The 144,179-nt window shown below is 47.9% G+C and overlaps 2 protein-coding genes and 1 long non-coding RNA gene across 3 annotated transcripts; 2 read left to right on the plus strand and 1 right to left on the minus strand.

Annotated features, from left to right (window-relative positions):
* The first annotated feature begins 23,340 nt into the window (after positions 1-23,340).
* LOC134929699 (cyclic nucleotide-binding domain-containing protein 2-like) lies at positions 23,341-65,910 on the plus strand. The gene is made up of 10 exons (XM_063925277.1): positions 23,341-23,508; positions 23,613-23,690; positions 24,773-24,936; positions 28,738-28,894; positions 42,938-43,089; positions 43,310-43,448; positions 47,893-48,066; positions 57,327-57,487; positions 58,816-59,020; positions 65,532-65,910. Exons 1-10 carry the CDS (start codon positions 23,341-23,343, stop codon positions 65,670-65,672), a joined length of 1,539 nt encoding a protein of 512 aa, XP_063781347.1. The 3' UTR covers positions 65,673-65,910.
* A 1,030-nt stretch (positions 65,911-66,940) lies between these two features.
* On the minus strand, positions 66,941-84,104 carry CCDC12 (coiled-coil domain containing 12). The gene is made up of 7 exons (XM_063924599.1): positions 83,857-84,104; positions 70,592-70,650; positions 69,423-69,502; positions 68,485-68,546; positions 68,360-68,394; positions 67,929-68,005; positions 66,941-67,446 (listed from the first exon to the last, which is right to left on the minus strand). Exons 1-7 carry the CDS (start codon positions 83,932-83,934, stop codon positions 67,367-67,369), a joined length of 471 nt encoding a protein of 156 aa, XP_063780669.1. The 5' UTR covers positions 83,935-84,104; the 3' UTR covers positions 66,941-67,366.
* Positions 84,105-118,140: 34,036 nt separating this feature from the next.
* LOC134929522 (uncharacterized) lies at positions 118,141-120,016 on the plus strand. The gene is made up of 3 exons (XR_010178611.1): positions 118,141-118,409; positions 118,486-118,698; positions 119,239-120,016. It is a non-coding gene; the product is annotated as an uncharacterized LOC134929522 (long non-coding RNA).
* The last annotated feature ends 24,163 nt before the right edge of the window (positions 120,017-144,179 follow it).

The raw sequence follows: 144,179 nt of genomic DNA on the forward strand, positions 1-144,179 counted from the left end.
TCTGATACTCGCCTTTGCTTGTTGGTTTGGTTGATCTTGGAAAACTACGCCTCCATCATCATAATCGGAACCCATTCCAGAACCTCTTTCGACCTCTATGGTACTCTCGCCGGAACAGACTGCTCTGGTCAACATCATGGTTAACATCAAAATCCGGATCACAGTCTCTTGGGGCAAGTCCATCTTTGAGGAGGAAATAGAGAAGAATGAGAAGGGGGAAAAAGAAATTTTAAGGGAGAGGGGCTGGGAAGTGGAGAAAAACAATAAAAGGGAGAGGGGAGTCGACAACTGCTTCCGGTCTTCAAGGCTCAGGTGCCGCCTCAGTCCTCCTGGAACAGACACTCTAGTGATACAACCTCTACCGTCTGTTCCTTATCACGGGACTTCTCTGGATCAGCAACCTTTTTGCAGTGGGATGAATGGACCCAAGTCTCTCTCTCAGCAACCTTCAATGCTGTGGTGCTAGTCAATAAGACCTGGTATGGTCCTTCCCATCTATCAATAAGACAACCTGAGCGTAGAAAATTTCGTATCATTACATAATCCCCAGGTTCAATGTCATGACAATTACTATCTGGTAAATCAGGAATCACCAACTTCAGATTATCGTTTTGACTCCTCAACTGCTTACTCATGTTAATCAAGTATTTTACAGTTACTTCATTGTTGCATTTCAAATCATCCTGAGGGTTAATCATGACATGCGGTTGTCGACCAAACAAGATTTCAAAAGGAGACAGATTAAGAGGGGACCTGGGAGTGGTTCTGATGCTATACAAAACAATGGGTAAAGCTTCTGGCCACGTCAATCCTGTCTCTGCCATTACTTTACTCAATTTATTTTTAATAGTGCTGTTCACTCTTTCGACCTTCGCACTCGCCTGTGGACGGTACGGAGTGTGCAGCTTGCTATCAATACCCATTAATTTACACATTCCTTGAAAGACATCACCTGTAAAATGGGTACCCCTATCACTTTCGATGATTCTAGGGATACCATATCTACATACAAATTCCTGCACAATTTTCTTAGCTGTAAACATGGCAGTATTTGTAGCTGCTGGAAATGCTTCGACCCAATTCGAGAAAACATCTATACAGACAAGTACATATTTCAAATTTCGACATGGGGGTAATTGAATGAAGTCAATTTGTATTACCTGGAAAGGGCCGCCGGCAGGTGGGATATGGGATGTTCTGTAGGTATTGCTTTTCCAATATTCTTTCTCAGACAGGTAAGGCATGACATTGCTCTTTTACCCGCATGAGAGGAGAATCCTGGGGCGCACCAGTATGCTCTTACCAATTTGCACATCCCCTCCTTGCCTAGATGAGTCAGCCCGTGAGCTGCTTCAGCCAGACATGGAAGGTATGCCCTGGGGGCCACCGGTTTACCATGTCCATCCGTCCAGAGCCCTGAGGACTCCCGGCCATATCCCTTTGCCTTCCAGACTGCTCTTTCCTGTGTGGAACACAAATTCTGCATCTCACACAACTTTTGTGTGTTGATGGTATTAAATACCATCAGTTGTGTGGTGTCTGTCCGTATGGGGGTAGCAGCTGCAAGCTTTGCGGCTTCGTCTGCTCGGCTGTTACCAAGGGATACTGGGTCTTGGCTATATGTATGTGCTTTACATTTGATAACAGCCACTCTGTCGGGTTCCTGTATCGCTGTTAGAAGCCTTTTTATATGAGCTGCATGCGCTATCGGTGTGCCAGCTGCCGTCATGAAATTTCTGAGCCGCCATAGGGCTCCGAAATCATGGACTACCCCGAAGGCGTATCTAGAATCGGTGTAGATATTGGCAGACTTACCCTTAGCCAATTCACATGCTCTGGTTAGGGCGACCAGTTCAGCAACCTGGGCTGAGTGAGGTGGGCCTAGCGGTTCCGCTTCTATGGTGTCTTGGTCATCTACGACTGCGTATCCAGTACACAAGTCTCCCGAGTCTGACTGTCTGTGACAACTACCGTCCGTGTAGAACGTGAGTTCTGCATCTTCCAGTGGATTGTCACTGATGTCAGGCCTTGCGGTAAAATTTTGGGTCAAATATTCCATACAATCATGTGAATCTTCCTTTGCATTAAATCCTCCTTCCCCATCACTCTCACCTCCCACCCTTTGTGCCTGACCAGGCACACCTGGGAGAAATGTTGCAGGGTTTAATGCGCTGCATCTCCTTATGGTGATGTTTACTGGGGCCATTAATGCCAATTCCCATCTCGTAAACCTTGCTGATGAGACGTGTCTGGTTTGGGCAGAATTCAATAAGGCAGATACCGCATGTGGTGTATGGATTGTGAGGTTGTGGCCTAGCACGACATCTTCGCTTTTTGTCACTAGCAATGCTATCGCCGCAACGCTACGCAAGCATGTGGGGAGGGATCGCGCTACCGTATCTAGCTGAGCGCTGTAATATGCAACTGGCCTGCTGGCATCACCGTGTTTTTGTGTTAGTACACCTGCTGCGCACCCAGCACTTTCTGTTCCGTATAGTTCAAAGGGTTTCCCATAGTCTGGCATACCTAGTGCTGGTGCCTGCGTTAGGCATTGCTTGAGTCTCTCAAATGCTGTTTCAGATTCGTCTGTATGCGAAATCCGATCAGGTTTGTTTGAAGAGACCATTTCCTGCAAAGGTAGCGCCAATATGGAAAACCCTGGGATCCAATTACGGCAATACCCACACATTCCTAGAAACGTCCTGATCTGTTGCTGGGTTTGTGGCAGTGTCATGTCTCTAATGGCTTGGATTCTATCAGCGGTCAGGTGTCTCAGTCCTTGTGTTAGACAGTGTCCCAAATATTTTACCTTAGTTTGGCATAATTGCAACTTGTCTTTGGAAACCTTGTGACCTGTGTCTGAAAGATGAAACAGGAGCTGTTTCGTATCTTTCAGAGAAGCTTCCAATGAATCAGAACACAGTAGTAGATCATCCACGTACTGTATCAACACTGATCCACTCTCCGGTTGGAAAGACTGTAAACAATCATGCAAAGCCTGGGAAAATATACTTGGACTATCTATGAAACCTTGGGGTAACCGAGTCCACGTGTATTGGACTCCTCTGTATGTGAATGCAAACAAATATTGGCTGTCAGGGTGCAGAGGTACCGAAAAGAATGCGGAGCAGAGGTCAATAACAGTGAAAAATTTGGCAGTGGGAGGAATTTGCATTAGGATGACAGCTGGATTAGGCACTACGGGGAACTGACTCTCAACTATTTTGTTAATCCCCCTTAGATCTTGCACTAGCCTGTAACCCCTCCCCCCACTCTTTTTAACAGGGAAGATGGGACTATTTGCTGTGCTGGACGTTCTTACTAGAATGCCCTGTTGTAGCAAGCGCTCTATTACGGGAAAAACTCCTAACTCCACCTCTGGCTTCAGAGGATACTGTGGGATTTTTGGAGCTATCCTACCATCTTTTACTTGTACAACTACTGGAGCTACATTTGCCATTAATCCAGTGTCCTGTCCATCTTTTGTCCAAAGTGACTCTGGTATCTGAGATGTCATCTCTTCTACTTGGGATGGATTCCTATTTGTCATAATGGAATGTGACATTAATTTTGATGGGGAGTCTAACATGTCTCGTACTTCCTGAGCGTGATTCTCAGGGATGTCCAAGAATACACCTTCAGGAGTACAATAAATGACGCAACCCATTTTACATAGTAAGTCTCTTCCCAGGAGATTAGTTGGTGCCGATGCAGCCAGCAAAAAGGAATGCTTGGTATGCAAAGGCCCTATTGTAATCTCGGCTGGTTTGCTAACAGGGTAGTGCTGGACTACTCCTGTTACTCCCATGGCTGGAATTGTCCTACCAGTGGTTCTCATGCCCACTGTCGAATTTATCACTGACTTGGCCGCCCCTGTGTCTACAAGAAAGTTTAAAGTTTTTCCAGCTACATTGATTGCAATCTCTGGTTCACTTCCAAGGCTGGCAATCAACTTAACTGGCTGCAGATTACAGGTATGGCCACACCCCTATTGGGTATGCTGACCTCCCTGAATCCCGCTGGCAGCAACTACTTGTGAGGGAGTTAGCTGGGAACTACCAGAGGCATGCCAATCTCTGTTCGGGGGGTATCTTTTAGTTTCCCCTGTATGTGGCTCAAAACTCCGCCTCTGTGGACCCTGCTCCCAATGTCGTGTGTTGTGTTGTTGTCTAGGGGGTTGAAAAGATCTTTGTACATTCTTTGTTCTACATTCTCGTGCGAAGTGTCCCGGTCTGTTACAAGAAAAACATGTTATTACACTTGCCTTACCCACAGGATTCGGTGGTACATACGCAGGCTGCCTTGTGGTCAGCGCCTGTATACTTACTGACATCAACTTATCACTTTGCGACTCCCTGTGCCTAGTGATATTTCTGTCGTGATCAATAGCAGCCTCTCTCAATGTGGACACTGACAGACCTCGCCAGCATGGTTGCGTGGTCTGTACCCTAGCTTTTAATGTTTCTTTCAAACCATCCATCAGTACAGATACTGCTACTTCTCGATGGTTTGGGTTGGTCTTTATGTCTTCTATACCAGTGTACTTTGCCATTTCTAATAGTGCCCGGTGAAAATATTCTGTTGCCGTTTCGGACTCCTTTTGCTTAATGGAAAATATTTTATTCCATTTAACAACGGCTGGGAAATACTCCTTTAGCTGTAAATTTATCCTTTTTACATTATCCTTGTTGTACACGTCTGTAAGCGGTACATCTTTATCCAATGTGCAGTCAACTAAGAATTGAGTTGCGTCGACATTGGAAGGTAAACAAGCTCTTAGCAGTATCTGCCAATCCTTGTTGTTGGGTTCTACAGTGTTACCTAGATCCCTGATGTATTTTTGGCTAGCAACTAAATCCTTCCTGGGGTCAGGAAATTCGGACACTATTGTTCTTAATTCCATTCTGGAAAATGGAGTGTACATGGCAATGTTCCTTATGGGAGTGGCTCCAGACACATCTGTTTTTCCATTGGGAACTGCTATTACCCTTACAGGAGCAATTCTAACAGCCTCTTCCTGTGTAGATTCTACAGCTTGTTGTGGTACAATTGTTTCAGTGTAGTGCATGGTGCCGTACTTACCCGTTGACACGACCTCACCTATCCCTCCGCTAGGGGCTTTCACTAATCTCGTGGGTGTCGCTGTGCCTACTGTGGTTTCTGCTATGGTGGCTGCAAGAGAGAGAGCTGAAATTGTTGCTGAATCGTCTTCTTGATCACACTCCTGAGGAAGGTTCAAAACAGGGTACATCTTGCACGGGTTAATACTTGCATGAGTTATTTGGTTAACATCATTAACATTTACAAGGTTACTAAGAGTTTTTGTTTTATAACCCAGTGCGTCTTTCTCCGTAATCAACTTCTCTCCTGGTATATATGGTGGGGGCGGGGCTGTGGCTATCAGCTTCCTGACTGCCCCAGATCCCGCCGCCAGAGCCAAACCTCTCTGTATCTCACCTTCCTGGTGCCATAACTGTAAATAATCATGATGCTGAATTCGTCTCTTTGCTGATTTTACGAGACATATCCTCCTCCTTAAATTTTGTAACACTTCTGGACTAAAGCTACCTATTCTTGGGAATTTGTCCCTGTCTTGTACAGTCATTCTCTCCCATTCATCACATAAAGATTCGGTGTGACTTCCATATTTTTCACACATTACATATCGTGCCGACCCAACTGGTCGGTTCACAGAATCAACCTGAACCAGGGTTGATCGCCCCCTACCTGAGCAACTGGCCCCCATAGTCTGCAGGTGTTGCTTAGTCCTCCTTGGATCTCTGTATCAAGGTTTTCAGCAAGCCTTTTCAGACAACCAAATTACTCCACAGTAGGCCGGCGGTGGCGGTTTACCGAGTACCCCACTCACTCGCCCACCTCGACCAATACGACCTGATCACACCGACGTGGTGCTGGCGTACTCGATACAGGGCCCCTATGGAACCTTCAGTTTACTGGAACATATGAGGGTTACCCGCAGGACACTTACTCTTTCCAGTAAAGTTGGGGTTGTTAGATAGTTCCTGAGTGACCAGCGAACTTCCCTTCCAAAAATAAAAAATTACACAAATCACGTCAGAATGTACAAATAGCGTTTGTGACCACTTTACTCTAATGGTATTAGGTCAGATTACTAACTACTGCACACAATTACGTGTGGTCCAATCGTTCAGTACACAAGCACTACTTGTTATGTACTGAAAGATCAATGGAATCGATGTTTCCGGCCGCGATTCCTTCAGCAAGAGCTTGTATGGCCTATATGGGTTCTGCACCAACGCCCCCAGGGGTTGTGCCACTGGACTTTTATAGCGGACCTTTTACCTTACGACCTCCTGGTCTTGTTACCTTATGACCTCCTGGTCTTGTTACCTTATGGTCCGCTATACTCTAATGCTCAAATATTATTTAACCAGGGATGCCTCCCTAGCCACCGTATATGTCACTTACACGTATGTCCCTTGACGAGTACCCGGCTTTCCTTTTGGTTCCACCTTAAAGTTGTATAAACTTATGTATACAAAACCACACTCGCTCAACACATGTACACTTTGTTTCTATATCTATTTCTGCGCAGAAATTTGTCTTTAGCCCAATTGTGTTACTAATTAGGAGCAGGATCTGTTAAACTAAATTTCAGATTTTTCCAAAAATAGATTTGCGTTATTTACCGCTTCGCGTTACTTATCGCTTTGCGCTAATTATCGCTTTGCGCTAATTCAACTTTTCGTGACTTGAGCTACGTGGGCGTAACCGGACGCTACGTTGCGTAGTGAACGCTGCGTGCGTCTGCCTTTGGATTGCGTACGCTAGTCTTTGTTAGCGACACGTGTACGCAATGCAAAGATCCACCGTAACACAATATATACTTTTATCAATGTAAATGATCCCTGATCATCTACCGCAATCCACACTGACTGCCTTGTATCTCAGACAAATCGTGTGTTGTTCTATACTTTAACTATTACCTCTACTATGAAATAACAGCAAATCTCTTTTAGCACTTTCTTTCAACTATAAAAATTGGCAAACAGGAATAGTGATATACGAAATTGAAAAAAAGAAATGCAGATAAATGTATGCGTGCGTGTATACGCAAGACAGAAGAGAAATAAAACAGTTTTAAAAGACACAAGCGTTTTGTTCTTACTTCCGGTTCCCGGATTCCTTCAGCACTCTTTATCTAAGCGAAGCAGACGCTTATCCCGTCAGCACTGCGAGACAACCTCCCACCCTTTGCTGGAGGGATAATGTCTGCTGATCTACCTAGTGCAGATATGAGAAGGATCCCGGACGAGCCCCCAATTGACAATGCTAAATTCCTTTTGTCGTAATTATAACCCTTTATGAAGTCTAAGAACACTGTACGCTGTTTACTTAAGAAGTACCGTAATGGTACGCTATTTGCGTAACGATCGCTCAGCAGTAAGCGAGACGCTCAAGCGTCACGTTCGCTCACGGCCCAGTGATCACAGGACACGTTATTGGTTATCACTAGAGTAATGATTCGCGGTAGCGTAGCGTACGCTCGAGACCACGAGGAGGTCACCAGCGATGCAGACGCTCACAGCGCTATACCTTTATGTATAAACCTTATACCAAAGAAATACACAGAATACCTTAATGTGAGTACAGGGTGTAAGTGCAACCTTGTGTAACCTGACTAACTACAAAGCTACTTGAGCGTCACCGACGCTCAAGTGAACACTTAATACTATAGAAAATATACAGATACTGGTTTAGGGTCCAAAGCCTATTAACTGTATTATATCTAATATACTTGTAAAAAAGGGGATAACAGTACAAATGATACACTACAATATAACAGAGACTTCCTAACCACAGAACTAAACAATAAATACAAAAAGACAATACTACACTGACCTAAATGCAATACAATACAATACTATAATACTATGAGAGATATAAGAGAAAAGAGGAGAGAGAGAGAGAGAGACGGGGAGAGATGAGAGAAATTGGCTCACAGAAAGACAATGATTACGGAGAGAAACTTACGCACAAAGGGTATGATCGCCTGCGCCTCGATATCCAGCTCCCGGCTATCAGCAGATAACCGTTGATGAGAGAGTGAGAGTTGGATATGGTCGGCCTGCCTATTTATGCCCCACACACAATGCAATCTCATGGTCCTACAATCCCATTGTCCATTGGCCGAAGGAATTCGGCCCTGCATCATAACAAAAGGTCATAGGGTGATTCATACAGGTGGGCTGTGACAATTTCCAACAGCTCAGGTGGGTGGGAAACTGGGTTTCCCGCCGCATACCTGAGTATGTGTAAATAATAGAAATGGACATAAACTTCTTATGTCCATAACTATTCGCACGAGCGATTAATACGCTCCAAACCAACACCGGAATATTACTAATTAAATACTCTTCCGATGGGTACCAAACACTGCTGTATGATTCCTGTCAGACCCTTCGTACAATACAAAGAGGGATTCCTTTAAACAGGGACCTTCTATTTTAACCAAACTTTCAGAATCTATCAAGGGGACCATGATCTACAAACTACATTAATTGTGAACATTTGTAACGAATGAGTCGCACGCTACGACTACATAAACTCTACCGTAAATACGCATACCGCGCCTGCGAGTGCACGCTATCGCGGGTATGCGCCTTCACGGGAGAGCGTACGCATGCGCAGCGCGGACCAGTGTGCGGTGCAAATATGGCAACGTGCATAGAGACATTTTTCTGACTTTGACAGGTGTGCAGTCTGGCAAGATTAGGTGTGCAGCGTAGTGAGGTTAGGTGTGCAGTCTGGTGAGTAGTAAAGTAATGCTACAGAGCCCAAACGGGTGGTCTTCAGTATGCCGACTGACGGGATCCCGTCGCACAGTATACCGGCGCCGGAATCCCGACAGCCGGCATACCGACACTTATTCTCCCTCGTGGGGGTCCACGACCCCCCTGGAGGGAAAATAAATAGCGTGGCGCACGTAGCGCGCCACCGTGCCCGTAGCGTGGCGAGCGCAGCGAGCCCGCAAGGGGCTCATTTGCGCTCGCCACACTGTCCGTAAGCCGGCGGTCGGGCTCCCGGCGCCGGTATGCTGGTCGCCGGGAGCCCGATCGCCGGCATATCGTAGTGAACCCAGCCCAAACACAGTTCTTGCTGGAGCTGGGAAAGATGGACAGTGCAGAATGGATGTAGTCACTTGCTGGATAGAATGCACCGCTTCATATAATATAGTTTTGCTAGTGTGTGTATCACACTGTGCTTACTAAAGTACACAGCGTAGAATGGATACTGATACTTGCTGGATGAAGTGCACATCATAGAATGGATACTGGCACTTGCTGGGTAAAGTGCACAGCGTACAATGGATGCTGGTACTTGCTGGATGAAGTGCACAGCATTGAATGGATACTGGTACTTGCTGGATGAAGTGCACAGCGTAGAATGGATACTGGTACTTGCTGGATGAAGTGCACAGCGTACAATGGATACTGGTATTTGCTGGATGAAGTGCACAGGTACAATGGATACTGGTACTTGCTGGATGAAGTGCACAGGTACAATGTATATTGGTACTTGCTGGATGAAGTGTACAATGGATACTGGTACTTGCTGGATGAAGTGCACAGGTACAATGGATATTGGTATGCTGGATGAAGTGCACAGCGTAGAATGGATACTGGTACTTGCTGGATGAAGTGCACAGGTACAATGGATATTGGTATGCTGGATGAAGTGCACAGCATAGAATGGATACTGGCACTTGCTGGGTGAAGTGCACAGCGTAGAATGGATACTGGTACTTGCTGGATGAAGTGCACAGCATGGAATGGATACTGGCACTTGCTGGATGAAGTGCACAGCGTAGAATGGATACTGGTACTTGCTGGATGAAGTGCACAGGTACAATGGATACTGGTACTTGCTGGATGAAGTGCACAGGTACAATGGATACTGGTACTTGCTAGATGAAGTGCACAGTGTAGAATGGATACTGGTAGTTGCTGGATGAAGTGCACAGGTACAATGGATACTGGTAGTTGCTGGATGAAGTGCACAGGTACAATGGATACTGGTAGTTGCTGGATGAAGTGCACAGCGTAGAATGGATACTGGTACTTGCTGGATGAAGTGCACAGCATAGAATGGATACTGGTACTTACTGGATGAAGTGCACAGCATAGAATGGATACTGGTACTTGCTGGATGAAGTGCACAGGTACAATGGATACTGGTATTTGCTGGATGAAGTGCACAGGTACAATGGATATTGGTACTTGCTGGATGAAGTGCACAGCATAGAATGGATGCTAGCACTATTAGGTAGGAACCCAGGGTACACATCAAGAGGCCGGAAGCCAAGAGCAGGTCACAGGAGTGAAGTTGTTCTGGCACTGGACCATACTTGCCTACTCTCCCGGAAGTTGTGGGAGACTCACAATTTTTAGGTAATCCCTCCCACCTCTGTAAGAATAGGAGGTGCTCCCACATCCCATCTGCTTCCTAGTGAAACGAGCAGGATCGTGTTACCACAAGGAGGGGTGGTGCTAAATGTGTAAATCGCATAATTTTAGCCCCTACCCCCAAAGGACTCGCAAATTGCAACCTTTTTTGTCCCCCTGGTGAAGGTAGGGCCTAATGACGCAAGGGCCTGGGCCTGCCTCCCTGAAGTGTCCAGTAGCATCTCCTCCCCGGGCTACTTCTGGGGAGGAGACAAGAAAAGTTGCCATGTATGCACTGGACTGATCCTTAAATAGTGTGCCCTGGGTCAGCTGATCCTAGAGCGTCCTCTGGTTGGTGGTCAGATAGTCAGCTGCACTGCCATGTAGGATATGATACTGTAGAGATTATAATCGCCCGACTGATTGGCAGGTACAAGACTCAGGGATGCATTCAGCGGCCCATGGGAGCCCCTATGACTACATCGTATGATAGCGGAAATGGTAAGGTGACTCCACAGGGTGCTACATCATATGATTACATAATGTACATCCCCAATGTTCTGAGATGACCCCTGGGACTGGTGAGGTGACTCGGCAGGGAACTGCATGGTATGATAATCGAATGTATGTCTCCAACATTCTGAGGTGACCCCTAGGACTGGTGAGGTGACTTGGCAGGGAACTGCATGGTATGATAATCGAATGTATGTCTCCAACATTCTGAGGTGACCCCTAGAACTGGTGAGGTGACTTGGCAGGGGACTACATCATATGATAATAGACTGTACATCCCCAACGTTCTGAGGTGACCCCTAGGACTGGTGAGGTGACTCGGCAGGGGATTACATCATATGATAATAGACTGTACATCCCCAACGTTCTGAGGTGACCCCTAGGACTGGTGAGGTGACTCGGCAGGGGGGCTACATGGTATGATAATGGAATGTATATCTCCAAGGTTCTGAGTTGACCCCTAGGACTGGTGAGGTGACTCAGCAGGGGGCTACATGGTATGATAATTAGAGATGTGCACCGGACATTTTTCGGGTTTTGTGTTTTGGTTTTGGATTCGGTTCCGCGCCCGTGTTTTGGATTCGGACGCGTTTTGGCAAAACCTCCCTGAATTTTTTTTGCCGGATTCAGGTGTGTTTTGGATTCGGGTGTTTTTTTTTTCAAAAACCCCTCAAAACCAGCTTCAATCATAGAATTTGGGGGTCATTTTGATCATATAGTATTATTAACCTCAATAACCACAATTTCCACTTATTTCCAGTCTATTCTGAACACCTCACACCTCACAATATTATTTTTAGTCCTAAAATTTGCACAGAGGTCGCTGGATGGCTAAGCTAAGCGACACAAGTGGCCGACACAAACAACTGGCCCATCTAGGAGTGGCACTGCAGTGTCAGACAGGATGGCACTTCAAAAAATAGTCCCCAAACAGCACATGATGCAAAGAAAAGAGAAAAAGAGGTGCACTGTGGTCGCTGGACGGCTAAGCTAAGCGACACAAACACCTCAATATCACAGGAATTATTCGTTCTAATCAATGGTATTATTGGTCCAAATCACTGGAAGAAAATGACAAAATCAAATCACTGGAATTATTTGTTCTAATCAATGGTTTTATTGGTCCAAATCACTGGAAGAAAATGGAATGGATGGATACTTGCAGTGACACAGAGCTGCAAGATACAGCAATGGCCTACTGTACACAACTATATACTGTTGGGTCACCAAAATGCTGCACTGTAATACTATATATACTGCTCACAAAAATGCCGCACAGATATGGAAGGGATACTTGCAGTGACACAGAGCTGCAAGATACAGCAATGGCCTACTGTACTACTATAATTATTATATAGATGACAAATATAAAGTTACATTGTGGGGGAATCCAGTATACGTTCTGTCACCAGGTACCAGTGAATGACCACATCATGTATATAGGTGACAGATATAAAGTTACATTGTGGGGTAATCCAGTATACGTTCTGTCACCAGGTACCAGTGAATGGCCACATCATGTATATAGGTGACAGATATATAGTTACATTGTGGGGAAATCCAGTATACGTTCTGTCACCAGGTACCAGTGAATGACCACATCATGTATATAGGTGACAGATATAAAGTTACATTGTGGGGGAATCCAGTATACGTTCTGTCACCAGGTACCAGTGAATGACCACATCATGTATATAGGTGACAGATATAAAGTTACATTGTGGGGGAATCCAGTATACGTTCTGTCACCAGGTACCAGTGAATGACCACATCATGTATATAGGTGACAGATATAAAGTTACATTGTGGGGGAATGCAGTATACGTTCTGTCACCAGGTACCAGTGAATGGCCGCATCATGTATATAGGTGACAGATATAATGTTACATTGTGGGGGAATCCAGTATACGTTCTGTCACCAGGTACCAGTGAATGACCACATCATGTATATAGGTGACAGATATAAAGTTACATTGTGAGGGAATCCAGTATACGTTCTGTCACCAGGTACCAGTGAATGACCACATCATGTATATAGGTGACAGATATAAAGTTACATTGTGGGGGAATCCAGAATACGTTCTGTCACCAGGTACCAGTGAATGGCCACATCATGTATATAGGTGACAGATATAAAGTTACATTGTGGGGGAATCCAGAATACGTTCTGTCACCAGGTACCAGTGAATGACCACATCATGTATATAGGTGACAGATATAAAGTTACATTGTGGGGGAATCCAGTATACGTTCTGTCACCAGGTACCAGTGAATGACCACATCATGTATATAGGTGACAGATATAAAGTTACATTGTGGGGGAATCCAGTATACGTTCTGTCACCAGGTACCAGTGAATGGCCGCATCATGTATATAGTAGAGATGAGCGCCGGAAATTTTTCGGGTTTTGTGTTTTGGTTTTGGGTTCGGTTCCGCGGCCGTGTTTTGGGTTCGACCGCGTTTTGGCAAAACCTAACCAAATTTTTTTTGTCGGATTCGGGTGTGTTTTGGATTCGGGTGTTTTTTTCCAAAAAACCTAAAAAACAGCTTAAATCATAGAATTTGGGGGTCATTTTGATCCCAAAGTATTATTAACCTCAAAAACCATCATTTCCACTCATTTTCAGTCTATTCTGAATACCTCACACCTCACAATATTATTTTTAGTCCTAAAATTTGCACCGAGGTCGCTGGATGACTAAGCTAAGCGACCCTAGTGGCCGACACAAACACCTGGCCCATCTAGGAGTGGCACTGCAGTGTCACGCAGGATGTCCCTTCCAAAAAACCCTCCCCAAACAGCACATGACGCAAAGAAAAAAAGAGGCGCAATGAGGTAGCTGTGTGAGTAAGATAAGCGACCCTAGTGGCCGACACAAACACCGGGCCCATCTAGGAGTGTCACTGCAGTGTCACGCAGGATGTCCCTTCCAAAAAACCCTCCCCAAACAGCACATGACGCAAAGAAAAAAAGAGGCGCAATGAGGTAGCTGTGTGAGTAAGATAAGCGACCCTAGTGGCCGACACAAACACCGGGCCCATCTAGGAGTGTCACTGCAGTGTCACGCAGGATGTCCCTTCCAAAAAACCCTCCCCAAACAGCACATGACGCAAAGAAAAAAAGAGGCGCAATGAGGTAGCTGTGTGAGTAAGATAAGCGACCCTAGTGGCCGACACAAACACCGGGCCCATCTAGGAGTGTCACTGCAGTGTCACGCAGGATGTCCCTTCCAAAAAACCCTCCCCAAACAGCACATGACGCAAAGAAAAAAAGAGGCGCAATGAGGTAGCTGTGTGAGTAAGATAAGCGACCCTAGTGGCCGACACAAACACCGGGCCCATCTAGGAGTGTCACTGCAGTGTCACGCAGGATGTCCCTTCCAAAAAACCCTCCCCAAACAGCACATGACGCAAAGAAAAAAAGAGGCGCAATGAGGTAGCTGTGTGAGTAAGATAAGCGACCCTAGTGGCCGACACAAACACCGGGCCCATCTAGGAGTGTCACTGCAGTGTCACGCAGGATGTCCCTTCCAAAAAACCCTCCCCAAACAGCACATGACGCAAAGAAAAAAAGAGGCGCAATGAGGTAGCTGTGTGAGTAAGATAAGCGACCCTAGTGGCCGACACAAACACCGGGCCCATCTAGGAGTGTCACTGCAGTGTCACGCAGGATGTCCCTTCCAAAAAACCCTCCCCAAACAGCACATGACGCAAAGAAAAAAAGAGGCGCAATGAGGTAGCTGTGTGAGTAAGATAAGCGACCCTAGTGGCCGACACAAACACCGGGCCCATCTAGGAGTGTCACTGCAGTGTCACGCAGGATGTCCCTTCCAAAAAACCCTCCCCAAACAGCACATGATGCAAAGAAAAAAAGAGGCGCAATGAGGTAGCTGTGTGAGTAAGATAAGCGACCCTAGTGGCCGACACAAACACCGGGCCCATCTAGGAGTGTCACTGCAGTGTCACGCAGGATGTCCCTTCCAAAAAACCCTCCCCAAACAGCACATGACGCAAAGAAAAATTAAAGAAAAAAGAGGTGCAAGATGGAATTGTCCTTGGGCCCTCCCACCCACCCTTATGTTGTATAAACAGGACATGCACACTTTAACCAACCCATCATTTCAGTGACAGGGTCTGCCACACGACTGTGACTGATATGACGGGTTGGTTTGGACCCCCACCAAAAAAGAAGCAATTAATCTCTCCTTGCACAAACTGGCTCTACAGAGGCAAGATGTCCACCTCATCATCATCCTCCGATATATCACCGTGTACATCCCCCTCCTCACAGATTATCAATTCGTCCCCACTGGAATCCACCATCTCAGCTCCCTGTGTACTTTGTGGAGGCAATTGCTGCTGGTCAATGTCTCCGCGGAGGAATTGATTATAATTCATTTTAATGAACATCATCTTCTCCACATTTTCTGGATGTAACCTCGTACGCCGATTGCTGACAAGGTGAGCGGCGGCACTAAACACTCTTTCGGAGTACACACTTGTGGGAGGGCAACTTAGGTAGAATAAAGCCAGTTTGTGCAAGGGCCTCCAAATTGCCTCTTTTTCCTGCCAGTATAAGTACGGACTGTGTGACGTGCCTACTTGGATGCGGTCACTCATATAATCCTCCACCATTCTTTCAATGTTGAGAGAATCATATGCAGTGACAGTAGACGACATGTCCGTAATCGTTGGCAGGTCCTTCAGTCCGGACCAGATGTCAGCATCAGCAGTCGCTCCAGACTGCCCTGCATCACCGCCAGCGGGTGGGCTCGGAATTCTGAGCCTTTTCCTCGCACCCCCAGTTGCGGGAGAATGTGAAGGAGGAGATGTTGACAGGTCGCGTTCCGCTTGACTTGACAATTTTGTCACCAGCAGGTCTTTCAACCCCAGCAGACTTGTGTCTGCCGGAAAGAGAGATCCAAGGTAGGCTTTAAATCTAGGATCGAGCACGGTGGCCAAAATGTAGTGCTCTGATTTCAACAGATTGACCACCCGTGAATCCTTGTTAAGCGAATTAAGGGCTCCATCCACAAGTCCCACATGCCTAGCGGAATCGCTCCGTGTTAGCTCCTCCTTCAATGTCTCCAGCTTCTTCTGCAAAAGCCTGATGAGGGGAATGACCTGACTCAGGCTGGCAGTGTCTGAACTGACTTCACGTGTGGCAAGTTCAAAGGGCATCAGAACCTTGCACAACGTTGAAATCATTCTCCACTGCACTTGAGACAGGTGCATTCCACCTCCTATATCGTGCTCAATTGTATAGGCTTGAATGGCCTTTTGCTGCTCCTCCAACCTCTGAAGCATATAGAGGGTTGAATTCCACCTCGTTACCACTTCTTGCTTCAGATGATGGCAGGGCAGGTTCAGTAGTTTTTGGTGGTGCTCCAGTCTTCTGTACGTGGTGCCTGTACGCCGAAAGTGTCCCGCAATTCTTCTGGCCACCGACAGCATCTCTTGCACGCCCCTGTCGTTTTTTAAAAAATTCTGCACCACCAAATTCAAGGTATGTGCAAAACATGGGACGTGCTGGAATTTGCCCATATTTAATGCACACACAATATTGCTGGCGTTGTCCGATGCCACAAATCCACAGGAGAGTCCAATTGGGGTAAGCCATTCCGCGATGATCTTCCTCAGTTGCCGTAAGAGGTTTTCAGCTGTGTGCGTATTCTGGAAAGCGGTGATACAAAGCGTAGCCTGCCTAGGAAAGAGTTGGCGTTTGCGAGATGCTGCTACTGGTGCCGCCGCTGCTGTTCTTGCGGCGGGAGTCCATACATCTACCCAGTGGGCTGTCACAGTCATATAGTCCTGACCCTGCCCTGCTCCACTTGTCCACATGTCCGTGGTTAAGTGGACATTGGGTACAACTGCATTTTTTAGGACACTGGTGAGTCTTTTTCTGACGTCCGTGTACATTCTCGGTATCGCCTGCCTAGAGAAGTGGAACCTAGATGGTATTTGGTAACGGGGGCACACTGCCTCAATAAATTGTCTAGTTCCCTGTGAACTAACGGCGGATACCGGACGCACGTCTAACACCAACATAGTTGTCAAGGCCTCAGTTATCCGCTTTGCAGCAGGATGACTGCTGTGATATTTCATCTTCCTCGCAAAGGACTGTTGGACAGTCAATTGCTTACTGGAAGTAGTACAAGTGGGCTTACGACTTCCCCTCTGGGATGACCATCGACTCCCAGCAGCAACAACAGCAGCGCCTGCAGCAGTAGGCGTTACACGCAAGGATGCATCGGAGGAATCCCAGGCAGGAGAGGACTCGTCAGAATTGCCAGTGACATGGCCTGCAGGACTATTGGCATTCCTGGGGAAGGAGGAAATTGACACTGAGGGAGTTGGTGGGGTGGTTTGCGTGAGCTTGGTTACAAGAGGAAGGGATTTACTGGTCAGTGGACTGCTTCCGCTGTCGCCCAAAGTTTTTGAACTTGTCACTGACTTATTATGAATGCGCTGCAGGTGACGTATAAGGGAGGATGTTCCGAGGTGGTTAACGTCCTTACCCCTACTTATTACAGCTTGACAAAGGCAACACACGGCTTGACACCTGTTGTCCGCTTTTCTGTTGAAATACCTCCACACTGAAGAGCTGATTTTTTTGGTATTTTCACCAGGCATGTCAACGGCCATATTCCTCCCACGGACAACAGGTGTCTCCCCGGGTGCCTGACTTAAACAAACCACCTCACCATCAGAATCCTCCTGGTCAATTTCCTCCCCAGCGCCAGCAACACCCATATCCTCCTCATCCTGGTGTACTTCAACACTGACATCTTCAATCTGACTATCAGGAACTGGACTGCGGGTGCTCCTTCCAGCACTTGCAGGGGGCGTGCAAATGGTGGAAGGCGCATGCTCTTCACGTCCAGTGTTGGGAAGGTCAGTCATCGCAACCGACACAATTGGACTCTCCTTGTGGATTTGGGATTTCGAAGAACGCACAGTTCTTTGCGGTGCTTTTGCCAGCTTGAGTCTTTTCAGTTTTCTAGCGAGAGGCTGAGTGCTTCCATCCTCATGTGAAGCTGAACCACTAGCCATGAACATAGGCCAGGGCCTCAGCCGTTCCTTGCCACTCCGTGTGGTAAATGGCATATTGGCAAGTTTACGCTTCTCCGACGACAATTTTATTTTAGGTTTTGGAGTCCTTTTTTTACTGATATTTGGTGTTTTGGATTTGACATGCTCTGTACTATGACATTGGGCATCGGCCTTGGCAGACGACGTTGCTGGCATTTCATCGTCTCGGCCATGACTAGTGGCAGCAGCTTCAGCACGAGGTGGAAGTGGATCTTGATCTTTCCCTAATTTTGGAACCTCAACATTTTTGTTCTCCATATTTTAATAGGCACAACTAAAAGGCACCTCAGGTAAACAATGGAGATGGATGGATACTAGTATACAATTATGGATGGACTGCCGAGTGCCGACACAGAGGTAGCTACAGCCGTGGACTACCGTACTGTACTGTGTCTGCTGCTAATATAGACTGGATGATACACTACCGGCCTGTTCCCCCATCATGTATATAGGTGACAGATATAAAGTTACATTGTGGGGGAATCCAGTATACGTTCTGTCACCAGGTACCAGTGAATGACCACATCATGTATATAGATGACAGATATAAAGTTACATTGTGAGGGAATCCAGTATACGTTCTGTCACCAGGTACCAGTGAATGACCACATTATGTATATAGGTGACAGATATAAAGTTACATTGTGGGGGAATCCAGTATACGTTCTGTCACCAGGTACCAGTGAATGGCCACATCATGTATATACTTATACTGGTGGTCCCCAGTCCCCACAATGCAGCACACTGATCAGATATTTTCAGCACACTGAGCACAGATATTTGCAGCACGCTGAGCACAGATTACGGAGCTTTTCAGGGAGAGAACGCTGCTACGTCCTCTCCGTTCAATCTCCAATGCACGAGTGAAAATGGCGGCGACGCGCGGCTCCTTATATAGAATACGAATCTCGCGATAATCCGACAGCGGGATGATGACATTCGGGCGCGTTCTGGTTAACCGAGCAAGGCAGGAAGATCCGAGGCTGCCTCGGAACCGTGTAAAATGGGTGAAGTTGGGGGGGGTTCGGATCCCGAGGAACCGAACCGGCTCATCTCTAATGATAATGCAGGTATATCTCCAAGGTTCTGAGGTGACCCCTAGGACTGGTGAGGTGACTCAGCAGGGGTCTACATGGTATGATAAAGCAAGGTATATCTCCAAGGTTCTAAAGTGATCCCTAGGACTGGTGAGGTGACTCGGCAGGGGACTACATGGCATGATAAAGCAAGGTATATCTCCAAGGTTCTGAGGTGACCCCTAGAACTGGTGAGGTGACTCAGCAGGGGGCTACATGGTATGATAATGCAAGGTATATATCTCCAATGTTCTAAAATGACCCCTAGAATTTATGAGGTGATTCGGCAGGGGATTACATCATATGATAATAGAATGTACATCCCCAACGTTCTGAGGTGACCCCTAGGACTGGTGAGGTGACTCGGCAGGAGGCTACATATTATGATAATAGAATGTACATCCCTAACGTTCTGAGTTGACCCCTAGGACTGGTGAGGTGACTCTGCAGGGGGCTACATATTATGATAATAGAATGTGCATCTCCAACATTCTGAGGTGACCCCTAGGACTGGTGAGGTGACTCTGCAGGGGGCTACATGCTATGATAATGGAATGTATATCTCCAACATTCTGAGTTGACCCCTAGGACTGGTGAGGTGACTCTGCAGGGGGCTACATATTATGATAATAGAATGTACATCTCCAACATTCTGAGGTGACCCCTAGGACTGGTGAGGTGACTCTGCAGGGGGCTACATGCTATGATAATGGAATGTATATCTCCAACATTCTGAGTTGACCCCTAGGACTGGTGAGGTGACTCTGCAGGGGGCTACATATTATGATAAAAGAATGTACATCTCCAACATTCTGAGGTGACCCCTAGGACTGGTGAGGTGACTCTGCAGGGGGCTACATGCTATGATAATGGAATGTATATCTCCAACATTCTGAGGTGACCCCTAGGACTGGTGAGGTAACTCGGCAGGGGGGCTAGATGGTATGATAATGGAATGTATATCTCCAAGGTTCTGAGTTGACCCCTAGGACTGGTGAGGTGACTCGGCAGAGGGCTACATGCTATGATAATAGAATGTACATCCCCAATGTTCTGAGGTGACCCCTAGGACTGGTGAGGTGACTCGGCAGGGGGGCTACGTTGTATGATAATAGAATGTACATCCCCAACGTTCTGAGGTGACCCCTAGGACTGGTGAGGTGACTCGGCAGGGGGCTACGTTGTATGATAATAGAATGTGTATATTGCATTCTCTCCTTTACATAATCACTGTAGGTTAATCAGTAGTTAGTTGCTATAGGGCTGCAGGAAAAACATTACTGCAGACATGGCAGGAGCGTATTTATTAATTATAAATTAACTAGAGTTGCCCGCGGCTTTGCTCACGTGGAGTCTGTTATTGCTCATACACATAGTCATTTTGGACTTGAGGATCCTGCACACTGCGTGCGCCAAGTGTCTGGTTTTTCCTTTCTGCTCCGCTCCCTGATGTCACATAGAGATCATACATACCGCAGTTTCTTACTAGGTCACTAAGTGTACAACAGAGAGAACACGTTCCAGAGTCATCCAGTAGCTTTTGCATTAGGTCGTTATTCAGAGATGGATCCAGATATCGCTTCCGCAGCAAGACCTGTGCCCATCCACTCACATGCTGAGGGCCACCCAGCACAGGGCAAGGCCGCCCAGCATGTGTGTGCCCCACCTCGCAATACGTTCGCAATTTAATTGCGGATGCATTAATTTGAGGTTGACCCTTGGCTGCGCTGGCAGGTAGTCGGGCGCCATTTTTTTCTTGGAGCAGCTGCGTGTGACGTCACGTAGCTGTCCTGAAAACACCTGCGCTTTCCGGACCGCGTCAAATAAATGCTGCAGCGTGTGCACAGACCCGATGGATGCAGCCGCTGCGTCCATCTCTGAATGCACGCACTAGAGTTAATTAACCGACCCCTATGGTTTTGTTGGCCTGGCAGTAGCAGTTAACACTCTTCTTATGTGATAGGAGGTAGATGTGGCAATGTAGAGAGGAATACAATGAAAAACAATGGACATCTAATAGGGATCGCTGTATAAAAAATAAATACAGAGCAACCCCACCTCTATAGCCTCCGCCTTGCAGAAATACATCAGTGTTCTGTTAGGTACATACATCGCCTGCCTTGGTAAAGGGTGTGGTATGTTAGGTAGACTAGACTTAGGTCGACAGTGTCTTGGTTGACCACTACTGGTCGACAGTAAGTAGGTCGACATGGTTTTTAGGTCGACAGGGACTCTAGGTCGACATGAGAAAAGGTCGACAGGAGTTTTTTTTTACTTTTTTTGTTGTCGCTTTCTCCGTACAGTGACCGGGAACCCCAATTAGTGCACCGTGTCCCCTCGCATGGCGAGCGAACTTCGAGGAAGGTGTCTCGATCCGCTCGGCACAGGTTACCGTTCCCAATTGTAGTTCACACATGGATCGGAAAGTTTGAAAAAGTTTAAAAAAAAGAAACATTTTTTGAAAAACTCATGTCGACCTGTAGTCCCTGTTGACCTAGAAACCATGTCGACCTACTTACTGTCGACCAATAGTGGTCAACCTAGATAGTGTGGACCTACTTACTGTCGACCTAAATACCAGATCCCTTTGGCAAATTCTTGGTCATAAACAATATTCGTGGTTGGCCCTGCCAACAGGAACAGGATGTATTGGTGACAGGCAAATTCAGGAAGAACGAATTGGACTTAATACATTTGATAGTTTCATATGAATGACATCTTTGTACTACTTTGCATTTAAAAAGATCTCTGAAAACACCACCTTCATCATATAACTCTCTTCCATTCATGCTATCACCATCCGGTAGTTATATTTTATGTTTCGTTATATTTGTAAATTACCGGAATATTTTCTAATATTTTCCTGGTGGGATTTGGTTAGTTTTGTTTTTTTACACTCATAGTGATTGCTAAGTGGTTCTGAATAAATTGTTAGCTGATTGGTGATTGAGGCGATGTGTCAGAATGATATTACCAGACTTGTGTCGCCTTCCTCGTCTGACAACTTTCAGCAGTAGTTTTGGATTCTGTTTTTTTCCATCAAGATCTTGGAAAAGTTGTTTAAAATGTTTGAAGCAACAACACACAGTACCAGTACGGCTGCCATAAAAGGTTGTAGGTCACCAATGCCACAGCTGTAGAGGTTGTAGGTCACTAATGCAGCAGCCGTAGAGGTTATAGGTCAACAAAGCGGTAGCCATAGAGGTTGTAGGTCTCCAACGAAGCAGCTGTAGAGGTTGTACGTCAGCAACGTGACACCCGTAGAGGTTATATAGGTCACCGTGGCACCCGTAGCAGTTGTAGGTCACCAATGAGCCAGCTGTAGAGGTTTTAAAATAACCAACGCGGCAGCCGTTGAGGTTATCGTCACCAACGCAGCAGCTGTGGAGGTTGTAGATCACCAACGCGGCAGCTGTGGAGGTTGTAGGTCACCAACGCAGCAGCTGTGGAGGTTGTAGGTCACCAATGCAGCAGCTGTGGAGATTGTAGATCACCAACGCGGCAGCTGTGGAGGTTGTAGGTCACCAATGCAGCAGCTGTGGAGGTTGTAGGTCACCAACGCAGCAGCTGTGGAGATTGTAGATCACCAACGCGGCAGCTGTGGAGGTTGTAGGTCACCAATGCAGCAGCTGTGGAGATTGTAGATCACCAACGCGGCAGCTGTGGAGGTTGTAGGTCACCAACGCAGCAGCTGTGGAGGTTGTAGGTCACCAACGCAGCAGCTGTGGAGGTTGTAGGTCACCAACGCGGCAGCTGTGGAGGTTGTAGGTCACCAACGCGGCAGCTGTGGAGGTTGTAGGTCACCAACGCGGCAGCTGTGGAGGTTGTAGGTCACCAATATGGCAGCTGTAGAGGTTGTGGTTTTTATAACTATTTCTTACATCACTACTAATTCTGTTAATGCACTTCCTTAATGAGAGAAGGGAAGGCGTCATAGTTTGGCGCTGTCTGGTAGATATGAAATCACTTATCCAAGTCCTGGGCATCACTGGTGATATAATCTATGGCTGCCGGTAGAGAGGGATGAAGCAGAGAAGCACTAAGTATTGTTATAATGGGTGCAGTATATTATGTTGAAATTCAGAATGTCGACATTTTACAGGCGTCAACACTGATGATGTTGACATTTTAACTGTGCCAACATCAGGAATGTTGACCTTCTGGTGTCAATATCATGACTGTCAACACTGTTACTGTGTCTATGGTAACTGCGCCCATATGGATTTGGAGCATGACTCGTCTTGTCACCTTCCAGAGCTTCCGGTACACGGTGCACCAGGTCATGGTCCTACAGAAGACCACCAGATGTTTCATCCAGACTGTGGAGGAGGCAAAAGGATCATCATTCTGGGGGGGTGTCGAGGTCTCTGGATTCCAGTCTGGGGAACCCGTCTATGAGGTCAGTAGGAGATGCTGGATAAAAATAACCAGGATCTATCTATTGATGTGTTCACGCCAGCGTTTATATACGGATACGTGGTGACTGCGTCTGTTTTTACGCAGGAAATAAAAGGTAAAAAGAAAAAGAAAAAAAGACTTGAGCTGGCGTTCGACACGAATTTCTTCAAAAGCCGGTATGAGGTGAGTAAAGCATCTGCGCTCATTGCTGGTGGTGTGTGAAATCCAGGGTGTCGTCCAGGATTCAGACGACAGATGGTGTGCACCCCCTTTCCCTTGCCCCATTAGCAGACAGCTGTGAGGGGGGCGGGGTGTTCCGATATAACATGGAAATTACAAGTGTTCGGCCTCCTTCATAGTCATAATCGTGGTTGGTCAGAAGAGTCAAAACTGGGGGTCATTCAGGTGCCTGCACACATCGTTACAAAGTACTGATTTTTTGCATAGGATGCAGACCGATATCAGACTGTCAATGATTGACAGTCTGATAATGTTTTGTGGGCGGGTCAGGGCGGCAACGAGTTCCGTTTGGAAAAACGGAGGCGTGTTGTCACCGGTTAGGTGGTTGGAAGAGGCCAGGGAACTCCGTTGTAGGACAGAGATTGCCTGGCCTCTACGACGGCCAGCTTGCGCGGCACCATGGGTGCAGCAATCCGCCCGACGGTGGGTGCTTTCATTCGATGCAGCTCGGATCACTACTTGTAACAGACGCCTCCTGCTGCATCACCATACAAGTGCCATCACTGCTGCTTCCAAGGAAGTGATAGCAACTCCAACTGCACCTGAATGACCCCCAATAAGCACACATAACTGTCACATAAACATCAATTATATAAACGGTCCCCAAATAGTTAATTCACCATTTAACTAAACATAAAATAAAAATCTAATTTTCTTCAGTCCGATTTTAGTACATCATTAATAAAGAGACCTCACATTTTCTTATTCAATGGTTTTTTTTTTTACGGTGAGAAAAGTGCGCCTAGATATGCGCTATGATGACAAGTGCGAAGGTGCAAAATATAACATAAAATATAACAAATAGGACAAGACCCAGTCAGTCTGTTATGCAGGGATCAAAAAGGTTGTGTTCTCCCCTACAAATCCGGGAACAGCCTCCATGAGACCTCCCTATCCCCTTACATCGCCTAATGGCCTAATCTGCGCACAGCCAGGTATATACGCCCCTGATCCACCCGATTGTGCAGTGTTAGAAGATGAATAACCTCAACAATAAACAGATAAAAGCGATGTTTCCATTACAGTTCACTTTTCCTGAAAAAGCAATAGAGGTCGCTCTGCGGAGGCCGGAGGACCGCTCCACGCGCGACATCCGCTTTATCCGCAGCATGATGATGGGGATCCTCAGTTTCCGTAGATACAGCACCCAGATGCAGCACTTGTTGGCCAGAGTCGTGTATTACAGGAGGTCAGTCTTCGGCGCTGGTTATCCCACAGGGACGGGTCGTTTGTAAACTGTAGAGTAAACTACGGCAGGAATAAATATTGCTATCTGTTTATTGAAAAATTTTCCAAGGTTGGTTCCTCCATTCTGCCATATTCCTGTAAAAGTAACCCACATATTCCAATAGTAGTGCACCAAGGTTCCTCAAGATAATATTGCACATAACTAGCATGAAGGCAGCGGCCACCAAAGTGTCCCTGGAATATAATTTAAAATGTTGGAAACTATGCAGCAGAATGTTTTGTCTACAAGCTTTAGGCTGGAGACACAAGGTGGGGGGAGACTTGATGGCTGGAGACACAGGAGACTTGATGGCTGGAGACATGGAAGGGGGAGAGACTTGATGGCTGGAGACACAGGAGACTTGATGGCTGGAGACACAGGAGACTTGATGGCTGGAGACACAGGAGACTTGATGGCTGGAGACATGGAAGGGGGAAAGACTTGATAGCTGGAGACACAGGAGACTTGATGGCTGGAGACACAAGGGGGAGAGATTTTATGGCTGGAATCACAAGTTGGAGGGAGGCTTGCTGGCTGGAGACACGCAAGAGAGAGAGAGATTTGATGGCTGGAGACAAGGGTGAGAGACTTGATGACTGGAGACACAAGGGGGAGACATTTTATGGCTGGAGACACAAGTAGGAGATATTTGATGGCTGGAGACACAAGGGGGATATTTGATAGCTGGAGACCCAAGGGGGATATATGATGGCTGGAGACACAAGGGGGATATATGATGGCTGAAGACACAAGGGGGATATATGATGGCTGGAGACACAAGGGGGATATATGATGGCTGGAGACACAAGGGGGATATATGATGGCTGGAGACGCAAGGGGGATATATGATGGCTGGAGACGCAAGGGGGAGATATATAATGGGTGGAGTCACAAGGAGGAGAGATTTGATGGCTGGAGACACAAGGGAAATAGATTTGATGGCTGGAGACACACAAGGGAGAGATATATGATGGTTGGAGACATAAGAGGTAGATACTTGATGGCTGGAGACACAAGGAGGAGAAATTTTATGGCTGGAGACACAAGGGGGAGATATATGATGGCTGGAAACAAAAAGGGGGATATATGATGGATGGAGACAGAAGGCGGAGATATATGATGGCTGGAGACACAAAGTGGAGATATATGATGGCTGGAGACACAAAGTGGAGATATATGATGGCTGGAGACACAAGGGGGAGAGATTTGATGGCTGGAGACACACAAGGGAGAGATATATGATGGCTGGAGATACACAAGGGAGAGATATATGATGGCTGGAGACACAAGGGGAAGAGATTTGATGGCTGGAGACACAAGAGGGGAGATACTTGATGGCTTGAGATACAAGGGGGGGGGATTTTATAGCTGGATACTCAGGAGCCTTTATGGCTGGAGACACAAGTGGGAGATATATGATGGCTGGAGACACAAGGGGGAGAGATTTGATGGCTGGAGACACAAGGGGAAGAGATTTGATGACTGGAGACACACGAGGGGAGATATATGATGGCTGGAGACACAACGAACAGATATATGATGGTTGGAGACACAAGAGATAGATACTTGATCGCTGGAGACACAAGGGGGAGGGATTTTATAGCTGGACACTTAGGAGCCTTTATGGCTGGAGACACAAGTAGGAGATATATGATGGCTGGAGACACAAGGGGGAGTTATATGATGGCTGGAGAGAGACACAAGAGGTAGAAACATGATGGCTGGAGACACAACGGGGAGAAATTTTATGGCTGGAGACGCAAAGGGAAAATATATGATGGCTGGAGACAAAAAGGGGGATATATGATGGCTGGAGACAAAAGGGGGAGATATATGATGATGATGGCTGGAGACACAAGGGGGAGAGATTTTATGGCTGAAGACTCAGGAGACTTGATGGCTGGAGACACAAGGGGGAGCTATATGAAGGCTGGAGACACAAGTGGTCAGAATGTTCACCGGGGTCACTTTCCACCAATGGGCGGCAGTGCTATCTGGCCCATATTTCAGAGGTATAGAGGCAGGACAATACATCACCAGCCCAATAGCAAAATGTTGGTAACTGAGTAAAAGTCATGCTGCTCCAGCCTCCTGGGCCTCTGCTTTGCGAGGGCCTCTTCTGAGTTTACTTGGGCCCAGCACATGTAGCAAAGCCTTGACAGGGGGAAAAGCCGCAAAAGGTCTATATACAGTCATTCTCATTATTCTGCAATCTGAAGAGGAGCCCAGAGGGCAGCTGTTCTCCAGCCCTGTAGCCAGAATTTTCCTGGCAGCTCTGAGATCCAACATCCCTGTATAATGATATAACAGATGGAACAACCCAACTGGAACACTGTAGAATTCATCTGTAGCACTAGAGTAGTGTCATTTCATTTAAAACATAAGAAAGACATAACAAAATTAATATTTAACCACATGTATTTTTTAAGTGATAATCAATGTACCTACAGATAACTTAATGCATGTCTGGAAGGTAATTAATGTGTGTGAGATGTATCAAATCTTAGAGAGATAAGTACCAACCAGTCAGCTCCTAACTGCCATGTCACAGGCTGTCTTTGAAAATTGACAGTTATGAGCTGATTGGTTGGTACTTTGGGGTCTATTTACTAAGCACTGGATGGAGATAAAGTATCAGCCAATCGGCTCTTAACTGTCATTTTTCAAACCCAGAATGTGACATGGCAGTTAGGAGCTGATTGGCTGGTGCTTTATATCCATCCAAGGCTTAGTTATTTAGACCCCTCTATCTCCATTGCTTTGATTATTCTCCCCTTAAGCCTCTAATACTGTACATTGGCCCGCATTCCGAGTTGATCGCTAGCTGCCGATGTTCGCTGCGTAGCGATCATTTAAAAAAATGGCAAAACTACGCATGCGTATGGGCCGCAATGTGCACGCGCGGCGTACGGGTACAAAGCGCATCGTTGTTTTACACAGGGTCTAGCGATGAGTCCATTCGCGCAGCCGATCGCAAGGAGATTGACAGGAAGTGGGAGTTTCTGGGTGTCAACTGACCGTTTTCTGGGAGTGTTTGGTAAAACGCAGGCGTGACCAGGCGTTTGCAGGGCGGGTGTCTGACGTTGATTCTGGGACCTTTGTTGCAGCAATCATCGCACAGGATAAGTAACTACAGGGCTGGTCTTGTTTTGCACAAAATGTTTTTGTACCGCTCGGCTGCACAGGCGTTCGCACACTTGCAAAGCAAAAATACACTCCCCCGTGGGCGGCGACTATGCGTTTGCACGGCTGCTAAAAGTAGCTAGCGAGCGATCAACTCTGTCCAGTATCGGAGGTTTGGGATTTTCCCTCTATTACGTGCCGCCTCCTATGGCTGCTGCCTACATACTAAGGACGTAGCGCAGGTATCCTACTGGTTTCTCCATCACCATGGAGATGTATGAAGCCTCCTAATGAGTACAGGTGAATATGACATCCGTACCCAATCAGATTGCAGCTGACAATTTATAGAATGTACTAGATAATGATAGCTATAGGGGTTACGTAATATGTTCCAGGATGAAGGGAATGGCGTGATGCCGGCGAGTTCACCACTGAAAGCAGCGCTCCGCTATATGGCACAGCCAGCCTTATCACTGGTTACCACTTTACATTTCAGGGCGAACTGACCAAAATCACGTCATTCCCTTCATCCTGGAACCTATTAGATAACCCCCATATTCTGATTGGTTGCTAGGAGCAACGTCTCCTCTTCAGAAGGTTTGATACATTTCCCCCTGTAAGTCCTGTTTCCCTCCCCAGGTTTGGGCGCGGACGGGTCATTGTGCGGAAGGGTCATCGAGGCGACAGCTTCTACTTTCTGTTCTCGGGGGTCATTGCGGTCACACAAGATGAGGACGGAAGCAGCGCTCTACTGGACCTGGAGCCCATTTTACTGCACAAAGGGGCCAGTTTTGGGGTGAGTGGTCTGACATTATCATGGGGGGAAGGGGAGGTCTTGTAATGATAACTTCTATTCTATAATAAGAATAGCATGGAGCATGTTTAGGTAAAATGTTGTCACAGTCATAAAGAACAAAATTTGCACCATGTTAGAGCTGGCAAATAATGCTGCAGTTCTGGGCACTTGGCTGGCACCAATTATAGTCACCAGAGGTCACTGAAGAAGCGTCAAATGGGCCTGGCCAGGGCCGGACTGCCCATCTGGACTTTATGGCAGCTACAGGTGGGGCTGCCCATACAGAGCTGTCTCTAGCTGTGGAAGGCTCCGACTCCAGACTGCGTAGGGCAGGCATGTCCAAACTGTGGCCCTCCAGCTGTTGAGAAACTACACATTCCAGCATGCCCTGACACAGCTTTAGCATTCTCTGACAGCAAAACTGTATCAGGGCATGCTGGGATATGTAGTTTCACAACAGCTGGAGGGCCGCAGTTTGGACATGCCTGGCGTAGGGGATATCACGTGAGTAGCGAGATCTCATGCATGCGCAGCCAGCCAGGCAGGGAGACACAACGCATCTCCTAGGAAAGTAGGCTTTGCCTTATACATAATGGCCACAGTAATAGCTGCTCACACATACTGCCCCCATTCATGCCAGTTACACATAATGCACCAGTATAGTGTCATTTACATATAATGCCCCAGTATAGTTCCAGTTACACATAATGCCCCAGTATAGTGCCATTTACACATAATGCTCCAGTATAGTGCCATTTACACATAATGCCCCAGTATAGTGCCATTTACACATAATGCTCCAGTATAGGGCCAGTTACACATAATGCACCAGTATAGTGCCATTTACACATAATGCTCCAGTATAGTGCCATTTACACATAATGCCCCAGTATAGTGCCATTTACACATAATGCCCCAGTATAGTGCCAGTTACACATAATGCCCCAGTATAGGGCCAGTTACACATAATGCACCAGTATAGTGTCATTTATATATAATGCCCCAGTATAGTGCCATTTACACATAATGCCCCAGTATAGTTCGTTACACATAATGCCCCAGTATAGTGCTATTTACACATAATGCTCCAGTATAGGGCCACTTACACATAATGTCCCCAGTATAGTGCCATTTGCACATAATGCCCTAGTATAGTGCCAGTTACACATAATGCCTCAGTATAGTGCCAGTTACACATAATGCCCCAGTATATTGCCATTTACACATAATGCTCCAGTTTAGTGCCAGTTACACATAATGCCTCATTATAGTGCCAGTTACACATAATGCCTCATTATAGTACCAGTTACACATAATGCCCCAGTATAGTGTCATATACACATAATGCCTCATTTTAGTGCCAGTTATACATAATGCCCAGTATAATGCCATTTACACATAATGCCCCAGTATAGTGCCAGTTACACATAATGCTTCAGTATAGTGCCATTTACACATAATGCCCCAGTATAATGCCAGTTACACATAATGCTTCAGTATAGTGCCATTTACACATAATGCCCCAGTATAGTGCCAGTTACACATAATGCCCCAGTATAGTGCCAGTTACAAATAATGCCCCAGTATAGTCTCCTTTACACATAATGCCCCAGTATAGTGCCAGTTACAAATAATGCCCCAGTATAGTCTCCTTTACACATAATGCCCCAGTATAGTGCCAGTTACACATAATGCTCCAGTATCATGCCATTTACACATAATGCCTCATTATAGTGCGTTATACATAATGCCCCAGTATAGTGCCATTTACACATATTTCCCCGGTATAGTGCCAGTTACACATAATGCCCCAGTCTAGTGCCATTTACACATAATGCCCCAGTATAGTTCCATTTACACATAATGCCTCATTATAGCGCCAGTAACACATAATGCCCCAGTAAAGTGCCAGTTACAAATAATGCCTCAGTATAGTCTCATTTACACATAATGCCCAAGTATAGTGCCAGTTACACATAATGCCTCATTATAGTGCCATTTACACATAATGCCCCAGTATAGTGGCGTTAAACATAATGCCCTAGTATAGTGCCATTTACACATAATGCCCCAGTAGTGCCAGTTACACATAATGCCCCAGTATAGTGCCAGTTACACATAATGCCCCAGTATAGTGCCAGTTACACATAATGCCTCATTATAGTGCCAGTTATACATAATTCCCCCAATATAGTGCCAGCAGGGCACTCACCACCACTGCAGGACAGGTCCCATCCAGACTCCTGCACACCACTGGTCCAGGTCCTGGGTCCGCTCTGTACCACAGCACAGTCATTTCTCCTGCCCAAAACCAGCAGAGCAGACCGCCATTGAGATCTCTCTCCAAAGCTGCATCACATCAACGCCCGGAACCGTCTCATATGCACTGCATCATGGGAGATGCAGTTTTCTTACACTTTACTCCAGTGCTTAAAGTGGTCCTAGTGGTCCCCCCCACCCCGGCGGCCATGCAATAAAGGGATTAGGCACACAGCAGGCGAATGCCGCAAAAAAAGGGTGTGGTCTGAAAAAGAAATGGGCGTAGTCACACAGAAGTATCCCCAATTAAAATGATGCCACACAGTAGCACAATCTTATTCACATTACACCACATAGTGGTGTCCCTTATTCATGTTATGAACCACATTAGTGGGGGTCATTCCGAGTTGATCGCTCGCTGACGATTTTCGCAGCGCAGTGATCAGGTAAAAAAATGGCAAAACTGCGCATGCACATGCATCACAATGCGCACGCGCGTCGTATGGGTACAAACCGTATCGTTGCTGTGCAATGCTTCTAGCGACGAATACATTCGCACAGCCGATCGCAAGGAGATTGACAGGAAGAGGGCGTTTATGGGTGTCAACTGACCGTTTTCTGGGAGTGGTACGGAAAACACAGGCATGTCCAGGCGTTTGCAGGGCGGGTGTCTGACGCCAATTCCGGGACATCCATCGCTAGGATCATCGCACAGGATAAGTAACCACAGGGCTGGTCTTGTTTTGCACAAAATGTTTTTGAACCGCTCCGCTGCACGTGCGATCGCACACTTGCAAAGCGAAAATACACTCCCCAGTGAGCGGCAACTATGCGTTTGCACGGTTGCAAAAGGTAGCTAGTGAGCGATCAACTCGGAATGAGGGCCAGTGCCCCTTATAGACAAAGCCCACGGTAGTAGCACCCCTAATACACATAATGCCCACAGCAGTAGCGCCCCTTATACAATGCCCACAGTTGTAGCACCCCTAATACACATAATGCCCACAGCAGTAGCACCCCCAATACACATAATGCCCACAGCAGTAGCACCCCTAATACACATAATGCCCACAGCAGTAGAGCCCCTTATACAATGCCCACAGTAGTAGCACCCCTAATACACATAATGCCCACAGCAGTAGTGCCCCTTATACAATGCCCACAGTAGTAGCACCCCTAATACACATAATGCCCACAGCAGTAGCACCCCTAATACACATAATGCCCACAGTAGTAGTGCCCTTATACAATGCCCACAGTAGTAGTGCTCTTAATACACATAATGCCCATAGCAGTAGCGCCCCGTAATACACATAGTACCCACAGCAGTAGTGCCCCTTATGCAATGTCCACTGTACTGGTAGTGCCCACAGTGGTAGTACCCCTTATGTAGAACCCATAGTAGAAGTGCCCCCAGTAGTAGTGCCCATTTTGTCCCCTTTATAAAGTGCCCCCTATGCAATGCCCTCATTAGTAGTGCCCCCGGTAGTAATGCCCTTTGTAGCATTGCCCCCCCTTTATTTATGCCCCCTCAGTATTAGCCCTCAGTAGGAATGCCCCCAGTAGTTATGCCCCCAGTAGGTATGTCCCCTCAGTATATATGCCCCCTCAGTAGTCAGCCCCCAGTAGGTATGCCCCCAGTAGGTATTTCCCCAGTAGGTATGTCCCCTCAGTATATATGCCCCCTCAGTAGTCAACCCCCAGTATGTATTTCCTCAGTAGGTATGCTCCCTCAGTATATATGCCCTCTCAGTATATATGCCCCCTCAGTAGTTATGCCCCCTCAGTATTAGCCCTCAGTAGGAATGCCCCCTCAGTAGTTATGCCCCCAGTAGTTATGCCCCCAGTAGGTATGTCCCCTCAGTATATATGCCTCCTCAGTAGTCAGCCCCCAGTAGGTATGCCCCCTCAGTATATATGCCCTCTAGTAGTTAGCCCCCTCAGTAGGTATGCTCCCTCAGTATATATGTCCTCTCAGTATATATGCCCCCTCAGTAGTTAGCCCCCAGAAGGTATGCCCCCTTAGTAGTTATGCCCCTCAGTAGGTATGCCCCCTTAGTAGTTATGCTCCCTCAGTATATATGCCCCCTCAGTATATATGCCCCCAAAAGGTATGCCCCCTCAGTAGTTAGCCCCCTCAGTATATATGGCCCCTCTATATATATATGCCCCCTCAGTAGTTAGCCCCCTCAATAGGTATGCCCCCTTAGTAGTTATGTCCCCTTAGTAGGTATGCGCTGCTTACACATACAAAAAAAAACCCAAAACACGATACTCACCAAGCCCCACTCCTGCCTCCAACTGTCGGAACTATGGGAGAGACGTCATCTCCCTGCTCATCGGCTCCTGGGTTAGGTGAGCTGGAGGAGGTGGAAATGGTTCTGTCTCCAAATGGAACTGACGGAACGCAGTTCCGCCCCATTCCGGCTCACTTTAACCTCTGCTGTACTCTGTATACAGTGCACCGTGTGATAAAACTACATCTCCCGTGATGAAATGCGTGGCGGACGGCTCTACAATCTGCAGCTGACTTGCCAGGGCCCCGAGCCGGACAAAATGCTTCTCCGGGCCGTATAAGGCCCGCGGTCCAGAGGTTCCCCACCCCTGGCCTAAGCCAAAAAGTCAGTATACATAATGAATATTACATTGGAAATCACACAAGCGACAGCCCTTCATAGCAATCTTGTCTGCGTAATTCCCCAAGACACCCTTTATGTGAGGTGAACCCCCAGTATATATATTATATGTCTGATCAGAGGTAGCCTGAACAGGCTTTGGGCCGTAAGTGAAGCCAGATATGTGAGTTAGAACAGTGTTGGGTTAGAGGTTACCAGGGACGTGCAGTGAGGTAAATGGCTCAGGAGGCACTGGCTAGCACCAGAGCCAGATTTAAACGCAATATATGAACCAAAGGGTACATCTGGGCATTATACACAGGTGCAGCAGTAGAAACTTCTGGAAATTTGGTGAGTTTTGATCTGAGAAATGCGTAAAAGGTCAGCAGCACTGCCTCACCTGCCAGAGACTTTTTACTCCAGAGTTTTGGCTATAAAAATTATTAGAATAATGCAAAGAAGATATTTCAAACATATTCTTTGTATTTTTCATATACTTTATACAATCAAAACTCTGGTACAAACGTTAGTATGACATGAAAGGCTCTGCCTCACCTGCCTCACCCCACCGCACGTCTCTGGAGGTTACATTGGACACTGGAAGTCACAGGTGTGCGTACAGTTAGATTGCTATCAAGCTTCAGAACATCTCCAGCCATTATAGAACTGGTTTGTCCATTGTCCAGTATAGCCAGGGATCATAAATTAGCTACTATGAAGAGATCACATCTATTGATAATACATGGTCTGAGGCCTCCAAGGCATAACAGACCCTGCTGGGGCAGAACAAGCCCATTTGGGCATGACACAATTTATGACACCTTAGAATGTAGATGGGAAACCTATAATTATCTAAATAAATCTAACTCTCTCTGCACATGTTACATCTGCCCCACCTGCAGTGCACATGGTTTTGCCCATCTGCTAACAAATTTGCTGCTGCGATCAGGTCTGAATCAAGCCCATAGGTTGTTATATTGTTTCATGTTATTCCATGTTCTATAATTATGGAAACATAAATATTATTAGTGTATATATATATATATATATATATATATATATATATATACACACAGTTGTGCTCATAAGTTTACATACTCTAGCAGAATTTGGGATTTTCTGGCCATTTGCCAGAGAATATGAATGATAACTCACACACTTTTCTTTCACTCATGGTTAGTGGTTGGGTGGAGCCATTTATTGTCAAACAACTGTGTTTACTCTTTTTAAATCATAATGACAACAGAAACGACCCAAATGACCCTGATCAAAAGTTTACATACCCCAGTACTTAATACCGTGTATTGCCCCCTTTAACATCAATGACAGCTTGAAGTCTTTTGTGGTAGTTGTGGATGAGGCTCTTTATTTTCTCAGATGGTAAAGCTGCCCATTCTTCTTGCACGTTTGAGGTCTCCCCAGAGTGGCTCAATGATATTGAGGTCAGGAGACTGAGATGGCCACTCCAGAACCTTCACTTTATTCTGCTGTAGCCAATGACAGGTCGACTTGGCCTTGTGTTTTGGATCATTGTCATGTTGGAACGTCCAAGTACGTCCCATGCGCAGCTTCCGGACTGATGAGTGCAAATTTTCCTCCAGTATTTTCTGATAACATGCTGCATTCATCTTGCCATAAATTTTGACCAAGTTTCCAGTGCCTTTGTAGCTCACACATACCCAAAACATCAGCGATCCACCTCCGTGTTTCACAGTAGGAATGGTGTACCTTTCATCATAGGCCTTGTTGACTCCTCTCCAAATGTAACGTTTATGGTTGTGGCCAAAAAGTTCAATTTTGGTCTCATCACTCCAAATGACTTTGTTCCAGAAGTTTTGAGGCTTGTCTCTGTGCTGTTTGGAGTATTGTAAGCGGGATGCTTTGTGGCATTTGCGTAGTAATGGCTTTCTTCTGGCGACTTGACCATGCAGCCCATTTTTCTTCAAATGCCTCCTTATTGTGCATCTTGAAACAACCACACCACTTGTTTTCAGAGAGTCCTGTATTTCAGCTGAAGTTATTTGTGGATTTTTCTTTGCATCCCGAACAATTTTCCTGGCAGTTGTGGCTGAAATTTTTGTTGGTCTACCTGACCGTGATTTGGTTTCCACAGAATCCCTCATTATCCATTTCTTAATTAGAGTTTGAACACTGCTGATTGGCATCCTCAATTGCTTGGATATCTTTTTATATCCCTTTCCTGTTTTATACAGTTCAATTACCTTTTCCCGCAGATCCTTTGACAATTCTTTTGCTTTCCACATGACTCAGAATCAAGACATGTCAGTGCAGCACTGGATGAAAGATGCAAGGGTCTTTCAGGAGTCCATAAACTCACTGACCTATTATACACACACACTGATTACAAGCAAACAGATCACAGGTGAGGATGGTTACCTTTAGTAGCCATTCAAACCCGTTTGTGTCAACTTGTGTGCATGTTATCAGGCCAAAATCTCCAGGGTATGTAAACTTTTGATCAGGGTCATTTGGGTAGTTTCTGTTGTCATTATGATTTAAAAAGAGTAAACACAGTTGTTTGACAATAAATGGCTTCACCCAACCACTAACCATGAGTGAAAGAAAAGTTTGTGAGTTATCATTCATATTCTCTGACTCTGCTAGGGTATGTAAACTTATGAGCACAACTGTGTATATGTATGTATGTATGTATATATATATATATATATATATATATATATATATATATATATCTTATTCTGTATGATTTGATTCGCCTGTGAATAAACATTCACATGATAAGAGCTATAATTTCAAGTCTGAACTCACTTTAAGTAAACATAATGTCATAATTCATATGTATAAGGACTGCATATATTTATCAGACACCAAGTCTGTAAGCCTGACATACTGTATATTTGCAGATATATATGATAAACACATTTTAATTAAAATATATCTATATATTAATAAACATATATGATAATAGGATTTTAATACCTGCCGGTAAATCCTTTTCTCTTAGTCTGTAGAGGATGCTGGAAATGCTTCAAGAACCATGGGGTATAGATGGGATCCGCAGGAGACATGGGCACTTTAAGACTTTAAATGGGTGTGAACTGGCTCCTCCCTCTATGCCCCTCCTCCAGACTCCAGTTATAGGAACTGTGCCCAGGGAGACGGACATTTTGAGGAAAAGGATTTATTGTTAAACTAATACATACCAGCTCACACCTCAAACACGCCGTACAACATGGCATTAGCAAAAGTCCAGTCAACGGCATGAATAAAATCAGCAACAGGCTGACCATAACCGAAACACAAGCAATAACTATTAAACAAGTACTGCAGATAGTGTCCGCACAGGGACGGGCGCCCAGCATCTTCTACGAACTAAGAGAAAAGAATTTACCGGTAGGTATTAAAATCCTATTTTCTCATACATCCTAGAGGATGCTGGGGATGCTTCAAGAACCATGGGGTTTATACCAAAGCTCAAGAACGGGCGGGAGAGTGCGGATGACTCTGCAGCACCGAGTGACCAAACATGAGGTCCTCATCAGCCAGGGTATCAAACTTGTAAAACTTCGCAAAGGTGTTTGAACCCGACCAAGTAGCAGCTCGGCAAAGCTGTAATGCCAAGACCCCTCGGGCAGCCGCCCAGGATGAGCCCACCTTTCTGGTAGAATGGGCTTTTACCGATTTCGGTAACGGCAATCCTGCCGTAGAATGAGCCTGCTCAATCGTATTACAGATCCAGCGTGCAATAGTCTGCTTGGATGCAGTAGCCCCAATCTTGTTGGGAGCCCACAGGACAAACAGGGCCTCTGTTTTCCTAATCTGCGCCGTTCTGGCGACATAGATCTTCAAAGCTCCGACCACATCGAGAGACTTCGAATCCGCCAAGGCATCAGTAGCCACTGGCACCACAATAGGCTGATTTACGTGAAATGATGAAACCACTTTTGGCAGAAATTGCTGACGAGTTCTCAACTCCGCTCTATCAGCATGAAAGATTAAATAGGGGCTTTTGTGAGACAAAGCCGCCAACTCAGATACCCGCCTTGCGGATGCCAAGGCCAACAACATGACTACTTTCCAAGTAAGGAATTTTAACTCAACCTTACGTAAAGGTTCAAACCAATGAAATTGCAGGAACTGCAACACCACATTAAGATACCACAGTGCCACAGGGGGCACAAATGGAGGTTGGATGTGCAGCACGCCTTTTACGAAGGTCTGAACTTCTGGAAGGGAGGCCAATTCTTTCTGAACGAAGATTGACAAAGCCAAAATTTGTACTTTAATAGAGCCCAACTTTAGGCCCGCATCCACACCTGCTTGCAAAAAATTGAGCAAATGCCCCAGCTGAAATTCTTCCGTAGGAGCCTTCTTGGATTCACACCAAGACACATATTTCCTCCAAATACGGTGGTAATGCTTTGCCGTTACTTCTTTTCTAGCCTGAAGAAGTGTGGGAATGACTTCACTGGGAATACCCTTTCGGGCTAGGATTTGGCGTTCAAGTCAAAGTGCGTCAAGTGCAGCAGCGGTAAGTCTTAATACACGCACGGTCCTTGCTGTAACAGGTCCTCCCATAGAGGAAGAGGCCAGGGATCTTCTATGAGTAATTCTTGAAGATCTGGATACCATGCCCTCCTTGGCCAATCTGAAACAATGAGTATCTCCTGAACCTTTGTTCTTCTTATCATCCTTATCACCTTTGGAATGAGAGGAAATGGAGGGAACACATATACCGACGGAAACACCCACAGTGTCACTAGGGCAACCACCACTACCGCTTGAGGGTCCCTTGACCTGGAACAATATCTCTGTAGCTTCTTGTTGAGGCGGGACGCCATCGTGTCTATTTGAGGAATTCCCCAACGACTTGTCACTTCTGCAAAGTCCGCTTGATGAAGACCCCACTCTGCTGGATGGAGATCGTGTCTACTGAGGAAGTCTGCTTCCCAGTTGTCGACTCCTGGAATGAAGACCACTGACAGAGCGCTTGCATATTTTTCCGCCCCGCGAAGAACCTTCGTGGCCTCGGCCATCGCCGCTCTGCTCTTTGTTCCGCCCTGGCGGTTTATGTACGCCACTGCTGTTATGTTGTCTGACTGAATCAAGACGGGCAGACCGCAAAGAAGATGTTCCACTTGCAAAATGGCGTTGTAAATGGCCCTTAATTCCAGAATGTTTATGTGCAGACAAGCTTCCTGGCTTGACCATTTTCCCTGAAAATTTCTCCCCTGTGTGACTGCTCCCCAGCCTCGGAGACTTGCATCTGTGGTCACCAGGTTCCAATCCTGAATCCTGAACCTGTGTCCCTCCAGAAGGTGAGAACTGTGCAGCCACCACAGAAGGGAGATTCTGGTCCTGGAAGATAGGATTATTTTCCGGTGCATGTCCAGGTGAGACCCAGACCACTTGTTCGACAGGTCCCACTGAAACACCCTGGCATGGAACCTGCCATACTGAATGGCCTCGTAGGCCGCCACCATCTTCCCCAGCAACAGAGTGCATTGAAGAATCGACACTCTTGCCGGTTTCAGTATCTGTTTTACCATGTTCTGTATTTCTAGAGCCTTTTCCACTGGAAGAAAAACTCTCTGTAATTCTGTATCCAGAATCATACCCAGGAACGACAGCCGTGTCGTCGGAACCAACTGTGATTTTGGCAAGTTTAGGAGCCAACCATGTTGTTGCAGAATCGTCAGGAAGAGCGCAACGTTTTTCAGCAATTGTTCCTAGGATCTCGCCTTTATGAGGAGATCGTCCAAGTACGGGATAATTGTGACTCCCTGCTTGCGCAGGAGAACCATCATTTCCGCCATAACCTTGGTGAAAATCCTCGGAGCCATGGACAGACCAAACGGCAATGTCTGAAATTGGTAATGACAATCCTGAACAGCAAACCTCAGGTAAGCCTGATGTGGAGGATATATGGGGACGTGTAAGTAGGCATCCTTTATGTCGACCGACACCATAAAATCCCCTTCCTCCAGACTGGAGATCACTGCTCGGAGAGATTCCATCTTGAATTTGAATTTTTTTAGAAAGAAATTGAGGGATTTTAGGTTCAGAATCGGTCTGACTGAGCCATCCGGCTTTCGGGACCACGAACAGACTCGAATAAAAGCCTTCCCCCTGTTGTGACGGGGGTACCGTGACAATGACATGATTTTGACACAGCTTTAGTATCGCAGCGCATACCACCTCTCTTTCCGGGACAGGAGCTGGCAAGGCCGATTTGAAAAACTGGCGAGGGGGCACGTCTTGAAACTCTAATTTGTACCCTTGGTTACTATTTCTAATATCCAAGGATCCAGATCCGAGCGAATCCAGACCTGACTGAAGAGTTTGAGACGTGCCCCCACCGGTGCGGACTCCCGCAGAGGAGCCCCACCGTCATGCGGTGGATTTGGTAGAAGCCGGAGAGGACTTCTGTTCTTGGGAACTTGCCACAGCCTGTGACCTTTTTCCCCGTCCTCTTCCTCTCGCAGCAAGGAAGGAGGATCTACATCTTTTTAATTTATTGGGCCGAAAGGACTGCATCTGATAGTGGGGCATTTTCTTTTGTTGCGCAGGAACATAAGGTAATAATGACGACTTACCCGCGGTAGCCGTAGATACCAGGTCAGTGAGGCCGTCACCAAACAAGACCCTACCGTTAATCGGTAACGACTCCATCGCCTTCTTAGAGTCAGCATCAGCATTCCATTGATGAATCCACAACGCTCTCCTAGCTGAGACTGCCATGGCATTGGCCCTTGATCCCAAAAGGCCAATATCCCTTACAGCTTCTTTTAAATATGCTGCAGCGTCCCTGATGTGACCCAGAGTCAAAAGCACATTATCCCTGTCTAGGGAATCTACCTCAGATGACAAGTTATCTGCCCACTTTTCAATAGCGCTACTCACCCATGCCGAAGCAACGGCAGGCCTGAGCAGCGACCCTGTAGTGACATAAATGGATTTTAGTGTATTTTCCTGCTTACGATCTGCAGGATCCTTAAGGGCTGCCGTGTCAGGAGGCGGAAGTGCCACCTTCTTGGATAGACGTGATAAAGCTTTGCCTACCGTGGGGGATGACTCCCACCTTTCCCTGTCCCCAGAGGGGAACAGATATGCCACTGGAATTCTTTTGGGAACCTGTATCTTCTTGTCAGGATTTTCCCAAGCCTTTTCAAAAAGCGCGTTCAGTTCATGAGAGGGAGGAAACGTTACCTCAGGTCTCTTTCCTTTATACATACAGACCCTTGTATCAGGAACAGCAAGCAGGGTCTTCCGTGATATGGAGTACGGCTTTTATCGCCACAATCATGTACTGAATACTCTTAGCCAGTTTAGGATTCAATCTGGCATCACTATAGTCAGTGCCGCTGTGTGTTTGGCAGCATGGCGTGCAGCGCGACCGCTGCGCGGTACCTCAGGACCTGAAGTCTTCTGCCGTCACTGAAGTCTTAGTTTCTTCTTTTACTCACCCGGCTTCTTTCTTCTGGCTCTGTGAGGGGGGTGACGGCAGGCTCCGGGAACGAGCAGCTAGGCGTACCAAGTGATCGAACCCTCACAGAGCTAATGGTGTCCAGTAGCCTAAGAAGCAGAGCCTTTAACTCACAGAAGTAGGTCTGACTTCTCTCCCCTCACTCCCACGATGCAGGGAGCCTGTAGCCAGCAGGTCTCCCTGAAAATAATAAACCTAACATAAAGTCTTTTCAGAGAAACTCAGGAGAGCTCCCCTAGTGTGTGTCCAGTCACAGAGTCTAACTGGAGTCTGGAGGAGGGGCATAGAGGGAGGAGTCAGTTCACACCCATTTAAAGTCTTAAAGTGCCCATGTCTCCTGCGGATCGCGTCTATACCCCATGGTTCTTGAAGCATCCCCAGCATCCTCTAGGACATATGAGAAATATTAAATATTGATATAATGTCTAAGGAAGATTCCTAAAAAAAAATATAATTTTTCTTCAATAAAGGGAAGGGAAAGATGTGAGTCACTATACTGAGGCCTAAAGCTTCAGCGATCTGAGAGACGGCTTTCAGTCCCCGAGGTTAGGGACATAGGGGGTCATTCCGAGTTGATCGCTCGCTAACTAGTTTTAGCAGCCATGCAAACGCTATGCCGCCGCCCACTGGGAGTGTATTTTAGCTTAGCAGAGGTGCGAACGGTTGTATCGCAGAGCGCCTGCAAAAATTTTTGTGTAGTTTCAGAGTAGCTCAAAACCTACTCAGCGCTTGCGATCACTTCAGCCTATTCGTGTCCGGATTTGACGTCATGCACCCGCCCAGGGAACGCCCAGCCACGCCTGCGTTTTTTCGGACACGCCTGTGTTTTTGCAAACACTCCCTGAAAACGGTCAGTTGACACCCAGAAACGCCCTCTTCCTGTCAATCTTCTTGCGGCCAGCAGTGTGACTGAAAACTTCGCTAGAACCTGAGCACAACCACAAAGTACCCGTACGTCGCGCGTGCGCATTGCGGGGCATACACATGCGCAGAAATGCCATTTTTTTCACCTGAACGCTGTGCTGCGAAAATCGGCAGCGAGCGATCAACTCGGAATGACCCCCATTATCAGGCTTATAGACAGAAGCATGACGAGTGCTATCACAGTCAGTGGAACAGCAGAAAACGGACACACTTTGGGTAAAACTTACTAAGCGGCGGATTGTAATGCCTGGCTGTTTTGTGGCGGTTTTGCAAAATCAGCTTCAAAACCGCAGAGAAAGTCCACTTTAGACTAGAACAGGATGGAATATCGAAGCATCATTGATATTTTAGACAATAAAAGAATAGAATAGAAAGTTAGAAACCACGGATTTATGACGCTGTGGTTTGGAAAACTGACGCAAATCTTCCGACAAACCCGCCCAAACAGTAGTGCTGCCTGTAGCCAGCGAGATTGGGCAAGGCACTGCACAGATCACTGCAAAAGGACAGAAATAGTTCATTTAAAACACTAAAAAAACAAATGTGTGCCCCCGCGTTTCCTATCCATTACCAACCCTGGACCTCTGCGCCTGGGCTGGTATTCATGGTGAATCTCCATAGCAATAAATGGGGAAGCACTGATTGGCTGAGAGCTGGTGCTATGTTACCTTTACAGCTGAAAAGCAAGGTGACACTGAGCGCCCTGGGATGTGTGGCAGAGAATAGGTGTAAAAGGCGTCTGCGGTCCCTTATGGTGATAACATTTTTGTTGTGCAGGAAGTGGCTCTGCTGAAAGGCCTACGGCGAAACGCGACAGTCGTCTGTATGGAGGACACAGAGTTCCTGGTGGTGGACAGGAAGGAATTCTTCGAGAACAAGATGGACCAGGAGCTTCAGAAGGAGCTTCAGTACCGCTTCCAGTTTTTCAGGTGACATAGAAGCACGGAATTGTATGGAAGCAAAGTATTTATTGGCCGGTGTGTTCCGTCCATTACAATAGATCTTTACACAGAACGTGGTCCCGCTTGTTACATTATATATATATACACACATATATATACTGCACATGTATATAGAACAGTGATTGTGACAGCTGTCAGGAACCATCTGAAATACCACCGTCTAGATTTATGTAAAGTCTTCTTCTAGGTCTCTTGACCTGTTCTCCACCTGGTCTGATCAGTCCCTGGAGACTCTGGCCGACCACTGCAAGACAGAGGACTGCCACCACAGCCAGGTCATTGTCAGCGACACCCACGAGACCAAAAATATCGTCTTTGTCACAAAGGTAACCTGCTGGCGGAACCTTAGGCTGGGCGCTAACGGCCCACATCGCTAGTTCTAGATGAGTACCGGAGATCTTTCCGCCAGACACAAATGTGGGTAATGTGGTCACTTTCATACCCTGTGGGAATCTGCAAAACGTATCCACAAACACTGCTGGGAGGAACCAGGATAAAATGTTAATTTACCACCAAAGCTCATTAAATATAATCCCTCTTATTCATGTATAAGAAGGTTCCAGCTGAATCCTGTTAATGCTGGGGACTACTTTCTGTGCATCCGTGAACTTATTGCACACCCCTCGCACTTTTAATCTTTCAGTCACTGTGCATGTGTGGACACTGTAGCTGTGTCACCCCAGCGCACATCGTCTAAAACCCCATACACACTAGATCAAAACATCTGCTAGTCTGTACGCTCAATGGGGGTAATTCAGACCTGATCGATAGGCTGCGTTTTCGCAAAGCAGGTGATCGGGTCTAAACTGTGCATGTGTATGCACCGCAATGTGCAGGTGCATCGCACGGGTAAAAAGCGGATCGCCGCTCAGCGACGGGTTTGTGCGACGGATCCGTTTGCACAGGCGATCGCAAGGAGATTGACAGGAAGAGGGCGTTTGTGGGTATCACCGTTTACTGGGAGTGGTTGGAAAAACGCAGGCGTGTCCAGGCGTTTTCAGGGAGGGTTCCTGACGTCAATTCCGGGTCCGTACAGGCTGATGTGATCGTAGCGGCTGAGTAAGTTCTGGGATGCGCAGAGACTGCACAAGATCTGTTTGTACAGCTCTGCTACACATGCGATCGCACACTTGCACAGCTAAAATACACTCCCCCTGTAGGCAGCGACTATCTGATCGCAGCAGTGCAAAAATCACTTGCTAGCAATCAGGTCAGAATTAGCCCCAATATAGTTAACGATGCACGCTCCCGCTCGTTGTTAACGATCATCGTTGTCTTCCGGACATGCAGGTCAATTTTGCCAATTATCTTTCATGTTGTTTGTGAATATCGTTCAGTGTGTATGAACTACGAACGACATTGTCATATAGCCACTCCCCTGACACTTCCCAGCACTACTTTCAGCTTCATACTGAAAAGGAAAGTGGTGCGCTCCTTCACAAGAAAAGCATTTGTGAGTATTTTAGGCCACCAATGTGTGTGTGTATATCTAGATATAGCTCATTCACCCACTACACTGTCCACCAATGTTGTGCGTGCTTGTTTAAAACATGCATGCACCCACTGCCCACCAATGTTAAGGTTTCATACTAGCCCATTATTTAAATGAGGTGTCCCAGAAGATTTAGACAATATATTTCGGCTTTCATAAAATCGTTCAGTGTGTATGCACAATATCTTTCATGGTCTATACCTGGGAGTCCAAGGGAAATTGTTCACCAATATCTTTCTTCTTTCATATCTTCTAGTGTGTATGGACCTTAAGCTGGGTACACACTATACAATTATTGGGCCGATTTGGCAATATTTGGAGTGACGACCAAAGTTATTGTATAGTGTGTATGAATGATCGTGTCGGCATTTTGCTGATAATTCGGGGAAATCTTGCCCACACACACACGAACAATCGATTTTCCGGTCTATCGTCCCAAACCAAAAATATCTGCCACAATCTCCAGATATTGGGGGTAATTCCAAGTTGATCGCTCGCTAGCTACTTTTTGCAGCCGTGCAAACGCATAGTCGCCGCCCACGGGGGAGTGTATTTTTGCTTTGCAAGTGTGCGAACGCCTGTGCAGCCGAGCTCTGCAAAAACATTTTGTGCAGTTTCTGAGTAGCTCTGGACTTACTCAGCCGCTGCGATCACTTCAGTCTTTTTGTTCCCGGAATTGACGTCAGACACCCGCCCTGCAAACGCTTGGACACGCCTGCGTTTCTCCAACCACTCCCAAAAAACAGTCAGTTGACACCCACAAACGCCTTTTTCCTGTCAATCTCCTTGCAATCGGCTGTGCGAATGGATTCTTCGTTAAATCCATCGCTCAGCAGCTACCCGTACAACGCACATGCACATTGCGGTGCATACACATGTGCAGTAGTGACCCAATTGCCGCGCTATGAAAAACGGCAGCGAGCGATAAACTGGGAATGACCCCCAATTGAGCAGTGTGTGCATTCTCAATAATCTGCCCAGGTCTCCTAATGTTTTTCTCTCACTACATCATCCTCCTTGGGGGCGGACATATACGAGTGCAGCGTGACGTGGCAGAAAAATGGTAACTGGAGAAAAGAAAATCTATTAGTGTGTAGCTCAGATATCGGTGCCTACTATTCCCTGATAAAATTGTCAGATTGTCGGGCCGACCAAAAAAAAATGTGGCGGTGCGTACCTAGGCTCACCCTCATCCCACCGGGGTAGCGTCACTGCCCTGGAGATATTTCATGGATAACTTGGAGATATTTCTTTTATTACGTGATTCAGATCTGATCGCTGGGCTGCGTTTTTTGCTGCCCTGCGATCAGATAGTCGCCGCCTACAGGGGGAGGGGAAAACGCTGTGCAAGTGTGCACAAACATCAGTGTGTGCGGCGTGTGCGCAGCCCAGGACTGACTCTTCCAGTGCGATTGTTTCCTGCTGATCGGGGCCGTAGCTGACGTCAGACACCCTCCCTCAAAACGCCTGATCCCTCCTACGTTTTTCTGGACACTCCTGTAAAACGGTCAGTTGCCACCCACATACGCCCTCTTCCTGTCAATCCCCTTGCGACCACTTTTTTCGCACCATCCCGTCGCTACGCACCGATGCCCGGTGCAGTCTTATGATGCGCCGGCGCAGTGCGGTGCATACACATGCGCTGTTCAGATCTGATAGCCCACTGTGCGAACTCACACAGAAGCGATCAGGTCTGAATTACCCCCCATGTGCACTGCAGGGGGGGGGGGGCAGATGTAACATGTGCAGAGAGAGTTAGATTTGGGTGACGTGTGTACAAACTGAAATCTAAATTGCAGTGTAAAAATAAAGCAGCCAGTATTTACCCTGCACAGAAACAATATAACCCAACCACATCTAACTCTCTGCACATGTTACATCTGCCCCCCTGCAGTCACATGGGCCCTCATTCCTAGTTGATCGCTCGCTAGCTACTTTTAGCAGCGGTGCAAACGCATAATCGCCGCCCACGGGGGAGTGTATTTTCACTTTGCAAGTGTGCGAACGCCTGTGCAGCTGAGCGTAGCTCTGGACTTACTCAGCCGCTGCGATCACTTCAGTCTTTTTGTTCCCGGAATTGACGTCAGACACCCGCCCTGCAAACGCCTGGATACGCCTGCGATTTCCCAACCACTCCCAGAAAACGGGCAGTTGACACCCACAAACGCCTTCTTCCTGTCAATCTCCTTGTGATCGGCCGTGCGAATGGGTTCTTCGTTAAATCATCGCTCAGCAACGATCCGCTTTGTACCCGAACGACGCGCCTGCGCATTGTGGTGCATACGCATGCGGAGTTTTGCCGTTTTTTTACCTGATCGCTGCGCTACGAAAATCGGTAGCGAACGATCAACTCGGAATGACCCCCATGGTTCTGCCCAACTGCTAACACATTTGTTGCTACGATCAGGTCTGAATTACCCCCTAGGTCCCTATTACCGAGTTCCTGTCTATAGATAGACAGTTAAAAGATAGACAGTCATTAGTTAGAGACTATGGGGGTTATTCTGACCCGTTCACTCGCTGCTTTTTTTCGCAGCTGAGCGAACGGGTCCACACTGCGCATGCGCCGGTGCATGCCAGACGGCCGAAGGCCGTAGCAGGGCTGCGATCACCTCTGCCTGATTGACAGGCAGAGGCGATCGCTGGGCGGGCGCGGGGGGGGGGGGATTGGCGGCGTTTGGCCGCCGTTTCATGGGCGCGGTCTGGCCTGAGACATTGCGGCAATGAAGGTTCCGGGCTTCATGTAGAGCTAGGAGTAACTCCACCTCCTGAGTCGGAGTCGGGTGCTAGTCTGAAGCAATAGTAGACTGCGCCGGCGATCACTGGGCCATAAGCACCTTTACAGGGGCTACAAGAGCGGGCGATTCGCTCCGTGTGGGGCCAGATCACGCTGTCCGTGACATTTGTGGGCAGCTATTGTGTGGACGCACAGTACAGATCCACACGGTGGGAGTTATGGGCGTTTCCAGACTTCTGCGCTCCTTTGCGGCGTGCGCACGGAGATAGGGCGCCTTTTTCAGACTGATCTTTTGCACACAGCATGGTGTGGGTATAAGTGCCAATACTAATGATGGTGACTGCGGCTGGGTAAATACTGGGCGGAGCAATGGCTACGCAGGAAGCGGCGCAGTCACATTGCACTGGCTCAGGCCCACCGTGTGCAGTGTTACACCAGGGAGGGCACGTCACATGAATGGATAGGTAGAGATTTGGGAGGGGAACACATGGGGTAACAGTAACCGAGTCCTCTGTCTGTCTGTACACTGCCCCTGTTACAGGGCCGCGGCGAAGTTCTGCGATTGGTGGATCTCAGCCAATGTCTGTCCTTCCTCAAGTGGGTGAAGCAACACAAGGCGCTGCTGGGGGGGTCTGCACTGGCCAGTCACCCAGGTATGTGTGATCGGGATCAGGGGGTGGGAGATTGGGGGGGTCTGAGCTGGCCAGTCTCCCAGGTACGTGTGATCAGGATCAGGGGGTGGGAGATTGGGGGGGTCTGAGTTGGCCAGTCTCCCAGGTACGTGTGATCGGGATCAGGGGGTGGGAGATTGGGGAGGTCTGAGCTGGCCAGTCTCCCAGGTACGTGTGATCGGGATCAGGGGGTGGGAGATTGGGGGGGTCTGAGCTAGCCAGTCTCCCAGGTACGTGTGATCGGGATCAGGGGGTGGGAGATTGGGGGGGTCTGAGCTGGCCAGTCTCCCAGGTACGTGTGATCGGGATCAGGGGGTGGGAGATTGGGGGGGTCTGAGTTGGCCAGTCTCCCAGGTACGTGTGATCGGGATCAGGGGGTGGGAGATTGGGGGGGTCTGAGCTGGCCAGTCTCCCAGGTACGTGTGATCAGGATCAGGGGGTGGGAGATTGGGGGGGTCTGAGCTGGCCAGTCTCCCAGGTACGTGTGATCGGGATCAGGGGGTGGGAGATTGGGGGGGTCTGAGTTGGCCAGTCTCCCAGGTACGTGTGATCAGGATCAGGGGGGTGGGAGATTGGGGGGGTCTGAGCTGGCCAGTCTCCCAGGTACGTGTGATCGGGATCAGGGGGTGGGAGATTGGGGGGGTCTGAGTTGGCCAGTCTCCCAGGTGTGTGTGATCGGGATCAGGGGGTGGGAGATTGGGGGGGTCTGAGTTGGCCAGTCTCCCAGGTGCGTGTGATTGGGATCAGGGGGTGGGAGATTGGGGGGTCTGTGCTGGCCAGTCTCCCAGGTGCGTGTGATCGGGATCAGGGGTGGGAGATTGGGGGGGGGGGGGGGTCTGTGCTGCTCAGTCTCCCAGGTGCGTGTGATCGGGATCAGGGGGGTGGGAGATTGGGGGGGGGGGTCTGTGCTGGCCAGTCTCCCAGGTACGTGTGATCGGGATCAGGGGGTGGGAGATTGGGGGGGTCTGTGCTGGCCAGTCTCCCAGGTACGTGTGATCGGGATCAGGGGGTGGGAGATTGGGGGGGTCTGTGCTGGCCAGTCTCCCGGGTACGTGTGATTCAGATCAAGGGGGTGTGAGATGTACGTGTGATCGGGATCAGGGGGGTGGGAGATGTACGTGTGATCGGGATCAGGGGGGTGGGAGATGTACGTGTGATCGGGATCAGGGGGGTGGGAGATTGGGGGGGGTCTGTGCTGGCCAGTCTCCCAGGTACGTGTGATCGGGATCAGGGGGTGGGAGATTGGGGGGGTCTGTGCTGGCCAGTCTCCCGGGTACGTGTGATTCAGATCAAGGGGGTGTGAGATGTACGTGTGATCGGGATCAGGGGGGTGGGAGATGTACGTGTGATCGGGATCAGGGGGGTGGGAGATGTACGTGTGATCGGGATCAGGGGGGTGGGAAATGTACGTGTGATCGGGATCAGGGGGGTGGGAGATGTACGTGTGATCGGGATCAGGGGGTGGGAGATGTACGTGTGATCGGGATCAGGAGGGTGGGAGATGTACGTGTGATCGGGATCAGGGGGGTGGGAGATGTACGTGTGATCGGGATCAGGGGGGTGGGAGATGTACGTGTGATCGGGATCAGGAGGGTGGGAGATGTACGTGTGATCGGGATCAGGAGGTGGGAGATGTACGTGTGATCGGGATCAGGGGGGTGGGAGATGTACGTGTGATCGGGATCAGGGGGGTGGGAGATGTACGTGTGATCGGGATCAGGGGGGTGGGAGATGTACGTGTGATCGGGATCAGGGGGGTGGGAGATGTACGTGTGATCGGGATCAGGGGGGTGGGAGATGTACGTGTGATCGGGATCAGGGGGGTGGGAGATGTACGTGTGATCGGGATCAGGGGGGTGGGAGATGTACGTGTGATCGGGATCAGGGGGGTGGGAGATGTACGTGTGATCGGGATCAGGGGGGTGGGAGATGTACGTGTGATCGGGATCAGGGGGGTGGGAGATGTACGTGTGATCGGGATCAGGGGGGTGGGAGATGTACGTGTGATCGGGATCAGGGGGGTGGGAGATGTACGTGTGATCGGGATCAGGGGGGTGGGAGATGTACGTGTGATCGGGATCAGGGGGGTGGGAGATGTACGTGTGATCGGGATCAGGGGGGTGGGAGATGTACGTGTGATCGGGATCAGGGGGGTGGGAGATGTACGTGTGATCGGGATCAGGGGGGTGGGAGATGTACGTGTGATCGATGATACATGATGTGGTAATCTACATCAGTCTGTATATTACTGTCCTTATTCCATTTCTCTTTGTAACAGATGGAAACCACGGAAATAATGGGATGACTTCTGACCTGGGCAATGACAGGTTGTGCAGCAGCTTCATACGAATACATCTCTGTGACTAATGTACTATAGATACAAATCTATATCTCTTATACACTATGAAAATGCATTTATACAACTGAAAGCAGAAAATACATAAAATGACGTTGTGTATTCGGACATGTAACCCTTAGAAATGTTACCGTCTGCGCACGGTCTGGGGTGATGCTGGGACGTCTGGGTAACAGCCTCCGGCTACTGGTACGTTTGCCCTAGATCAGTATAGGAAAATTAGAGGTTGACAACTCCTGTCCTATGACCTGAGACCAGGAATATAACACTGTACCTGCTGGCTCCTGACACCGGGCCCAATGGTTTACATACAAATCTGATGGTGGGAGCATTACGCACGTGCTGGATGGGGCCCGCGGGATCGCGCTCAGCCCCCCCTTTAACCACAGCATGCGCATTAGGGACCCCCATATTGTAAGAGCACTCCAGTGGCCCCTAGTGGATGAAGGAGAAAGCAGCGTTTCCTGGCTCCCGGCAAAAAAGAGATCCAATGGCCAGATATGGTAAGCTTCGGCTTCCGCAGCGGGCCGGGGGCTGTGACCGGGTGACTGGATGCAGCACAATAGCAGATGCTGGCAGGAGGCAGCTTGTTCCTACAGACACCTCCTGCAGCATTGCCAGGTATTGTACAGACCCCTCCTGCAGCATTGCCAGGTATTGTACAGCCGCTTCCCTGCTGCATTGCCAGGTATTGTACAGACCCCTCCTGCAGCATTGCCAGGTATTGTACAGCCGCTTCCCTGCTGCATTGCCATGTATTGCTCAGACCCCTCCTGCAGCATTGCCAGGTATTGTACAGCCACTTCCCTGCAGCATTGCCAGGTATTGTACAGACGCTTTTCTGCACACCAGGATCCGGCCCCGCTCTGTACGTATAATACACAAGTCATAGGTAGCATATAATACACATTGACGCCCATTGTCTGTGATTATCCGCTAGGCTCTACCCCCTGGAAGATCTAGACAGCAGATATGACCTTCCCGTGTCCTGCTCTGAAGAACCCGTAAACCAGGATGTCCCGAGTGACCTCATGGCGGCCGTCTACCTCCGCATAGATTCTGTGCATCCTGCCCAGTACTTTGTGAGACCTCCTATATTTCTGTCTACTCATAGGTGGTAATTCAGAGTTGATCGCAGCAGTAAATTTGTTAGCAGTTGGGCAAAACCATGTGCACTGCAGGTGGGGCAGATGTAACATGTGCAGAGAGAGTTAGATTTGGGTGGGTTATATTGTTACTGTGCAGGGTAAATACTGGCTGCTATAGTTTTACACTGCAATTTAGATTTCAGTTTGAACACACCCCACCCAAATCTAACTCTCTCTGCACATGTTATATCTGCCCCCCCTGCAGTGCACATGGGGGGTGATTCAGAGTTGTTCGCTCGCTAGCTGTTTTAGCAGCATTGCTCACGCTAAGCCGCCGCCCTCTGGGAGTGTATCTTAGCTTAGCAGAATTGCGAACGAAAGATTAGCAGAATTGCGAATAGAAATTTCTTAGCAGTTTCTGAGTAGCTCCAGACTTACTTCTAAACTGCGATCAGCTCAGTCCTTTTCGTTCCTGGTTTGACGTCACAAACACACCCAGCGTTTGCCCAACCACTCCCCCGTTTCTCCAGCCACTCCTGCGTTTTGCAACTCGAACGCCTGCGTTTTTCCGCACACTCCCATAAAACGTCCAGTTTCCGCCCAGAAACACCCACTTCCTGTCAATCACACTACGATCAGGACAGCGATGAAAAAACTTTGTAATGCCGTGAGTAAAATACCTACCTTTTGTGTAAAATAACTAGGCGCATGCGCTCTGCGAACATTGCGCATGCGCAGTTAGCGGATAATCGCAGTATAGCGAAAATCGGCAACGCGCGAACAACTCAGAATGACCCCCATGGGGGGTAATTCTGAGTTGATCGCAGCAGGAATTTTGTTAGCAGTTGGGCAAAACCATGTGCACTGCAGAGGAGGCAGATGTAACATTTGCAGAGAGTTAGATTTGGGTGGGTTATTTTGTTTCTGTGCAGGGTAAATACTGGCTGCTTTATTTTTACACTGCAATTTAGATTGCAGATTGAACACACCCCACCCAAATCTAACTCTCTCTGCACGTTACATCTGCCTCCCCTGCAGTGCACATGGTTTTGCCCAACTGCTAACAAATTTGCTGCTGCGATCAGGTCTGAATTAGGCCCATAGTCCATTTAGAACAACCACAATACTGGAGGTTATTTACACAGAATTGTGCAATTGCTGCTATATTTGCCTATGTAGGGCAATCTTAACGTACAGGCACACGGGGCAGCTGCCATAGGCCCCACAATTCTAGGGGCCTCCAAGCACAGGTGGGTGGTGGTCATACAATCAGAGCGGCCAGACAACATTCTCTACCTGTCTCCAGCCAGTGAATGGCTGCCAGCATGCTGATTGATTGCTGGATTGCTCTAATCATCCACCAGAGTGCAGACAGCCACTGTATGGAAGCATGTAGACAGACAGTGTGGGACCGCTAACAGCCTGTGGTATGTAACAAGCTCCTACCATTTCCTGCTCTGTACTAGTCTCCACTGTAAAAGCTCAGTGATGAGGAATGCCCATAGGTAACAGGCTGGAGAGAGCTGGGAGGAGGAATGCCCACAGGTAACAGGCTGGTGAGAGCAGGGAGGAGGAATGCCCACAGGTAACAGGCTGGTGAGAGCAGGGAGGCGGTATGCCCACAGGTAACAGGCTGGAGAGAGCAGGGAGGAGGAATGCTCATAGGTAACAGGCTGGAGAGAGCAGGGAGGAGGAATGCCCATAGGTAACAGGCTGGTGAGAGCAGGGAGGAGGAATGCCCATAGCTAACAGGCTGGCGAGAGCAGGGAGGAGGAATGCCCATAGGTAACAGGCTGGAGAGAGCAGGGAGGAGGAATGCCCATAGGTAACAGTCTGGTGAGAGCAGGGAGGAGGAATGCCCATAGGTAACAGTCTGGTGAGAGCAGGGAGGAGGAGGAATGCCCATCGGTAAAAGGCTGGTGAGAGCAGGGAGGAGGAATGCCCATAGGTAACAGGCTGGCAAGAGCAGGGAGGAGGAATGTCCATAGGTAACAGGGAGGAGGAATGCCCATAGGTAAAAGGATGGAGGGAGGAGGAATGCCCATAGGTAAAAGGATGGAGGGAGGAGGAATGCCCATAGGTAAAAGGATGGAGGGAGGAGGAATGCCCATAGGTAACAGGCTGGAGAGAGCAGGGAGAAGGAATGCCCATAGGTAACAGTCTGGTGAGAGCAGGGAGGAGGAATGCCCATTGGTAACAGTCTGGTGAGAACAGGGAGGAGGAATGCCCATAGGTAAAAGGCTGGTGAGAGCAGGGAGGAGGAATGCCCATTGGTAACAGTCTGGTGAGAACAGGGAGGAGGAATGCCCATAGGTAACAGGCTGGTGAGAGCAGGGAGGGGTTATGCCCATAGGTAACAGGCTGGAGAGAGCAGGGAGGGGGAATGCCCATAGGTGACAGCCTGGAGAGAGCAGGGAGAGAAGGAATGCCCATAGGTAACAGGCTGGAGAGAGCAGGGAGGAGCAATGCCCATAAGTAACAGGCTGGAGAGAGCAGGGAGGAGGAATGCCCACAGGTAACAGGCTGGAGAGAGCAGGGAGAGAAGGAATGCTCATAGGTAACAGGCTGGAGAGAGCAGGGAGGAGGAATGCCCATAGGTAACAGTCTGGTGAGAGCAGGGAGGAGGAATGCCCATAGGTAAGAGGCTGTCGAGAGCAGGGAGGAGGAATGTCCATAGGTAACAGGGAGGAGGAATGTCCATAGGTAACATGGAGGAGGAATGCCCATAGGTAACATGGAGGAGGAATGCCCATAGGTAAAAGGCTGTCGAGAGCAGGGAGGAGGAAAGTCCATGGGTAACAGGGGGGAGGAATGCCTATAGGTAACAGGCTGGTGAGAGCAGGGAGGAGGAATGCCCATAGGTAACAGGCTGGAGCGAGCAGGGAGGAGGAATGCCCATAGGTAACAGGCTGGTGAGAGCAGGGAGGAGGAATGCCCATAGCTAACAGGCTGGCGAGAGCAGGGAGGAGGAATGCCCATAGGTAACAGGCTGGCGAGAGCAGGGAGGAGGAATGTCCATAGGTAACAGGCTGAAGAGAGCAGGGAGGAGGAATGTCCATAGGTAACAGGCTGAAGCGAGCAGGGAGGAGGAATGTCCATAGGTAACAGGGAGGAGGAATGCCCATAGGTAACAGGCTGGTGAGAGCAGGGAGGAGGAATGCCCATAGGTAACAGGCTGAAGAGAGCAGGGAGGAGGAATGCCCATAGGTAACAGGCTGAAGCGAGCAGGGAGGAGGAATGTCCATAGGTAACAGGGAGGAGGAATGCCCATAGGTAACAGACTGGGGAGAGCAGGGAGGAGGAATGCCCATAGGTAACAGTCTGGTGAGAGCAGGGAGGAGGAATGCCCATAGGTAAAAGGCTGTCGAGAGCAGGGAGGAGGAATGCCCATAGGTAACAGGCTGGAGAGAGCAGGGAGGAGGAATGCCCATAGGTAACAGGCTGGAGAGAGCAGGGAGGAGGAATGCCCATAGCTAACAGGCTGGTGAGAGCAGGGAGGATGAATGCCCATAGCTAACAGGCTGGTGAGAGCAGGGAGGATGAATGCCCATAGGTAACAGTCTGGTGAGAGCAGGGAGGAGGAATGCCCATAGCTAACAGGCTGGTGAGAGCAGGGAGGAGAAATGCCCATAGGTAACAGGCTGGTGAGAGCAGGGAGGCAGTATGCCCATAGGTAACAGGCTGGTGAGAGCAGGGAGGAGGAATGCCCATAGGTAACAGGCTGGAGAGAGCAGGGAGGAGGAATGCCATAGGTAACAGGCTGGAGAGAGCAGGGAGAGAAGGAATGCCCATAGGTAACAGGCTGGAGAGAGCTCATCAGCAGGGAGGCAGTATGCCCATAGGTAACAGGCTGGTGAGAACAGGGAGGAAGAATGCCCATAGGTAACAGGCTGGAGAGAGCAGGGAGGAGGAATGCCCATAGGTAACAGGCTGGAGAGAGCAGAGAGAGAAGGAATGCCCATAGGTAACAGGCTGGAGAGAGCAGGGAGGAGGAATGCCCATAGGTAACAGGCTGGAGAGAGCAGGGAGAAGGAATGCCCATAGGTAACAGGCTGAAGAGAGCAGGGAGAGAAGGAATGCCCATAGGTAACAGGCTGGTGAGAGCTGGGACAGAAGGAATGCCCATAGGTAACAGGCTGGAGAGAGCAGGGAGAGAAGGAATGCCCATAGGTAACAGGCTGGAGAGAGCAGGGAGGAGGAATGCCCATAGGTAACAGGCTGGAGAGAGCAGGGAGGAGGAATGCCCATAGGTAACAGGCTAGAGAGAGCAGGGAGGAGGAATGCCCATAGGTAACAGGCTGGAGAGAGCAGGGAGAAGGAATGCCCATAGGTAACAGGCTGGAGAGAGCAGGGAGGAGGAATGCCTATAGGTAACAGGCTGGTGAGAGCAGGGAGGAGGAATGCCCATAGGTAACAGGCTGGTGAGAGCAGGGAGAGCGGTATGCCCATAGGTAACAGGCTGGAGAGAGCAGGGAGGAGCAATGCCCATACGTAACAGGCTGGTGAGAGCAGGGAGGAGGAATGCCTATAGGTAACAGGCTGGTGAGAGCAGGGAGGAGGAATGCCCATAGGTAACAGGCTGGTGAGAGCAGGGAGAGAAGGAATGCCCATAGGTAACAGGCTGGTGAGAGCAGGGAGGAGGAATGCCCATAGGTAACAGGCTGGAGAGAGCAGGGAGGAGGAATGCCCATAGGTAACAGGCTGGAGAGAGCAGGGAGAGAAGGAATGCCCATAGGTAACAGGCTGGTGAGAGCAGGGAGGAGGAATGCCCATAGGTAACAGGCTGGTGAGAGCAGGGAGGAGGAATGCCCATAGGTAACAGGCTGGTGAGAGCAGGGAGAGAAGGAATGCCCATAGGTAACAGGCTGGTGAGAGCAGGGAGAGAAGGAATGCCCATAGGTAACAGGCTGAAGAGAGCAGGGAGGAGGAATGCCCATAGGTAACAGGCTGGTGAGAGCAGGGAGGAGGAATGCCCATAGGTAACAGGCTGGTGAGAGCAGGGAGGAGGAATGCCCATAGGTAACAGGCTGAAGAGCGCAGGGAGGAGGAATGCCCATAGGTAACAGACTAGTGTCAGCACCTATAGAAGTAATTCTGCTCTTCGGATCATGTGTAATATGAGTTCCAGAATAAATGTAACAGAGCATTAATGACTATTGGGGAAACACTGACTTTTGTTTTCTATTTAGAATGATTCCTCCCTCAGCCTGAGATGTTTTCAGTTTTGCATTATCATTGCAGAGAGACGTGGACGTAGATTACATTGAGGCTTGCTTTGAAAGACAAGGCCGGCTGTCAAACCATCAGGTACAGCGGTAGTATAGAGTTATGTGACCAGAACCCTAGGCTGTTTAGTTTTTGGAATAAGAGATGAAGCCGCCGGTATACACTGAGCACGTTTCCTTGTGTCCTAATATAACAGAAATAAAGATCTTACACAACAATATAATTTGCAATGTGATATAACACAGCATACCATTGGCTGAAACCTGGCGTGTTTACTAAGCTGCTTACATGGTGGCACTTTTCTATCTTGCATCACTGCAGAGTATCCTAAAGCTGTACAGCTGGGATTGCTGTGCAGTCTCCTAGGTAACGGAGGAATTCTGTACAGATTGGTGGATTCATACAAATCAGTGTAAAGTCAGTAACGGGCCAGAGAGATGTAATTGAAAGTGTGAATGGAACAACCTGTCTTGTTCTTGGTCCATCGCAGAAGCCGACCAGTGCGAGCTTTGAAGTCAGGGTAGCACAGAACTGTGGATTTTGCATCTGATCTTTATATATGAAACTTTCAGAATTTTGATTATTTAAAAAAATATAACACAAAGACAGCTAAAATCCACATGTCCCCCATCAGAGCCTGAGCTTCCTGCCCCCTGCGCTCCAGCGGGACCCCCGCCCTATGGTTATAATCAGCAGCGGTGCAGAGGTCATTCGCATCAAGCTGGACAAGTTTTCGGAGCTGGCTGACCTTACCACCCTGAGAAAGCTGAAGGAGAGGATCGCTCCTTATCCCAGGTAGGTGATGCCCACGGGGCCGCCTGCACAGAAAACGTAGCTCAGGATAGAAATCGGTCCATAAGCCCATAAGGCCCAATTCAGACCGGACCGTAGAAGTGGGAGAAAACGGACATCTACGATCATTTTCTCTGTCATGCGGGGTATACGCCCAGCACAGGACAAGTCCATCCCACATGCCAGATCTATCCCCCCTTCCCCGCACGGCGGCGATGCTTTTGCATGTTTCGAGTAGCCCTCTGCATCGGCTGCGTGACGCAACGCCACAGCCCGCCCCGCAAATGGTCCGGACATGTCTGCGTTGTCCGGACCACGCCCCTAAAACAGAGCATCTACAGCCCGTTCCCGTCCCCCCTCCAGGTCTTACACTGCGCTCTGCAGAGAACACAGTTTAGGACCTTGCACATGTACCGGCGTACGTGCATATGTGCAGAAATACAGGGTCTGAATCAGCCCCGTAGTTCGTTGTTAAGTGATAACAGTATTAACGTAAGCTATAGAGTCCCGACACACGGTACATACCCACGTGCACTTATAGTGTTCATTCTAGCACCCTGCACCTTTCAAATCCTGTGCAGTTCCTATTTCCTGCCTGTGGTGTCACTCTCTGCAATGGTGCTTCTCAGCACACACAGGTCTGAATCACAGCACTGAGTAACAGATCAGAGTGTGCTGAGAAGCAGCACAGCAGAGAGCAACTCCCCAGGCAGGAAAGAGGAACTGCACAGAATTTGAAAGGTGCAGGGTGCTAGAATGAACACTAGCACTTACATTATGTGCTGCAAACAGAAGCGGCAATAATACATACATTATTTCATGTTATACTGTACTAATTACATTTATTACAGCATACGTTTAATGGACCCGATTCATGTGTGTAAGTAAAGCAAAACAAGCAAGAAACTGTCTGGAATAAACCATGCTTCCATGCAAGGGGAGCAACTACATGTATATTGTTTCTGTGCAGGGTAAATACCGGCTGCTTTACTCTTACACTGCAATTTAGATTTCAGTTTGAACACACCCCACCCAAATCTAACTAACTCTCTCTGCACATGTTACATCTGCCCCCCCTGCAGTGCAGCATGGCGTTACCCAGTTGTTTGCTTTGTTGCTTTACTTACAAACATGGATCATTCCCAATGTGTATTAGAGTTCTTCTTTTCAACACTACTGTTTCCATTTTCTTGCCACACTTCTCCCGAGCCCTTGTATAACCACAAAGCAGCTATCTCTCGGCTATATACCCTCACCGATGCCAGGCCGGTGATCTGTAATGCTGACAAATGGAGATCCTCTCTCTCATTCAGTCGTGTCTCCCACCCCAGCGACAATGATCTCTGCAGAATCTTCCTGGAGCAGAACCGGTGGAAAGTCTTCAAGTCGGACCTGATTAGCGATCTCAGCTGCTCTGCCAGCGCCCAGCACACGCAGCGCCAGCACCGGCAAATGGCCAGAGAGGCGCACAAGGGCCAGAGCGCAGACAGGAGGGGAATCCTGCAGCTGGGAACTCACCAGACCAAGACAGAGCAGGTCAGTATGACACGGGCCCACTGCTGCCCCCAAACAAGACCTTCAGAACATCTGCAAGATATTGGTACATGAGTAATATGTTCCGTTACCGCGTGGAATGAAAGCGTTTCTACACAAAAGGATTCACATGTAGAATACAGAAGCCACTTGGAGAACTCAGGGCAGTCAGCAGTTCTTGAGTCGTAACAGGCATGCTGAGATGTGTAGTTCCACAACTAAAGGGAGCTGGTTGGTGAAGTCTGCTTTAGGGAAACTGGAAAAATAATCGTCCACAGTCGCGCCATACGCAGGGCCCTGAGCCAGGGGGCAGGTACAGAGTGTAGGGTAGGTGTAAGTGCCAATAGGAATAGAGACAGCTGCACTGGCATACGGAAAAATGGGATAGGGCGATGCGTATGCATTAGGGCTTGTGTATAGTCACGGGTATTCCATTTACATTCATACTGCGGCCGCATTTGGACTGGAGAGCGGACGATTATGGGGTGTAGTTGTAGCAGTCACTGTTACTACTGGATGCTAACGCGCGTTTCCGTATCGCTAATGCGGTGACCCATGCGCCTGCAAGCAGTGATCACGCCGCACATTATACACCACCTGCCGCAACTGGAATAATTTGTACCGCCCCATGCTAGCTACAAGACATTCGTCAGACACAGGCTTCCCTGCCCCGTTCACGCTGCAGTAAGTCACAGAGGTTCTGTGTGATTGCATGGTCCCTGCACTGTACACACAGATACACTCCAACAGGCCACGGAGGTTCCGTGTGATCCCACTATCACAACATCAGTCCCTGTCCTGTACACACAGATACACTCCAACAGGCCACGGAGGTTCCGTGTGATCCCACTGTCACCACAGCGGCCCCTGTCCTGTACACACAGATACACTCCAACAAGCCACGGAGGTTCCGTGTGATCCCACTATCACCACATCAGTCCCTGTCCTGTACACACAGATACACTCCAACAGGCCACGGAGGTTCCGTGTGATCCCACTGTCACCACAGCGGCCCCTGTCCTGTACACACAGATACACTCCAACAGGCCACGGAGGTTCCGTGTGATCCCACTGTCACCACAGCGGCCCCTGTCCTGTACACACAGATACACTCCAACAGGCCACGGAGATTCCATGTGATCCCACTATCACCACATCAGTCCCTGTCCTGTACACACAGATACAGGCCACGGAGATTCTGTGTGATCCCACCGTCACCTCTGCAGTCCCTGTCCTGTACACACAGATACACTCCAACAGGCCACGGAGATTCTGTGTGATTGCAAGGTCACCGCTGCAGTCCCTGTCCTGTACACACAGATACACTCCAACAGGCCACGGAGATTCTGTGTGACCCCACTATCACCACAGCAGTCCCTGTCCTGTACACACAGATACACTCCAACAGGCCACGGAGATTGTGTGCGATTGCATGGTCACCGCTGCAGTCCCTGTCCTGTACACACAGATACACTCCAACAGGCCACGGAGATTGTGTGTGATTGCATGGTCACCGCTGCAGTCCCTGTCCTGTACACACAGATACACTCCAACAGGCCACGGAGGTTCTGTGTGATCCCACTATCACCACAGCAGTCCCTGTCCTGTACACACAGATACACTCCAACAGGCCACGGAGATTCTGTGTGATCCCACCGTCACCTCTGCAGTCCCTGTCCTGTACACACAGATACACTCCAACAGGCCACGGAGATTGTGTGTGATTGCATGGTCACCGCTGCAGTCCCTGTCCTGTACACACAGATACACTCCAACAGGCCACGGAGGTTCCATGTGATCCCACTATCACCACATCAATCCCTGTCCTGTACACACAGATACACTCCAACAGGCCACGGAGATTCTGTGTGATCCCACCGTCACCTCTGCAGTCCCTGTCCTGTACACACAGATACACTCCAACAGGCCACGGAGATTCTGTGTGATTGCATGGTCACCGCTGCAGTCCCTGTCTTGTACACACAGATACACTCCAACAGGCCACGGAGGTTCTGTGTGATCCCACTATCACCACAGCAGTCCCTGTCCTGTACACACAGATACACTCCAACAGGCCACGAAGGTTCTGTGTGATTGCATGGTCACCGCTGCAGTCCCTGTCCTGTACACACAGATACACTCCAACAGGCCACGGAGATTGTGTGTGATTTCACTGTCACCACATCAGTCCCTGTCTTGTACACACAGATACACTCCAACAGGCCACGGAGGTTGTGTGTGATCCCACTATCACCACATCAGTCCCTGTCCTGTACACACAGATACACTCCAACAGGCCACGGAGGTTGTGTGTGATCCCACTATCACCACATCAGTCCCTGTCCTGTACACACAGATACACTCCAACAGGCCACGGAGGTTGTGTGTGATCCCACCGTCACCTCTGCAGTCCCTGTCCTGTACACACAGATACACTCCAACAGGCCACGGAGATTGTGTGTGATTGCATGGTCACCGCTGCAGTCCCTGTCCTGTACACACAGATGCACTCCAACAGGCCACAGAGATTCTGTGTGACCCCACTATCACCACAGCAGTCCCTGTCCAGTACACACAGATACACTCCAACAGGCCACAGAGATTCTGTGTGACCCCACTATCACCACAGCAGTCCCTGTCCTGTACACACAGATACACTCCAACAGGCCACGGAGGTTCCATGTGATCCCACTATCACCACATCAATCCCTGTCCTGTACACACAGATACACTCCAACAGGCCACGGAGATTCTGTGTGATCCCACCGTCACCTCTGCAGTCCCTGTCCTGTACACACAGATACACTCCAACAGGCCACGGAGATTCTGTGTGATTGCATGGTCACCGCTGCAGTCCCTGTCCTGTACACACAGATACACTCCAACAGGCCACGGAGATTCTGTGTGATCTCACTGTCACCACAGCAGTCCCTGTCCTGTACACACAGATACACTCCAACAGGCCATGAAGGTTCTGTGTGATCCCACCGTCACCTCTGCAGTCCCTGTCCTGTACACACAGATACACTCCAACAGGCCACAGAGATTCTGTGTGACCCCACTATCACCACAGCAGTCCCTGTCCTGTACACACAGATACACTCCAACAGGCCACGGAGGTTCCATGTGATCCCACTATCACCACATCAGTCCCTGTCCTGTACACACAGATACACTCCAACAGGCCACGGAGGTTGTGTGTGATCCCACTATCACCACATCAGTCCCTGTCCTGTACACACAGATACACTCCAACAGGCCACGGAGATTCTGTGTGATCCCACTATCACCACATCAGTCCCTGTCCTGTACACACAGATACACTCCAACAGGCCACGGAGGTTGTGTGTGATCCCACTATCACCACATCAGTCCCTGTCCTGTACACACAGATACACTCCAACAGGCCACGGAGGTTGTGTGTGATCCCACTATCACCACATCAGTCCCTGTCCTGTACACACAGATACACTCCAACAGGCCACGGAGATTCTGTGTGACCCCACTATCACCACATCAGTCCCTGTCCTGTACACACAGATACACTCCAACAGGCCACGGAGATTCTCTGTGATCCCACCGTCACCTCTGCAGTCCCTGTCCTGTACACAGATACACTCCAACAGGCCACGGAGATTCTGTGTGACCCCACTATCACCACAGCAGTCCCTGTCCTGTACACACAGATACACTCCAACAGGCCACGGAGATTCTGTGTGATCGCACTGTCACCTCTGCAGCCCCTGTCCTGTACACACAGATACACTCCAACAGGCCACGGAGGTTCCATGTGATCCCACTATCACCACATCAATCCCTGTCCTGTACACACAGATACACTCCAACAGGCCACGGAGATTCTGTGTGATCCCACCGTCACCTCTGCAGTCCCTGTCCTGTACACACAGATACACTCCAACAGGCCACGGAGATTCTGTGTGATTGCATGGTCACCGCTGCAGTCCCTGTCCTGTACACACAGATACACTCCAACAGGCCACGGAGGTTGTGTGTGATCCCACTATCACCACATCAGTCCCTGTCCTGTACACACAGATACACTCCAACAGGCCACGGAGGTTGTGTGTGATCCCACTATCACCACATCAGTCCCTGTCCTGTACACACAGATACACTCCAACAGGCCACGGAGATTCTGTGTGACCCCACTATCACCACATCAGTCCCTGTCCTGTACACACAGATACACTCCAACAGGCCACGGAGATTCTGTGTGATCTCACTGTCACCACAGCAGTCCCTGTCCTGTACACACAGATACACTCCAACAGGCCATGAAGGTTCTGTGTGATCCCACCGTCACCTCTGCAGTCCCTGTCCTGTACACACAGATACACTCCAACAGGCCACAGAGATTCTGTGTGACCCCACTATCACCACAGCAGTCCCTGTCCTGTACACACAGATACACTCCAACAGGCCACGGAGGTTCCATGTGATCCCACTATCACCACATCAGTCCCTGTCCTGTACACACAGATACACTCCAACAGGCCACGGAGGTTGTGTGTGATCCCACTATCACCACATCAGTCCCTGTCCTGTACACACAGATACACTCCAACAGGCCACGGAGATTCTGTGTGATCCCACTATCACCACATCAGTCCCTGTCCTGTACACACAGATACACTCCAACAGGCCACGGAGATTCTCTGTGATCCCACCGTCACCTCTGCAGTCCCTGTCCTGTACACAGATACACTCCAACAGGCCACGGAGATTCTGTGTGACCCCACTATCACCACAGCAGTCCCTGTCCTGTACACACAGATACACTCCAACAGGCCACGGAGATTCTGTGTGATCGCACTGTCACCTCTGCAGCCCCTGTCCTGTACACACAGATACACTCCAACAGGCCACGGAGGTTCCATGTGATCCCACTATCACCACATCAATCCCTGTCCTGTACACACAGATACACTCCAACAGGCCACGGAGATTCTGTGTGATCCCACCGTCACCTCTGCAGTCCCTGTCCTGTACACACAGATACACTCCAACAGGCCACGGAGATTACACAGAATCTCCGTGGCCTGTTGGAGTGTATCTGTGTGTACAGGACAGGGACTGCTGTGGTGGTCACCGCTGCAGTCCCTGTCCTGTACACACAGATACACTCCAACAGGCCACGGAGATTCTGTGTGATCTCACTGTCACCACAGCAGTCCCTGTCCTGTACACACAGATACACTCCAACAGGCCACGGAGGTTCTGTGTGATCCCACTATCACCACAGCAGTCCCTGTCCTGTACACACAGATACACTCCAACAGGCCACGGAGGTTGTGTGTGATCCCACTATCACCACATCAGTCCCTGTCCTGTACACACAGATACACTCCAACAGGCCACGGAGGTTGTGTGTGATCCCACTATCACCACATCAGTCCCTGTCCTGTACACACAGATACACTCCAACAGGCCACGGAGGTTCCATGTGATCCCACCGTCACCTCTGCAGTCCCTGTCCTGTACACACAGATACACTCCAACAGGCCACGGAGATTGTGTGTGATTGCATGGTCACCGCTGCAGTCCCTGTCCTGTACACACAGATACACTCCAACAGGCCACGGAGGTTCCATGTGATCCCACTATCACCACATCAATCCCTGTCCTGTACACACAGATACACTCCAACAGGCCACGGAGATTCTGTGTGATCTCACTGTCACCACAGCAGTCCCTGTCCTGTACACACAGATACACTCCAACAGGCCACGGAGATTCTGTGTGACCCCACTATCACCACATCAGTCCCTGTCCTGTACACACAGATACACTCCAACAGGCCACGGAGGTTCCGTGTGATCCCACTGTCACCTCTGCAGTCCCTGTCCTGTACACAGATACACTCCAACAGGCCACGGAGGTTGTGTGTGATCCCACTATCACCACATCAGTCCCTGTCCTGTACACACAGATACACTCCAACAGGCCACGGAGGTTCCGTGTGATCCCACTATCACCACATCAGTCCCTGTCCTGTACACACAGATACACTCCAACAGGCCACGGAGATTCTGTGTGATCCCACTATCACCACATCAGTCCCTGTCCTGTACACACAGATACACTCCAACAGGCCACGGAGGTTCCGTGTGATCCCACTGTCACCACATCAGTCCCTGTCCTGTACATACAGATACACTCAAACAGGCCACGGAGGTTCCGTGTGATCCCACTGTCACCTCTGCAGTTCTTGCTACAAAGTGCCTAATTACATAGAACGTCACATCTGGCCGCGCTCCTGACGCAAATGCGTAAATTCACATCTGCACATGCAGAAACTGTACCCATCTGAATGCGCCCCTATCCGTGTAATAATCACAGAGGACACTTACAGGAGCGCCGATGAAGCGTCTCACGCTGTCTTCTGCCCAGATTGTTGCTCAGTAAATGACATCAGCCCTCGCACACCCCGCAGCTCTGCGCAGTCAGTGGGGCTGTGACATGTATCATACTAATGGGGTCTTATTCTTTCCAGTTCTGGACAACGCCAACAAAGAACAAATCTCTCGATCACACGACCAAAGACGCTGGTAACACCCCACCCGAACAGACTCCCATCCGGCTGATCCATGGCATCGATATCCCTAAACTGTGCGGGAAGAGAATCATGTGGTGACGGCGACTCGGAGCCTAGCGGTGACAATATAACAGCGTTTCACAGTCCAGCACCACGTTAGTCTGCCCTGATTGCACGGGGTCTGAGGGTGTGGGTACTAATGCTGCGCCTTCTCCAAGCGTGATAAACTCATTCCGAACATACGCTAAACGCAAGGGGACATGTACAGGTGCTGTTTTTATCCACCCGTGTCTGAGCCTCAGCTGTGCGGCCAGGCCTCACTATTACACACACTTGTATTTTATCCACATTTCACTACTGTATATATTAAAGGATCTAGAATAGGTTCTGGCTCGTCATTCAGTATTCAGTCATTGTTTTGTCTCCCCAATAATCCCATTATATCAAACCAAAGCTCTCCGGTTACTCTGAAAAGTGGTAGCACACTTGCACAGTGATAAGCATTGCTGCCCCACTACATTGAGGTGATGAGCTCAATTCCTGCCCAGAGCCCTATATTTGTGGAATTTTTATGTTCTCTACATGTTTGCACAGGTTTCTTCCTGATATACTCTGTGCTGCTGGGGACCCTGCTCCTCCCACTATATAACTCTCAGTCTGTGGCTTCCTGCTGCCTCCATTCCTCTCCTCACATCTTGTCACTGCCCCTGTCACATGCAGCCCAGTCCTCACTGACACATCACTCATCTCCTGATATACTCTGTGCTGCTGGGGACCCTGCTCCTCCCACTATATAACTCTATGCGGCTTCCTGCATCAGTGTGACAGGTGTCACATATCACTACTGTGTGTAGCTGTTCATGTATTACAATGCATGGAATAATTTACCCACCAGTTGGCCCAGGCATTGTGTGATTGATGAACAAGCGGTGTCTATAGGAAGAGTGAGGTACAGGCAGGCAGGCGGTGTACCGCAGAGGGACAGGCAGGCAGGCGGTGTACCGCAGAGGGACAGGCAGGCAGGCGGTGTACCGCAGAGGGACAGGAAGGCAGGCGGTGTACCGCAGAGGGACAGGAAGGCAGGCGGTGTACCGCAGAGGGACAGGAAGGCAGGCGGTGTACCGCAGAGGGACAGGAAGGCAGGCGGTGTACCGCAGAGGGACAGGAAGGCAGGCGGTGTACCGCAGAGGGACAGGAAGGCAGGCGGTGTACCGCAGAGGGACAGGCAGGCAGGCGGTGTACCGCAGAGGGACAGGCAGGCAGGCGGTGTACCGCAGAGGGACAGACAGGCAGGCGGTGTACCGCAGAGGGACAGGCAGACGATGTAGTGTAAGTGCTGCTTCTGTCCAGACAAACAGCAGAACCTCTCTATTTTATGCAGTTTATTAAAAAATATATGAAAACAGAAGATTAAATTAGAAGATCTCAGACCCTATATACATTTACTCCCTATGTGACCGTAACTGGATCCATCCCATGAGACACCGCTTCTGCAGTCTTATATAGAACCATGACAATGTTATGGAGTAAAAATATTGCTGTTATATACATTATTTTTGGCGGGCAGATGGCGACATTGCGCTGATAAGTGGACACTCTGCGTTGGTAGCCTTATCACCCCAAAAACAGCGCTGTAATTACCACACTCTGTGTTCTAAGGCCATGGCATTGTCTTCCCAAGTCAATAACATCTCTGGTAATCACACGCTTGCCTCAGACCCGCCCCCCGCGCTACAGGTGCATATGGCGGAGGAGCCACGCGTTACGCAGTCAGGTCCGCACCAAACAGGGAATCAGTCAGAATCTTCGTTTTCTTGCTTTGCCGTAGAAACTGCAGACGCCAAGTTCTCCTCCTGTCCCCTCAATCGCTCCCCTGTGGGATAGAGAGAGAATGATGGGGACGCGATACAAAAAACCTAACAATCCCCGCTCTAATAAAGGGGTTGGACACTACCCTCCGCCTCTGTGTATTGTCATCTGTTCTTTATATGGCGCCACAAGGCATCCACAGTGGCAGTACAGCCGTCACATGGTACATGGGTGATCAGAGAGGAGCGTTACAGATAAACACATAACCCGCACATTACATTAGTGTATGGAGGCCACAGAGAAAGAGTCCTACTCACAACAGCGGATATAGAGGAAGTACAACAGAACCCCAGACATACTCCATCCAAAATAAGGGAGCTGCCATGTCCACTCCTGCGAGACTGCTGAGCTCAGACAGAAGCAGCAGAATATACAGCACCTCCCGCAGGCTGGGAGTGATCACTGCGCCCAGCCATCTTTCTAAGCAAGCTAATAGGAGGGCTCCAGCGGGATTCACTACCCAGAAACATCTGAGGAGTAACTCACGGATTAGCTCCGCAATCGCTCGCTGTGTCCGCTTCTCCAGCTTTTCCAACTTCTTGGCGACATCTCTCTTCAGGTCCCTACATACAAAGAGAAGCATTTGTGGCGGGTTTGTTACTACAATTCCCTGGGTTCTGTCATATCCTCACTCCGACACCCCCCCATGCACTTTATTTACTGGGCTGCTACGAACTGCTCTGCCCCCTCCCTCCGCATTCTATTACCGGTCTGGGACGATACATTCTTCATACCGACAATAATCCTTTATAATCAGACGCAACTCTGCGGACGTAATGCATCACAGAGGTTACGGCCGTCTTACCGATGCCTAATAGGGAGTGTGCTTACTGCATATACAGTGACTGGATAACAAGTGAGACTCTGTAATGCGCTGTGCGGAGGTCTCACCTACCTGCGCAGCAATAGGCACTTACCAGTCTGGTTTCCTGGGAGCGAGGTTTGTCAGATCCTACAAGAAGAGATAACAATGATCAGGACCCCCAGTGCTCTATACATACTACACATTAATGGTAACACACGTCTATAGATCTATACTCACCACTTCCTCTATAATAGGCTCCGGCTTGGCAGCTTCAAGCTGGTCCTTGACCTTTTCTTCCACTAGAGGGCGCAGGGAGACAGACATAAGAGTCAGCAGGTTCCTATAACGCTCTCTTCACCCACATTACATGCAATCTATGACAAAGCCTTAAAGGTTACACAGACAACACACACACGTGAAAACAAAGAAAAGGTTACACCGGGAGACGTGTCATGCTAATGATAATAAATCAGAGCTTTCGTCACCTTCCTGACCTCTTTCTAGTATTATCGGTCATCCTAACGCGGGTTCAGGTTACTGTAGAATTATTCCTCAGTGGCGTCTTGTTTGCAGTAATGTGTAAATGATATATTATGTACATAGGAGTACCCGCTCACCCTCCCTCCCTGTGGCGGAGAGTCACTGTTAGCGCTGGTTGTTACTGGCAGCCGACAATAACACCGGGGATTGTAGATATACAGAATTTCTCTCACAAAAGCAGATAAATGGTTGCCCTTTGTGTGGGGTGCATGATGATTTCCCCCCTTTTGTGCACGGGGGTCGCACACCGTAGCGTTAACACGTGACATAGGCGCAATGCTATTGCGCAGGATTCAGGAGCGCGCTTCATGAAAACATCATGTGACAGGCGCTGGAAACGACGGTACGTAACTTACGGCTGACTGACTCTGTCCCTAATGCAGATTCCAGACTACAGAGTGACATTATTTACCGGGAAGTAATAGGTGGGACTGGAGAACATATCCCACTGCACCCTGTATGTGGAATCTCACGCTCCCTCCTGTTATATGGAGATTATAAGTCTCTGAGGTGTACAGTGACCATATAACACTACAATACCATAGAATGTATTACACCTTATAATACACAGAAGTGACTGTTTATAACACACAGTACGAGCGATGTATAGAGAGTATTACGTATCAGTGTATCACCTGAAATCGGCTTGGCCTGAGGCACCTGCCATTCTTTGAGCCCCTCGTCCTGGGGAGTGTAATTCCGCAGCCGCAGCTCCCTGTGGAGAGAGAAGAACCAGGTGACGTTTCCATCCCAACAGACGCCTGCGTTGTGCAATGCTCTGCTGACAGCCCATCTATCCTTCTATATGACACAGCACTGGGGCATCTCATACACCGTCACACCTTCTGGGTGAGGCCATTGTAAAGATAAAGCACAGCCTTCCTGCTGAACTCTCACCTCACGGTGTGACCGCACGGCACTGATGTCACCACAATGACTGTATTCCTGAGCAGCTGGAAGCCTGCACTCTGCACAGCCTCCTGTACAAGAGACTTTACTCTGTGATTGCTCCTCCAGCTACCCCAAGCCAGGTTTTGGTGAGGGCTGTAAGAGGAGACCCAGGACAAATTGGGGGGGGCATCGTGTGGAGGTCTGGCTGCAGCACCGTAGTAGAAGATTGTACTTGGCAATACAGCAGCTATAAAGGTCTATACGGTGATGCAAACCCTCACCTAACCCATGTCATTACACATGCTGAGCCCTGCTTATATTTACTCTACACTTCCTAGCCCAATGTCCCTCTGCTGTATCAGCCTGGAGCATACAGATTTCACTTCCACAATGATTAAAGTGACACTAGATGGCTTTACCCCCCCCCCCCCCCCCCCCCCAAGCCATTGCCAGAAGACTGTGATGATGTTACCCCCGACACTGCACACCCTAGGAACCAGAGATACCGGATTATCCCTTTCCTCACTGGGTCATGAGATTAGCACTGCGCGTTTCATTCCTGGAAACAGGAACCGGAGACATATCAGAACTTGATTATACCTGCCCACACTGGATTACCGGAAACAGGGACTCCCCCCGACACAGTGCATTTCACTCCTGGAAAATGAGATGCGGTAGAATAACTCCACAGGATTCCCCTTACCCCTACTGAGCCAAGTGCTGATTTACATGTATTTTAAACAAGTTATCGGACCTTGAGTAAAATATATGTGCGACACAGGGACCGGCCACGTGGTATCTAGCGTTTGCTAACTGCAGATGTCTGTCACGATGAGAGCGTTATTGATAAGTATGATCAGGACATTGATATAACATGCATTATACGATTCACCACAGCACCAGACATACTGACTTGTGTTTCGTCTCCTCTTCTCCAGGAGCTTTAACATCAGCAGCACCATCCTCTCGTGTCTGTAAGAGAGACAACAAAATGCGTCACTTCCCTGCAAAAATGTATAGACAGGTGAGTAATGCAGCAACATGCGTCACATATCAGCTACATGTATAGACAGGTGATTAATGCAGCAAAATGCGTCACATATCAGCTACATGTATAGACAGGTGAGAGTAATGCAGCAAAACGCGTCACATCTCAGCTACATGTATAGACAGGTGAGAGTAATGCAGCAAAACGCATCACATCTCAGCTACATGTATAGACAGGTGAGAGTAATGCAGCAAAACGCATCACATCTCAGCTACATGTATAGACAGGTGAGAGTAATGCAGCAAAACGTGTCACATCTCAGCTACATGTATAGACAGGCGAGTAATGCAGCAAAACGCATCACATCTCAGCTACATGTATAGACAGGTGAGAGTAATGCAGCAAAACGCATCACATCTCAGCTACATGTATAGACAGGTGAGAGTAATGCAGCAAAACGTGTCACATCTCAGCTACATGTATAGACAGGCGAGTAATGCAGCAAAACGCATCACATCTCAGCTACATGTATAGACAGGTGAGTAATGCAGTAAAACGCGTCACATCTCTGTTACATGTATAGACAGGTGAGAGTAATGCAGCAAAACGCATCACATCTCAGCTACACGTTAGATAGGTGAGTAATGTAGCAAAACGCATCACAACTCTGCTACATGTATAGACAGGTGAGCGTAATGCAGCAAAACGCGACACAACTGCTACATGTATAGACAGGTGAGAGTAATGCAGCAAAACGCATCACATCTCAGCTACACGTTAGATAGGTGAGTAATGTAGCAAAACGCGTCACAACTCTGCTACATGTATAGACAGGTGAGCGTAATGCAGCAAAACGCGACAACTGCTACATGTATAGACAGGTGAGTAATGCAGCAAAACGCATCATATCTCTGCTACATGTATAAACAGATGAGAGTAATGCAGCAAAATGCGTCACATCTGAGCTACACGTACAAACAAGAGACAGTAATGCAGCAAAACGCGTCACAACTCTGCTACATGTATAGACAGGTGAGAATAATGCAGAAAAACACGTTGCATCTCAGCTACATGTATAGACAGGTGAGTAATGCAGCAAAACGCGTCACATCTCTGCTACATGTATAAATAGGGATGAATAATCTGTGTCACATAAGACTATATGATGGGTTTACAGACGTCTCCGTAAAGGGATAAATAATCAGCCAAAAGTCTGTAGGCTGATCGGCTTATACACGAGCAGGTGTAGGTGACCAGTGGCATCACTATAAACTGGGAGATATTTAGGTCATAAGGTAAAGTGACCAGTTACAGCAGGGGTGGGGAACCTCAGGCCCGCGGGCCGTATAAGGCCCACAAAGCCACTTGATCAGGCCCCGTCAGGCTCACCTAACCAAGGGAGATGCCGGGTGCCTGCTGAGATTTTGTTACCAGCGGGCGCCCGGCTCCTTCTCCTCATCAGCAGCCAGAGGCAGGAGCTCACTCCTGATATCTGGTTTCCAGCTCAGGCAGTATGCATGTGTGGCACTCTCATAGTTCCGAGGAGCGAGCAGCCAGGTGGAGGGCAGCGGTCCGGAAACAGGAGCGGTGCTGGCGAGTATTGTTTTTTTTTCCTTTTAATGTGTGTGTGTGTAAGCGGCACTACTAGGGGGCATAACAACTGACTGGGGGCATATCTAATGGGACATAACTGACTGGGGGCATATCTAATGGGGTATAACAAGTGACTGGGGGTATATCTACTGGGGCATAACAACTGACTGGGGGAAGGCTAATTTTTAAGTTGATAATTTTTGTATGGCCCCCGAAGGATTTTATAAATAACCAAATGGCCCTTGGTAGAAAAAAGGTTCCCCACCCCTGAGTTACAGCAATGATCTTCATTGCACCATTGTAGAACAGTGGCCCACCAGGACATCTGGGTGGACTTCACAGACTACACAAAATAAGATAGAGATAGAGATAGAGATAGAGATAGATATAGATATATATATAGTCTTTTGAAAAAAGAGGGCACTCACCAAGATTTCATAAAAGAAGGTCATTTATTCATACATCCACAAGTCGATGTTTCGATCACTTCCAAGTGATCTTTGTCAAGACAGCAAAAGAGTGTTGTTTGGTGACAGAGCACCAGAAGCAGTATGTGATATAAAACACTGTTTTGCTGTCTTGACAAAGATCACTTAGAAGTGATCGAAACGTCGACTTGTGGATGTATGAATAAATGACCTTCTGACCTTCTTTTATGAAATCTTGGTGAGTGCCCTCTTTTTTCAAAAGACTATATATATCTATATATATATTATTTGAAAAAAGACGGCACTCACCAAGATTTCATAAAAGAAGGTCACTTGGAAGTGATCGAAACATCGACTTGTGGATGTATGAATAAATGACCTTCTTTTATGAAATCTTGGTGAGTGCCCTCTTTTTTCAAAAGACTATTATCAGGAACCCGAAATTCCTTGGAGTTGAGCACCACCGTGTTGTCTCCTACTGATACAGTTTTGTGCGGATGTCTATATATATATATATATATATATATATATATATATATATATATATATATATATATATATATTCCCAAAGAAAAAGGACGGCACTCACAGGATTTTTGCAGAGCATGTATTCTCCAATAATAAATTCTCTTTAAGATTCCATCAACGTTTCGGTGTTAATACACCGTCATCAGGATGCATGTTGACAAAAAAGAAGTGACAAACATAACACATAAAGTGACTTACCCAGCTTATAAAGGCACCAAGCGACCCCACCGTGTGTGAGCGCCGGGACGGCGCGACGCACCCCCGTGACGTCACCATCCGGCGCACCACTGTGACGTCGCGCCGTTGCCAAGGCAACAAGACGCGGCTCAGTCAGTTGCCAGGACGCGAGACGCGTCACTGCTCTTCCGAACCCGGTCATGTTAACCCCCCAGCCCCATCACCGGCGCCCGCAAACGAACTGTTAGAAGAAACACCCAAGTGAACAGCATAAATAAGGGGTTAAAAACACACTGTAAAACAGTGTGTGGGTTGGACTGTAGAGCCCGGGACAAAGATAAAGGAAACTATAAGGCAATCAGTATACCAAATATAGACCATATATCAGCAAACACATTAACCAATATTAAGGATAAAGATAAACTAGTTAAGATAAACTATTCCAGCAGATCTTTTCATTCAGGCTCTTCGGAGCCACAGTGTCCAAACGAATGATCCATCTTGCTTCCATAACTAATAATTTCTGGTTCCTATCACCCCCTCGTCTCAGTTCTGGTAGGTGATCGATGATCATCTATCTCTTCATCAGATGTGACTGAGATGAACCCGATTGAAAAATTCTGCAGGGAAAAGATAACGTCTACCTTTGATCCACCGGTGCATAATCCCTCCTTGAAATGCTTCAGCAGACTACTATGACTCTATTCATAAATACAACATGGAAAACAAATCCATCAAATTTAATCTCACACGCAGTGAACGGATGGCACTCACAGGTTTGGGTAAATAAGATGACATCGTGATCCGCCCCGCGGACAAAGGCGGGGCAATTGTCATTATGAACACCTCTGACTACCGTACCGAGGTGATGAACCAACTGAGTGATGTGAAAGTATACAAGAGACTGCCCAGAGATCCAACTGCAATTTTCAAAAAGGAATTGGACGAAGTGTTACTTGGAGCTAGACGTGATGAAATCATTTCTGAACGAGTCCATAAAGCATTATCTCAGGATCACCCCATTACACCGGTCTTATATTCGATTCCAAAGATACACAAAGACCCTGTGCATCCCCCAGGTAGACCAATTGTGTCAGCAAGAGGATCATTATACCAGCCAATATATATATAACCAATATATATATATTAAATAATATAAATTATATTAATTAATTTTGTAATTAAATATATAATATATATATATATATAAAAAGTCCCGTAGAACTAAAAGAAGCAATGTTCCTCAAACTCGCTGACAGCCAATATCGTTTGGAAAAGAAGTTTTGTCAGTGTGCACTTCTGGAATTTCCAGCTGTCGCTTCCCCAATGTTACCCGATCCCGAACGGGTGGTAGTCCTGCCAAAAGATTAAAGAAGCAGGGAGCGCCAATAGTGCATTAAAAGAGTACAATGATTTTTATTTTAAAAAATCCAGATCGGTCACAAGTAAAAAACCCGTACCATAAAAGGCGGTCAAACCACCGCTTGTATAACCAGCATAAGAATTTTACCCCGCTGTGCAAAGCAGTATTCTCAGTTTCAAATCCACAACGTCAGACCACGCCCATACGCGTTTCGTCATTCGACTTCGTCAGTAGGCTTGGTCTGAAGTCACAAAAACATTGTTTTAAATATACATATCACTGTTCAATTTAACCCATACAACTTACATTCAAATGGGTTTAGACATAACATGGAATACAATAGTCAAATCTCTCTAGTGCACAGATAATTAAGAACAATGAATATTATATATCCACATGAAAATTATAACAGAGAAATCCATCCAGGCATCAAAATATATATAAATAAGTAACAATGGAATACATGGAACCAATTAAATTCAATTATACAAAAAAAAACAAAAAACAACAAAACAACATCGACATCGGCGAGCGAAATCGCTCGGTTTGATATTCAACACCTATATATATTCTGTTAAATGAATACATATTATGCATATCACATTAAACAAACACATTTATATTTATATTTCAACCGTCCCACAGACTCCTTGTTCTAAGAGTAATAATATATTTAACAGTGACAGCAATCGCAATCACTTTAGCAGCCGATACTAGGTATCTCTCCCTGCGCTCCCTTCAGCGTTAGACCCGTAGCAATACTCCTGACCCTTATATCGTTCAAACCGTCGCATGATTCCCATCATTGCAAAGTGGAACGGCACCCGTTCCTAACGTACATGGGCATAGTATACAGGTATATGGACCAATCAAATTGTTAGAGGACCAGCTCTTGCTTAAGCGATATATTTAAAAAGGGGGGGAAGATTGACAGGTGTATAAACCAATCAATATATTAAACGACCAACGCTTATTTAAGCACTATATTCATAAGAATAGGAAGATTAACTACGACTGTTTTTATACCAATTATGCAGGATGTGGAAACAACAATAATAAAAAGGAAACATAATACAAAATAATTGGATAGACAAGCAAATCCACAGACACATCTATGTTTTGTCCGTTCCACGGACTCCTTATTTTAAGAGTAGTAATACCTTTATCAGTGATCGCAATCACTTTGGCGGCCGGTACTGGTTCTCTCTCCCTGCGCTCCCTTCAGCGTTAGACTCGTGGCATTATTCCTGACCCTTATACCGTTCAAGCCGTCGCGTGACTCCTGTCGTTGCAAGGTGGAACGGCGCCCAATACTGACGTATATGGGCATAGTATACAGGTGTATAGACCAATCAAAAATGTTAAAGGACCAGCTCTTACTCTTAATTGAGCAGTGTGTTAAAAAGGGGAAAAATTAACAGGTGTATAAACCAATAAATATGTTAAAGGACCTACACTTACTTAGGCACTATATTCATAAGGATAGACATATTAACTGCAGCTATTTTATACCAATTATACTGGATATAAAAACAATGATAACAAAATAGAAGCATAATAATTCATTAAATAGGCATCAGACTGACTTATTGACGGATAAAACAGAGACCCGTTTTTGAATACTCATTTCAAAAACGGGGTCAATTCATATCCCTCATTTAACCCATTGGGATAAAGGGTGTTTAGTGTAATTATCCAGAATGTTTCTCTTTTATTGAGGGTATTTTCTCTATCTCCCCCGCGTTTATCATAAGCTATAGGTTCCAAACCTATAAATTTCAACGAGGCAGGATTACTGTCATGATGTTGTTTAAAATGACGGGGAACACTATGATTATCCACATTATTTTTAATGTTTCTCAAATGTTCTAAAATACGGAGTTTTAGCACTCTTAGTTTTGCCGACATATCTTTTACCACATCCGCACTCCAGTAAATACACAATGAAAGTGGAATTGCAATTAATAAAACTGTTGATTCTGAACTGTTTGTCCGAGTTTTTGTTACTAAAAGTTTTAGTGCCTTTTAACCCATGCTGACATACTTTACATTTTCCACATACATGAAATCCATTTATTTTACGCAATGATAGACCATTCACAGTACTGTTCTCTTTCCTCTCTAGAATGGGTAATAGACTAGGAGCTAAATGAGTTTTTAAGGTTTTTGCTCGTCTAAATACCATATCAGGTCTTGCCGGTAAATGCTCAGATAAGACAGAGTCCATTTGCAAGATATGCCAGTTACGCTTAAGACTAGTCTGTATTTCATGGTTAGAGGAATTAAATTGCGTCACAAATGGACAAAAGAGTGTTTTAGTTTCAACCCGGTGCCCAGCTTCATGTCTCTTATATTTAATTAATTCCTTTCTAACCAGTGTGCATGCTTTTTTGATGGCTCCTTCAATTAGGGTTAAGGGATAGCCTTTCTCTAAAAAGCGCCTTTTATATTCTAATGCTTGTTCCTCGAATTTAATTGAAGATGTGCAGTTTCTTTTTAGACGTACTAGTTGTGAAAAAGGCAGATTACTTTTCCATTTTTTCAAATGACAACTATTGTAATCTAGATAGTTATTACTGTCTACCTCTTTAAAAAATGTACAAGTCTCTATTAGTTTATTTGATGCATAGTCACTGGTATTCAGGACTAGATCTAGAAACTCTATCTGTTCTGTCTGAAAGTTAGATGTAAACCGTAAATTGAAATCATTTGAATTAAGATATTGTAAGAACCCATTAAATTCATCTTCTGTTCCACGCCAGATGACAAGCACGTCATCAATATACCGTTTAAACAGCATTATCTTATCAGAGTAAGGGTTATTGGCTAATATGTTAACTTTTTCCCACTCACCCATATATAGATTGGCGACAATAGGGGCACAAATCGTCCCCATGGCTACCCCGCACACTTGTTCAAAAAATTCACCCAAAAAGGTGAAATAATTATGTTTAAAAATAAAGTGGACACAATCTAAAAGAAATTGAACCCTTTGTATGGTCATCTCATTATCTCTCTTTAACACCAACTCCAAATAGAGCAGACCTTTCTCGTGTGGGATCGAGGTATATAACGAAGTGACATCAATAGTGACCCACTTATATTCATCATGCCACACAAAATTTTCTAGCAACTGTAATATATGTGTTGAGTCTTTCACATAGGTTTCTAACTCTGAGACATACACTTTAAGGAAAATATCTACATATTCAGAGACACGGGAGGTGAGGGAATCAATCCCTGATATAATAGGGCGACCTGGGGGTTTAGAAAGATTTTTATGAATCTTCGGCAAATAATATATTGTGGCAATCCTAGGATGTTCGTTCCACAAATAACCAAATTCCTCATCACTAAGGACCCCCATATTACACCCTCTATTGAGTAACTCCAATAAGGAGGTTTGATAATCTTTCGTAGGGTCCTTTTTTAACTTGGAGTAAGAAGAGGGGTCTGAGAGTAATCTATACATTTCAGTCTCATAATCAGTTCTATTTAATAGAACCACACCTCCCCCTTTATCGGCTTGTTTGATAACTAGAGCCGCATTCCCTTTTAATTTTTCTAATGATAGTAGTTCCAGTCTAGTTAAATTTGGATTCCCCTTTTCTTTGATTTTATCAAAATCTTTTTTTTTTTTTTCATGTGGATATATAATATTCATTGTTCTTAATTATCTGTGCACTAGAGAGATTTGACTATTGTATTCCATGTTATGTCTAAACCCATTTGAATGTAAGTTGTATGGGTTAAATTGAACAGTGATATGTATATTTAAAACAATGTTTTTGTGACTTCAGACCAAGCCTACTGACGAAGTCGAATGACGAAACGCGTATGGGCGTGGTCTGACGTTGTGGATTTGAAACTGAGAATACTGCTTTGCACAGCGGGGTAAAATTCTTATGCTGGTTATACAAGCGGTGGTTTGACCGCCTTTTATGGTACGGGTTTTTTACTTGTGACCGATCTGGATTTTTTAAAATAAAAATCATTGTACTCTTTTAATGCACTATTGGCGCTCCCTGCATCTTTTGGTATATATATATATATATATATATATATATATATATATATATATATATATATACATACATACATACAGGGGGTCTCCACGCCCGATTCCTGATATTTTAGTGCGGGGAAAAACCAGCAGCTAATTGAACTCCCCAATAGTGTCTCTAAGATGTAGAACAAACATTTCCCAAGCAACACAGCAGCAAAATGAACGATGAGGACAGGAGGAAGGAAACGCTGCTGCACGAGGAGATATTGCGCTCCCTGCCCACAACACAGCAATATTATATAAAGAGTAAGCTAGGACGCCCATCTCTACACACAGGTCCCCGCACTTCCTTCCGCAGACCCCGAGAAGATGAAATTATCTGCCAGATACAGCGAGGACAAGCCGACGTTATATATAACAGCGGGGGAGAGGGGCCCTGCACATGTATATGTAATAAACATTGTGGTGTGGAGCAGAAAGAAGATTACACTCCTCACCTCTGCCAAGCACAGGAACATATTACTACAACACTGCTGTCTCTATAGAATAGGGGAGGAATTCAATTCAGCTGGATGGCTGCCTGCAAGGTGCCTGCGGAACTAGAATTATCGGTGACGCTCTTGGCGTTGGGCAATGGCCGCTTCGCAGGTCACCATATTAGGAGTGTAAACACAAACAGATAAATGATTTCTGTGTATTACCACTCATCAAAATCCTATTATTATTTTCCTGGAATGTAAAATCAATTACATCCATCCGGAAAACGCTGTGTAGAGGATAAGAGAGCGCTCACACGAGAGTTACTGGCAGCATATTCAGTTACCTAAATGCAGAGAGAGATTCCAGTTGTAAAGCGCATCAGAATTTGCTGCGCTATATAAAAATCTGTTAATAAATACATTACTAAGCTTAGACATAATTGGGCTGACCAGAGGTGCACGCAAAGCACACGCAATGCTGATGACCACGTAGATGTGCGGTTATTTGCTACTGCGCAGGCGGGTAATATTAAGAACACCCTTCGGTGCCAGCATGAGTTTACACACAAAGGTGCCATTGCGTATGGGACAGAGGGGACCACAAATTGAGAGGTAACGCAATGGGCGATCCTGGAGAGTGACGTAGGGGTGGCCTGAAGTGAACACAAAAATATCCGTCTCATGAGAATCACTGCAAGCGGGGGGGGGTTCTCAGGTGCACATCTGCTTCCACAGAGGGCGTGTTCAGATAGAGACTCTGCGCCGGCAGGTGCAAGTACCGAAGACGGCATGTCTAGAACCACCAGCGGTGTTACAGCGTACAGGGGCACAGAAGACGGCATGTCTAGAACCACCAGCTGTGTTACAGCGTACAGGGGCACAGAAGACGGCATGTCTAGAACCACCAGCGGTGTTACAGCGTACAGGGGCACAGAAAACGGCATGTCTAGAACCACCAGCAGTGTTACAGCGTACAGGGGCACAGAAGACGGCATGTCTAGAACCACCAGCGGTGTTACAGCGTACAGGGGCACAGAAGACGGCATGTCTAGAACCACCAGCGGTGTTACAGCGTGCAGGGGCACAGAAGACGGCATGTCTAGAACCACCAGCGGTGTTACAGCGTGCAGGGGCACAGAAGACGGCATGTCTAGAACCACCAGCGGTGTTACAGCGTACAGGGGCACAGAAGACGGCATGTCTAGAACCACCAGCGGTGTTACAGCGTACAGGGGCACAGAAGACGGCATGTCTAGAACCACCAGCGGTGCTACAGCGTACAGGGGCACAGTAGGTGGCATGTCTAGAACCACAGGCGGTGTTGCAGTGTGCAGGGGAACAAAAGGCGGCGTGTCTTGCAGAGGCACAGAAGGCGGCGTGTCTAGAACCACCGCCAGTGTTACAGCGTACAGAGGCACAGTAGGTGGCAGGTCTAGAACCACCGGCGGTGTTACAGCGTACAGGGGCACAGAAGGGGGCGTGTCTAGAACCACCGGCGGTGTTACAGCGTACAGGGGCACAGAAGGGGGCGTGTCTAGAACCACCGGCGGTGTTACAGCGTACAGGGGCACAGTCAGGCACACTATAGTACACAAAGGGAAGGCTACAACTTATCTGCATATTATCACACCAGCAGCTCCGGCAGCAGGCGTTAGAGCAGACGCAGCAGCGCCCATCTCTGAATCAGGCACAAAATGTCCCCATCCCACTCCCAACTCCATACCATAGAGCACAGGTTCTCAAACTCGGTCCTCAGCACCCCACACAGTGCATGTTTTCCAGGTCTCCTCACAGAATCGCAAGTGAAATAATTAGCTCCACCTGTGGACCTTTTAAAATGTGTCAGTGAGTAATTAATTAATACACCTGTGCACCTGCTGGGTTACCTGCAAAACACGCACTGTGTGGGGTCCTGAGGACCGAGTTTGAGAACCACTGCCATAGAGAATAGCAGGACTGAATGGCATATACCCATAATACCCCCAGTAACGACCTGTTTATTCCCAGTACTGTGTAACCATCTCTGCACAGTCCTCTGTGCCACCAGAGACCACATCATCTAATCATCTTTCCAAGCTATAGTCAACTCAGAGTGATACTCTGCAGGCAGAGGGGACATAGGGAGGGGTGAGGGATACTCTACAAGGGGGAGAGGATACACGGGAGCGTAATACTCTGCAGGGGGAGAGGATACGGGGGGGGGGGGGGGGGGGGAGTGATAATGTGCAGTATGGCAGAATACAGGGTAGACTGATATTCTGCAGGTGCAGAAGATACGGGCAGGGGGGCATACTCTGCAGGAGGGAGTGATACTCTGCAGTGGGACAGCATAGAAAGGGGACTGATACTCTGCAGGGAGAGAGGATACAGGGGGGAGTGATACTGTGCAGGAAGAAGGAACACAGGGGGAGTGATATCCTGCAGGGGGATAAGATACAGGGGGGGCATGGTCTACAGAAGGAGAGCAGAGAGAGGGGGGGCCGACACTGTGCAGGGGGAGAGCAGAGAGAGGGGGGACAGACACTGTGCAGGGGGAGAGCAGAGACCGACACTGTGCAGGGGGAGAGCAGAGAGGGGGGGGGGGGCGACACTGTGCAGGGGGAGAGCAGAGAGAGGGGGGGCCGACACTGTGCAGGGGAGAGCAGAGACCGACACTGTGCAGGGGGAGAGCAGAGAGGGGGGGGGGCCGACACTGTGCAGGGGGAGAGCAGAGACCGACACTGTGCAGGGGGAGAGCAGAGAGAGGGGGGACCGACACTGTGCAGGGGGAGAGCAGAGAGAGGGGGGGGGGGCGCGACACTGTGCAGGGGGAGAGCAGGGGGGGGACGGGGACCGACACTGTGCAGGGGGAGAGCAGGGGGGGGGGGGGGGGACCGACACTGTGCAGGGGGAGAGCAGGGGGGGGGGGGGACCGACACTGTGCAGGGGGAGAGCAGAGAGGGGGGGGGGGGGGACCGACACTGTGCAGGGGGAGAGCAGAGAGGGGGGGGGGGGGACCGACACTGTGCAGGGGGAGAGCAGAGAGGAGGGGGACCGACACTGTGCAGGGGGAGAGCAGAGAGGAGGGGGGGGGGGGGGGGACCGACACTGTGCAGGGGGAGAGCAGAGAGGAGGGGGGGGGACCGACACTGTGCAGGGGGAGAGCAGAGAGGAGGGGGGGAGAGCAGAGAGGGGGGGGGGGGACCGACACTGTGCAGGGGGAGAGCAGAGAGGGGGGGGAACCGACACTGTGCAGGGGGAGAGCAGAGAGAGGGGACTGATAATCTGCAGGGGGAGAGCAGAGAGAGGGGACTGACACTGCAGTGGGAGAGCAGAGAGAGGGGACTGACACTGTGCAGTGGGAGAGCAGAGAGAGGGGACTGACACTGTGCAGTGGGAGAGCAGAGAGAGGGGACTGACACTGTGCAGTGGGAGAGCAGAGAGAGGGGACTGACACTGTGCAGTGGGAGAGCAGAGAGAGGGGACTGACACTGTGCAGTGGGAGAGCAGAGAGAGGGGACTGACACTGTGCAGTGGGAGAGCAGAGAGAGGGGACTGACACTGTGCAGTGGGAGAGCAGAGAGAGGGGACTGACACTGTGCAGTGGGAGAGCAGAGAGAGGGGACTGATACTCTGTAGGGGGAGAGCAGAGAGAGGGGACTGATACTCTGTAGGGGGAGAGCAGAGAGAGGGGACTGATACTCTGTAGGGGGAGAGCAGAGAGAGGGGACTGATACTCTGTAGGGGGAGAGCAGAGAGAGGGGACTGATACTCTGTAGGGGGAGAGCAGAGAGAGGGGACTGATACTCTGTAGGGGGAGAGCAGAGAGAGGGGACTGACACTGTGCAGTGGGAGAGCAGAGAGAGGGGACTGACACTGTGCAGGGGGAGAGCAGAGAGAGGGGACTGACACTGTGCAGGGGGAGAGCAGAGAGAGGGGACTGACACTGTGCAGGGGGAGAGCAGAGAGAGGGGACTGACACTGTGCAGGGGGAGAGCAGAGAGAGGGGACTGACACTGTGCAGGGGGAGAGCAGAGAGAGGGGACTGACACTGTGCAGGGGGAGAGCAGAGAGAGGGGACTGACACTGTGCAGGGGGAGAGCAGAGAGAGGGGACTGACACTGTGCAGGGGGAGAGCAGAGAGAGGGGACTGACACTGTGCAGGGGGAGAGCAGAGAGAGGGGACTGACACTGTGCAGGGGGAGAGCAGAGAGAGGGGACTGACACTGTGCAGGGGGAGAGCAGAGAGAGGGGACTGACACTGTGCAGGGGGAGAGCAGAGAGAGGGGACTGACACTGTGCAGGGGGAGAGGATACAGGGGGAATTATAGTGTGCAGGTGAAGATACGGGAGGGGGGGCATACTCTGCAGGGGGAGCGGATACAGGGGGAGTGATACTGTGCAGGAATAAGGGACACATGGGGAGTGATACTCTGCAGGGGGAGAGATACTGTGCAGTATGAGAGAATACAGGGGAGAGTGATATTCTGCAGGCATAAGGGACACAGGGAAGAGTGATACTCTGCAGAGGGGAGTAAGAGAGAATACATGGGGGTGTGATACTCTGCAGGGAGAGGTGACAGGAGGGGTGTGGGGGGGGGGGGGGGAGTGATACGCTACAGGGCCGCCCGTCTCACCCGCTTCTTCCTCAGCTCTCGGAGTCTCTCCTTTCTCTTCCGCGCTTCTTCCTCCAGTCTGCCCACACCGTCCTCCATCTTCCCGGGGTCCCCTGCGCTCAGCAACCAACCACCAATCACAGCGCACAGGCAGCTCCACGTGACGTCTGTACAGGTCGAATAAGTCGATTATCGGGCGAGGATATGTGAGAGAGATCAGCACGGCCAAGGAAAACCAGCCGATCGCAGAGCTCATGGATCATAACTCCCTGAGAATCCCAGCACAACAGGAAACCTCTGTATAATACATCACGCCTCCCAACATGACCCTCTCCAGGAGGGACACAATGCTCTGCTTCTGGACTTTTCCCTTTCTCTATGATTGCCTGCACTTGTGTTGAACAGGTTAATGGAAAAGAAAGGTGTTTCAGCACAGGTGATGCAATCACAAATTAAGAGGGAAGTCCAGGAGCAGAGCATTCTGACCCTCCTGGAGAGGGTCGTGTTGGGAGGTGTGATACATGTATTATATATCCCTTATTACTCATGTATTATCTACATCATGTTTCTTATATGTTATTATTAATTTTATATACCCAACATTATCTCTATGTAACTCCTATCATAACCAAATGTACAGTATTTCTATCTATCTATCTATCTATCTATCTCATCTATGATCTATCTACTATCTATCTATCTATTGATAACATACTGTTCAGTATATTTCAGTAATAAATTAATATATACTGATAATAAGAGTATTATTATTATTATTTTCTCTGACGTCCTAGTGGATGCTGGGAACTCCGTAAGGACCATGGGGAATAGCGGCTCCGCAGGAGACTGGGCACAAAAGTAAAAGCTTTAGGACTACCTGGTGTGCACTGGCTCCTCCCCCTATGACCCTCCTCCAAGCCTCCGTTAGATTTTTGTGCCCGGCCGAGAAGGGTGCACACTAGGGGCTCTCCTGAGCTTCTTAGTGAAAAGTTTAGTTTTAGGTTTTTTATTTTCAGTGAGACCTGCTGGCAACAGGCTCACTGCATCGAGGGACTAAGGGGAGAAGAAGCAAACTCACCTGCGTGCAGAGTGGATTGGGCTTCTTAGGCTACTGGACACCATTAGCTCCAGAGGGACCGAACACAGGCCCAGCCTCCGAGCTCAGTCCCGGAGCCGCGCCGCCGGCCCCTTACAGAGCCAGAAGCAAGATAAGGTCCGGAAAAATCGGCGGCAGAAGACATCAGTCTTCAACAAGGTAGCGCACAGCACTGCAGCTGTGCGCCATTGTTACTCAGGCACACTTCACACTCCGGTCACTGAGGGTGCAGGGCGCTAGGGGGGGGCGCCCTGAGCAGCAATGTAAAACACCTTGGCTGGCATAAATACACCACATATAACCCCCAGGGTGTATTTTAACCCCTGCCAGAATTACCAAAAAAGCTGGAAAAAAGGCCGCCGAGAAGGGGGCGGAGCCTATCTCCTCAGCACACGGGCGCCATTTTCCATCACAGCTCCGCTGGAAGGACGTCTCCCTGACTCTCCCCTGCAGTCCTGCACTACAGAAAAGGGTAAAAAAGAGAGGGGGGGCACTAATTTGGCGCAGTTTTATATTAACAGCAGCTATAAAGGGAAAAACACACTTTATAGTGGTATTCCTGTATATATATATAGCGCTCTGGTGTGTGCTGGCATACTCTCCCTCTGTCTCCCCAAAGGGCTAGTGGGGTCCTGTCCTCTAACAGAGCATTCCCTGTGTGTGTGCGGTGTGTTGGTACGATTGTGTCGACATGTTTGAGGAGGAAAATGAGATGGAAGCGGAGCAATTGCCTATTATACAGTTGTCACCCCCTAGGGAGTCGATACCTGAGTGGATGAGCTTGTGGAAGGAATTGCGTGACAGTGTCAGCTCCTTACGACAGACAGTTGACGACATGAGACAGCCGGCTAATCAGCTTGTGCCTGTCCAGGGGTCTCAAACGCCATCAGGGGCTTTAAAACGCTTGTTACCTCAAATGGCAGACACAGACACGGATACTGACTCCAGTGTCGATGATGAGGAGACAAACGTGACTTCCACTAGGGCCACACGTTACATGATTGAAGCAATGAAAAATGTATTGCATATATCTGATAATACAAGTACCACTAAGAAGGGTATTATGTTTGGTGAGAAAAAACTGCCTGTAGTTTTTCCTGTATCCGAGGAATTAAATGAAGTGTGTGATGAGGCGTGGGTTTCCCCCGATAAAAAACTGATAATTCCTAAAAGGTTATTGGCATCGTACCCTTTCCCGCCAGAGGATAGGGCACGTTGGGAAACACCCCCTAGGGTGGATAAAGCGCTCACACGCTTGTCTAAACAGGTAGCACTACCCTCTCCTGATACGGCCGCCCTAAAGGAACCGGCCAATAGAAAGCTGGAGAATATCCTAAAATGTATATACACTCACACGGGTGTTATACTGCGACCAGCAATCGCCTCAGCCTGGATGTGCAGTGCGGGCCTGGCGTGGTCGGATTCCCTGACTGATAATATTGATACCCTAGATAGGGACAGTATATTATTGACTATAGATCATCTGAAGGATGCATTTCTGTATATGCGTGATGCACAGAGGGATATTTGCCGACTGGCATCAAGAGTTAGCGCGCTGTCCATCTCTGCAAGAAGAAGTTTATGGACGCGGCAGTGGTCAGGGGATGCGGATTCTAAAAGGCACATGGAAGTATTGCCTTATAAGGGGGAGGAGTTATTTGGGGTAGGTCTATCAGACCTGGTAGCCACGGCAACTGCTGGAAAATCCAAATTTTTACCCCAGGTAGCTTCTCAACCTAAGAAGACGCCGTATTATCAGGCGCAGTCCTTTCGGCCCCATAAGGGCAAGCGGGCAAAAGGCGCCTCATTTCTGCCCCGTGGTAGAGGGAGAGGAAAAAGGCTGCAACAAACAGCCAGTTCCCAGGAACAAAAGCCCTCTCCCGCCTCCGCAAAGTCCTCAGCATGACGCTGGGGCTTTACAAGCGGACTCAGGCACGGTGGGGGCCCGTCTCAAGAAGTTCAGTGCGCAGTGGGCCCACTCGCAAGTGGACCCCTGGATCCTTCAGGTGGTATCTCAGGGGTACAAATTGGAATTCGAGACGTCTCCCCCTCGCCGTTTTCTAAAGTCTGCTTTACCGACGTCTCCCTCAGACAGGGAGGCAGTATTGGAAGCCATTCACAAGCTGTATTCCCAGCAGGTGATAATCAAGGCACCCCTCCTACAACAGGGAATGGGGTACTATTCCACACTGTTTGTGGTACCGAAGCCGGACGGCTCGGTGAGACCAATTTTAAACCTAAAATCCTTGAACACTTACATACAAAGGTTCAAATTCAAGATGGAATCACTCAGAGCAGTGATCGCAAACCTGGAAGAAGGGGACTATATGGTGTCTCTGGACATCAAAGATGCTTACCTACATGTCCCAATTTACCCTTCTCACCAAGGGTACCTCAGGTTTGTGGTACAGAACTGTCACTATCAGTTTCAGACGCTGCCATTTGGATTGTCCACGGCACCCCGGGTCTTTACCAAGGTAATGGCCGAAATGATGATACTCCTTCGAAGGAAGGGAGTTTTAGTTATCCCTTACTTGGACGATCTCCTGATAAGGGCAAGATCCAGGGAACAGTTGGAAGTCGGGGTAGCACTATCTCAGATAGTGCTGCGCCAGCACGGTTGGATTCTCAATATTCCAAAATCGCAGCTGATCCCGACGACACGACTTCTATTCCTAGGGATGATCCTGGACACAGTCCAGAAAAAGGTGTTTCTCCCGGAGGAGAAAGCCAGGGAGTTATCCGAACTAGTCAGAAAGCTCCTAAAACCAGGCCAAGTCTCAGTGCATCAATGCACAAGGGTTCTGTGAAAAATGGTGGCTTCTTACGAAGCAATCCCATTCGGCAGATTCCACGCAAGAACCTTCCAGTGGGATCTGCTAGACAAATGGTCCGGGTCGCATCTTCAGATGCACCAGCGGATAATCTTGTCTCCAAGGACAAGAGTGTCTCTCCTGTGGTGGTTGCAGAGTGCTCATCTTCTAGAGGGCCGCAGATTCGGCATTCAGGACTGGGTCCTGGTGACCACGGATGCCAGCCTGAGAGGCTGGGGAGCAGTCACACAGGGAAGAAATTTCCAGGGCTTGTGGTCAAGCCTGGAGACATCACTTCACATAAATATCCTGGAGCTAAGAGCCATCTACAATGCTCTGAGCCTAGCAAGACCTCTGCTTCAAGGTCAGCCGGTGCTGATCCAGTCGGACAACATCACGGCAGTCGTCCACGTAAACAGACAGGGCGGCACAAGAAGCAGGAGGGCAATGACAGAAGTTGCAAGGATTCTTCGCTGGGCAGAAAATCATGTGATAGCACTGTCAGCAGTGTTCATTCCGGGAGTGGACAACTGGGAAGCAGACTTCCTCAGCAGACACGACCTCCACCCGGGGGAGTGGGGACTTCACCCAGAAGTCTTCCACATGATTGTGAACCGTTGGGAAAAACCAAAGGTGGACATGATGGCGTCCCGCCTCAACAAAAAACTAGACAGGTATTGCGCCAGGTCAAGGGACCCTCAGGCAATAGCTGTGGACGCTCTGGTAACACCATGGGTGTACCAGTCAGTGTATGTGTTCCCTCCTCTGCCTCTCATACCCAAGGTACTGAGGATCATAAGAAGGAGAGGAGTAAGGACTATACTCGTGGCTCCGGATTGGCCAAGAAGGACTTGGTACCCAGAACTTCAAGAGATGCTCACAGAGGACCCGTGGCCTCTACCTCTAAGAACGGACCTGCTCCAGCAGGGACCCTGTCTGTTCCAAGACTTACCGCGGCTGCGTTTGACGGCATGGCGGTTGAACGCCGGATCCTGAAGGAAAAAGGCATTCCGGATGAAGTCATCCCTACCCTGATCAAAGCCAGGAAGGATGTAACCGTACAACATTATCACCGTATTTGGCGTAAATATGTTGCGTGGTGCGAGGCCAGGAAGGCCCCTACAGAGGAATTTCAACTGGGTCGTTTCCTGCATTTCCTGCAAACAGGACTGTCTATGGGCCTAAAATTAGGGTCCATTAAGGTTCAAATTTCGGCCCTGTCGATTTTCTTCCAAAAAGAACTGGCTTCAGTTCCTGAAGTACAGACGTTTGTCAAGGGGGTACTGCATATACAACCTCCTTTTGTGCCTCCAGTGGCACCTTGGGATCTCAATGTAGTTTTGGGGTTCCTAAAATCACATTGGTTTGAACCACTTTCCACTGTGGACTTAAAATATCTCACATGGAAGGTGGTAATGCTGTTAGCCCTGGCTTCAGCCAGGCGTGTCTCAGAATTGGCGGCTTTATCCTATAAAAGCCCTTACCTAATTTTTCATACGGACAGGGCAGAATTGAGGACTCGTCCTCAATTTCTCCCTAAGGTGGTTTCAGCATTTCACTTGAACCAGCCTATTGTGGTGCCTGCGGCTACTAGGGACTTGGAGGACTCCAAGTTGCTGGACGTAGTCAGGGCCCTGAAAATATATGTTTCCAGGACGGCTGGAGTCAGAAAATCTGACTCGCTGTTTATCCTGTATGCACCCAACAAGCTGGGTGCTCCTGCTTCTAAGCAGACTATTGCTCGTTGGATTTGTAGTACAATTCAGCTTGCACATTCTGTGGCAGGCCTGCCACAGCCAAAATCTATAAAAGCCCATTCCACAAGGAAAGTGGGCTCATCTTGGGCGGCTGCCCGAGGGGTCTCGGCTTTACAACTTTGCCGAGCAGCTACTTGGTCAGGGGCAAACACGTTTGCAAAATTCTACAAATTTGATACCCTGGCTGAGGAGGACCTGGAGTTCTCTCATTCGGTGCTGCAGAGTCATCCGCACTCTCCCGCCCGTTTGGGAGCTTTGGTATAATCTCCATGGTCCTTACGGAGTTCCCAGCATCCACTAGGACGTCAGAGAAAATAAGAATTTACTTACCGATAATTCTTTTTCTCGTAGTCCGTAGTGGATGCTGGGCACCCATCCCAAGTGCGGATTGTCTGCAATACTTGTACATAGTTATTGTTACAAAAATCGGGTTATTATTGTTGTGAGCCATCTTTTCAGAGGCTCCTCTGTTATCATGCTGTTAACTGGGTTCAGATCACAGGTTGTACAGTGTGATTGGTGTGGCTGGTATGAGTCTTACCCGGGATTCAAAATCCTTCCTTATTGTGTACGCTCGTCCGGGCACAGTATCCTAACTGAGGCTTGGAGGAGGGTCATAGGGGGAGGAGCCAGTGCACACCAGGTAGTCCTAAAGCTTTTACTTTTGTGCCCAGTCTCCTGCGGAGCCGCTATTCCCCATGGTCCTTACGGAGTTCCCAGCATCCACTACGGACTACGAGAAATAGAATTATCGGTAAGTAAATTCTTATTATTACTAATTATTATTATTAGTTTATAACAAATTACTTCTTTGGCGCATCACACGGGTACAAATTGGAACGCCGCTCAGCGACGGGTTTGGGCAAAGAATCCGTTTGCATGGGCGATCGCAAGGAGATTGACAGGAAGAAGGCGTTTGTGGGTGTCAACTGACCGTTTTCAGGGAGTGTCTGGAAAAACGCAGGCGTGTCCAAGCGTTTTCAGGGAGGGTTCCTGACGTCAGTTCTGGTCCTGGACAGGCTGATGTGATCGCAGCGACTGAGTAAGTCCTGGGCTGCGCAGAGACTGCACAAGATCTGTTTGTAATGCTCTGCTACACATGCGATCGCACACTTGCACAGTGAAACTACACTCCCTTATGGGCGGCGACTATCTGATCGCAGCAGTGCAAAAATCGCCAGCTGAATTACCACCCAAGTCCACCTGGTTGCGAGGGATAGGGGGCATAATTAATGTTTGTACGCAAATGCAATTGTTATTTTCTAGGCTACGGAATTTCTAATGTTAGCAAGTGAAGCTGCCGCCCAGAAATGAAAAGAGACGCACTCCGGAGCCATCGCATCCTCATTCGCAATTGCGTACACATTTGCAGCCTATGCAAAAAAAACAAGGAACATTAAGTTAAAGGTAGACCTATGGTTACAGGAACATTAAGTTAAACGGAGACCTATGGTTACACAGACAGACCGTAGCGACGCAGGCGCCATGTTTTTGCACTTACAAGCTTGTAGCTGGCGGCAGATACACGTCCGGAAGCTGGCCATGACACGCCCGTGTTTTTGCAACCACTCCCTGTTAACACCTCCAATTTCAGGTATAAGACGCCCCAAAATACCTTCTGAAAGAAGTTTGGAAACTGAGGGTGCATTGCGTGACTGGAAGAGCGTGACGGGATAGCTGTAGCGGCATGCCTGGCTTGAAGGTGGTTTTCCATTTACCCCCCTCTTTAATATGAACAAAGTTATAGGCACTTCTCAGAGCTAGGGGTCTATTTACTAAGCCTTGGACAGAGATAAAGTACCAGCCAACCAGCCCCTGACTGTCATTTTGCAAACACATCCTGTAACATGACAGTTAGGAGCTGATTGTCTCATACTTTATCTCCGTCCAAGGCTTAGTAGGCGCATGGCTGACAATTGATGGCTGTCGTTGACTAGCGATCACCTCTCCCTGATTGACAGGCAGAGGCGGGAGGGGGCGGCACGGCGGCGTTTGGCCTCCGTTTTGTGGGCGCGGTCCGGCCAAGGCAGGCGTGGCCAAACCATGCGGGGGGAAGGCCGCAGCGGCAGCGTGACTTCACACGCAGCCGCTGCGTACAGGGCAGCGAAGAGTAGCTTCCGGCCAGCGCGCAAAAGCTGCGCTGGCCGGGAGCTACTCCTGAAGTACAAAAGCATTGCCGCTGTGCGACGCTTTTGTACTTCTGCGGGGGGGGGGGGGGGGGGCGGCCTGACATGCGGGGCAGGATAGCCCTGTGCTGGGCGTCCCCCCGCATGTCAGTGTGACTGATCGTAGATGTGCTACATTTAGCACATCTTCGATCAGGTCTGAATTAGGACCATAGTAACTATAGCAGGCGTGCCCCTGAAACACGCAGCAGAAGAGGCTGCGTCTCCGGTACATGACTCGGTCTAGATTGTCATTTATCCCCGACATTGTACATAATACGCTATCTTCCATAAAATAATATAAGCGAGTAATGTTTGAGCAGTTAATCTTATAACAATGATGTTTGCCTTTTAGCCAGTGTAAAGAACAGGTATTTCCAGGCGTGTTCTCTCTGTGCACATACTGCCATTTATTGCAGGTGACCTCAGACAAGGGCTCAGCCGGCTGATAACTTATAGCTGTTCCTTTGCTATAAGGTCACAGGGGGTGCGCAGGGATTGAGTCATACGCCTACGGTGGGTGCAGCCTATGACCTCAGCGATAAGCTAGCGACCCCATAATGACAGGGCAATGACTGAGAAAGCGTTATCCAGATTTGTGCTGTACATTATTACAGGCAAGTTATTAGATCTGATTATAAGCTTAAGGAACATTATTTTGCTATATGGATATACGATAGTGTGTGTATTAGTGAGATGAATAATATACATGAAATACATGGCGGTAAATGTGATATCCTGCTCAGCGCAGTCACCAGCGAGTTCCCGGCGACTCTACCTGATGTTTCAAAGGGGCAGTTATTTAAAAGGCTGACTGAAGTTGGTTTTGCCTTTTAAATGATTGTCCCTTTATACCCAGTCGTGCAGTAGCTTTGGGCACTGCAGATATGGATGTCCATTGACCATCGATGGTTAACTGCCAATAGTTTTGCAATCAGTGGTGAAGATAGGATGATTCTCCACCATCGATGACACAGAATCCAGCAATGGTTTTTTTCCTTCTTCCTCCTGGTGTCGGCACATGATGCCTGATTCAGATGTGGACGGATTAGCTATCGATGCTACTTACATGCAGCGATAGCTGTAATATGGTATTGCAGTAGGAGGTGTCATACCTCCGGCTGCATTACTGATCCGAGCTGCATCCTACGATGCAATATTGCAGGGCCGGCTCCAGGTACGTTCCAATAGAGCGGCCGAACAGGGCGCCGCACTTTATGGGCGCCGCTAGCTCTGGCCGCCATATTGGAGCCTGGAGCCGTCCCTACAGCAGCAGCAGCGTCCGCCTCCTAGCAGAGACATGCACTGCATCCACAGCCCTGTGTAAACCCCCCTCCCCGCTAACCTGCGCCGGCCCGTGAGCCAATCAGAGGTCGCGGTCCGGCAGCTGAGGCTCCTGATTGGCTGCCGGACCACAAGCTTTGATTGGCTTGTGGACCGGCGCCTAGTTGGAGCTACACACTACAGCGGCCGCCGGAGACTGAGGGCCAGGAGAGGCGCACACTGCGCTCTCCTCCCAGCCCTCAACTAAAGAGCAGCAGCAGCCTCAGCTTCCCCGCACTTCAGAACAACAGAGGAGCGGTGAGCAGCGCGGGGGGGGAGGGGGGGGGGATCTGGCACTGTGTAGGGACATGTCTGGCACTGGGGGCATATCTGGCACTATGGGGACATGTGTTTCTGGCACTGTGTGGGGCATATATGTATCTGGCACTGTGTGGGGCATATATGTATCTGGCACTGTGTGGGGCATATATGTATTTGGCACTGGGGCGCATATATGTATCTGGCACGGTGGGGACATGTGTATCTGGGGGCATATCATGTGTATCTGGAACTGCTGCAGGGCATATCATGTGTATCTGGCACTGTTGCGGTGCATATCATGTGTATCTGGAACTGCTGCGGTGCATATCATGTGTATCTGGTACTGCTACGGTGCATATCATGTGTATCTGGCACTGTTGCGGTGCATATCATGTGTATCTGGCACTGCCACGGGGAATATCATGTCTATCTGGAACTGCTGCAGGGCATATCATGTGTATCTGGCACTGTTGCGGTGCATATCATGTGTATCTGGCACTGCCACGGGGAATATCATGTCTATCTGGAACTGCTGCAGGGCATATCATGTGTATCTGGCACTGCCACGGGGAATATCATGTCTATCTGGAACTGCTGCAGGGCATATCATGTGTATCTGGCACTGCCGCGGGGCATATCATGTGTATCTGGTACTGCTACGGGGCATATCATGTGTATCTGGTACTGCTACGGGGCATATCATGTGTATCTGGCACTGCTACGGGGCATATCATGTCTATCTGGTACTGCTACGGGGCATATCATGTGTATCTGGAACTGCTGCAGGGCATATCATGTCTATCTGGAACTGCTGCAGGGCATATCATGTGTATCTGGCACTGCCGCGGGGCATATCATGTGTATCTGGTACTGCTACGGGGCATATCATGTGTATCTGGTACTGCTACGGGGCATATCATGTGTATCTGGCACTGCTACGGGGCATATCATGTGTATCTGGCACTGCTACGGGGCATATCATGTGTATCTGGTACTGCTACGGGGCATATCATGTGTATCTGGTACTGCTACGGGGCATATCATGTGTATCTGGCACTGCTACGGGGCATATCATGTCTATCTGGTACTGCTACGGGGCATATCATGTGTATCTGGTACTGCTACGGGGAATATCATGTCTATCTGGTACTGCTACGGGGCATATCATGTCTATCTGGTACTGCTACGGGGAATATCATGTCTATCTGGTACTGCTACGGGGCATATCATGTCTATCTGGTACTGCTACGGGGCATATCATGTGTATCTGGTACTGCTACGGGGCATATCATGTGTATCTGGTACTGCTGTGGGGAATTATACATTATACATATGTTACATTGTACTGCACCGGACTATGGTGTATTTTCGAGAGCGCATTGATGTTACTAATCTGGTACATTATCATACATGCACTAGCAGTATTTACTATATATATTCATCAAGGGATCCAGACCATGCACTCTCTAATGGTTAGCAAAGCCTCTATGGGGGCTGACCATACCTCCTCTAAAGGCTGGCCATACCCCTAAGCATGGTCCCTTACCACCGCATTCTCCTGTGGGCCCTTCATGTCCCAGTCCAATACTACCCAAAGGTATTAAAAAAAAACATTGACCATCGATGGCCATCACTAGTCTGACTGCAGTGTATGAGGGTGAGCACTCAAGCCTCGGGTATGACATGCTGAGAAATGTGTTTTTACAGGAGGATGTAACTGAAGTGCCCCCCTCCCAGATTTACTGCGTCATGTAGGATTAGTGGGAAAGGGCAATGCCAGTAATGTGCCACACTTGTGAGACGATGAGATCTTGGGGTGAATGAGGATTGCAGCCAGCACATACATCTGGGATCTGACATGGACTGGGTGTGTGACTGCCTCTCTCTCTTTCTCTCTTTCTCTGTCCTGGTCATCTCTCCTGTTGGTCTCTTTTTTTTATTTTCTCTGATTTCCTCCTGGTGGGCCATCATTCTCGTTCTCTCTTTCTCATACTTTCTCTCTTTTAACTGATGGACCATCTCTCTCTCTCTCTCTCTCTCTCTCTCCTGGTGAGCAATCTCTCTCTCTCCTGGTAGGCCATCTCATTATCTCTCTCTCTCCTGGTGAGCAATCTCTGTCTCTCCTGGTAGGCCATCTCTCTTTCCTGGATGGCCACCTCAATCTCTCCTATTGGGCAATCTCTCTCTCTCCTGGTGGGCCATCTCTCTCTCTCTCTCTCTATCTCCTGGTGGGCCACCTCTCTCTCTCTCTCTCTCTCTCTCTCTCTCTCGCTCTCCTAGTGGGCCACTTTTCTTTCTCCTGGTGGGTCACATCTCTCTCTCCTGGTGGGCCACCTCTATCTCTCCTGGTGGGCCACCTCTCACTCTTCTGGTGGGCAATCTCTCTCTCCTGGTGGATCACCTCTCTCTCTCTCTTGGTGGGCCATCTCTCTCTCTCCCTCCTGGTGGGCCACCTCTCACTTTCCTGGTGGCACGCTCTCTCCTGGTGGGTCACCTCTCTCTCTTTCCCTCTCTCCTGCTGGGCCACCTCTCACGCTCCTGGTGCACTCTCTCGCTCCTGGTGGATCACCTCTCTCTTTCCTAGTGGACCACCCCTCACTCTCTCTCTCTCCTAGTGGGCCACCTCTTTCTCTCTCTCTCTCTCTCTCTCTGGCTCTGTTTAGCATATTCCTGTTAGGATCTCCTGCTCTGTGCTGCCACGTCGCCATGGCAACCGGGAGGCAAGTGTTAGCGAAGTAACCTGAGCGCAGCTGATACTCCGGTCCGGGTTTTTACTGTGTAGTGGTTACAGGCTCTGTGCACGGCAGGGAATCCGGCGCTGGTTTTGTGCTCACAGTCTGTGAGGTCTGAGTGGGGCGTGGACAGCACCTGCTATATAAACCATCCTCTCAGGCTAGGCAAATGCTGCTGAATCTTTGTTTGTTAGTCAGTTCCAGAGAGTTAGCTAGTACTGTGTGACTTTGTATTTACTTGTTGCTTACTGCGAATAGGCCTTGGGATTCGGTACTTCATTCTGCCAATCCGGACCTAGCAGTAAGACTGGAGTCAGTTGTTTGACCTGCTGGGGTTCTTTTGCTATTCTGTGAACCCAGCAGGTTTGCGGCTGTACTCTCAGACCTGCTTGCTTAATCCTCCCTCACTGTGCAGGGCGTCCAGGTGTCAGTTTAGTGGCAGTAAGCTGAACCTGTGCCCTGCAAGTGGTGGTTAGGATTGTGGATACTCTCCTTGTGTCTACATTTCTATCTCTGACCAAGGAGTTTATTCCCACACCCGTTGGTAACCCTTTGGGGTTTTTTCTGTTGCTCTTAGCAACATCATTTCAGGTGCTCCACATGTTAAATCACTACACATCGCTTCATTGTCCGCTCTATTCCATCTGAGCATTCCTGACACTAGGGAGACACCCAATTCCTGAGCCTTTGGGCTTCTCCGTTCACTTTGTGTTTATTAGTTATTCCATCACCTCCTGTGTATGTTATGTTATACTGTCTGTGAGTTCGTTTGCTTCGCTTCCCTCTCTGTTCATACACCGGTATACTCCTGTTAGCACTGGTGTGCGTAACATATTCAGCAGCCCTACTCCTGTTGAAATTTTGTGGGAATATGGAGCATACCCCTCAAAATACTTTGCAACAGGTGGTCGATCAGGTGCGGGTCCTGACTCGACAATTTAATGAGATGTCCATTAAAATGAACACCCCGCAGGCCGCTAGCGGAGCTCCCGCAGCAGCAGCGGCAAGTTCAGGGGTTAAGGAGCCGAAAGTAAATCTCCCGGATCGTTTTTCTGGAGATCGCTCGCAGTTCTTTTGTTTCAAGGAGAGCTGTAAGCTATATTTCAGGCTTAGGCCCCAGTCTTCTGGGTCGGAGATTCAGCGGGTGGGCATGGTGATTTCCTTGCTACAAGGAGACCCACAGGTCTGGGCATATGGGTTACAGCCTGACTGTCCGTCGCTTAAAAGTGTTGATGCTTTTTTTACGGCACTGGGCATTTTGTATGATGACCCTGACAAGATGGCTTCAGCCGAGGCTCAGATTACGGTTCTTAAGCAAGGGCGACGGCCAGCTGAGGTTTATAGTACGGAGTTTCGGAGGTTGGCTCATGATACCCAGTGGAATGACCCAGCCCTGAGAAACCAGTACCGAAGGGGCCTTTCTGACCAGATAAAGGACCAACTGGTACAATATCCCTCGCCCGATAGCTTAGATCAGCTCATGCAGTTATCCATCCGGGTGGATAGACGGCTGAGAGAGCGTAAGCTTGAAAGGGAGACCGCAATTTCCTTTTTTCCCAAGGGAACCTCAGACTCTGAGGAATATTCCGAGGAGCCTATGCAGATTGGGGCTACCCGCCTCTCCTCGCGTGAGAAGACGCGGAGGAGACAGCAGGGTTTGTGTTTGTACTGTGGGAATAAAGGTCATGTTGTAGTATCATGCCCAGAAAAAATGGAAAACTTCAGGGCCTGAGGGTGATGGGAAATATCCTGTCAGGCCAGAAGTCAGAATTTCCTAAAAAGACTTTTCTCATTCCGGTGACTTTGGAGATCCTCGGTCAAACTGTCAAGACTGAGGCCTTTGTTGACAGTGGGGCCGATGCGGTTTTCATGGACCGTCAATTCGCCCTGGAACACTCTGTTCCCTCAGTACCTTTGGCATCAGAGATTGAGATCTGTGGGTTAAACGGGGAACCATTGTCCCAGGGTAAAATTACCTCCTGCACCAGCCAAATTCCTTTGTTTATTGGAGCCACACACTCTGAAAAATTGTCTTTTTATGTGACTGTCTGTTCTTTTGCCCCATTGGTTTTGGGGTTACCCTGGTTAAGGGCCCATAACCCTCAATTTGACTGGGTCTCTGGGGAGATTCTTAGTTGGGGTAGTGATTGTTTCAGGAGTTGCTTGAGCCTTCCAGTCAGGCTCTCGCAGCTAAGTTTGCCAGGATTGCCAGGATGTTATGCAGATTTTGCGGATGTGTTCTCCAAAAAAGTTGCGGAGGTACTACCTCCCCATCGCCCCTATGACTGTGCCATTGATTTGTTGCCGGATGCTAAGCTTCCCAAGAGCAGGTTGTACTCCCTGTCACGTCCTGAGACTCAGGCTATGGCAGAGTACATTCAGGAGAACTTGGCTAAGGGATTTATCAGACCCTCACAGTCCCCAGTTGGGTCGGGGTTCTTTTTCGTGGGTAAAAAGGACGGTTCGTTGCGACCCTGCATCGACTTTAGGGAATTGAACCGTATCACGATTAAAAACTCGTACCCACTGCCTCTCATTTCGGTTTTGTTTGACCAGCTTCGTACTGCCACCATTTTTTCTAAGATTGACCTACGCGGTGCTTACAATCTAATCCGAATAAGAGAGGGGGATGAATGGAAGACTGCCTTTAATACCCACTCAGGGCATTATGAATATTTGGTGATGCCTTTTGGGCTCTCTAATGCCCCGGCAGTCTTCCAGGAATTCATGAACGATGTGCTCAGGGAATATTTGGATAGATTCTTAGTTGTTTATCTAGATGACATCCTAATCTTCTCTCATTCCCTGGAGGAACATCGGAAGCATGTACGCTTAGTCCTCCAGAAACTCAGAGACCACCAGCTTGGGGCGAAGCTGGAGAAGTGCGAGTTTGAAGTCCAGCAAATCGCATTTCTAGGGTATATTATCTCCTCAGAAGGTTTCCAAATGGAGGGTTCTAAGGTACAAGCAGTCCTGGATTGGGTGCAGCCCACTAGTTTGAAGGCGCTTCAGCGTTTTCTGGGCTTTGCGAATTTTTATAGACGGTTTATCGCTGGATTTTCGTCTATAGTGGCCCCCTTGGTGGCACTCACTAAGAAAGGGGCGGATGTTGCTCACTGGTCTTGTGAGGCCAAAGCGGCCTTTGCCCGTCTCAAAAGGGCATTTGTCTCGGCCAAGGTGCTGCGACACCCAGATCCAGAGCGTCCTTTTGTGGTAGAAGTGGATGCCTCTGAGATAGGTATTGGGGCAGTGCTCTCTCAGATGGGGGTGTCTGATAATCGCCTTCATCCCTGTGCTTACTTTTCCCGTAAATTTTCGTCTGCCGAGATGAATTATGATGTGGGTAACCGGGAATTGTTGGCTATAAAGGATGCACTCGGGGAGTGGAGACACTGGCTTGAGGGGGCTAAGTTTGTGGTCTCAATCTCACCGACCATAAGAATCTGGCATATTTAGAGTCAGCGAAGCGGCTCAATGCCAGGCAGGCACGATGGGCTTTGTTTTTTGCTCGCTTCAATTTTTTGATAACATATCGCCCTGGGTCAAAAAACATCAAGGCTGATGCGCTCTCGCAGAGTTTTGCTCCAGTTCAAGAGACCACCGAGGAGCCATTGCCCATTGTGTCCCCATCATGTATTAAAGTGGGCATTACCCAGGACCTCTTGTCATTAGTCCTTAGAGCACAGGAGCAGGCTCCTCCAGACCTTCCGGTAGGTCTCTTGTTTGTGCCTCCTAGGTTAAGACAGCGAGTGTTCCTGGAATTCCATGCCAAGAGGTCGGCAGGGCATCCGGGTATTGCCAGAACTCGGGAGTTGCTGTCTAGGGCGGTGTGGTGGCCCTCGGTGGCTAGGGATGTGGATCAGTGGGTTCGGGCATGTGACATTTGTGCCCGAAATAAAACTCCTAGAGGGGTTCCTGTCGGCCCATTACATCCACTCTCTATTCCGTCTAAGCCATGGACCCATATTTCCATGGATTTTGTGGTGGACTTGCCCAAATCCTCGGGGATGACAGCCATTTGGGTTGTCGTTGACAGGTTTTCGAAGATGGCGCATTTCGTTCCACTGGTTGGGTTGCCATCGGCCAGACGCCTGTCTGAGTTATTTATGCAGCATGTTGTGCGCCTCCACGGGTTGCCACTTGATGTGGTCTCTGACCGTGGATCCCAGTTTGTGGCCAAATTCTGGAGGGCATTTTGTTCTGATCTCCAGATTTCTGTGAGCTTGTCGTCAGGCTACCATCCACAGTCTAATGGGCAGACTGAGAGGGTGAACCAGTCCTTGGAGCAGTTCCTCAGGTGTTATGTCTCCAAGTGTCATACTGACTGGGTTGCTCATCTGTCCATGGCGGAGTTTGCCTATAACAACGCGGCTCACTCTGCTACAGGGATCTCTCCCTTCCTTTGTGTGTATGGGCATCATCCTAAGGCCAATTCTTTTGACCCCCTGGATTCCACGTCTGGTGGTTCCTCTGTTGTTTCGGTCCTTAGGGGTATTTGGAGGAAAGTGAAGAAAGCCCTTGTGTCTGTGTCATTAGTGACCAAAAGGGGTTTTGATAAGCGGAGAAGACCCTGCAGCTTCAAATTAGGAGACTTCGTCTGGTTGTCCACCAAGAATTTGAAGTTGAGACAGCCATCTCATAAGTTTGGCCCCCGGTTCATTGGCCCTTATAAGATCACCAGGGTTATCAATCCGGTGGCATTTCAGTTTGATCTGCCCCGTTCATTGGGTATCAATAAAACATTTCATTGTTCCCTTTTAAAACTGGGGGTTAGTAATCCTTCTTCCAGTGGAAGACCTTCTCCTCTTCTGATACGGGGTCAGAGGGAGTTTGTGGTTGAAAGGGTTCTTGACTCCAAGATGGTTCGGGGTCGGCTGTCATTTTTGGTGCACTGGAAGGGGTATGGCCCGGAGGAGCGGTCGTGGGTGCGCAGTTGTGATCTTCATGCCCCCAGACTGATACGCTCTTTTTTCTCGCAGTTCCCCGATAAACCCGGTGGTAGGGTTCTTTGACCCCTCGTCAGAGGGGGGGTACTGTTAGGATCTCCTGCTCTGTGCTGCCACGTCGCCATGGCAACCGGGAGGCAAGTGTTAGCGAAGTAACCTGAGCGCAGCTGATACTCCGGTCCGGGTTTTTACTGTGTAGTGGTTACAGGCTCTGTGCACGGCAGGGAATCCGGCGCTGGTTTTGAGCTCACAGTCTGTGAGGTCTGAGTGGGGCGTGGACAGCACCTGCTATATAAACCATCCTCTCAGGCTAGGCAAATGCTGCTGAATCTTTGTTTGTTAGTCAGTTCCAGAGAGTTAGCTAGTACTGTGTGACTTTGTATTTACTTGTTGCTTACTGCGAATAGGCCTTGGGATTCGGTACTTCATTCTGCCAATCCGGACCTAGCAGTAAGACTGGAGTCAGTTGTTTGACCTGCTGGGGTTCTTTTGCTATTCTGTGAACCCAGCAGGTTTGCGGCTGTACTCTCAGACCTGCTTGCTTAATCCTCCCTCACTGTGCAGGGCGTCCAGGTGTCAGTTTAGTGGCAGTAAGCTGAACCTGTGCCCTGCAAGTGGTGGTTAGGATTGTGGATACTCTCCTTGTGTCTACATTTCTATCTCTGACCAAGGAGTTTATTCCCACACCCGTTGGTAACCCTTTGGGGTTTTTTCTGTTGCTCTTAGCAACATCATTTCAGGTGCTCCACATGTTAAATCACTACACATCGCTTCATTGTCCGCTCTATTCCATCTGAGCATTCCTGACACTAGGGAGACACCCAATTCCTGAGCCTTTGGGCTTCTCCGTTCACTTTGTGTTTATTAGTTATTCCATCACCTCCTGTGTATGTTATGTTATACTGTCTGTGAGTTCGTTTGCTTCGCTTCCCTCTCTGTTCATACACCGGTATACTCCTGTTAGCACTGGTGTGCGTAACAATTCCCCTATGGGGTAATAATTCCATCATTTCTGCATATGGCTATCTACACATATTTGTCTGTCACTTGGCTGCTCCATGACATTGGGTAACATAATTGTTTTGTTCTTCGAATATGTATCCGCATCCTAAGGACGACACCGTGCTGATGGTTTTCCTGTAACTGAGAGAGGAATTGGAACCTGGCATGCTGCGTGAGAGGATAATTAGGAATCTCTGGACACTATGGGGGTCATTCCGAGTTGATCGCTAGCTGCCGTTGTTCGCTGCGTAGCGATCAGTGAAAAAAACGGCTAATCTGTGCATGCGTATGCGCCGCAATGCGCACGCACGTTGTATGGGTACAAAGTCCATTGTGGTTTTGCACTGGTTCTAGCGACGATTCCAAACGCACAGCTGATCGCAAGGAGATTGGCAGGAAGGGGGTGTTACTGGGTGTCAACTGACCGTTTTCAGGGAGTGCTTAGAAAAACGCAGGCGAGTCGGGGAAAACGCAGGGGTGGCTGGGTGTTCGCTGGGCGGGTGTATGACGTCAAAAGCCGTCCCTCCATCGTTAGAATCAACGCACACGAAGAGTAACTACAGGGTTTTTGCACAAAATGTGTTTGCAGGCGCTCTGCTGTACAAGCGTTCGCACTTCTGCAAAGCAAAAAATACAATCCCCCGTGGGCGGCGATAATGCGTTTGCACGGCTGCTAAAAACTGCTAGCGAGCGATCAACTCGAAATGACCCGCTATGTGACTGGAATTGTTTAGTAAATTGCAGTCTGCAGGTTTATTCCTGTAACCTGTATCTGAATTATGTGATAAGTGGGAAGGACTTGCGGCCGGAGTCTGAGCTCAGAGGAAGGAACCAGTTATTCCAGGCAGTATGAAGCACGTAAGACTGGGAAGATTATGGGGCTGAAATGAAAGGCTCAGTGGGTACAAGAAGGAGATGACGGGCTCAGTAGGTACGAGAAAGAGATGACGGGCTCAGTGGATACGAGAAGGAGATGAAGGGCTCAGTGGATACGAGAAGGCGATGAAGGGCTCAGTGGGTACGAGATGGAGATGAAGTTCTCAGTGGGTACGAGAAGGAGATGAAGGGCTCAGTAGATACAAGAAGGAGATGAAGGGCTCAGTAGGTACAAGAAGGAGATGAAGGGCTCAGTGGATACGAGAAGGAGATGAAGGGCTCAGTGGGTACGAGGAGATGAAGAGCTCAGTGGGTACGAGAAGGAGATAAAGGTCTCAGTGGGTACGAGAAGGAGATAAAGGCCTCAGTGGGTACGAGATGTAGATGAAGGGCTCAGTAGGTACAAGAATGAGATGAAGGGCTCAGTAGGTACGAGAAAGAGATGAAGGGCTCAGTGGGTACGAGAAGGAGATGAAGGACTCAGTGGGTATGAGATGGAGATGAAGGGCTCAGTGGGTACGAGAAGGAGATAAAGGTCTCAGTGGGTACGAGAAAGAGATGAAGGGCTCAGTGGATACGAGAAGGAGATGAAGGGCTCAGTGGGTACGAGAAGGAGATGAAGGGCTCAGTGGGTACGAGAAGGAGATGAAGGGCTCAGTGGGTACGAGAAGGAGATGAAGGGCTCAGTGGGTACGAGATGGAGATGAAGGGCTCAGTGGGTATGAGAAGGAGATAAAGGTCTCAGTGAGTACGAGAAAGAGATGAAGGGCTCAGTGGGTATGAGGAAGAGATGAAGGGCTCAGTGGGTATTGTCAAAGTCGAAAAATATCGTTATTCTCATGCCTTGTACTAACCCCATGCGCTTGCCCGCTGCACGTGCACATTCTCTTCCGTGCGTGCGCATATTCGCAGTTGCGTGATGGCGCCTCCACGGTCGTGTGATCAGGCGCGTGGTATGTGCATTTACGGTAGAGTTTGTGTGCGTCTGGTGGGCGACTCGATCGTTACATATTTAATCCAAATAATGTATTTTATAGGTAATATTCCCTTTAATAATATCTGTAAGTATGATTAGTGTAACTGGTTCAGGGACAGAGAGATTCCTCTTTGCATGCTGGGAGGGCTCAGACAAAGTTTGGAGGGTAGTGTATGGTGTCCAGCTGTGGGGTATTGAAGGGGTGTTGTGCCTATGATAGTTGGGAGGGATTCGCATAGTTCCTGCTCATGGTTATGCACAGAAGTAGAAAATAAGATTAATTGCATTCCGAATAAATTACACATAAGTGCAGGGTAGGTGAATGGAGTTCAGTCATTTCTTTCCCACAGACTGAATACAATAGCCTTATTTACACTAAGCTTTGAGATTCTATGAAGAGGGCTTACACTTTTGTTTATGAATAGAACCAGGTTTCTCTCCAGAATAATGAGTGCTGAGTAGTCAATTGTCTCAACTGAAGGTGGGGTAAACAAAGCCCAGAGACAGAGTTTGTTTGGAGGATCCAAAACAATAGCTTTCCTCAATATAATCAGACAAAGAGGAATTTAGAATACTAACAAGTCCTAGCCATCGCCCACTTCTTGAACTAACCAATGATCCCAGGTGCAGTACATGTCCCACCCCCTAACCAATGGAAAGAGAGCACACAGTATCTATTGTAGTATGTCTTGAGTTAGTAAATAAATATAGCTTGCAAGTTGCAATAGGCTTGGTGACACAAGACTCTGCAAGGTTTTCACACTGAAGGCTAGAGCCCTGGTCCAGTTTGCGCCAGCGAAGTCATTCCCACGTGTGTAAGTTTCTCTGTAACCAACTTATTCTCTGTTTGTATTTGCCATACTCTCTCTCTCTCTCTCTCTGTTATTTGTTTAGGATGAAGAAACTGTTGTATATTGTATAATTTCAGTTATTCTGTTTAGGTGTTTATGTTAGTGCTGTAGTGTATAAGCTGTAACTGTTTTCCCCTTTTACATACTAAAATCATCTAGATAAAGGTTTTGGAACCTTACAAGGTATTGTGTGTTTGTCATTACATTGCTAAGGGTATTCGGAGCGTCTCAATCGCTCAAGCAGCTTTTATATTAACAAGGTTAAGAAGCGTTATATCATTACAGTATAAGTATATCCCTTCATTGTGTTGCATACAAGGTTTACTGTGTGTCATCCTGTGAGCGTCTGCGCCACTTGTGTTCCTCTGGTGGGCACAGCGTCCGCTACGCTAGTAGCGTAGCATTACGGTACTCGGACCGCCTATAGCGTGCTCGATACCCAGCGTAAGCCGTGAGCGAACTTGCCGCTCGTGCGTCTCGACCACGGCCTAGCGTCTGCTACGCTAAGTGCGTACCCTTACGGTACCCCGTACGCCCATTGCGTACTGAGTCTCTTACCAATATATAGTGAATGTTATATGATAAATAATTAGCTTTATCAGTATGAAAAACGCTGATCTCACTGTAGCTCGCAGGTAATATTTGTCTTCCCGTGTGGCTCATCGTTCACAGCGGCACAAGGGTGGATTCTGGGTCACACACGATGCCGATATCACATAATGGTCAAAGGGGTATATTTACTAAGATTCGTAAGGTTCAGAATTTGTTTGAAGTTGAAACACGACTGACATCGGTAGTGTGAATTTGCAACTTTTTGTTTTTTTTACGACTCATTTACTAAGCGTTCGTAATTTGTGTTTTCGTATTTTCCGATGTCGATGTCATTCGTAATATATTTTATGTGATCGCGGCCGACTCTTGTTTTTGCGGCCGTATTTTGTTGGCCTTTTTACGAATTCGTATCTTTAATTTCCACGGCAGTGTTTTTGACCCTTCCCGGCTGCGTTATTTTCTTACTTTCGTTTTCGTCACTCGTCCGTGATTGGTTGTGTTTGTCATGGAGGAGTGTCTGTGCTCATTAGTATAAAAACGCCCCCAACCAGCCGCACCTCGTGGGTGATAAAGCCAAATATTTATCTTATATAAAACCCTTTATGAGGTCTAAGAACACTGTACGCTATTTACGTATGGAGTACCGTAAGGGTATGATCGTTGCGTAACAATCGCTTAGCCGTGGTCGAGACGCTCAAACGTCACGTTCGCTCATGGCCAAGAGATCACAGGCAGGCACGCTATTGGCTGCCGACTAACGTAATGGTTCACTATAGCGTAACGGACGCTGTATCGGGAGCGGGCTGCTCGAGCGATACAGATGCTCACGAGAATACGCTGTTGGTATCGGGCACACTTATAGGTGAGCGACTACCGTAATGCTACGCTATCAGCGTAGCGGACGCTCGAGACCACGAGGAGATCACGAGCGGCGCAAACGCTCACAATGTTAAACCTTTATATCTAAACCATAAACATTGTAATATGCTGTAAAACCTTAGTGTAGAGATGGGGTGTAGATGCAACACAATGTAACCTTATTAACTTAAAAGCTGTTTGAGCGTCACCGACGCTCTGAGAATACTTAACACTATAAGAAATACACAGATACCGTGCTTAGGGTCCAACGCCTAATATATATATTATGAATGTTATACTTGCAAAAGAATTAATACAATACAAGTCATACACTACAATATAACATAGACTACCTAACCAGATAACTACACAGGAAATACAATACAATACTATTACGTTTAAGAGACTACGAGAGAAAGAGGAGAAGAGAGAGAGAGAGAGATATGGCCCATAACAACAAGATAGACAATATGATTGCGGAGAAAACTTACGCACAAAGGAAACGATCGCATGCGCCTCTGGACATCCAGCTCCCGATTTTCAGCAATGATAACCGTTGAAGAGTGAGAGCTGGATGTGATCGGCTTGTCTATTTATGCCCCACACACAATACAATTCAATGGTCCCTACAACCTCATTGTTCATTGGACACAGGAATTCCTCCTCGCATTATAACAAAAGGTCATAGGTTGATTCATACAGGTGGGCTGTGACTATTTCCAACAGCTCAGGTGGGAGGGAAACTGGGTTTCCCGCCGCATGGATAATTAAGTGCAAATAATAGTAAATGGACATAAACTTCTTGTGTCCATAACTATTCGCACGAGCGATTAATCCGCTTCAAACCAACACCGGAATATTGCTAATTAGATACTCTTCCGATGGATACTAAACACCACTGTATTACTCCTGTCTGACCCTTCGTATCAAACAAAGGGGGATTTCTCTGTTCATGAACATTCTACATTAACCAAACTTTCAGAATCTATCAAAGGGACCATGATCTACAAAATACATTATATAGTGAAAATATGTAACGAAAGAGTCGCCCGCTACGAACACATGAACTCTACCGTAAATGCACATACCGCGCGCCCGCGGGTGCCCGCAACAGCGAGTATGCGCACGCACGGGAGAGCGCACGCATGCGCAGCGCAGACCTGTGTGAGGTGCAAATATGGCAGTGTGCATCGTGATATTTTTCTGACTTTGACAGTCCACCCTTTGGCAGTCAACAATAACTGCCACTTCCTAAAACATTTCAAAAAGAGAAAAATATATGTCAGGGGTTAATACATTTACATGGTTGCGTAGGGGAGGAGAGGAGAAGGTAGGAAAAGGGTATGACCTAGTGAGATAGCAGAAGCATGTGTGTATGAATCCGTGTTTGGGGGTCATGTATCATCGTGCCGTACGTGTTTTAAATCAAGCTTCGAGGCATTGCGAAGTATACATTTGAATTCCTTCTTATCCCGTGGTACGGGTCTGTGGATGGGCTGTCAAACTTTACCGAGCTCTTTTCGGAACAAAATGGGGAGCACATTTTAGTTGATGATACATGAATGGGGGAATATGTGATTGCTGATATCTGTGCCTGTATTCCCTATACTATGTGTGTAATTACCTGAAGGTTGTAGAGATGAAGAAAAGACATAATTACGGTAAATGCAGTGGTATTCTATGTCAGGTAAATGAACATTTGTCGGTTGAAGTCTTGTTCGGTGTCTGTTGAATGCAGTCTTCTTTGTGCTTTTGCCCATATGGTGCGAGCAAAAGCTTTGTCAATGTCCATAGATTTACAAAAGTGTTGGGCTAGCGTAATTTTAAAATTTCTAGGGAAACTGGGGATCTATGGCAAAGTTCATCAAAAATCTGTGTATCAGGTTGTCAAAACTTCTTCTTTAATCCATCTGTTGTCTGTATATCGGCTCATCAAATTCCTCGTCCAAGTGGGGTTTTTTTTTACCTTGGAGGAAAACGGAAAAAACAGGTGAAAGAAACGGACCGTATAATCGCATTTTCATTACATCATTGTTTCTACCGTCGGGTCGTAAATCAAATCCATGGGAATTACAGTTTCCTCACTCCTTAAACTCATCACCCTGGTACTTCGTTTGCACTTCGTTAAAGCCTGACCGCATCTAAATATCAAGCCAATCGTTATGATAACACCTAAGATACATAGGAGAAACTTCCCTACATCCATTATGACTCCTTGAGCCCATTCTCCTAAACCGGAGAACCAATTTCGCGGGTTCAACCATGACACCCAACCAGTCAGCTCATTACTCACAGCAGCAAGGGTGAGATTGTGTCTCCTGCGAAATTCCCACTTCAGTTGGAGAATATCGTCCATCTTTTGGTCTATGACCTCGACCGGGTCCTCTGTACTATTTGTAATATATGTGCAACATTTCACGCCGTACTGCGTTACCAGTGTGACACAATATCCACCTGTTACTGCTGTGAGATAATTGAGAATCATTCTATGCTGAACTAGTTCTGTTTTATAAGCTTGAAGTTCTCTTCCAGTATACCTAAACGTGTCATCATACATTTCTGTGATATTGTCTAACAAATTTGCGAGCGCAGATATGTATTTATAATTCAACACTCCTCTGGCGGTGCGAGTGATGTCTAACGCGATTAGAAACTGAATCCCGGTGGATTCATGGATCATGTCAGAGGCCGGATGCTCTGTTCTTTCTATCAGGTGCCGTTTAACTACGTGCTCGTAATGGGTGTGAGTATAAGGAGCTTGGGCAACACGGTGTATATCTTTCATTTTGGCATGTGATACAGTCATTACTTCAGGCAATACTTTTCCAATATAACACAATCCTTCCGAGTTTGGGGCAAGCCACTCATACGCCTTCCTCCTGCATATGAAATATGCATCATCGGGGAGAACATATGGGACGGAGTAGGACATAACCATATTACACATCTTCCATGTGAAATCTCCTAACCCTAATTCTCCCATCTGTCTAGTACACGTATCAGCTTGTACGATATGTGCACAGTATCCTGGTGATACCTCTCCAACTCTCGTAATCCTATTTCCTAGGGTATACCTATATCGGAAAGATTTTCCTCTACTGGCTATGTGGCGTATAAGCTCTGTATCTGTCGGCATTCTATCTGCTCTATATGAAAAGGTCATGGTTTGGTTACTCCATGACACCTCCCAATTTCCCGGCTTTCGGGGATTGGAAATGTTAAAACATATGAGGGATCTATCCACATGATATTGGTGGAGCTTCAAACTAGGAGGACTGGAGATATTAAACCTCCTGTCCACCGGCCTCCCACCACTTAGCTCAAGTACCTCCCCTATCGTTAAAGGAAATGGTACTAGTCCTGATTTGCTATGACCTTGAGGTACTTGAGAGCATACCCAACAATCTGTTTGATTTAACACACTACCCACTAAGGAGTGATAGTCACTCAATGGATGCCGGTCCATGTGGATATTAAAACTGGATTGGCATTTCTTGATGCACCCATCCTCAACTACGTTGTCACAGAGCCTACAGATACAGTTTTCTTCAGCTAACAATCCTTCACAATGTTTACAAATAACATGGCTGCTAGATTGTTTCCGGTACTCGCCTTTGCCTTGGTGGTTGTGTTGCTATTGGAAATTTACACCTCCGTCTCAGTCATCATAAACCCATTCTAGAACCTCTCTCGACCTCCATGGTACTCTCGCCGGAACAGACTGCTCTGGTCAACATCATGGTCAACAGGAAAATCCGGATCACAGTCTCTTGGGGCAAGTCCATCTTATAGGAGGAAACGAAGAAGAAATTTGTAATGGGGGTACAGGAAAACAGTTTGAGGGGGAGAGAAACTTGTTACGATAATTAAGTTCTCTAGTCTTGTTGTTCTTCTTGTTCTGCTGTCATCTCAAAGGTGCTGTCTCTCAGTCTTCCAAACGAACATTCCGGTGATGCAATATTCCTTCCAAACCAGCGAACTTTCTGTAAGGAGCAAAAAATCTTGCATTACCATTTGCCTAACTGAGGTGTGACATACCATCTTTAAAACATGAAAACATGAGAAAGAAGAGAGAAAACAAAAAAAAAACAAAAGAGAGAGAGAACAATTCATATATGTATATATCACATAAATCAACAGAGAACAACAACAGGGAAAAAAAACATTTTTCAAACATTTTAAAACATTGTCAGATCATCAGGCTGTCATATCTACATGTCCAATGGTTTCCTTGCGCAGTCCCTCCCCCCAGCACTTCCATATTCCACTGTCTGTATCTGGCCAGAATACATTGATGCGGATAGGTCATGCTGGGGTTTGGTAGACTTCTGCAAAGACCAAGTATATATGCAATGTTTGAATCCTACCAATAATCGTCAGAGATGGGGAGAGAGAAAAAGAAACATTTCACAGATACATTTACAACGTTTCACCCGGTCATTCCTGTGTCTTCAGGGAATGACCTCCCAATTTATTAACTATAACCTCAGGCTTACCATCAGTCCTAATGATCACCTTTCCTGATTGCACATTATGGGTGTGGCTCAAAATTCTTCCTATATGATCCCTGATTATAATTGTGTGTGTTATAATTTTGCTCATTTCTTGGTCTAGGGGGTCTGACTTTATGTGGGTTATTACAGTTGCTGGCATAATGCCCTTCTCTTCTACAATGATAACAAATCCTTGGCTTTCTCCATGTGCTAGGGGCCTGGGGTTTTGGTCGACTTGATGCCTCCTCTAGTGCTTGGATGCTCAGTACCATCAACCGTTCTCCCTGCGCTTCCCTGGTTCTTTGGATATTGCGGTCATGCTCGATAGCGGACTCTCTTAATGCAGCCACCGAGATACCTCTCCAATGGGGTATAGAGGTTTGTACCCTAATTTTTAGTGTGTCTTTTAAGCTGTCCATTAATACAGACACAGCTACCTCTCTGTGATGTACGTTAGTTTCAATGTCATCTATACCAGTGTACCTAGCCATATCCTGCAGAGCCCGGTGAAAATACTCTGATGCGGATTCACCCTCTTTTTGTTTTATTGTAAAGATTTTATTCCACTTTACTACTGTAGGAAAATATACTTCTAACTGTAGATTGATTCTTTTTACATTATCTTGGTTATACTTGTCTGTTAGTGGTACTTCCTCATCTAGCTTACAGTCAGCGATAAATTTCAATGAATCAACTTTGGGGGGTAAGCATGCCCTCAAAACTGTCCTCCAATCTTTGTTATTTGGCTCTGCAGTGTTTCCTAGCACTCTTATGTATTTTTGACAAGCAACTAAGTCTTTCCTGGGATCAGGAAATTCAGACAGAATTGTTCTTAATTCTGTTCGGGAAAAGGGGCAGTACATGGCGATGTTCCTGACAGGAGTGACTCCTGTAGAGTCAGTTTTCCCATTTGGTACTGCAATTACCCTGACAGGATTAAGTCCAGTAACGTCATTCTGAATTGATTCCACGATATGAGGTACATTTGTTTGTGCGTGATGTATAATACCATACGTACCTGTGGACACGACCTCACCTGACCCTCCGTTAGGGGGTTTGATTACAGTCTTTACCGATTTGGTCGCGTCCACCTGGATGTCTTGTGTGATGGCTGCTGGAAAAGGCTCCGACATTGTGCTGGGCTCACCTTCTTGTTGGTGATCCTGAGGAAAGTTTAACAAGGGATGCGACTTGCATGGGTTAATAGTTGTACATTTAACACTTTCATTTTTATAAACCTTATTACGTTTTACACTTTCATTTTTAATACAGTTACTAAGTGCCTTTTTATCGTACAACATTGTGCCTTTCTCCGCAACCATAATCCTCTCCATTGCCATGTCTCTCCTCTCAAGATGAAAGTTAGGTATGTAAGTTACATTTCTTTGCATTTCACTTTCCTGTTGCCATAACTGTAAACAATCATAATGTCTGATCCGTTGCTTCCAGGATTTTATGAGACAGATCCTCCGCCTTAAATTATGCAATACCTCTAAGTCAAAACTACCTATCCCAGGAAATGGTGCTTTATTCCCCGCAGTCATTCGTGTCCATTCATCACAAAAGGTCTCAGTGTGGGGACCATACCTCCTCCTCATTACTAACCGAGCAGACCCTCGGGGTCTGCAAGCCTCTGCAGTCTGAACCCTGACTGCTGAACGTCCCTGTGTTGTGCACTTGGCTTCCATTGTGGACCTCTTTTAACACAGAAAAAACTTCCTAAAATGCACCAAACACAGTCTACGTTGGAAATCCTTAAAGCTCTTCCACTGAACTTCTTCTGCTCCGGGTATCTCCGGTCCGCCTTCTAGCAGACACGTGTAACCGTTGCAGGCCCTATCTCTAGAGATTTTCCTGTGACCAGTAAAAATTCCCTTCTTTACACAAATCACGCTTGCATGTGCTCCCTACAACACGTATGAGGGCTAGATTTACGTATGGATATACTACCTCATATCACGTTGTGTTATTGGTCACACATACAACCGTACGGTCCAATCGTACTACTTATAGACACTTGTTGCCCATAAATGGTAGGATCATTGGAGTCTCCCTACTGTGCTCCAAAACAGATCACACTCTGTTGCACGTTTTCACTCAGACCGTGCTCATCACGTCTTCACCTTGACCGTGATTCACCAAGACTTATTTCACCAAGATTTACTTCACCAAGATTTCACAAAGACTTCACCAAGAGGAGTTCAATACACTCATACCGTTTTCAACCCACTATCATTCTATAGTTTTCTGATCAGAAAAATCATTTCCCGTAGTCTGATAGCTGTCCACAGAGGCATTACAGTAAAGTAAGGTATTTAAACTAAGTTTTGGAAAACTGAAATCAATTTGTGCTATTATCACGTGGCTATGCTATACCGCCCCCACTAAAACAATGCTATTGTGCGATTTGAGTTTCGGTGGGCGTACCCAGACGCTCCGTTGCGTAATATACGCTGCGTATGTCGGCCTTTGTGTTGCGTTCGCGAGTCTCAGCCTTTTGTTAGAGACACGTGTACGCTGGCCATACAAAAATACAATTAGCACGTTTATCAATGTAGATGATCTTTAACTGTAATCATCTACCAAGCACCACACAGGTCTTTCCTTGTATCTCAGGCGAAGCTGTGCGTGTGTTTTACAAATTACCCCTTAATGTATCGTTTTTACTCTTTAACTACCAATAGCACAAATCTTTCTCAGCACGTTATCAATTGTGAAATGGCAAACAGGAGAGTGACATGAAAATATACGAAAAAAGAAATGCAGCTATATGCGTGTGTACGCAAAACAAAAATAAAACAGTTTTAAAAGATACTAGCGTGTTGTTCTTACCTCCGGTTCCCGGATTCCTTCAGCACCCTTTACTAAGCGAAGCAGACGCTTATCCCGTCAGCACTGCGAAGAATATGATCTCCCGCCCTTTGCTGATGGATAATGTCTGCTGAAATTACCTAGCAGAGATATGTGAAGGACAGGACGAGCTGCCAATTGATAAAGCCAAATATTTATCTTATATAAAACCCTTTATGAGGTCTAAGAACACTGTACGCTATTTACGTATGGAGTACCGTAAGGGTACGCTCGTTGCGTAACAATCGCTTAGCCGTGGTCGAGACGCTCAAGCGTCACGTTCGCTCATGGCCAAGAGATCACAGGCAGGCACGCTATTGGCTGCCGACTAACGGAATGGTTCACTATAGCGTAACGGACGCTGTATCGGGAGCGGGCTGCTCGAGCGATACAGACGCTCACGAGAATACGCTGTTGGTATCGGGCACACTTATAGGTGAGCGACTACCGTAATGCTACGCTATCAGCGTAGCGGACGCTCGAGACCACGAGGAGATCACGAGCGGCGCAAACGCTCACAATGTTAAACCTTTATATCTAAACCATAAACATTGTAATATGCTGTAAAACCTTAGTGTAGAGATGGGGTGTAGATGCAACACAATGTAACCTTATTAACTTAAAAGCTGTTTGAGCGTCACCGACGCTCTGAGAATACTTAACACTATAAGAAATACACAGATACCGTGCTTAGGGTCCAACGCCTAATATATATATTATGAATGTTATACTTGCAAAAGAATTAATACAATACAAGTCATACACTACAATATAACATAGACTACCTAACCAGATAACTACACAGGAAATACAATACAATACTATTACGTTTAAGAGACTACGAGAGAAAGAGGAGAAGAGAGAGAGAGAGAGATATGGCCCATAACAACAAGATAGACAATATGATTGCGGAGAAAACTTACGCACAAAGGAAACGATCGCATGCGCCTCTGGACATCCAGCTCCCGATTTTCAGCAATGATAACCGTTGAAGAGTGAGAGCTGGATGTGATCGGCTTGTCTATTTATGCCCCACACACAATACAATTCAATGGTCCCTACAACCTCATTGTTCATTGGACACAGGAATTCCTCCTCGCATTATAACAAAAGGTCATAGGTTGATTCATACAGGTGGGCTGTGACTATTTCCAACAGCTCAGGTGGGAGGGAAACTGGGTTTCCCGCCGCATGGATAATTAAGTGCAAATAATAGTAAATGGACATAAACTTCTTATGTCCATAACTATTCGCATGAGCGATTAATCCGCTTCAAACCAACACCGGAATATTGCTAATTAGATACTCTTCCGATGGATACTAAACACCACTGTATTACTCCTGTCTGACCCTTCGTATCAAACAAAGGGGGATTTCTCTGTTCATGAACATTCTACATTAACCAAACTTTCAGAATCTATCAAAGGGACCATGATCTACAAAATACATTATATAGTGAAAATATGTAACGAAAGAGTCGCCCGCTACGAACACATGAACTCTACCGTAAATGCACATACCGCGCGCCCGCGGGTGCCCGCAACAGCGAGTATGCGCACGCACGGGAGAGCGCACGCATGCGCAGCGCAGACCTGTGTGAGGTGCAAATATGGCAGTGTGCATCGTGATATTTTTCTGACTTTGACATGGGTTTAGCTAGTGGAGAGGTGAGAGGAAGTTGGTGTTTTGGAGTTGGTGATTTGTTGGTCGGTTTTGGAGGTTTCTTGCGATTGTTGAGTGCTGTATTGTGTGTGTAAGTAGTCTTGTGGTAATTGTTGTGTAGTCTCTTTAAAGTTTGTGTAATTTTTAGTGTTTGTGCATTTTACTTTCAGTCTATTGTCATTGTGTGTGTGTGTGTGTGTGTGTGTGTGTGTGTGTGTGTGTGTGTGTGTGTGTGTGTGTGTGTGTGTGGTTGGTGTGCAGTGGTAGTGGAGGAGTGTGTTTTGTGGTTTTTTTTATTAGTGTTATTTGTCATTATTATGTACCAGTCAGAGGTGAGTGAGAGGGAGGAGGTGAGTGAGAGGGAGGAGGTGAGTGAGGTGGAGGAGGTGAGTGAGGGGGAGGAGGTTAGTGAGGTGGAGGAGGGTGAGGTTGCTGCTGTGGCCTCGAGTGATAGTGACAGTGATGGTGGTGTTGCTCCGCAGCCATGCACCACTACCAAGACGGGCAGAAATGTTAAATTTAGCTTTGCGGCAAATATGGTTTTGGTGCATGAGTTGATGCGCCATCATCGCCAGCTGTTTGGGCGTGATGCGGCCAAGGTGTCTTCGCGCAGGAAAACTGTTCTGTGGGGGAAGGTAGTAGCGGCAGTAAACAGTGAGGGTGTGGTGAAGAGGACCGAGGACACGTGTCGGAAGAGATTCTATGACATCAAGCGCCGTGTCAAGGCCAAGATGGCAAAGGAGGCTAAGTCAGCCAGGCAAACAGGGGGTGGCCATCCCTTTATAGCGTCTTATCGGGAGTGGGAGGAACCTGTGCGGACCCTTATTCCGCATGAAGTTGTTGGTGCGACTAATGTGCGGGATTCGGATCGTCCTAGGCCTGATGGTGAGTTTATTTTTACAAATCTGTTATATCTGCATATGTGTTTATGTCTAATTAGTATTTTTAAAATGATATCGTATTGTTAATATATTTTTATGTTCTAAATTGATTATCTGTTTGTGTTTGATTTTAAAATATTTTGTGTTTGTATAGTGAGGTGTTAAGGTGCATACACACGGAGCGATATAACTGAGCGATTTTGACTATATAGTCAAAATCGCTCAGAAAGTTAGTCCATATCGCTCTGTGTGTACACAGGCAGCGACAGCGATGCGCGTCCCCGCCAGATCGCTATCGCTGCTAAAAATAGACTCTGCAGGCAAGTCAATTTTTAGCAGCGACAGCGATCTCATGAAGCAAAGCCACTATTATTACCTGAGCGGAGGCTGAAGAGGGAAGAGCCAGCAGCACATCAACCTTCAGCACAGGAGCCCCAAGTACGTGAGTATGAATACTGCTATTCTCTGTTCGGGAGGTGGGGAGAGGGGGGAGATGCCGCTCTGTAGCGTCCGGTCCCGGGGGGGAGGGCTCGGGCACGTGCGCCGCACATTAATGTCAGGTCCGGGAGGGGGAAGTTGGCGCCGAGTGTCCGTGTAGCCGGGCGGTGCAGGTCCAGGGTAGGTGGCACAGTGGGACGACGTGTAGTCCGGAGAGCAGCTCCTCTCAGGCTGATGAGTCTCCGTCCCTTAGCCCACTTGGATCTAGCTTCAACCCTGAGGTGAGAGCCGCTGACATGCTGAGGTGAGCAGCACTGTCAGTCTATGGGAAGGGGGGGGGAATGATTGTGCTGTCCATTCCATGGAGGGGAGGGGGGGGGGTGATGGTGCTATCCTGCTGTGTGTGGTGGGGGAGAGGTGCTGTTGTCCTGCCAGTCTATATGGGGGTGGGGGGGGGGGGCATGATGGTGCAGTACTGTCTGTCAATGGAGGGGGGGGGGGGTGATCTGTCCGTCTGTCTATGGGGAGGTGGAGAGGTCCGAACTTCACAGGATATTACGTGAGTACTTTTTTATTTTTTTACAGGTACCCCTATTGGATTCTACTGGACAAGGGGACGTGATTGGCGGCGTGGGATGTAGGTAAGTATGTGTGAGTGAGTGTGTGTGTTTTAAATAAATTTTTACTTTCACGGTGTGTGAGTTGTGTCTTTTTTTGGGTATTTCTTTTGTTGTGGAACTACAGGTACCAGCGGGCCCGTTTCCCCCTGCATGCTGGTACTTGTGGTTCTCCAAGTACCAGCATGCGGTGGAGGCTTGCTGGGACTTGTAGTTCCACAGCAAAAGACAATATTCTTTTTATGTCATTTTGAAAGGCTATCAGCCTCCCATCCACCGCCCACGGATGGGGGGACAGCCTCGGGCTTCACCCCTGGCCCTTGGGTGGCTGGAGGGGGGGACCCCTTGATTTAAGGGGTCCCCACTCCTCCTGGGTACCCCGGCCAGGGGTGACTAGTTGGGGGGTAATGGCACGGCCGCAGGGACCAATATAAAAGTGTCCCCCGGCTGTGGCATTATGTCCCTGGCTAGTGGAGCCCGGTGCTGGTTTTAAAAATACTGGGGATCCCTATGTCTTTTGTCCCCCGTATTTTTTAAACCAGGACCGGACGCAGAGCCCGGTGCTGGTTGTCTAAATACGGGGGAACCCTACGCATTTTTTCCTCTGTATTTTAACAACCAGGACCGGTTCAAAGAGCCCGAGGCTGGTTATACATAGGAGGGGGGACCCCAGGAATTTGTTTTTTTTTACTTTTAGCTATTTAAATACCAGCCACCCTGTAAAATCATCCTATATATGACACTCCCCCACTTATCCCCTTATTTAAATGAGATAGTCAAAATCTCCCATAGCCAAAATCTCTTGCATAGTTAGAGAAAATTGCTGGAAAAGTTAGTCAAAATCTCCGACTGCCAGTTCAAGGGAAATCTCTCAGTCAAAATCTCTCATAGCCAAAATCTCTCCGTGTGTATGCACCTTTAGGTAGTAATGGTTTTTTTTTTTTTTTTTTTTTTGTTTAATGTCTGCTGTATTTTACTTGTCTTTGTGGCCAATATGTTAGTGTAGATGGCTAAGTATTGTATGTTTTCTTTTTTCTTTTTTTTCTAATTTTTCAGTTTTTTAAATTTTATTTTCAAATTTACTCATTAATGTAATAATTTAAAATATATGGTAATACATGTGTGTATATTCAGCTGTTGGCCATGGAAAATTAGACTACTTGGCTATGTTTTTGTCTTTGGAAATGGAACCTCATTAGCCTGTTTACAAAAAATGAAGCAACCCATTGTTTCAACATTTATTGTTAGAAACTGTACCCATAATGGTAATCATATGTCCACATCACTAAATGTTGCTGCTTACAGAAGTACACACTGTAATTAAAGGTCATAAACACCAATGTATCATTTTTACAGTACGAAAGCAAGCCACCACTTCCAGAACACAAGCAACACTGTCAAGAGCTGTGGATGCTGGCGATACAGGTAACGCAAAAATGACACCTGTTAATGTGTCCACCACAAAAAATCAAAAAAATCTAATGTTTGCATTAATCCATAGGAACTTCAACATCGCATCACAGTCCACAAAGACGTCCTTCACAGGGGTCTGGCAGCCACACGAGCAGGCCTAGCAAGAGACGTCATCCTGACGACGCACCAACACCAGCATTAAGCACACCCCCACGTCGTATTTCTACTGTGTTGCCTCAGCCACCAGAACACATTTTGGAGAGTACTCAATCACAGGGACGACATTCCCCTCAGCTGTCTGGTGAGTAAACACAAAACACAAATTACACATCAGCCAAAAAATGAAATAATCCTAGTAATTGTTAAAATCAAAAAACCACTAACAATTTTTTGCAATTTTAGAGTGTTCTCTTGCGCCTTACAGTAGTATTGTGTTGTCATTATTTATTTGAATAGTAAAATATTGAGCTTCAGGTAGATTCACACCCTTTCACAATGGTGATAGAATTCATATTGTCATTTACTGTTTGAAATTTTAATGCAAGTACGATATGGCGGGTGACAAATCACTTTTTTTCATGGTGTAAACTTTGTACCTCTGTGTGTTTGTTTCGTAAGTGTGGTATTTGTCAAACATGTGTCCACTTTTGTTTTGAAGTCATTTTTTTCAACATAAAAACCAACATAATTGGCCTTTTTGATTGTGTATACGAGTCTAGGTGAACATCCTAATTTGCTTTAGAAAAATGTTTGACAAACAAGTCTAGAAAGTTAAACTAAATATGAAAACCAGCATAATTTTCGAATACACTCAAATGTTGTCCCCTTAAACCCCATACAGAACCAGACATCATGCCCCCGGAAGCCCAGCAGGAATCTGAACAGGAAACATACACATGGAGGATCTGCAAGCAATAGATGTTAACCAACCAAGCACGCCTCAGGAAATTACCCCACCACCTCAAATGTCACCACACCCACAATTGAGCCAAACAACCCCCCCGCAACAACCTGAACCATCATTTTGGGTAACATGGAACCATCAACAGGCACAGAATATTGATTGCCTACGCACACACACCTAATACCTAGCCTGTCTGCCCCATCATCTCCCGAGACTGTGTAGAAACACAAGCAGGCTCAATGTCCAGCTATGCAGAGTCGCAAACAGTATGGAGCAGATGAGAGCAGATAACAGCCAACTTATTGTTACCTTTCAGCGCATAATGGATGAGCAACACCGCCATCAACAGGCCTTCATTCAGTTAATTCAAGGTAATCAAATTATATCCGAAACTATGTCTCGCATCATAGACAACAACACAACTTACGGCAACCCTGGCTAACCTCAGTCAAAATATTAATTTGTTGGCACAACACCAACAAGGTTCCAGCTCAGGGACCAACACACCTACACAGACCCCAATTTCATCACCAGTTCGAAGATCAAGCCGAATCCGCTCCACTGCCCAAACCAAACCCACGTCAGCCACCAAAGAACAGCCTAAGAAATAGGCCACCCTGCAGCTGGAGACACATTGTTGACAATACTAGGTCTACACAATAGCAGTTATTTGTAATGAAAACACATTTTGTACAGTAATAAATGTGAAAAGTGATTGATGTGCAATGTGTTATGTGCAAAAAACTGTCAGTGTAAGAGGAAAATTCTTAGAGTTAACACTCACATGTGTTGGGAATATTCTAGCATCATTACTAACATGAACGTTTACCACATCACAGCCATAATTATGTGTAAACAATTTTGTAAGGTTGGTGTTAGTCAATGTATGTTTGGCTAATTGGCACACATTACTCAATGTCCATTATGTTGTGCTAATGAGGTAACATATTTCAAACACAGCTTTAGAAGAAAGTCGACACACAACAAACACAAACAATAGGCTAAGCAATAATGGTTGTTAGTGCATACTAAATTATTATGTAGTATTGTGGCAAACATTACCTTTGAATGTGAAAAAGAAACTTTTAACATTATAAACACATAATTACTAACCAAAAACGCTATACAAATAGCTAAGTAACTGATACCCAACAGTTAGACATAAACACATATCAAGCATATAAACAACACTCAGCTGACTAGCTCAAGAGGGAGCAAGAGCTACATTACTACAGAAAATACATTGGTGTGCGTTAATTGTTCATATACAAAGCACACAGGCAAATTTACTTACCGCTAAAATGTGCCAAAATCAGGTCTTGCCTTACCTGCCTCCCTATATCTGTACTCACAGTGTCACCAGATGTTTCTAAATCCTCTGCTTGCTGACTGTTTTCTTCATCATCATCATCATCATGTGGCAGATGTTGCTGCAAACACATGTTATGAAGAAAACAGCAGCAGAACACAATCCTAGTCACCTTTAAGGGACTATACAACAAAAGCCCGGCAGACTTATCCAGACACCGAAACCTTGATTTCAGTACACCAAAACATCGTTCTATCACATTCCGCGTAGACTTATGTGCATGATTGTAATTGTGTTCAGCAGTGGAATCAGGGGCGGACAATGGAGTCAGAAGCCAAGAGTAGCAGCCATAACCCCCATCACCTGAAAAACAGAGATTAGCAGCATTGTAAAATATTGATGCACAAACACAGTGCTAACATTATGTGCAGGTTGAGGTAAGCACAAAATTAAACACAAATACTTGGTACATACCCAGCAGCCAGCCATCTGGCATTTCTCCAGCCTCAAATTTATCAAAGAGGGATGACTGACTGAGGATGAAGGAGTCATGGCAGCCGCCAGGGTAACCCGCAACAACACTCATAATTTTGAGATTTGCATCACAAACCACCTGGACAATAGTTGATTCCCCAAAATGTCTATTTATATAAATATATTGCCTGCCCCTAGGTGGTCTCAGCTCAACGTGTGTGCAATCTATGGCACCCAGCACATTTGGCATGCCAGCAAGCTCATAGAAAGCTACCTTGACTGCATGCCACTGAGACTCCTGGGTAGGGAAGCAGATAGAGGCATCTATGTGGGATTCAAATGCATCCAAAGCCTGAGTGTACAGTCAAAAATATAAGGTGAGTGTCTTAAGCACTTTGTTCAAATATACTGTTATAAATTCACATTACACAATACAGAAATGGGGCATAGAGGAGTATGTATGGTTTGCCTCACCTGATTTTAAATATTTTGAAAAGGTGGGCTGTGAGATTCCTATTACATCGCCTGTCACAGCCTGAAAGCTGCCAGTAGCCATAAAATGCTACACAGCCAGGAGTTTGTGCAGGCCTGAGACAGAGCGAGAGCGTGCTGTCTCAGGGTCTAGCCCAGTTTGACAAGGTCATACAGACGGAAAATGTTGGTTCTATTTAGCCTGAACATCTGTATGACCTGGTCATCGGCCAATGCGTTCAAGTTCAAACGCCCCCTAAAAACCGAGGCCTGCGCAGCCTCCGCGGCACCTGTACATCCTGCTGACCATGTTCAGTTTCCTATCCCTGGTTTCTTGTAGCCTCATGGAGCAGTCTCAGGAATCCCACAGCAAAACCAAATTCACTGCTACACACGGCAGCAGCCATTTCAGAGTGATTGATTTGGCAAATGTGCTGGCCCACCTTTTAAAGGGCCAAAAATGCAGGTGTGATTAATGATGAAGTCGGAACACATGTAAACACGCTTCTCAAAAGCAAGTCTACTTTTTTCCCGTGTATTTTTATGAATTGTATTTTTTTACGACCGCAAATGCTCTTTCACGGTAGAAAATACAAATACGAATGTTTAGTAAATGACCGAGTTCTATATCTAAACAACCGCGTTTGACCGATGGTGTATTCATTCGTATTTTTACAACACAACCGTAAAAAAAATACGAATGCCGTCATCACTGCCGAGATTTGAGTTTAGTAAATTCCCGAGATGACACTTTGAACAAAAAACACCAAATCGGTCAAAATCGGGAGCTTAGTAAATATACCCCAATGTGTTTCAGCTGCATTCATCTAAATCACTAAAACGTCACATAGGACGTGTGTCCCGCGGTGTGTGCGCAGAGCCGCAGGAGCGATTGAGACGTGTATTAGGTGTTCCAGGTTGGTGCACTGCTCCATGCGCGTGTTATGGGAATATCGCCGGCGTGTTGCCTAACTTGGACGCTCAATCAATCACATAGGAGACGGGGAATCTGCACCATGCATGGGGTTGCTGCAAGTTTCCATGGTGCCACCGATGGCAGCGGTAAAGGTGCATGTAAAGACGCATTAAGTGAGCGTCTCAGTCTTTGCGCATTTGGATGCACGCGTGTACACGGGGAAAGGCTGATACTAGCATTAAGTGGCAGACATAAAAATGACAAAATACATTATGTCAGCTGTGTGATCAGCATAAATCACATGATCATATCTCCCAGGACCGCTGACTTCATGCGGGAGTGGGCAGTGATTGGCGGCCCCCAGGAGACCTGTCCACTTCTCTGGGCATCCAGGAGCAGAGCTCAATCTACCACCATCCCTCAGACATGGCGTTCATTCACACGTGTATATCACATGCTCTTACCACCTTCCCTCAGACATGGCGTTCATTCACACGCGTATATCACACGCTCTTACCACCTTCCCTCAGACATGGCGTTCATTCACACGTGTATATCGCACGCTCTTACCACCTTCCCACAGACATGGCGTTCATTCACACGTGTATATCGCACGCTCTTACCACCTTCCCTTAGACATGGCGTTCATTCACACGTGTATATCACACGCTCTTACCACCTTCCCTCAGACATGGCGTTCATTCACACGTGTATATCGCACGCTCTTACCACCTTCCCTCAGACATGGCGTTCATTCACACGTGTATATCGCACGCTCTTACCACCTTCCCTCAGACATGGCGTTCATTCACACGTGTATATCGCACGCTCTTACCACCTTCCCTCAGACATGGCGTTCATTCACACGTGTATATCGCACGCTCTTACCACCTTCCCTCAGACATGGCGTTCATTCACATGTATATCACACGCTCTTACCACCTTCCCTCAGACATGGCGTTCATTCACACGTGTATATCACACGCTCTTACCACCTTCCCTCAGACATGGCGTTCATTCACATGTATATCACACGCTCTTACCACCTTCCCTCAGACATGGCGTTCATTCACACGTGTATATCGCACGCTCTTACCACCTTCCCTCAGACATGGCGTTCATTCACACATGTATATCGCACGCTCTTACCACCTTCCCTCAGACATGGCGTTCATTCAGATGTATATCACACGCTCTTACCACCTTCCCTCAGACATGGCGTTCATTCACACGTGTATATCGCACGCTCTTACCACCTTCCCTCAGACATGGCGTTCATTCACACGTGTATATCACACGCTCTTACCACCATCCCTCAGACATGGCGTTCATTCACACGTGTATATCGCATGCTCTTACCACCTTCCCTCAGACATGGCGTTCATTCACACGTGTATATCGCACGCCCTTACCACCTTCCCTCAGACATGGCGTTCATTCACACGTGTATATCGCACGCTCTTACCACCTTCCGTCAGACATGGCGTTCATTCACACGTGTATATCGCACGCTCTTACCACCTTCCCTCAGACATGGCGTTCATTCACACGTGTATATCGCACGCTCTTACCACCTTCCCTCAGACATGGCGTTCATTCACACGTGTATATCGCATGCTCTTACCACCTTCCCTCAGACATGGCGTTCATTCACACGTGTATAACGCACGCTCTTACCACCTTCCCTCAGACATGGCGTTCATTCACACGTGTATATCGCACGCTCTTACCACCTTCCCTCAGACATGGCGTTCATTCACACGTGTATATCGCACGCTCTTACCACCTTCCCTCAGACATGGCGTTCATTCACATGTATATTACACGCTCTTACCACCTTCCCTCAGACATGGCGTTCATTCACACGTGTATATCACACGCTCTTACCACCTTCCCTCAGACATGGCGTTCATTCACATGTATATCACACGCTCTTACCACCTTCCCTCAGACATGGCGTTCATTCACACGTGTATATCGCACGCTCTTACCACCTTCCCTCAGACATGGCGTTCATTCACACATGTATATCGCACGCTCTTACCACCTTCCCTCAGACATGGCGTTCATTCACACGTGTATATCGCACGCTCTTACCACCTTCCCTCAGACATGGCGTTCATTCACACGTGTATATCACACGCTCTTACCACCTTCCCTCAGACATGGCGTTCATTCACATGTGTATATCACACGCTCTTACCACCTTCCCTCAGACATGGCGTTCATTCACACGTGTATATCACACGCTCTTTCCACCTTCCCTCAGACATGGCGTTCATTCACACGTGTATATCACACGCTCTTACCACCTTCCCTCAGACATAGCGTTCATTCACATGTGTATATCACACGCTCTTACCACCTTCCCTCAGACATGGTGTTCATTCACACGTGTATATCGCACGCTCTTACCACCTTCCCTCAGACATGGTGTTCATTCACACGTGTATATCACACGCTCTTACCACCTTCCCTCAGACAAGGCGTTCATTCACACGTGTATATCGCACGCTCTTACCACCTTCCCTCAGACATGGCGTTCATTCACATGTATATCGCATGCTCTTAACACCTTCCCTCAGACATAGCGTTCATTCACACGTGTATATCACACGCTCTTACCACCTTCCCTCAGACATGGCGTTCATTCACACGTGTATATTGCACGCTCTTACCACCTTCCCTCAGACATGGCGTTCATTCACACGTGTATATTGCACGCTCTTACCACCTTCCCTCAGACATGGCGTTCATTCACATGTATATCACACGCTCTTACCACCTTCCCTCAGACATGGCTTTCATTCACACGTGTATATCGCACGCTCTTACCACCTTCCCTCAGACATGGCGTTCATTCACATGTATATCACATGCTCTTACCACCTTCCCTCAGACATGGCGTTCATTCACATGTATATCACATGCTCTTACCACCTTCCCTCAGACATGGCGTTCATTCACACATGTATATCACACGCTCTTACCACCTTCCCTCAGACATGGCATTCATTCACACGTGTATATCGCACGCTCTTACCACCTTCCCTCAGACATGGCGTTCATTCACATGTATATCACATGCTCTTACCACCTTCCCTCAGACATGGCGTTCATTCACACATGTATATCACACGCTCTTACCACCTTCCCTCAGACATGGCATTCATTCACACGTGTATATCGCACGCTCTTACCACCTTCCCTCAGACATGGCGTTCATTCACACGTGTATATCGCACGCTCTTACCACCTTCCCTCACACATGGCGTTCATTCACACGTGTATATCGCACGCTCTTACCACCTTCCCTCAGACATGGCGTTCATTCACACGTGTATATCGCACGCTCTTACCACCTTCCCTCACACATGGCGTTCATTCACACGTGTATATCGCACGCTCTTACCACCTTCCCTCACACATGGCGTTCATTCACACGTGTATATCACACGCTCTTACCACCTTCCCTCAGACATGGCGTTCATTCACACGTGTATATCGCACGCTCTTACCACCTTTCCTCAGACATGGCGTTCATTCACACGTGTATATCGCACGCTCTTACCACCTTCCCCCAGACATGGCGTTCATTCACACGTGTATATCACACGCTCTTAACACCTTCCCTCAGACATGGCGTTCATTCACACGTGTATATCACATGCTCTTACCACCTTCCCTCAGACATGGCGTTCATTCACACGTGTATATCGCACGCTCTTACCACCTTCCCTCACACATGGCATTCATTCACACGTGTATATCGCACGCTCTTACCACCTTCCCTCAGACATGGCGTTCATTCACACGTGTATATCACACGCTCTTACCACCTTCCCTCACACATGGGGGTATATTTACTAAGCTCCCGATTTTGACCGAGATGCCGTTTTTTCATCAAAGTGTCATCTCGGTAATTTACTAAGCACTAATCACGGCAGTGATGAGGGCATTCGTAATTTTTTGCAAGTTCAGGTAAAAAATTACGAATGAATACACCATCGGTCAAAACGCGGCTGTTTAAGTATGAATCTCGGTCATTTACTAAGAAGTGCAAAGCAAAAAAACACAAAACACTGCCGTGAAAAATTACAACTCGTAAAAAAGTCCTAAAAAAAAACAGACCTGCTTTTTTTATCCGTGATTTGAGATGCATGCAGGGATCCATGAGATCCGTGCATGTATATCAGTGGGAAGGGGTGTGAAAGTGCTTATTTTTGCTAAAAAAATTGCGTGGGGTCCCCCCTCCTAAGCATAACCAGCCTCGGGCTCTTTGAGCCGATCCTGGTTGCAGAAATATGGGGGAAAAAATGACAGGGGTTCCCCCATATTTAAGCAACCAGCATCGGGCTCTGCGCCTGGTCCTGGTCCCAAAAATACGGGGGACAAAAAGAGTAGGGGTCCCCCGTATTTTTAAAACCAGCACCGGGCTCCACTAGCTGGACAGATAATGCCACAGCCGGGGGTCACTTTTATATAGTGCCCTGCGGCCGTGGCATCAAAAATCCAACTAGTCACCCCTGGCCGGGGTACCCTGGGGGAGTGGGGACCCCTTCAATCAAGGGGTCCCCCCCCCCCCAGCCACCCAAGGGCCAGGGGTGAAGCCCGAGGCTGCCCCCCCCCCCCATCCAATGGGCTGCGGATGGGAGGGCTGATAGCCTTTGTTGTAAAATAAAAGATATGGGCCCTCATTCCGAGTTGATCGGTCGCAAGGCGAATTTAGCAGAGTTACACACGCTAAGCCGCCGCCTACTGGGAGTGAATCTTAGCTTCTTAAAATTGCGACCGATGTATTCGCAATATTGCGATTACTAACTACTTAGCAGTTTCAGAGTAGCTTCAGACTTACTCTGCCTGTGCGATCAGTTCAGTGCTTGTCGTTCCTGGTTGACGTCACAAACACACCCAGCGTTCGCCCAGGCACTCCCACCGTTTCTCCAGCCACTCCTGCGTTTTTTCCGGAAACGGTAGCGTTTTCAGCCACACGCCCCTGAAACGCCGTGTTTCCGCCCAGTAACACCCATTTCCTGTCAATCACATTACGTTCGCCGGAGCGATGAAAAAGCCGTGAGTAAAAATACTTTCTACATAGCAAAGTTACTTGGCGCAGTCGCAGTGCGAACATTGCGCATGCGTACTAAGCGGATTTTCATTGCGATGCGATGAAAAATACCGAGCGAACAACTCGGAATGAGGGCCCTTGTTTTTAGTAGCAGTACTACAAGTCCCAGCAAGCCTCCCCCGCATGCTGGTACTTGGAGAACCACAAGTACCAGCATGCGGCGGAAAAACGGGCCCGCTGGTACCTGTAGTACTACCACTAAAAAAATACCCAAAAAAATACAAGACACACACACCGTGAAAGTATAATTTTATTACTTACATACACACATACATACATACTTACCTATGGCCCCACGCAGGTCGGTCCTCTTGTCCAGTAGAATCCAAGGGTACCTGTTGAATAAATTATACTCACGAGATCCAGGGGTCCAGGCTCCTCGGCAAATCCAGGGTTAATCCACGTACTTGCCAAAAATAAAAAAACGGTGTCCCGACCACGAACTGAAAGGGGACCCATGTTTGCACATGGCACTCCTTTCACCGAATGCAAGAAACCCACTTTGCCTTCTGGCTAAGTGGGTTTCTTCAGCCAATCAGGGAGCGCCACGTTGTAGCACTCTCCTGATCAGCTGTGTGCTCCTGTCCTCACTGACAGGCAGCACACGGCAGTGTTACAATGTAGCGCCTATGCGCTCCATTGTAACCAATGATGGGAACTTTCTTCTCAGCGGTGACGTCACTTTAGGTCAACCGCAGGGCAGAAAGTTCCCATCATTGGTTACAATGTAGCGCATAGGCGCTACATTGTAACACTGCCGTGTGCTGCCTGTCAGTGAGGACAGGAGCACACAGCTGATCAGGAGAGTGCTACAACGTGGCGCTCCCTGATTGGCTGAAGAAACCCACTTAGCCAGAAGGCAAAGTGGGTTTCTTGCATTCGGGGAAAGGAGTCCCATGTGAAAACATGGGGCCCCTTTCAGTTCGTGGCTCGGCTTTCCGTTTTCTTATTTTATGCAAGTACGTGGATTACCCCTGGATTTCCCGAGGAGCCTGGACCCCTGGATCTCGTGAGTATAATTTCTTCAACAGGTACCCCTTGGATTCTACTGGAGAAGAGGACCGACCTGCGTGGGAACTTAAGGTAAGTATGTATGTATGTGTGTATGTATGTAATAAAATTATACTTTCACGGTGTGTGTGTCTTGTCTTTTTTTGGGTATTTTTTTAGTAGTAGTACTACAGGTACCAGCGGGCCCGTTTTTCCGTCGCATGCTGGTACTTGTAGTTCTCCAAGTACCAGCATGCGGGGGAGGCTTGCTGGGACTTGTAGTACTGCTACTAAAAACAATATCTTTTCTTTTACAACAAAGGCTATCAGCCTCCCCATCCGCAGCCCATTGGATGGGGGGGGACAGCCTCGGGCTTCACCCCTGGCCCTTGGGTGGCTGGGGGGGGGGACCCCTTGATTGAAGGGGTCCCCACTCCCCCAGGGTACCCCGGCCAGGGGTGACTAGTTGGATTTTTGATGCCACGGCCGCAGGGCACTATATAAAAGTGACCCCCGGCTGTGGCATTATCTGTCCAGCTAGTGGAGCCCGGTGCTGGTTTTAAAAATACGGGGGACCCCTACTCTTTTTGTCCCCCGTATTTTTGGGACCAGGACCAGGCGCAGAGCCCGATGCTGGTTGCTTAAATACGGGGGAACCCCTGTCATTTTTCCCCCCATATTTCTGCAACCAGGATCGGCTCAAAGAGCACGAGGCTGGTTATGCTTAGGAGGGGGGACCCCACGCATTTTTTTTTATTATTTTACAGTGTTTAATTAAAAAAAAAAAAAAACCCCAGCACGGATCACACAGATCCGGCCGAGATTGATTGTAAAAAAAGTCGGCAGTGTTTTGCTAATCACTGCCGTAAAAATAGGTAAAAAACCACGAATGACATCGACATCGGAAGAAAAGAAAAACCCGAATACGACAGCTTAGTAAATCCATCGTAATCAATTCAAAAAGTTGCAGTTTTACACTGTCGATGTCAGTCGTGATTGAACTTGAACATGGGCCCTCATTCTGAGTTGATCGCAGCAGCAAGAAAGTTAGCAATTGGGCAAAACCATGTGCACTGCAGGAGGGGTAGATATAACATGTGCAGAGAGAGTTAGATTTGGGTGGGGTGTGTTCAATCTGCAATCTAATTTGCAGTGTAAAAATAAAGCAGCCAGTATTTACCCTGCACAGAAACAAAATAACCCACCCAAATCTAACTCTCTCTGCACATGATATATCTGCTCCCCTGCAGTGCACATGGTTTTGCCCAATTGCTAACTTTCTTGCTGCTGCGATCAACTCAGAATGAGGGCCATGATTCTGAAAATTACGAATCTTAGTAAATAAACCCCATGGTGTTCATTCACACGTGTATATCGCACGCTCTTACCACCTTCCCTCACACATGGCGTTCATTCACACGTGTATATCGCACGCTCTTACCACCTTCCCTCAGACATGGCGTTCATTCACACGTGTATATCACACGCTCTTACCACCTTCCCTCACACATGGCGTTCATTCACATGTGTATATCGCACGCTCTTACCACCTTCCCTCACACATGGCGTTCATTCACACGTGTATATCGCACGCTCTTACCACCTTCCCTCAGACATGGCGTTCATTCACACGTGTATATCGCACGCTCTTACCACCTTCCCTCAGACATGGCGTTCATTCACACGTGTATATCGCACGCTCTTACCACCTTCCCTCAGACATGGCGTTCATTCACACGTGTATATCGCACGCTCTTACCACCTTCCCTCAGACATGGCGTTCATTCACACGTGTATATCGCACGCTCTTACCACCTTCCCTCAGACATGGCGTTCATTCACATGTATATTACACGCTCTTACCACCTTCCCTCAGACATGGCGTTCATTCACACGTGTATATCACATGCTCTTACCACCTTCCCTCAGACATGGCGTTCATTCACATGTATATCACACGCTCTTACCACCTTCCCTCAGACATGGCGTTCATTCACACGTGTATATCGCACGCTCTTACCACCTTCCCTCAGACATGGCGTTCATTCACACATGTATATCGCACGCTCTTACCACCTTCCCTCAGACATGGCGTTCATTCACACGTGTATATCGCACGCTCTTACCACCTTCCCTCAGACATGGCGTTCATTCACACGTGTATATCACACGCTCTTACCACCTTCCCTCAGACATGGCGTTCATTCACACGTGTATATCACACGCTCTTTCCACCTTCCCTCAGACATGGCGTTCATTCACACGTGTATATCACACGCTCTTACCACCTTCCCTCAGACATAGCGTTCATTCACATGTGTATATCACACGCTCTTACCACCTTCCCTCAGACATGGTGTTCATTCACACGTGTATATCGCACGCTCTTACCACCTTCCCTCAGACATGGTGTTCATTCACACGTGTATATCACACGCTCTTACCACCTTCCCTCAGACAAGGCGTTCATTCACACGTGTATATCGCACGCTCTTACCACCTTCCCTCAGACATGGCGTTCATTCACATGTATATCGCATGCTCTTAACACCTTCCCTCAGACATAGCGTTCATTCACACGTGTATATCACACGCTCTTACCACCTTCCCTCAGACATGGCGTTCATTCACACGTGTATATTGCACGCTCTTACCACCTTCCCTCAGACATGGCGTTCATTCACACGTGTATATTGCACGCTCTTACCACCTTCCCTCAGACATGGCGTTCATTCACATGTATATCACACGCTCTTACCACCTTCCCTCAGACATGGCTTTCATTCACACGTGTATATCGCACGCTCTTACCACCTTCCCTCAGACATGGCGTTCATTCACATGTATATCACATGCTCTTACCACCTTCCCTCAGACATGGCGTTCATTCACACATGTATATCACACGCTCTTACCACCTTCCCTCAGACATGGCATTCATTCACACGTGTATATCGCACGCTCTTACCACCTTCCCTCAGACATGGCGTTCATTCACATGTATATCACATGCTCTTACCACCTTCCCTCAGACATGGCGTTCATTCACACATGTATATCACACGCTCTTACCACCTTCCCTCAGACATGGCATTCATTCACACGTGTATATCGCACGCTCTTACCACCTTCCCTCAGACATGGCGTTCATTCACACGTGTATATCGCACGCTCTTACCACCTTCCCTCACACATGGCGTTCATTCACACGTGTATATCGCACGCTCTTACCACCTTCCCTCAGACATGGCGTTCATTCACACGTGTATATCGCACGCTCTTACCACCTTCTCTCACACATGGCGTTCATTCACACGTGTATATCGCACGCTCTTACCACCTTCCCTCAGACATGGCGTTCATTCACACGTGTATATCACACGCTCTTACCACCTTCCCTCAGACATGGCGTTCATTCACACGTGTATATCGCACGCTCTTACCACCTTTCCTCAGACATGGCGTTCATTCACACGTGTATATCGCACGCTCTTACCACCTTCCCCCAGACATGGCGTTCATTCACACGTGTATATCACACGCTCTTAACACCTTCCCTCAGACATGGCGTTCATTCACACGTGTATATCACATGCTCTTACCACCTTCCCTCAGACATGGCGTTCATTCACACGTGTATATCGCACGCTCTTACCACCTTCCCTCACACATGGCGTTCATTCACACGTGTATATCGCACGCTCTTACCACCTTCCCTCAGACATGGCGTTCATTCACACGTGTATATCACACGCTCTTACCACCTTCCCTCACACATGGTGTTCATTCACACGTGTATATTGCACGCTCTTACCACCTTCCCTCAGACATGGTGTTCATTCACATTTGTATATCACACGCTCTTACCACCTTCCCTCAGACATGGCGTTCATTCACACGTGTATATCACACGCTCTTACCACCTTCCCTCACACATGGCGTTCATTCACACGTGTATATCGCACGCTCTTACCACCTTCCCTCACACATGGCGTTCATTCACACGTGTATATCGCACGCTCTTACCACCTTCCCTCAGACATGGCGTTCATTCACACGTGTATATCGCACGCTCTTACCACCTTCCCTCACACATGGCGTTCATTCACACGTGTATATCGCACGCTCTTACCACCTTCCCTCAGACATGGCGTTCATTCACATGTGTATATCACACGCTCTTACCACCTTGCCTAAGACATGGCGTTCATTCACATGTGTATATCGCACGCTCTTACCACCTTCCCTCAGACATGGCGTTCATTCACACGTGTATATCGCACGCTCTTACCACCTTCCCTCAGACATGGCGTTCATTCACATGTGTATATCACACGCTCTTACCACCTTGCCTAAGACATGGCGTTCATTCACATGTGTATATCGCACGCTCTTACCACCTTCCCTCAGACATGGCGTTCATTCACACGTGTAAATCGCACGCTCTTACCACCTTCCCCCAGATATGGCGTTCATTCACACGTGTATATCACATGCTCTTACCACCTTCCTTAAGACATGGCGTTCATTCACACGTGTATATCGCACGCTCTTACCACCTTCCCTCACACATGGCGTTCATTCACACGTGTATATCGCACGCTCTTACCTCCTTCCCTCAGACATGGCGTTCATTCACACGTGTATATCGCACGCTGTTACCACCTTCCCTCACACATGGCGTTCATTCACACGTGTATATCGCACGCTCTTACCACCTTCCCTCAGACATGGCGTTCATTCACATGTGTATATCACACGCTCTTACCACCTTCCCTCAGACATGGCTTTCATTCACATGTGTATATCACACACTCTTACCACCTTCCCTCAGACATGGCATTCATTCACACGTGTATATCGCACGCTCTTACCACCTTCCCTCACACATGGCGTTCATTCACACGTGTATATCGCACGCTCTTACCACCTTCCCTCAGACATGGCGTTCATTCACACGTGTATATCGCACGCTCTTACCACCTTCCCTCACACATGGCGTTCATTCACACGTGTATATCGCACGCTCTTACCACCTTCCCTCAGACATGGCGTTCATTCGCATGTGTATATCACACGCTCTTACCACCTTCCCTCAGACATGGCGTTCATTCACACGTGTATATGGCACACTCTTACCACCTTCCCTCAGACATGGCGTTCATTCACACGTGTATATTGCACGCTCTTACCACCTTCCCCCAGACATGGCGTTCATTCACACGTGTATATCACACGCTCTTACCACCTTCCCTCAGACATGGCTTTCATTCACACGTGTATATCACACGCTCTTACCACCTTCCCTCAGACATGGCATTCATTCACACGTGTATATCGCACGCTCTTACCACCTTCCCTCACACATGGCGTTCATTCACACGTGTATATCCCACACTCTTACCACCTTCCCTCAGACATGGCGTTCATTCACACGTGTATATCACACGCTCTTACCACCTTCCCCCAGACATGGCGTTCATTCACACGTGTATATCACATGCTCTTACCACCTTCCCTCAGACATGGCGTTCATTCACATGTATATCACACGCTCTTACCACCTTCCCTCAGACATGGCGTTCATTCACACGTGTATATCACACGCTCTTACCACCTTCCCTCAGACATGGCGTTCATTCACATGTGTATATCACACACTCTTACCACCTTCCCTCAGACATGGCATTCATTCACACGTGTATATCGCACGCTCTTACCACCTTCCCTCACACATGGCGTTCATTCACACGTGTATATCGCACGCTCTTACCACCTTCCCTCAGACATGGCGTTCATTCACACGTGTATATCGCACGCTCTTACCACCTTCCCTCACACATGGCGTTCATTCACACGTGTATATCGCACGCTCTTACCACCTTCCCTCAGACATGGCGTTCATTCGCATGTGTATATCACACGCTCTTACCACCTTCCCTCAGACATGGCGTTCATTCACACGTGTATATGGCACACTCTTACCACCTTCCCTCAGACATGGCGTTCATTCACACGTGTATATTGCACGCTCTTACCACCTTCCCCCAGACATGGCGTTCATTCACACGTGTATATCACACGCTCTTACCACCTTCCCTCAGACATGGCTTTCATTCACACGTGTATATCACACGCTCTTACCACCTTCCCTCAGACATGGCATTCATTCACACGTGTATATCGCACGCTCTTACCACCTTCCCTCACACATGGCGTTCATTCACACGTGTATATCCCACACTCTTACCACCTTCCCTCAGACATGGCGTTCATTCACACGTGTATATCGCACGCTCTTACCACCTTCCCCCAGACATGGCGTTCATTCACACGTGTATATCACATGCTCTTACCACCTTCCCTCAGACATGGCGTTCATTCACATGTATATCACACGCTCTTACCACCTTCCCTCAGACATGGCGTTCATTCACACGTGTATATCGCACGCTCTTACCACCTTCCCTCAGACATGGCGTTCATTCACACGTGTATATCACACGCTCTTACCACCTTCCCTCACACATGGCGTTCATTCACATGTGTATATCGCACGCTCTTACCACCTTCCCTCACACATGGCGTTCATTCACACGTGTATATCGCACGCTCTTACCACCTTCCCTCAGACATGGCGTTCATTCACACGTGTATATCGCACGCTCTTACCACCTTCCCTCAGACATGGCGTTCATTCACACGTGTATATCGCACGCTCTTACCACCTTCCCTCAGACATGGCGTTCATTCACACGTGTATATCGCACGCTCTTACCACCTTCCCTCAGACATGGCGTTCATTCACACGTGTATATCGCACGCTCTTACCACCTTCCCTCAGACATGGCGTTCATTCACATGTATATTACACGCTCTTACCACCTTCCCTCAGACATGGCGTTCATTCACACGTGTATATCACATGCTCTTACCACCTTCCCTCAGACATGGCGTTCATTCACATGTATATCACACGCTCTTACCACCTTCCCTCAGACATGGCGTTCATTCACACGTGTATATCGCACGCTCTTACCACCTTCCCTCAGACATGGCGTTCATTCACACATGTATATCGCACGCTCTTACCACCTTCCCTCAGACATGGCGTTCATTCACACGTGTATATCGCACGCTCTTACCACCTTCCCTCAGACATGGCGTTCATTCACACGTGTATATCACACGCTCTTACCACCTTCCCTCAGACATGGCGTTCATTCACACGTGTATATCACACGCTCTTTCCACCTTCCCTCAGACATGGCGTTCATTCACACGTGTATATCACACGCTCTTACCACCTTCCCTCAGACATAGCGTTCATTCACATGTGTATATCACACGCTCTTACCACCTTCCCTCAGACATGGTGTTCATTCACACGTGTATATCGCACGCTCTTACCACCTTCCCTCAGACATGGTGTTCATTCACACGTGTATATCACACGCTCTTACCACCTTCCCTCAGACAAGGCGTTCATTCACACGTGTATATCGCACGCTCTTACCACCTTCCCTCAGACATGGCGTTCATTCACATGTATATCGCATGCTCTTAACACCTTCCCTCAGACATAGCGTTCATTCACACGTGTATATCACACGCTCTTACCACCTTCCCTCAGACATGGCGTTCATTCACACGTGTATATTGCACGCTCTTACCACCTTCCCTCAGACATGGCGTTCATTCACACGTGTATATTGCACGCTCTTACCACCTTCCCTCAGACATGGCGTTCATTCACATGTATATCACACGCTCTTACCACCTTCCCTCAGACATGGCTTTCATTCACACGTGTATATCGCACGCTCTTACCACCTTCCCTCAGACATGGCGTTCATTCACATGTATATCACATGCTCTTACCACCTTCCCTCAGACATGGCGTTCATTCACACATGTATATCACACGCTCTTACCACCTTCCCTCAGACATGGCATTCATTCACACGTGTATATCGCACGCTCTTACCACCTTCCCTCAGACATGGCGTTCATTCACATGTATATCACATGCTCTTACCACCTTCCCTCAGACATGGCGTTCATTCACACATGTATATCACACGCTCTTACCACCTTCCCTCAGACATGGCATTCATTCACACGTGTATATCGCACGCTCTTACCACCTTCCCTCAGACATGGCGTTCATTCACACGTGTATATCGCACGCTCTTACCACCTTCCCTCACACATGGCGTTCATTCACACGTGTATATCGCACGCTCTTACCACCTTCCCTCAGACATGGCGTTCATTCACACGTGTATATCGCACGCTCTTACCACCTTCTCTCACACATGGCGTTCATTCACACGTGTATATCGCACGCTCTTACCACCTTCCCTCAGACATGGCGTTCATTCACACGTGTATATCACACGCTCTTACCACCTTCCCTCAGACATGGCGTTCATTCACACGTGTATATCGCACGCTCTTACCACCTTTCCTCAGACATGGCGTTCATTCACACGTGTATATCGCACGCTCTTACCACCTTCCCCCAGACATGGCGTTCATTCACACGTGTATATCACACGCTCTTAACACCTTCCCTCAGACATGGCGTTCATTCACACGTGTATATCACATGCTCTTACCACCTTCCCTCAGACATGGCGTTCATTCACACGTGTATATCGCACGCTCTTACCACCTTCCCTCACACATGGCGTTCATTCACACGTGTATATCGCACGCTCTTACCACCTTCCCTCAGACATGGCGTTCATTCACACGTGTATATCACACGCTCTTACCACCTTCCCTCACACATGGTGTTCATTCACACGTGTATATTGCACGCTCTTACCACCTTCCCTCAGACATGGTGTTCATTCACATTTGTATATCACACGCTCTTACCACCTTCCCTCAGACATGGCGTTCATTCACACGTGTATATCACACGCTCTTACCACCTTCCCTCACACATGGCGTTCATTCACACGTGTATATCGCACGCTCTTACCACCTTCCCTCACACATGGCGTTCATTCACACGTGTATATCGCACGCTCTTACCACCTTCCCTCAGACATGGCGTTCATTCACACGTGTATATCGCACGCTCTTACCACCTTCCCTCACACATGGCGTTCATTCACACGTGTATATCGCACGCTCTTACCACCTTCCCTCAGACATGGCGTTCATTCACATGTGTATATCACACGCTCTTACCACCTTGCCTAAGACATGGCGTTCATTCACATGTGTATATCGCACGCTCTTACCACCTTCCCTCAGACATGGCGTTCATTCACACGTGTATATCGCACGCTCTTACCACCTTCCCTCAGACATGGCGTTCATTCACATGTGTATATCACACGCTCTTACCACCTTGCCTAAGACATGGCGTTCATTCACATGTGTATATCGCACGCTCTTACCACCTTCCCTCAGACATGGCGTTCATTCACACGTGTAAATCGCACGCTCTTACCACCTTCCCCCAGATATGGCGTTCATTCACACGTGTATATCACATGCTCTTACCACCTTCCTTAAGACATGGCGTTCATTCACACGTGTATATCGCACGCTCTTACCACCTTCCCTCACACATGGCGTTCATTCACACGTGTATATCGCACGCTCTTGCCTCCTTCCCTCAGACATGGCGTTCATTCACACGTGTATATCGCACGCTGTTACCACCTTCCCTCACACATGGCGTTCATTCACACGTGTATATCGCACGCTCTTACCACCTTCCCTCAGACATGGCGTTCATTCACATGTGTATATCACACGCTCTTACCACCTTCCCTCAGACATGGCTTTCATTCACATGTGTATATCACACACTCTTACCACCTTCCCTCAGACATGGCATTCATTCACACGTGTATATCGCACGCTCTTACCACCTTCCCTCACACATGGCGTTCATTCACACGTGTATATCGCACGCTCTTACCACCTTCCCTCAGACATGGCGTTCATTCACACGTGTATATCGCACGCTCTTACCACCTTCCCTCACACATGGCGTTCATTCACACGTGTATATCGCACGCTCTTACCACCTTCCCTCAGACATGGCGTTCATTCGCATGTGTATATCACACGCTCTTACCACCTTCCCTCAGACATGGCGTTCATTCACACGTGTATATGGCACACTCTTACCACCTTCCCTCAGACATGGCGTTCATTCACACGTGTATATTGCACGCTCTTACCACCTTCCCCCAGACATGGCGTTCATTCACACGTGTATATCACACGCTCTTACCACCTTCCCTCAGACATGGCTTTCATTCACACGTGTATATCACACGCTCTTACCACCTTCCCTCAGACATGGCATTCATTCACACGTGTATATCGCACGCTCTTACCACCTTCCCTCACACATGGCGTTCATTCACACGTGTATATCCCACACTCTTACCACCTTCCCTCAGACATGGCGTTCATTCACACGTGTATATCGCACGCTCTTACCACCTTCCCCCAGACATGGCGTTCATTCACACGTGTATATCACATGCTCTTACCACCTTCCCTCAGACATGGCGTTCATTCACATGTATATCACACGCTCTTACCACCTTCCCTCAGACATGGCGTTCATTCACACGTGTATATCACACGCTCTTACCACCTTCCCTCAGACATGGCGTTCATTCACATGTGTATATCACACACTCTTACCACCTTCCCTCAGACATGGCATTCATTCACACGTGTATATCGCACGCTCTTACCACCTTCCCTCACACATGGCGTTCATTCACACGTGTATATCGCACGCTCTTACCACCTTCCCTCAGACATGGCGTTCATTCACACGTGTATATCGCACGCTCTTACCACCTTCCCTCACACATGGCGTTCATTCACACGTGTATATCGCACGCTCTTACCACCTTCCCTCAGACATGGCGTTCATTCGCATGTGTATATCACACGCTCTTACCACCTTCCCTCAGACATGGCGTTCATTCACACGTGTATATGGCACACTCTTACCACCTTCCCTCAGACATGGCGTTCATTCACACGTGTATATTGCACGCTCTTACCACCTTCCCCCAGACATGGCGTTCATTCACACGTGTATATCACACGCTCTTACCACCTTCCCTCAGACATGGCTTTCATTCACACGTGTATATCACACGCTCTTACCACCTTCCCTCAGACATGGCATTCATTCACACGTGTATATCGCACGCTCTTACCACCTTCCCTCACACATGGCGTTCATTCACACGTGTATATCCCACACTCTTACCACCTTCCCTCAGACATGGCGTTCATTCACACGTGTATATCGCACGCTCTTACCACCTTCCCCCAGACATGGCGTTCATTCACACGTGTATATCACATGCTCTTACCACCTTCCCTCAGACATGGCGTTCATTCACATGTATATCACACGCTCTTACCACCTTCCCTCAGACATGGCGTTCATTCACACGTGTATATCACACGCTCTTACCACCTTCCCTCAGACATGGCGTTCATTCACATGTGTATATCGCACGCTCTTACCACCTTCCCTCAGACATGGCGTTCATTCACACGTGTATATCGCACGCTCTTACCACCTTCCCTCAGACATGGCGTTCATTCACATGTGTATATCACACGCTCTTACCACCTTGCCTAAGACATGGCGTTCATTCACATGTGTATATCGCACGCTCTTACCACCTTCCCTCAGACATGGCGTTCATTCACACGTGTATATCGCACGCTCTTACCACCTTCCCCCAGATATGGCGTTCATTCACACGTGTATATCACATGCTCTTACCACCTTCCTTAAGACATGGCGTTCATTCACACGTGTATATCGCACGCTCTTACCACCTTCCCTCACACATGGCGTTCATTCACACGTGTATATCGCACGCTCTTACCTCCTTCCCTCAGACATGGCGTTCATTCACACGTGTATATCGCACGCTGTTACCACCTTCCCTCACACATGGCGTTCATTCACACGTGTATATCGCACGCTCTTACCACCTTCCCTCAGACATGGCGTTCATTCACATGTGTATATCACACGCTCTTACCACCTTCCCTCAGACATGGCTTTCATTCACATGTGTATATCACACACTCTTACCACCTTCCCTCAGACATGGCATTCATTCACACGTGTATATCGCACGCTCTTACCACCTTCCCTCACACATGGCGTTCATTCACACGTGTATATCGCACGCTCTTACCACCTTCCCTCAGACATGGCGTTCATTCACACGTGTATATCGCACGCTCTTACCACCTTCCCTCAGACATGGCGTTCATTCACACGTGTATATCGCACGCTCTTACCACCTTCCCTCAGACATGGCGTTCATTCACATGTGTATATCACACGCTCTTACCACCTTGCCTAAGACATGGCGTTCATTCACATGTGTATATCGCACGCTCTTACCACCTTCCCTCAGACATGGCGTTCATTCACACGTGTATATCGCACGCTCTTACCACCTTCCCCCAGATATGGCGTTCATTCACACGTGTATATCACATGCTCTTACCACCTTCCTTAAGACATGGCGTTCATTCACACGTGTATATCGCACGCTCTTACCACCTTCCCTCACACATGGCGTTCATTCACACGTGTATATCGCACGCTCTTACCTCCTTCCCTCAGACATGGCGTTCATTCACACGTGTATATCGCACGCTGTTACCACCTTCCCTCACACATGGCGTTCATTCACACGTGTATATCGCACGCTCTTACCACCTTCCCTCAGACATGGCGTTCATTCACATGTGTATATCACACGCTCTTACCACCTTCCCTCAGACATGGCTTTCATTCACATGTGTATATCACACACTCTTACCACCTTCCCTCAGACATGGCATTCATTCACACGTGTATATCGCACGCTCTTACCACCTTCCCTCACACATGGCGTTCATTCACACGTGTATATCGCACGCTCTTACCACCTTCCCTCAGACATGGCGTTCATTCACACGTGTATATCGCACGCTCTTACCACCTTCCCTCACACATGGCGTTCATTCACACGTGTATATCGCACGCTCTTACCACCTTCCCTCAGACATGGCGTTCATTCGCATGTGTATATCACACGCTCTTACCACCTTCCCTCAGACATGGCGTTCATTCACACGTGTATATGGCACACTCTTACCACCTTCCCTCAGACATGGCGTTCATTCACACGTGTATATTGCACGCTCTTACCACCTTCCCCCAGACATGGCGTTCATTCACACGTGTATATCACACGCTCTTACCACCTTCCCTCAGACATGGCTTTCATTCACACGTGTATATCACACGCTCTTACCACCTTCCCTCAGACATGGCATTCATTCACACGTGTATATCGCACGCTCTTACCACCTTCCCTCACACATGGCGTTCATTCACACGTGTATATCCCACACTCTTACCACCTTCCCTCAGACATGGCGTTCATTCACACGTGTATATCGCACGCTCTTACCACCTTCCCCCAGACATGGCGTTCATTCACACGTGTATATCACATGCTCTTACCACCTTCCCTCAGACATGGCGTTCATTCACATGTATATCACACGCTCTTACCACCTTCCCTCAGACATGGCGTTCATTCACACGTGTATATCACACGCTCTTACCACCTTCCCTCAGACATGGCGTTCATTCACATGTATATCACACGCTCTTACCACCTTCCCTCACACATGGCGTTCATTCACACGTGTATATCACACGCTCTTACCACCTTCCCTCAGACATGGCGTTCATTCACATGTATATCACACGCTCTTACCACCTTCCCTCAGACATGGCGTTCATTCACACGTGTATATCACACGCTCTTACCACCTTCCCTCAGACATGGCGTTCATTCACACGTGTATATCACACGCTCTTACCACCTTCCCTCAGACATGGCGTTCATTCACATGTATATCACACGCTCTTACCACCTTCCCTCACACATGGCGTTCATTCACACGTGTATATCACACGCTCTTACCACCTACCCTCAGACATGGCGTTCATTCACATGTATATCACACGCTCTTACCACCTTCCCTCAGACATGGCGTTCATTCACACGTGTATATCACACGCTCTTACCACCTTCCCTCAGACATGGCGTTCATTCACACGTGTATATCACATGCTCTTACCACCTTCCCTCAGACATGGCGTTCATTCACACGTGTATATCACACGCTCTTACCACCTTCCCTCAGATATGGCGTTCATTCACATGTATATCACACGCTCTTACCACCTTCCCTCAGACATGGCGTTCATTCACATGTATATCACATGCTCTTACCACCTTCCCTCACACATGGCGTTCATTCACATGTGTATATCACATGCTCTTACCACCTTCCCTCACACATGGCGTTCATTCACATGTGTATATCACATGCTCTTACCACCTTCCCTCACACATGGCGTTCATTCACACGTGTATATCACACGCTCTTACCACCTTCCCTCACACATGGCGTTCATTCACATGTGTATATTGCATTTGCCACATACTCTCTCTACAACACTATTACCTACCTGCACATGCAGCATATTGTTACCTTTCTACAACTGGTCACAGCACCAGGACTTAGAGCCTTATTCAGATCTGGGGAGGTCGTTCCGACCTGATCGCACGCCAGGTTTTTTTGCTGCGGTGCAATTAGGTCAAAACTGCGCATGCGTATGCACCGCAATGCGCAGGCGCCTCGTACAGCTACAAAGCGGATTGTTGCTGGGTGATGGATTTAACGAAGAATCCATTCGCATGGGCGTTTGCAAGGAGATTGACAGGAAGAAGGCGTTTGTGGGTGTCAACTGACCGTTTTCTGAGAGTGGTTGGAAAAACGCAGGCATGTCCAAGTGTTTGCAGGGCGGGTGTCTGGCGTCAATTCCGGGCCCGGACAGGCTGAAGTGATCGCAGCGGCTGAGTAAGTTCTGGACTGCACAGAGACTGCACAAAACTTTTTTGTACCGCTCGGCTGCACAAGCGATCGCACACTTGCAAAGCAAAAATACACTCCCCTATAGGCGGCGACTATCTGATCGCAGCGCTACAAAAAGTAGCTAGCGAGCGATCAACTCGGAATGAACCCCCTGATTGCAACAGCAAATTTGTTAGCTAATTGACAAAAATGTAGGGGTCATTCCGACAAGTTCGCACGCAGCGGTTTATCTCTGCGGTGCGAACGGGTGCGGAATGCACATGCGCGGCGGCCGCAGTGCGCGACGTTGCCCGGCGACAGGGGTCGCCAGGTTACGTCGTGTCTAGAGAACAAAGCGGTCGCAGAGCGGACCGCTAAGAAGATTGACAGGAAGAAGGCGGACCTGGGCATCTCCACAGCGTTGGCGGCCGTTTTCGGGGAGTGGATTGGAAAACGCAGGCGTGTCCAGAACAACGGAGAGCGGATGTCTGACGTCAGAAGCAGCTTCAGCATCGCAGGGATCGTCGCACAGGGTAAGTATGTCCAGGGCTGGTCAAGTTGTGCTTGAATTTTTTTTTAGCTTAGCAGAGCTGCACAAGCGATCGCACCCCTTCTAAGCTAAAATACACTCCCCCATA

The sequence above is a fragment of the Pseudophryne corroboree genome, chromosome 5 (genome assembly GCF_028390025.1).
Source record: "Pseudophryne corroboree isolate aPseCor3 chromosome 5, aPseCor3.hap2, whole genome shotgun sequence".
NCBI lineage: Eukaryota > Metazoa > Chordata > Amphibia > Anura > Myobatrachidae > Pseudophryne > Pseudophryne corroboree.

What these genes read in the sequence shown, in the direction of transcription:
- LOC134929699 (XM_063925277.1), top strand. Translation starts at nt 23,341, where the DNA reads ATGACTCGTCTTGTCACCTTCCAGAGCTTCCGGTACACGGTGCACCAG. An exon ending in TCTTCAAAAGCCGGTATGAG is followed by an intron (nt 23,691 to 24,772) that starts GTGAGTAAAGCA and finishes TTTCCATTACAG; the next exon opens with TTCACTTTTCCTGAAAAAGC. An exon ending in TGAGCTGGCCAGTCTCCCAG is followed by an intron (nt 48,067 to 57,326) that starts GTACGTGTGATC and finishes GTCCCCCATCAG; the next exon opens with AGCCTGAGCTTCCTGCCCCC.
- CCDC12 (XM_063924599.1), bottom strand. Translation starts at nt 83,934, where the DNA reads ATGGAGGACGGTGTGGGCAGACTGGAGGAAGAAGCGCGGAAGAGAAAG. An exon ending in AGCCTATTATAGAGGAAGTG is followed by an intron (nt 68,395 to 68,484) that starts GTGAGTATAGAT and finishes CTCTTCTTGTAG; the next exon opens with GATCTGACAAACCTCGCTCC. An exon ending in AGCGATTGCGGAGCTAATCC is followed by an intron (nt 67,447 to 67,928) that starts GTGAGTTACTCC and finishes TCTATCCCACAG; the next exon opens with GGGAGCGATTGAGGGGACAG.